The sequence below is a fragment of the Eptatretus burgeri genome, chromosome 19 (assembly GCF_056783735.1).
Source record: "Eptatretus burgeri isolate ZD-2024b chromosome 19, Ebu_testis_v1, whole genome shotgun sequence".
NCBI lineage: Eukaryota > Metazoa > Chordata > Myxini > Myxiniformes > Myxinidae > Eptatretus > Eptatretus burgeri.
This window is the reverse complement of record NC_140979.1, coordinates 2,667,970-2,799,503: the sequence shown is the minus strand read 5'-3', so window position 1 is coordinate 2,799,503 and position 131,534 is coordinate 2,667,970. Positions and strand designations below refer to the sequence as shown.

Below are 131,534 nucleotides of genomic sequence, written 5' to 3'. Positions count from 1 at the left end.
GGCAGGATGAGTTTGTTCACTTGTTTGTTTGGAGGCAGGATGAGCTTGGTCACGTGTTTGTTTGGAGGCAGGATGAGCTTGTGCACGTGTTTGTTTGGAGGCAGGATGAGCGTGGTCACTTGTTTGGAGGCAGGATGAGCTTGGTCACTTGTTTGTTTGGAGGCAGGAAGAGCGTGGTCAGGTGTTTGGAGGCAGGATGTGCTTGGTCACTTGTTTGTTTGGAGACAGGATGAGCGTGGTCACGTGTTTGGAGGCAGGATGAGCTTGGTCACTTGTTTGTGTGGAAGCAGGATGAGCTTGGTCACTTGTTTTGAGGCAGGATGAGTGTGGTCACATGTTTGGAGGCAGGATGAGCTTGGTCACGTGTTTGTTTGGAGGCAGGATGAGCGTGGTCACGTGTTTGGAGGCAGGATGAGCTTGGTCACATGTTTATTTGGAGGCAGCATGAGCGTGGTCACATGTTTGGAGGCAGGATGAGCTTGGTCACGTGTTTGTTTGGAGGCAGGATGAGCGTGGTCACGTGTTTGGAGGCAGGATGAGCTTGGTCACATGTTTATTTGGAGGCAGCATGAGCGTGGTCACATGTTTAGAGGCAGGATGAGCTTGATCACTTGTTTGTTTGGAGGCAGGATTAGCGTGGTCATGTGTTTGTTTGGAGGCAGGATGAGCTTGGTCACTTGTTTGTTTGGAGGCAGGATGAGCGTGGTCACGTGTTTGTTTGGAGGCAGGATGAGCTTTGTCACTTGTTTGGAGGCAGGATGAGCGTGGTCACATGTTTCTTTGGAGGCAGGATGAGCTTGGTCATGTGTTTATTTAGAGGCAGGATGAGCTTGGTCACGTGTTTGTTTGGAGGCAGGATGAGCTTGGTCACGTGTTTGTTTGGAGGCAGGATGAGCTTGTGCACGTGTTTGTTTGGAGGCAGGATGAGCGTGGTCACGTGTTTGGAGGCAGGATGAGCTTGGTCACATGTTTATTTGGAGGCAGCATGAGCGTGGTCACATGTTTAGAGGCAGGATGAGCTTGATCACTTGTTTGTTTGGAGACAGGATGAGCGTGGTCACGTGTTTGTTTAGAGGCAGGATGAGTTTGTTCACTTGTTTGTTTGGAGGCAGGATGAGCGTGGTCACGTGTTTGTTTGGAGGCAGGATGAGCTTGGTCACTTGTTTATTTAGAGGCAGGATGAGCTTGGTCAATTGTTTGTTTGGAAGCAGGATGAGCGTGGTCACGTGTTTATTTAGAGGCAGGATGAGCTTGGTCAATTGTTTGTTTGGAAGCAGGATGAGCGTGGTCACGTGTTTGGAGGCAGGATGAGCTTCGTCACTTGTTTGTTTGGAGGCAGGATGAGCTTGGTCACTTGTTTTTGGAAGCAGGATGAGCTTGGTCATTTGTTTGGAGGCAGGATGAGCTTGGTCACTTGTTTGTTTGGAGGCAGGATGAGCTTGGTCACTTGTTTGTTTGGAAGCAGGATGAGCTTGGTCATTTGTTTGGAGGCAGGATGAGCTTGGTCACTTGTTTGTTTGGAGGCAGGATGAGCATTGTCACGTGTTTGGAGGCAGGATGTGCTTGGTCACTTGTTTGTTTGGAGGCAGGATGAGCTTGGTCACTTGTTTGTGTGGAAGCAGGATGAGCTTGATCACTTGTTTGGAGGCAGGATGAGTGTGGTCACGTGTTTGGAGGCAGGATGAGCTTGGTCACGTGTTTGTTTGGAGGCAGGATGAGCGTGGTCACGTGTTTGGAGGTAGGATGAGCTTGGTCACATGTTTATTTGGAGGCAGCATGAGCGTGGTCACATGTTTGGAGGCAGGATGAGCTTGATCACTTGTTTGTTTGGAGGCAGGATGAGCGTGGTCATGTGTTTGTTTAGAGGCAGGATGAGCTTGGTCACGTGTTTGTTTGGAGGCAGGATGAGCTTTGTCACTTGTTTGGAGGCAGGATGAGCGTGGTCACATGTTTCTTTGGAGGCAGCATGAGCGTGGTCACATGTTTGGAGGCAGGATGAGCTTGATCACTTGTTTGTTTGGAGGCAGGATGAGCGTGGTCACGTGTTTGTTTGGAGGCAGGATGAGCTTGGTCACTTGTTTGTTTGGAGGCAGGATGAGCGTGGTCACGTGTTTGTTTGGAGGCAGGATGAGCGTGGTCACGTGTTTGTTTAGAGGCAGGATGAGCTTGGTCACTTGTTTGTTTGGAGGCAGGATGAGCGTGGTCACGTGTTTGTTTGGAGGCAGGATGAGCGTGGTCACGTGTTTGTTTGGAGGCAGGATGAGCTTTGTCACTTGTTTGGAGGCAGGATGAGCTTGGTCACGTGTTTGTTTGGAGGTAGGATGAGCTTGGTCACGTGTTTGTTTGGAGGCAGGATGAGCGTGGTCACGTGTTTGCTTGGAGATGGCGTGAGGGCAGTCACGTGCTTGTCTGGAGATGGCGTGACGGCAGTCACGTGTTTGTTTGGAGATGGCGTGAGGGCAGTCACGTGCTTGTCTGGAGATGGCGTGAGGGCAGTCACGTGTTTGTTTGGAGATGGCGTGAGGGCAGTCACGTGTTTGTTTGGAGGCAGGATGAGCATGGTCACGTGTTTATTTGGAGGAAGGATGAGTGTGGTCACGTTTGTTTGGAGGCAGGATGAGGGCGGTCACGTGTTTGTTTTAGAGGCAGGATGAGCTTGGTCACGTGTTTGTTTGGAGGCAGGATGAGCTTGATCACTTGTTTGTTTGGAGGCAGGATGAGCGTGGTCATGTGTTTGTTTAGAGGCAGGATGAGCTTGGTCACGTGTTTGTTTGGAGGCAGGATGAGCGTGGTCACGTGTTTGGAGGCAGGATGAGCTTGGTCACATGTTTATTTGGAGGCAGCATGAGCGTGGTCACATGTTTGGAGGCAGGATGAGCTTGATCACTTGTTTGTTTGGAGACAGGATGAGCGTGGTCACGTGTTTGTTTAGAGCCAGGATGAGTTTGTTCACTTGTTTGTTTGGAGGCAGGATGAGCGTGGTCACGTGTTTGTTTGGAGGCAGGATGAGCTTGGTCACTTGTTTATTTAGAGGCAGGATGAGCTTGGTCAATTGTTTGTTTGGAAGCAGGATGAGCGTGGTCACGTGTTTATTTAGAGGCAGGATGAGCTTGGTCAATTGTTTGTTTGGAAGCAGGATGAGCGTGGTCACGTGTTTGGAGGCAGGATGAGCTTCGTCACTTGTTTGTTTGGAGGCAGGATGAGCTTGGTCACTTGTTTTTTTTGGAAGCAGGATGAGCTTGGTCATTTGTTTGGAGGCAGGATGAGCTTGGTCACTTGTTTGTTTGGAGGCAGGATGAGCTTGGTCACTTGTTTGTTTGGAAGCAGGATGAGCTTGGTCATTTGTTTGGAGGCAGGATGAGCTTGGTCACTTGTTTGTTTGGAGGCAGGATGAGCATGGTCACGTGTTTGGAGGCAGGATGTGCTTGGTCACTTGTTTGTTTGGAGGCAGGATGAGCGTGGTCACGTGTTTGGAGGCAGGATGAGCTTGGTCACTTGTTTGTGTGGAAGCAGGATGAGCTTGATCACTTGTTTGGAGGCAGGATGAGTGTGGTCACGTGTTTGGAGGCAGGATGAGCTTGGTCACGTGTTTGTTTGGAGGCAGGATGAGCGTGGTCACGTGTTTGGACGTAGGATGAGCTTGGTCACATGTTTATTTGGAGGCAGCATGAGCGTGGTCACATGTTTGGAGGCAGGATGAGCTTGATCACTTGTTTGTTTGGAGGCAGGATGAGCGTGGTCACGTGTTTGTTTGGAGGCAGGATGAGCTTTGTCACTTGTTTTGAGGCAGGATGAGCTTGGTTACATGTTTATTTGGAGGCAGCATGAGCGTGGTCACATGTTTGGAGGCAGGATGAGCTTGATCACTTGTTTGTTTGGAAGCAGGATGAGCTTGGTCATTTGTTTGGAGGCAGGATGAGCTTGGTCACTTGTTTGTTTGGAGGCAGGATGAGCTTGGTCACTTGTTTGTTTGGAGGCAGGATGAGCATGGTCACGTGTTTGGAGGCAGGATGTGCTTGGTCACTTGTTTGTTTGGAGGCAGGATGAGCGTGGTCACGTGTTTGGAGGCAGGATGAGCTTGGTCACTTGTTTGTTTGGAGGAAAGATGAGCGTGGTCACGTGTTTGGAGGCAGGATGAGCTTGGTCACTTGTTTGTTTGGAGGCAGGATGAGCGTGGTCACGTATTTGGAGGCAGGATGAGCTTCGTCACTTGTTTATTTGGAGGCAGGATGAGCTTGGTCACTTGTTTGTTTGGAGGCAGGATGAGCTTGGTCACTTGTTTGTTTGGAGGCAGGATGAGCTTGGTCACTTGTTTGTTTAGAAGCAGGATGAGCTTGGTCACTTGTTTGGAGGCAGGATGAGCTTGGTCACTTGTTTGTTTGGAGGCAGGAAGAGCGTGGTCACGTGTTTGGAGGCAGGATGTGCTTGGTCACTTGTTTGTTTGGAGACAGGATGAGCGTGGTCACGTGTTTGGAGGCAGGATGAGCTTGGTCACTTGTTTGTGTGGAAGCAGGATGAGCTTGGTCACTTGTTTGGAGGCAGGATGAGTGTGGTCACATGTTTGGAGGCAGGATGAGCTTGGTCACTTGTTTCTTTGGAGGCAGGATGAGCGTGGTCACGTGTTTGGAGGCAGGATGAGCTTGGTCACATGTTTATTTGGAGGCAGCATGAGCGTGGTCACATGTTTGGACGCAGGATGAGCTTGGTCACGTGTTTGTTTGGAGGCAGGATGAGCGTGGTCACGTGTTTGGAGGCAGGATGAGCTTGGTCACATGTTTATTTGGAGGCAGCATGAGCGTGGTCACATGTTTAGAGGCAGGATGAGCTTGATCACTTGTTTGTTTGGAGGCAGGATTAGCGTGGTCATGTGTTTGTTTGGAGGCAGGATGAGCTTGGTCACTTGTTTGTTTGGAGGCAGGATGAGCGTGGTCACGTGTTTGTTTGGAGGCAGGATGAGCTTTGTCACTTGTTTGGAGGCAGGATGAGCGTGGTCACATGTTTCTTTGGAGGCAGGATGAGCTTGGTCATGTGTTTATTTAGAGGCAGGATGAGCTTGGTCACGTGTTTGTTTGGAGGCAGGATGAGCTTGGTCACGTGTTTGTTTGGAGGCAGGATGAGCTTGTGCACGTGTTTGTTTGGAGGCAGGATGAGCGTGGTCACGTGTTTGGAGGCAGGATGAGCTTGGTCACATGTTTATTTGGAGGCAGCATGAGCGTGGTCACATGTTTGGAGGCAGGATGAGCTTGATCACTTGTTTGTTTGGAGACAGGATGAGCGTGGTCACGTGTTTGTTTAGAGGCAGGATGAGTTTGTTCACTTGTTTGTTTGGAGGCAGGATGAGCGTGGTCACGTGTTTGTTTGGAGGCAGGATGAGCTTGGTCACTTGTTTATTTAGAGGCAGGATGAGCTTGGTCAATTGTTTGTTTGGAAGCAGGATGAGCGTGGTCACGTGTTTATTTAGAGGCAGGATGAGCTTGGTCAATTGTTTGTTTGGAAGCAGGATGAGCGTGGTCACGTGTTTGGAGGCAGGATGAGCTTCGTCACTTGTTTGTTTGGAGGCAGGATGAGCTTGGTCACTTGTTTTTTGGAAGCAGGATGAGCTTGGTCATTTGTTTGGAGGCAGGATGAGCTTGGTCACTTGTTTGTTTGGAGGCAGGATGAGCTTGGTCACTTGTTTGTTTGGAAGCAGGATGAGCTTGGTCATTTGTTTGGAGGCAGGATGAGCTTGGTCACTTGTTTGTTTGGAGGCAGGATGAGCATGGTCACGTGTTTGGAGGCAGGATGTGCTTGGTCACTTGTTTGTTTGGAGGCAGGATGAGCTTGGTCACTTGTTTGTGTGGAAGCAGGATGAGCTTGATCACTTGTTTGGAGGCAGGATGAGTGTGGTCACGTGTTTGGAGGCAGGATGAGCTTGGTCACGTGTTTGTTTGGAGGCAGGATGAGCGTGGTCACGTGTTTGGAGGCAGGATGAGCTTGGTCACTTGTTTGTGTGGAAGCAGGATGAGCTTGATCACTTGTTTGGAGGCAGGATGAGTGTGGTCACGTGTTTGGAGGCAGGATGAGCTTGGTCACGTGTTTGTTTGGAGGCAGGATGAGCGTGGTCACGTGTTTGGAGGTAGGATGAGCTTGGTCACATGTTTATTTGGAGGCAGCATGAGCGTGGTCACATGTTTGGAGGCAGGATGAGCTTGATCACTTGTTTGTTTGGAGGCAGGATGAGCGTGGTCATGTGTTTGTTTAGAGGCAGGATGAGCTTGGTCACGTGTTTGTTTGGAGGCAGGATGAGCTTTGTCACTTGTTTGGAGGCAGGATGAGCGTGGTCACATGTTTCTTTGGAGGCAGCATGAGCGTGGTCACATGTTTGGAGGCAGGATGAGCTTGATCACTTGTTTGTTTGGAGGCAGGATGAGCGTGGTCACGTGTTTGTTTGGAGGCAGGATGAGCTTTGTCACTTGTTTGGAGGCAGGATGAGCTTGGTTACATGTTTATTTGGAGGCAGCATGAGCGTGGTCACATGTTTGGAGGCAGGATGAGCTTGATCACTTGTTTGTTTGGAGGCAGGATGAGCGTGGTCATGTGTTTGTTTAGAGGCAGGATGAGCTTGGTCACTTGTTTGTTTGGAGGCAGGATGAGCGTGGTCACGTGTTTGTTTGGAGGCAGGATGAGCTTTGTCACTTGTTTGGAGGCAGGATGAGCTTGGTCACGTGTTTGTTTGGAGGCAGGATGAGCTTGGTCACGTGTTTGTTTGGAGGTAGGATGAGCTTGGTCACGTGTTTGTTTGGAGGCAGGATGACCGTGGTCACGTGTTTGCTTGGAGATGGCGTGAGGGCAGTCACGTGCTTGTCTGGAGATGGCGTGACGGCAGTCACGTGTTTGTTTGGAGATGGCGTGAGGGCAGTCACGTGCTTGTCTGGAGATGGCGTGAGGGCAGTCACGTGTTTGTTTGGAGATGGCGTGAGGGCAGTCACGTGTTTGTTTGGAGGCAGGATGAGCATGGTCACGTGTTTATTTGGAGGAAGGATGAGTGTGGTCACGTTTGTTTGGAGGCAGGATGAGGGCGGTCACGTGTTTGTTTTAGAGGCAGCATGAGCTTGGTCACGTGTTTGTTTTAGAGGCAGGATGAGCGTGGTCACGTGTTTGTTTGGAGGCAGGATGAGCTTGGTCACGTGTTTGTTTGGAGGCAGGATGAGCTTGTGCACGTGTTTGTTTGGAGGCAGGATGAGCGTGGTCACGTGTTTGGAGGCAGGATGAGCTTGGTCACATGTTTATTTGGAGGCAGCATGAGCGTGGTCACATGTTTGGAGGCAGGATGAGCTTGATCACTTGTTTGTTTGGAGACAGGATGAGCGTGGTCACGTGTTTGTTTAGAGGCAGGATGAGTTTGTTCACTTGTTTGTTTGGAGGCAGGATGAGCGTGGTCACGTGTTTGTTTGGAGGCAGGATGAGCTTGGTCACTTGTTTATTTAGAGGCAGGATGAGCTTGGTCAATTGTTTGTTTGGAAGCAGGATGAGCGTGGTCACGTGTTTATTTAGAGGCAGGATGAGCTTGGTCAATTGTTTGTTTGGAAGCAGGATGAGCGTGGTCACGTGTTTGGAGGCAGGATGAGCTTCGTCACTTGTTTGTTTGGAGGCAGGATGAGCTTGGTCACTTGTTTTTTTGGAAGCAGGATGAGCTTGGTCATTTGTTTGGAGGCAGGATGAGCTTGGTCACTTGTTTGTTTGGAGGCAGGATGAGCTTGGTCACTTGTTTGTTTGGAAGCAGGATGAGCTTGGTCATTTGTTTGGAGGCAGGATGAGCTTGGTCACTTGTTTGTTTGGAGGCAGGATGAGCATGGTCACGTGTTTGGAGGCAGGATGTGCTTGGTCACTTGTTTGTTTGGAGGCAGGATGAGCGTGGTCACGTGTTTGGAGGCAGGATGAGCTTGGTCACTTGTTTGTGTGGAAGCAGGATGAGCTTGATCACTTGTTTGGAGGCAGGATGAGTGTGGTCACGTGTTTGGAGGCAGGATGAGCTTGGTCACGTGTTTGTTTGGAGGCAGGATGAGCGTGGTCACGTGTTTGGAGGTAGGATGAGCTTGGTCACATGTTTATTTGGAGGCAGCATGAGCGTGGTCACATGTTTGGAGGCAGGATGAGCTTGATCACTTGTTTGTTTGGAGGCAGGATGAGCGTGGTCATGTGTTTGTTTAGAGGCAGGATGAGCTTGGTCACTTGTTTGTTTGGAGGCAGGATGAGCGTGGTCACGTGTTTGTTTGGAGGCAGGATGAGCTTTTTCCCTTGTTTGGAGGCAGGATGAGCGTGGTCACATGTTTCTTTGGAGGCAGCATGAGCGTGGTCACATGTTTGGAGGCAGGATGAGCTTGATCACTTGTTTGTTTGGAGGCAGGATGAGCTTTGTCACTTGTTTGGAGGCAGGATGAGCTTGGTTACATGTTTATTTGGAGGCAGCATGAGCGTAGTCACATGTTTGGAGGCAGGATGAGCTTGATCACTTGTTTGTTTGGAGGCAGGATGAGCGTGGTCATGTGTTTGTTTAGAGGCAGGATGAGCTTGGTCACTTGTTTGTTTGGAGGCAGGATGAACGTGGTCACGTGTTTGTTTGGAGGCAGGATGAGCTTTGTCACTTGTTTGGAGGCAGGATGAGCTTGGTCACGTGTTTGTTTGGAGGCAGGATGAGCTTGGTCACGTGTTTGTTTGGAGGCAGGATGAGCTTGGTCACGTGTTTGTTTGGAGGCAGGATGAGCGTGGTCACGTGTTTGTTTGGAGATGGCGTGAGGGCAGTCACGTGCTTGTTTGGAGATGGCGTGACGGCAGTCACGTGTTTGTTTGGAGATGGCGTGAGGGCAGTCACGTGCTTGTCTGGAGATGGCGTGAGGGCAGTCACGTGTTTGTTTGGAGATGGCGTGAGGGCAGTCACGTGTTTGTTTGGAGGCAGGATGAGCATGGTCACGTGTTTATTTGGAGGAAGGATGAGTGTGGTCACGTTTGTTTGGAGGCAGGATGAGGGCGGTCACGTGTTTGTTTTAGAGGCAGCATGAGCTTGGTCACGTGTTTGTTTTAGAGGCAGGATGAGCGTGGTCACGTGTTTGTTTGGAGGCAGGATGAGCGTGGTCAATTGTTTGTTTGGAAGCAGGATGAGCGTGGTCACGTGTTTGGAGGCAGGATGAGCTTCGTCACTTGTTTCTTTGGAGGCAGGATGAGCTTGGTCACTTGTTTGGAGGCAGGATGAGCTTGGTCACTTGTTTGTGTGGAAGCAGGATGAGCTTGGTCATTTGTTTGGAGGCAGGATGAGCTTGGTCACTTGTTTGTTTGGAGGCAGGATGAGCATGGTCACGTGTTTGGAGGCAGGATGTGCTTGGTCACTTGTTTGTTTGGAGGCAGGATGAGCGTGGTCACGTGTTTGGAGGCAGGATGAGCTTGGTCACTTGTTTGTGTGGAAGCAGGATGAGCTTGATCACTTGTTTGGAGGCAGGATGAGTGTGGTCACGTGTTTGGAGGCAGGATGAGCTTGGTCACGTGTTTGTTTGGAGGCAGGATGAGCGTGGTCACGTGTTTGGAGGCAGGATGAGCTTGGTCACATGTTTATTTGGAGGCAGCATGAGCGTGGTCACATGTTTGGAGGCAGGATGAGCTTGATCACTTGTTTGTTTGGAGGCAGTATGAGCTTGGTCATGTGTTTGTTTCGAGGCAGGATGAGCTTGGTCACTTGTTTGTTTGGAGGCAGGATGAGCGTGGTCACGTGTTTGTTTGGAGGCAGGATGAGCTTTGTCACTTGTTTGGAGGCAGGATGAGCGTGGTCACATGTTTCTTTTGAGGCAGGATGAGCTTGGTCACGTGTTTATTTAGAGGCAGGATGAGCTTGGTCACGTGTTTGTTTGGAGGCAGGATGAGCTTGGTCACGTGTTTGTTTGGAGGCAGGATGAGCTTGGTCACGTGTTTGTTTGGAGGCAGGATGAGCTTGGCCACGTGTTTGTTTGGAGGCAGGATGAGCTTGTTCACGTGTTTGTTTGGAGGCAGGATGAGCGTGGTCACGTGTTTGTTTCGAGGCAGGATGAGCGTGGTCACGTGTTTGTTTTGAGGCAGGATGAGCGTGGTCACCTATTTGTCTGGAGATGGCGTGAGGGCAGTCACGTGCTTGTCTGGAGATGGCGTGACGGTAGTCACGTGTTTGTTTAGAGATGGCGTGAGGGCAGTCACGTGCTTGTCTGGAGATGGCGTGAGGGCAGTCACGTGTTTGTTTGGAGGCAGGATGAGCATGGTCACGTGTTTGGAGGCAGGATGAGCTTGGTCACTTGTTTGTTTGGAAGTAGGATGAGCCTTGTCACTTGTTTGTTTGGAAGCTGGATGAGCGTGGTCACGTCTGGAGGCAGGATGAGCTTTGTCACTTGTTTGTTTGGAGGCAGGAAGAGTGTGGTCACTTGTTTGGAGGCAGGATGAGCTTGGTCACTTGTTTGTTTGGAAGCAGGATGAGCTTGGTCACTTGTTTGGAGGCAGGCTGAGCTTGGTCACGTGTTTGGAGGCAGGATGTGCTTGGTCACTTGTTTGTTTGGAGGCAGGATGAACGTGGTCACGTGTTTGGAGGCAGGATGAGCTTGGTCACTTGTTTCTTTGGAAGCAGGATGAGCTTGGTCACTTGTTTGGAGGCAGGATGAGCAAGGTCACGTGTTTGGAGGCAGGATGTGCTTGGTCACTTGTTTGTTTGGAGGCAGGATGAACGTGGTCACGTGTTTGGAGGCAGGATGAGCTTGGTCACTTGTTTGTGTGGAAGCAGGATGAGCTTGGTCACTTGTTTGGAGGCAGGATAAGTGTGGTCACATGTTTTGAGGCAGGATGAGCTTGGTCACATGTTTGTTTGGAGGCAGGATGAGCGTGGTCACGTGTTTGGAGGCAGGATGAGCTTGGTCACATGTTTATTTGGAGGCAGCATGAGCGTGGTCACATGTTTGGAGGCAGGATGAGCTTGATCACTTGTTTGTTTGGAGGCAGGATGAGCGTGGTCACGTGTTTGTTTGGAGGCAGGATGAGCTTTGTCACTTGTTTGGAGGCAGGATGAGCGTGGTCACATGTTTCTTTGGAGGCAGGATGAGCTTGGTCACGTGTTTATTTAGAGGCAGGATGAGCTTGGTCACGTGTTTGTTTGGAGGCAGGATGAGCTTGGTCACGTGTTTGTTTGGAGGCAGGATGAGCGTGGTCACGTGTTTGGAGGCAGGATGAGCTTGGTCACATGTTTATTTGGAGGCAGCATGAGCGTGGTCACATGTTTGGAGGCAGGATGAGCTTGGTCACTTGTTTGTTTGGAGGCAGGATAAGCGTGGTCACGTGTTTGTTTGGAGGCAGGATGAGCTTGTTCACGTGTTTGTTTGGGGGCAGGATGAGCGTGGTCACGTGTTTGTTTCGAGGCAGAATGAGCGTGGTCAAGTGTTTGTTTTGAGGCAGGATGAGCGTGGTTACCTGTTTGTCTGGAGATGGCGTGAGGGCAGTCACGTGCTTGTCTGGAGATGGCGTGACGGCAGTCACGTGTTTGTTTGGAGATGGCGTGAGGGCAGTCACGTGTTTGTTTGGAGATGGCGTGAGGACAGTCACGTGTTTGTTTGGAGATGGCGTGAGGGCAGTCACGTGTTTGTTTGGAGGCAGGATGAGCATGGTCACGTGTTTATTTGGAGGAAGGATGAGCGTGGTCACGTTTGTTTGGAGGCAGGATGAGCGTGGTCACATGTTTGTTTTAGATGCAGGATGAGGGCGGTCACGTGTTTGTTTTAGAGGCAGGATGAGCTTGGTCACGTGTTTGTTTTAGAGGCAGGATGAGCGTGGTCACGTGTTTGTTTGGAGGCAGGATGAGCGTGGTCGCGTGTTTGTTTAGTGGCAGGATGAGCGTGGTCATGTGTTTGTTTCGTGGCAGAATGAGCTTGGTCACATGTTTGTTTCGTGGCAGGATGAGCTTGGTCACGTGTTTGTTTAGTGGCAGGATGAGCGTGGTCACGTGTTTGTTTCGTGGCAGGATGAGTGTGGTCATGTGTTTGTTTCGTGGCAGGATGAGCTTGGTGACGTGTTTGTTTAGTGGCAGGATGAGCTTGATCTTTTTGTTTGTTTAGAGGCAGGATTCACTGGATAATGGGGTGTTGCGCTGCCGGTACCTGTGCGGGAGGACGAAAGTCCGAGTCTTCAAGTCCTTGGTGCTTCCAGTCTTGCTCTGTGGATGAGAGACTTGGACTCTGACCAAGGATCTGAGACGGAGATTTAATTCCTTTGGTACCAGGTCTCTTCGGAGAATCCTTGGCTATCGCTGGTCGGACTTTGTGTCCAATGATCGGTTGCTGAGAGAGACTCAAATGAGATTTGTTACCTGTGTAGTCCGTGAGCGTCAGCTGCGGCTGTGGCTCGTGTTCCATGGACATGTGGTTAGTTTTCCTGACGCTGATCCTGCTCACCAGATTCTCTCAGCGAGGGAGTCTCATGAGTGGAGGAGGCCAATGGGCCGACCACGTTCCTCGTGTTTGCAACAGGTTGATCGGCATCTCAAAGAGATGGGGATGGGCCAGGCATCTGCCGAGGGGATAGCCAGACGGAGGCCCCTGGAGTACCGACGGAAATTGGACGCAGCGACCCGCTGTCCTGGCGCATGCTCCCATACCTGACTTGATTAACCAGGGAGAGATACTCGGGAGTCAGAGACATCTTGGAGGAGGAAAGTTTCTGTTCGACAGATTATGTCTGGTTTGTCAGTGGCAACCTGTATGGAACGATCTGTGAGGTTTGAGCGAAGGCCCCGGATATTTGAGGTCCACACTGTTAATGAAGAGGGAGGGGCGTAGGCTTTGAGGGGACGGTAGGATGAGGGAGGAGGGGGGGAGGTAAGGAGGGTTATTGAAAGAGTGTGGTAGATTGCAGAAGAGCTGGGAAGAGGGCGGGATGAGGAGAAAAGGCTCGGTGGTGATGGGTTGGGGTACAGTGGGGAGTAGTAAGAGAGGGGACAGAGGGCAGTTGAGGATTGTAGGAGGTGGAGTGATGATATAGAAAAGAGAGTGGAGGAAGGAGGCAGTTTTGTGGATGTTAGTGGGGGGGAAACTTTAGCAAGGGGGAAGTGAGGGGAAAGATTGGAGGGAGAGGAGAGAGTTGAGGGAGAAGGGTGAGAGGGAAGCTTGGAGGGGGCACAGTGTGAAAGTTGCTTTGATAGGGAGGGGAGACGAGAGCAGGCACGTCCAAGGTGAAGGAAGGTGATGGGAGAGGAAGGATGAGACTTTGTTGAGGTATGGTGAAGAAGGGAGCGGCAGGGGGAGGTACAAGATTTGAGGAGTTGGGAAGAGGGGGAGGTGTCTTTATGGAATAAATTTAAATGGAATAATCTTTAAATAGTAACGTGAACTTTTCGAAACTTTAAAGCAAATGTCCGAATATATTTAAAAGTTCATGATAGACTCTCTCAAAAGGCACCGTCTATGTGAGGATGTGTCCAGGTGTTCAGTATTTAAGGAGATCTGGATCCTGTATATAAAAGAGCCGAGTCCTAAAGGTTTTGTCTTCACCAGAAGAAGAAGAACAACGCGGAGCTCTCTTCGAACCAGCGATCGCTCCGCGAGACGCGGATAAAAATCGTGAATGTGTCTGGTGAATGTGGGTCGACAAAAGTAGATGGTAGATTGTCAGAAGGAGGAAGAAGAGTCGGGACAGCAAGTCACGTGGTTACGTCAGGTATAATGTGAGGGGTTTTTTTTTTTTTAGACGAAGCAGAGAGGATAGGAGGGTGGAGGGAGAAGTGGAGAAAATATAAACTGATGTTCATAAGGAGAGAATACAATAAACACAATGAGGTACACAAACAGGGAGAAGGGAAGGCCTCAAGGAAACACGAGATGAAAACTCGACAATTAGCACAAGTTTTAACACAAGGCCGAACTAGAAACACACAGTAAACAGAGAAAACCTGGAGAAAGTCGGCAGAGACCCTGAAAAGGAACCGCCACCGTCGCTTTGAATCCGGTGTTGATAAATTGTTGCGGTGTTGGTTTGGCACAGGCATGATGGACCCAATGGCCTCCACCAACATCTAATTTCCTTGTGTGTTTCCTTATATAGGATGGAGGAACAGAAAGAAAACAACAACAAACAAGGTTTCATGACACTCGGGAGAGGGTACACCTCCACCAGGCTGAACAGGTTACGTTTTGTTTCCCACTGATTGGCCGGATCTGAATTCGATCCTGAACCCAAATCAAATCTACTTGTTCTTGTCACATAACCAAGTCATCCACCAAGTTTTGTCTGAACTCATCCACAACCTTGAGAGACAGACAAAAAACATCAATTAATATTGATCGTGGTTTGGATCTGTCTGAAGGGTTGAATGGGTTAAGTTTATAATAGTTATTTCGTAGTGTATGTTCAGCATCAGTGTACGTAATAAATGTATGTGACAAGGCAGTGTTGACGTTGTCTGGCGAGTCCCTCGTCTTCCTGCCAAAAATATTTTTGTCTAATTTATCATTTCCCTTTCTTTCTGTTTTACCTGGTTTTCCGTAGGTTGGCAGATTTATCCCTTTATAATCCTCTTACTACCTTTTTTAAACAAGAGGAAACAGAAAACAGTTCTTATCTGGATGAGAAATTTGTTTCTGATTTAATTCTGTTGACTCACCTGACACTTGGATTCCTTTCATTGCTTGGTCCTTCAGGATAGGTGATGGAGCCAGTAGGAATCGGTCCAAGATTACCGGACAACCCGAGTACATCTCAACAAAACCAAGTCTCAGTTATCCAACATGTCCTGAAACACCAACAATCTGGACTCCGGAGTGACCCGACAGGTGAACAACACCAACAGAAACGCGAACAAATTGAAGGGAAACATCCACAAGCTGAACGGATACTCTCACAATCTCAACATCACAGCCAGAAAATCAAACGGAAACACGATGAATCTGAACAAAGAAACCAGGAAGTCAAACTCCAACAAAGGGAACAAAAACACAAAGAAATCGAACAGACACATCAGGGAACCGGACAAAAACACCTGCAAGTTGAACAGGCAATCTCTCAAAAAGCCTCTGATTTTGCAACAACTCTTTCTCCACCAGGTGCCTCTCAGTCAAATAAATAGCCAGGTACACGACCTGCTCTGAATCACCAGAAATCCAAACTCCGAGGTGAAGAGAAACAACTGGAATCTCAGCACAGAGTGGAAGAGATAAGCAAGAAAACTGAACAGAGACGACAGATGTCCGATGAAATACGCCGGCGAATTGAACAGGTAATCCAACAAAACGCTTCAAACTTGTCTTCAGAATTCGGAGTCAATCCAAGTATTCCTCCACCAGGTTGGTCTCAGCAAAACACAAGCAAAGTTAAACTTTCCGCTCTGGAAGATCAACTGTGCAAACTGAAAGATGAAGAGACACGTCAGCAACATTTACAGAGCGAAAAAATGAGACAAACGGCGATCGAAAAACAATGTCTTGGAGTTTAACAAGCAATCTGGGACGTAACCTTCACCTTGCAAACAAAGTACGAAGTCATCGAAGGAGGCGCTGGGACTACAGGGAGGTCTTCGTCTTCAAGGGAGGATCCAAGTGCCGAGTCACCTTGGAATCAGGACGCGGTGTCTCATTGGGTGTAAACCCCAAATTCTCTCTTCCCTCTCAACCAGATGTCAAAGGATCACCCTCTCCAATTCACCACCGAAAGAATCACCCTCACCGAAACCACCACCAATATCTTCCCAGGAAGTCAAAAATAATATAAATAGGGGAAGTGGTCGAATAGAATAAGGAGAAGAGGAAGAATCTAAAAAGTAAACGAGGTTGGGGGAGGGGGAGAGTGGATGATGTGTGAAGGAAGTGCGAGTAAATACAAATACTTTGCTTTTTTAACGAGGAAAGAGAAAACAGTTCTTATGAAGATGAGAAGTTTGTTTTTGATGTTATTCTGTTTACTCACCGGACACTTCTTTTCATTGCTTGGTCCTTCAGGATAGGTGATGGAGTCAGCAGGAACCGGACCAAGATGACCCCACAACCCGAGTCCATCTCAACAAAACCAAGTCCCAGTTGTCCAACATGTCCTGAAACACCAGCAATTTGTACTACGGACTGAACTGATCAGCGGACAACACGAACAGAAATGTGAACAAATTTTGAGGAGACATCCTCAGGCTGAACAGATACTCCCGCAGCTCAAAAGTGAACAACACCATAGACAGTGAACAACACCATAGACAGTGAAACCAACGAAAACACGATCAAGTTTTACTCTGAGCTGAACAAAGAAACCAGGAAGTCAAACTCCATCAATGGGAAGGGAAACACCAGGAAATCGAGATGTATGAATATCAAACAGACGTCCACATGTTGAACAGAGATGACATATTGACCGCCCGCGCTCCGGCACGGCCCGTGACATGTATCTTAGATCTCGTGGAACATATCGGGCGCAACAACAAATATATATATATCTATATATATATATATATATATATATATATATATATATATATATATATATATATATATATATATATATATATATATATCTATATATTGTTGCGGGGTCGGGTGAGAAGACCACAAGATGGGGGAAAGCTACGTCGGTTCCCACTAGATTCCCCGGAATTGTTGGCCGTCGCTCACGGATAATTCCGTGATGCGGCGGATCGCTCAACCGACCGTGGACGCCAATAAGTCAACCGCGTGACCGAGGGTCCTCCTGTCTCGAATCAGGTTACCTAATTAACCACCGGGGAACCACGCCCTCGGTACTCCTTGTCCGAACCGGATCACTCCACCAACTACGGATCACCTTTCCAGATCGGATGCAGCGGAGCGGCACTGCCAAGGACGAACCGGCCAGAAGGAACGGATTGTTGGGAATAAAGACCCGGCTAAACTTAGATCCGAACCATGCTGGACCAATGGAGGAAAAGACAAAGGCGAGCTGGGAACATTTCTACAATTATTATTTTTTTTAAATATGCGAGGAAAAGCACGTGGCACAACAAAAGGTTTTCAGGGATGTAATGCAGGGAAAGATGAGAGAGGTGTGGGGTGTGACAATTATACAAGCAACTTACAAAAGCAGACTTGACGCGAGATCAATAAAAGCAACAATCACAACAATAAAATATCTTAAACAGGCTTACTTAACGGACAGGCGCCAACACTCTCAGACACACACTCAGACAAAGTAAACCCAATTGTGAAAGGAACATTTGCAGCCAGCGAGGGAGGGAGTTGAGGTTACAGTTTCTCGGTACCTGAGCGTTTCGAGGGAGGGACGCTCCGTGGTGCGGCACCCGACAAAAGTTGTGTAGTTCAGTCCACAGCCGCACGAGTGGTGAAGAGCGGAGTCCAAGGCCGAGAATGGAGCAGAAGACAGGACCAGGTAAGAGGCTTGGTCGAGGTCGTGTCGGCGGGGACCAGTACAGGAGGCGGGCCGTCGAGGCGAGACGCAGACAGAGCCAAGCCGCAGGAACACTTTCACAACACCTCCTTCAATTCTCCACTTTCCAACCGACTTCTCACGCCTTCGACCTTCTTTCAGCCAACTCCCACCGACTTCTTCCTTTGGATCCACAACAAACGACTTCTTCCTTTCAATCTACCAACAACCACCCACGCCGCGCGTGTCTGGGTTTGGGGAGGTGGATGGTGGCGCAGCTTCCATTGCGAACGTCGGGATTTTGCCTCAGAAAACGAGACCGGATACAGCGGGTTGACGGTGGTACACTATGGCCAGTGAAACGAGGGGAGCAAGCGAGATGAATTTACCTCAGCAGTGAAAAGAGGAAGAGTGCAATGGAAGGGAAAAATGATTTGATAACCGAACTAATAGCGGCAAATAGCCCATCGCAACACACTCCCTCGTCTTCCCACTAGACAAAAGGTAGGGACCTAACCACGTATATTAATGGGATAACTGACTCAGGACAACTATCTGTTGTATGCATACAGTTCCGAGAACCGTAGCAATATATATATATATATATATATATATATATATATATATATATATATATATATATATATATATATATATATATATATATATATATATATATATATATATATATATATATATATATATATATATATATATATATATATATATTGTGACGAATTTGGAAACCTATCACACACAACATTCAGGTCCTGTGGCTCAGTTATATTGGTATGTGTTTTATAGATGGTTTTCTTTCCCTTGTCTAATGGGTGATTAAATGTAAATGCGCTGTGAGTTACTTTGATAGGGTTTTCTTTTATTTTTACACCTCCCCCTCACTCTGACCAGCGCCATTGTTCTTCGTGCGTTCAACCACGAACGTGGGCGAGGATTCGCATCACCTCAGCTCGAGACTCCGCCCAGGATGGGAGGGGTGGCCAATAATTGACACCTCCAACACTCCTCCAGCCGAAGAAGCTGCATAAAGCAACCCAAGAAGGCCTACCCAAGGTAAGCAGCTTGCTGTTTCAAACCCTTCCCAGAGTTCCTCCACAGCTATGATGATGTTCACACATAGTAGTGGACGCAGTGACACACTGCTCCGACGCATGCTCCCATACCTCACCTGGCAGCCATGTTGTGTATCGGAAAAGCTTCTTTTTATGAAATGTTCCCAGAGGTTGTCGATCATATATTTTATGTTTCACATTGATCAGTTGAGTGGTTTCAGAAAAAGGTATTTTTAAAGGTGTTCTTGCGATTGAATATGGCTGCCATACCAAATGACTGATGATGTCATTGTTAACAAATAATGTTTTTCATGGGAAATCGATCACAAATTGAAAGCTTCAACAAGGCCATCAGTTCAGCGGTTTGAGAGAAGGTTGTTAAAGGTTTCCCTGTTATCCAAAACGGTGGCCAAACTCGATCAAAATCCAAGTACTTTTTGGGACCCTTCAACCTCATGATGATGTGCTGATATGTGAAGGAGGCATGGCATGAACAAACTTGAGTTACCCCACACCAAAGATCATTTTCGCCTTGTTTGGTCAGAATCCCATCAGCAGTTTCAGAGAAGAAGTTGCAAGTGTTTACGGACGGATGGATGGGATGACGGACGGACGACGAGCCGTCCCATAAGCTCACCTCAATCATGTTCCAGGTGAGCAAAAAATGACAGCAAATCGATCAGGAATTTAAATGTTTTAATGATTATAGCCAATACAAAGTGGAAAAGCATTTTTAAATAAACTTAATGGAAAACTTCAACATTAATTGGATGAAACATTTTAACTTTGCTCTCTTTGTCCTGCCACTCTACCCTCATCTTTTGCAATCCTAATAAAATAAGCTGCAAAAGAATTCTCCAATTGCCAGAGAAAACGGTTCGAATGCAAAGACAGCCACAGTGTTCCATGAAATAGATTTACAAGATTTATGAGAAGCAAGTGGAGGTGCTCAAGTTCGAGTCTCTTTTCCCACATTTAATTTTAAATGGCTCACGAAAGTGAGAAAAGACACGAACTGGTATTAACTGGAATGTTTAAACGTTCTTGTGAAAATGAGGTATGGTTGACAGGGTGGAGAAGGGTGGTGTGTTTCAAATCAAGAGTTGATCTCCGATTGACATGAATACTTTGAAAAGGACACCCTCAGATAGTCCTTGTTACCAAGATTATGGTTGTGCAGTTTAATCAGTGCAATGGTGGCTTCCTCCACAGTGCCCAGCTGCAACAAGGCCATCGTATGGGTCTCCCTGGAAAGCAGACCGACATCCGTTCAAGTGAAACAAGGTATGTGGGATTGCATTAAGATCTCTAAACGTTTCACCATCGTTCGACAGTTACTGCAACAATTAAAAATAAATAAATAAAGAAGACAACTGAACCTGTAGCTTGACCTCATGTTGTTACCCAAATTTGGTCGCATTCTGACTGGTGGGTCTGGAGAAGAAGATTCTTTGATGGAATTTACGCAACCACCATTTTGTCACACTTCCGGTCACGTGATCAGCATGGCCTCTGTAATTTACCATCAGGACACTGTCCTAATGTTGTAACCCAAATGTGGTAGCATTCTGAATGGTGGGTCTGGAGAAGAAGATTTTTGGAAATCTGACGCAACAAAGTGGGACAGTATATAATCAGAGGGCTACGGGCCAAATGTGTCAGGCCCAGCAGAAAACCAAGATGACAAACCATATAATTTTGTCTACAATGTGAAAAAGTCAGATTAACAGAGAAAATCAGATGATTCTCAGTTGAATAAGTATTCAAACCCTTTGCCTAATTTACCCTAAATCGCTTCAGGAGTAAATTAATTGTTCGAAAAGTTAGAAAATAAGTGTACTATGTTTCACCTGTATGTAATCAGTGGTTTAACTTGAAAAAAAAATAATCTCCCCCGATTATCGAAGGAGTTTTTTGGTGCAACACACTTGGTTAACCAACAAGGCAAATATGAAGACCAAGAATCTTTCCAAAGAAGTCAAACATAAAGTGGTGGAGAAGCACCGTTTAGGAGAGGGTTATAAGAAAATTTCAAAATCACTCATTATCCCTTCGAGTACGGTGAATTCATCATTAAGAAGTGGGAAGACGTAACATACCACGGAGACCCCACCGAGATCAGGTCGTCCATCCAAACTCAGCAGTCGGGCAAGCAGGAAACTGGTTCGGGATGTCACTGTAAATCCAACAATGACTTTGAAAGATTTGCAAGGTTCTACTGTATGTCCAAGACGGGCGTCAGTGTTTATCCATCAACACTATTCCGTTCTCTTCACAAAGCTGGCCTCTTTGGACAGGTGGCAAGAAAGAAACCATTACTGAAAAAGACGCATCGAAAAGCTCGTACGGAGTTTGCGAAAAAGCATCTGCATGACACCGCAGGCAAGTGGAGAAACGTTTTGTGGTGAGAGGAGACAAAATTGAACTTTTTGGTAAAAATTCAAAGCGTTGTGTCTGGCGTAAGCCGAACACCGCACATCACCCAGATAACACCATCCCTACTGTCAAGCACGGTGGTGGCAGCATCATGTTACGGGGTTGCTTTTCATCAGCAGGGACAGGGAAGCTTGTCAGGATGGAAGGGACAATGGACGGTGCAAAGTACAGGAGAATCCTTGATGAAAACCTGCTCGAGTCGGCCATTAATCTGAAACTATCCGATGATCCGAAGCACAAAGATAAAAATAACACTGGAGTGGCTGAATAAGAAGAAAATGAACGTTCTTGAGTGGCCCGGTCAAAGTCCTGACTTGAACAAAATTTCACATTTGCGGCGAGACTTGAAGATTGCAGTCCATCGACGATCCCCTATCAAACTTGGCGGAGCTCGAGCAATTTTCACGTGAAGAATGGGCAATGATTTCACCATCTCACTGAGCAAAGCTGGTAGAGACCTCCCTAAAAAGACTCGGATCCGGATTCGGATCTTCACCAAAATCTAATCAATTCGTCCTTGTCACGTACCAAACCCGTCTAAAAAAAATTTCGAATCCAGATCCGTATCTTCACAAAAATCGATTAAATTCGTCCTTGGTGCACACCCAGCCTGTCCACCAAGTTTCATCCGAAGCTGTACATATAATAACATTTTGAGATGTCATGCTCACAGACAGCTCGACAAACACAGGTGAAAACGAAACCTCCGTCCACCGAAGTCGAGTCAGACAAGGTAAAAAATATTATTTCACTCCTCTTTGCGCGTGTGCGACCGGATCCAATTCAGAGCCAAGGTAATGCTAAACTGCAGGTTTGTTTTTCGATTAATGTTCCAAATTGTGTTCAAAATACAAGGTTCGATTGAAATTCAAGTTATTCCTCGATCATAAAGTGACGTATATCGACAGACGGAACGACAGTAGGGAACCAATCTGTGAACCAAACTTCTCGCTTCGTGTTCACGTGGTAGCTCCGACTCCAAAAGTAAAGCACAACGAGCAAGGTAAGTAATTTTGGTGCTTCACTTGTGCCCACACCTTGCTCAACCCACACCCCCCTTTGTCAGAGCCCGCCTCAGCCTCCCCACGCACCCCCGCCTTGACCGTGTCCCCATCATCCCGATGCTGTTTCTCAATCATTTAAAAGGCTCAAAAAAATAATCCACATCACCTGCACAAACTCCCTCTCCCAGGTATTTACACAAATCATTCACAACGTTCCCTTACTGAAAAAACTTGAATGCTTGGACGTTTCCACCGGCGGAGTCCGAAAACATCTTGCGCAGCTTCTCTTCGCCAACCGTCGGCCTGAATGACACATTTCAGATGGGAAGTCAGGATGGATACAATATTTTTAGTTTTGTGTGGTGTTTGTGGACTGGTGTGTTTCGTAATTAATAACAGACGTAACTAGAACTGCCACTTTACAACTGCCAGCAGTGATGACCGGGTACCAAGACGTCCCGCTTTGATCGGACACTCCACCCTGACCCATGACGTTATTTTTATTCAAATTAATTTGGAATGGGATTAAAATTAATTCAATTAAAATCAAATGGAAGACAAAATAGGTACAGTCCTGCATTGTCGTCATCAGAAGGAACCCGAACAAGGTAAAAGCAAAGATGAAGTCATCAAGAGGAAACTGGATAGGATTCACATTTCAGCTGATACTCCTCTACCCTCAAACACATCCAGGCACAGCCAAGTGAGCCATATTCAAAAAATAAATAAATAATAAAAATAACCTAGATCAAAAAAGAAAATAATGCTGGCCACCAAACCATACGTCCGATCAGGTTGAAATTTAAAACATATTCCCCAGCACTACTAGATCATAACTGTGAAGTTTCATGTCGATTGCATGCACTTCATATGCATGCACTTTTCAATAACTTGTGAGCTCACGAACAGAACCCTAAGAAGATGGACGAAGACCGAATGGAAAGGAACCAAGCGTACAGGATGTTCGAGAGATGAAGAGTTGAAGATGGTGAGCAGATATTGAGGAAGTTCCTCGATCCAGGTTTCTTGAAGCGATGAAGTTGAGAGCTTGGTGAAAGCGGGAACGGAATGAAACAGCCTTCGGTGATCATCGCGTGCCTTCAAACGAACCCGGACCCTCGCACATCAAAGACTACGTCGTTACCTGATCATCGTGTCCCTGCGGCATATGCACCGTTTGATGGCGAGAAAGTATGACACGAAGATCGTTGCTGTACAGACGAACTCCGTTCAAATGATACAAGACTGGTGTCACAGAGGGACAAATGAAACAGTGTTACAAGATTGAGTAGTATAGGGCAGTGAAGACACAAACAACTAGAATGGCACTCGGTGGAGAGCATACCTCCGCCAACTCATCCACATCCTTTTGAAATATCGTGTTATGTTTCGTTTTTGGCCCAATCTCTTCTCAACGGTGAAGAATCACTTCTCGAATCTGGATCTTCACCAAAATCGAAGCAATTCTTCCTTATCACACACCCAACCCGTCCCCCAAAATTCATCCCAATCCGTGCACAACTTTTTGAGATATCCATCCACCTTCAGTGGACTGAAGTGGGCTCTGACTGGGCCACTCAAGGACATTTATCTGTTTGTTCCTCACCCACTCCAGTGTAGCTTTGGCTTTGTGCTGTTGTCATGGTGAAATGTGAACTTCCATCGCAATTTCAGGTGTCTTGCAGAAGGCAGCAGGTTTTTCTCCAGGATTTTTTTCTGTATTTTGGTCCATCCATTTTCCCTTCTCTCCTGATAAGTGCCCCAGTCCCTGCTGATAAGAAACATCCCCATAACATGATGCTGCCAACACCATGCTTCACAGTAGGGATGGTGTTCTTTGGCTGATGTGCTTTGTTGAGTATGCATCAAATGTAACGTTTTTCATTTCGACCAAAAGTTTCCATCTTCGTTTCATCAAATAACAAAACTTTTTTCCACATGGCTTCATAATCTCTGGAGTGGTTTTTTTTGTACATCTCAAACAGGACTCAAGGTGGGCTTTTTTAAGTCATGGCTTCCTTCTTGCCCCCCCTACCATATGGGCCAGAATTGTGGAGTGCTTGGGATATTGTTGTCACATGCACACAGTGATCAGTTTTTGCCGTAAAGGCCTGCAGCTCTTTCAAAGTGACTGTTAGCCTCTTGGTGGCCTCTCTGATCAGTCTCCTCATTGCTTGGTAATCCAGTTTGGAGGGACGGCCTGATATAGGCAGCGTCTTGGTAGTCCCATACACCTTCCACTTAATTATTGTCTTGACTGTGCTCCAAGGGATCAAGGCCTTTGAAATATTTTTATATCCAACCCTGAATCTCTGCCTTTCCACAACTTTATCCCAAAGGTGTGTTTAAAGCTCCTCGGTGCCATGGTTGAGTCTTCGCTGTGAAATGCACAACCAGGTCAGGTCAGGTATGAGTGCATGCGCCGGAGCAGTGCGTCACTGCGACCACTTTCCGTCGGTACGAAATTTTAGTTCAGGTCCGAATCCAGATCCGGCCAGTCAGTGGGGTACAAAACATAAACTATTCAGCCTGGCAGTGGTATGCGCTCTACAGGGTGCCCTTCTCGTTACCACTGCAGTTTGGGTTAAAAAAGTCGATACATTTTAGAGTTAGTTCCCCGAACCATTTTTTCCCCATAGGGTCTAAACTTTGCGCATCGCAGTTTTACCCGACGCGGGGTTTTTCGAGAACGTAACCCCCACCAACGGGAAGGGTCTGCTGTATATCAAAACTCCATGTCACTTGGGCCTTATCGTGAAGATAGAACGAATAAATACAAACCTACCAAGCTGAGCCTGAACGGAATCAGACATCTGAATCAGAGCTCTGTCTTTCCTGTGGAGTATGAATTTCACTCGAAGCACATCTCCATGGACTCCGATGTGGGATTGTAGGTGGAATTAAAGAACATTACATGTACATAAAGGGTTAAATGGTCACGTGATATATTTTTAATATTTTACTTTTCTGATTGAGTTGAGAAATGTTTGTTTGTAAACATCACAATCTCAAAACAACAAGATGGTATTCATGGAATACTTACCTCACGCAGTCTTGAGAGAGACTTGGTGAAAGCAGGGGTGCTGAGGACAGGGGGGGTGGACAGGCGGGGTAACGACCCTAGGGCCCGGACCTGTAATTATTCCTTCAATATTTTGTTTCATATAATGATTGTTTGTGAAGATAAACCACCGGGGGCAACATTATTGTGTGCCTCCCCGGTATGCCATTGCCATCGACAGTGACACCTCCCTTGTAAAATAAACGACTGTGGGAACAATTTACATAATCATAATCGTGGTAATGACGTTCATGAACACAGAAGTGTTGGCCACACCCCATCCAGATGAAGTGTGTCAAACGAATCTACATGTATAATTCGTCTGACGACGAAAATCCGGAGACCTCTGTGTCGGTTGTTTTAAAAACAAGGCCAAATGTGTCCAAGAGCCGCGTCCTAAAGGCAATAACAACAACAACTTCCGATATTTCGTCACGTGCCTTGATGGAGCCAATAGCGAGACCCGTCATGGAGGCTCCTCGTTCACGACGAGAAAATCGTGTATTTACGAAATTACAACACATTCAATGGAATAATCTTTAAATAGTAACGTGAACTTTTTGAAACTTTAAAGCAAATGTCCGAATATATTTAAAAGTTCATGATAGACGCTCTCAAAAGGCACCGTCAATGCGAGGATGTGTCCAGGTGTTTAGTATTTAAGGAGATCCGGATCCTGTATATAAAAGAGCCGCGTCCTAAAGGTTTTGTCTTCACCAGAAGAAGAAGAACAAGAAGAAGAAGAACAACGCGGAGCTCTTTTGGAGCCAGCGTTCGCTACGCGAGATGCGGCTAAAAATTTCAAGGCAAATCCGAGATGGAACCCGCAGGTGAACCGCTTATGCTCGATTCCGGTGCCATAACAATGGTGTGCGTGTCCGACACTGAACCGCCGGTGTGTGAAACGTACACTTCGGTGCCCGATCAAGCTGTCGGTGCTGGAGGTCGAGGTCGCGTCGCCCGTGTGTGGAATACTCGAGGTAAATTCGCAACGTGTCCCGCGCAAAAATTGGCGGAGAGACAGGGGCACGAAGACGTGGATGGAGGGGTCACGTGGTGAAACGATGTAGTGATCACTCTGCGTGGCACACTGGCGTGGTGGAGATTTCAAAACACACCACAGTACTGATGTGCTGTACGGAGTGCACAGCTCGTGGGAGGAACATGGCCGAGGTGGGTGTGGTGGCTGCAGAATATCAACAGGTCCCGTGTGAGCTCTGTGAGGGTCTCACAGTGTGAGCAATGGGCATGGAGACCACGGCTGCTGGATTTTCCTTTGGGAATCCACATGGACAAGGGGATTATTAGAGCGTAAGAGACAGAAGCAGGAAGGCTGCCGAATGACGTTGGAGCTCGAGAACTTGTCGAGGACTTTATTTGAAACTAGCAAATACCACCCGTCACTTCACTGATGGGAATACGAAGAGAGGAGTGTGGGGGGGGGTGGGAGAAAAAGAGGGATGGGGGAGCGAGGAAGGAGGAGGTGTGAGGAGCGAGGAAGAAGGGGAAAGCGAGGAGGGTGGGAGAAGGGAAGGCAGCATGAAGGGAGGGGAAGGAATATAAGAGGAAGGGAAGGCAACGACAGAGAGGGGGGGAGAGAGAAAGACAGGGACAGAAAGAGAGAGAGAGGTGTAGGAGGAGGGTGTTGCAGTGTAGGAGGAGGGGGTGGAACAAGGATGGGAAAAAGAGGGAGAGGGGTGGGGTAAGGGAGTTAGCAGAGAGAATATGGCATGCTTTATCAGCAAAACACACACACACACACACACGATATATTAGTGCTCGGCCGACATCTGCAAGTTTTTCGGTCATCGGCTGTTTGGAGTCAGTGTGATCACCGAGTGCAGTATGTACTGTATACAACCCAAAAACCTTGAGTGGCTTTCACATTTTTGGGGGAAATTTTAAAACACAAATTAAAAAACAACGTTCCTTTAGAGATGTTTCAAGGAGATTTGCATTAACATTAATTTTAATGAACAGCTGCCAATCATCATGTGACGGGTGGAAAAAATTTGGCTCTAATTTAGAAATCACGGTTAACGGCTTGGAAATCGAGTGCTATCAAATATATTTTGCTTTGAAACTCACAAAGAGAAATCACGTAACCTTTCCAAAGCACACTCGATTCATATAAAATAACCAATTGCTTAAGAAACGGTCACGAGGACAAAGGAAAACGTGATCGCTCGTACGGTGGCTGCTGAGGTTAAAAGTTAAAACCTCCACCACCCGCCATCATCATAAGATATGGAATGAAACTTTGGCACCACGGCACCAAGTATGAAGACGTGTACACAGACCTGTGGAGAGTCCCTTTACAGATCCAAATCGACCCACATGTACCACGTACGTGTGTGCTGTCTACATACCTCTACCTTGTAGCAACTGCCGACTGTACGTCCTGATTGGGACACGAAACTGCACTGCTATCAACTGTAGGGCGCTCGGCAAATGGCTTCAGCACTCATGCAGGCCCTTCAACTAAATGGTTGATCAGGAACGGTTGGCTTGGCAAGCGATAGAAAGCTTATTGGAAATGACACCTACCCACAAAAAAAAAACACGAAACATAGCCGATTTCATAACATTTTCATGTTTCACTCCAGACTTCGAGTTATTTAGTCCACGTCATCCGATCCTCCAAACTCAAATTACATTTCGATTATGTGCTTTAATCAGTCCGTGAGAGTAGATCGTGGAAAATCGCAACATGCAATACATGAAATTGCTCCAAGCTCCAAATATGAAAACTATAACACTTGCCAAACAAAATAGCGAATTAAGACAAAATGGCAAGGAAGAGCGTTGTGACCGAGGATTCGCCTTCAGACCACAGCGGGGGAGAGCGAGGTGTCCGAGGAAGCGCCTTAAGACCCCAGCGGGGGAGAGCAGTGTGACTGAGGATTCGCTTTCAGACCCAGGCAGGGGGGAGCAAGGTGTCCAAGGATTCACCTTCAGACCCCAGCGGGGGAGAGCGAGGCGTCCGAGGAAGCGCCTTAAGACCCCAGCGGGGGAGAGCGAGGTGTCTGAGGATTCGCCTTCAGACCCCAGCGGGGGAGAGCGAGGTGTCCAAGGAAGCGCCTTAAGACCCCAGCGGGGGAGAGCAATGTGACTGAGGATTCGCTTTCAGACCCCAGCGGGGGGGAGCAAGGTGTCCAAGGATTCACCTTCAGACCCCAGCGGGGGAGAGCGAGGTGTCCGAGGATTCGTCTTCAGACCCCAGCGGGGGAGAGCGAGGTGTTCGAGGATTCGCCTTCAGACCCCAGCGGGGGGGGGGGGGGCAAGGTGTCCGAGGATGCACCTTGACAAACGATATAATTAAATAAGGCCATTAATTATCTTCAAAGGGGGTGTTTTAATTATGACTGGTATTAAATAAAACATTCAACCCGTTTCGTGACTGGAGCTACTTGAGTAAGGTTTCGAGTTTTCCACCACACAACAGCAGTTAAAAAACAGTTGTGCAAGTATAAAAAGCAACAAATGGTTCAAGGCATAAAGAGCTGCATCAAGATCATCAAAGTATGGAAATTGGGCAACATACCAAAGAGGATAAATAAATTTTGAAGTGTGACCACCTTGAAAAATGGAATAAAAAGGTTGAAAAAAAGTTGGAGGACGGGGTCACAGAGAGGCAACATGGTGGTGAAATGGGAGTCGAGAGAGGGTTTCAGGAATAAATGACACGGTGATTGTGGGAAAGGATGAGGCGGAAGAAAAGGATGGGGATGGAAAGAGAGAAAATGGAAACAGTCAGTGTATGGAACAATCAAATAAATTTTCAAAAAGACAACAATAAGAACAAAGATAAAAACATAAGAATCAAGGAAGCAACATTTTTGGACAAGAGAAATAATGAAAGGGAAGTTTGAAGCGGAATAAATGTGAACAACAATGAAGATACACACAAGGAAATGAGACGCAGGCCATTCGGCCCATCATGCCTGCGCCGCATCAACAACGGATCAATTCATTCACAGCAATGTGTATAAAAAAGATGAAATTCATCACAGCTAAAAGTTAGTACATCAAGTTCGAGAAAATTGGAAGAGTCAGAATATATTGGAAGCTTTGAACAACCACGAGGGAAATTGTGGAAGTAAGTTAGGGTTAAAATTAATCTGAAATTAAATGCTGAAGTTCTAAAAATGCAGATCTCTGTCATCAGATTTTTTGTTGTTGTATACAGTCAAGGCTCGTGGAAGAGCGAATAAACTGAACGGATCAGGACGTAAAACGATGTTCCGTTGACGTTCTGATCCGTTCAGTGTACTCGCACGGAAACGACTGAACAGTGCTGCCAAACATACACCGCTTACTTCCAGCTGCAGCGCAAGGCCGTGTGAAGTAATTAAACATTCAAAATAAATGTAATTTTTTTTTTACGATAAAATAAGCAGATAATTCTCAAAAGTAGAAGAACTTTGGAACGAACGAATAAAAAAAAATGTGACGCGCTCGTCTGGATGACGTCATCACAGCTGTGAGAGTGATGGACGAATGCAACGAACGACCGTGGAATGCAGTTCCCGCCAAAATCTCCTTTTAAGATGTAACGACCAAAGCATCATCGTCGATCGTCACGTACGGAGAGCGTCGGTGCTGCTGCGGCAGTTACGAAGCGACGACACAAGCCGGGTCGGGTCGCCGCTCCGACTCAGGAAGTCAGGGTGCCGGCGATAGCTCGCCGACTCTTCGTGAAGGACACCAGCATCTTTAACATCCACCGGCTGATGGGGATAACCCGTTTAACGTCAATCCGGGGGATGGGGCACACATTGATGATTCACCTGGCTTGGGAAACACCGGGGTGATAGTTTGCTTGTTGTTGTTGTTTTTCCTGTACATAGTCGAGGCTCATGGAAGAGCTAGTACTCGTACACTGAACGGTTCATGATGTGCATGCTGATTCAAACCTTCCATCTTTGTACTGTGTCAAACAGAAAGGCAGAATTCTCAATCACTCAAACAAAACCTGCTTTCCAGGTGAAATCACCACAGGTAGGCCAAGGTGATTCGCACGAACATTGTGAATAAATGTTTGGAACTCTTCGCTGAGCCGGCTTAAGACGAAGACAATTACAAGAAGTTCGACGAACGATTGTCCAAACATATGAAGGGAATATTTGAAAAGATGAATCACACAATGTCCCGTACGCAACGGAATCGACTTAAATCCCTCAATGGAATGATTTGGAGCCGACAAGCGGTGGGCGGAGCTTGCAGTGGGCGGAGCGGGCATAAGTGGTGGGCGGAGCGGGAACCCCCGAGCTCGCTCACCCGCCCTGCGGGTCACGTGGCACTCCTTGGAGACGAGTTACAGGAACGTGGTTGCTAGGGAAATGTCACTTTAATATCGAGGGGAGAAGGCTCGAGGCTCCGTGAATTACAGGGATGATGTTTATTCGGATTAAAAACCCATTTATAACGGATAATTCTCCACACGATGTATTAATTACAAGTGCAGGACCTAACCCTAACTCTAACATCGGGGGTTTATAAATAAATTATTTAAATTCAGTTCGATGTTGTTTATAAATTATTTAAGTCCCATGGGATTGTCAGTTCGATGGAGTTTTTTTTTATGTTCTCTCTCCCTTTGTGAAATGATCCGAAATGTTTTTTAAAGAGTTCGTGAGGCCTTGCAGCTCGAGTCTGATAGGAAAACGAACCTCAGAGAAATCCCCTCAGATTACCTCCCTGTTTCTCTCTCTGTTTGGACGGCGGTTCCTTCCAAACGTGTCTGACGTGAACTTTGTGGTGTTCGGCTCAAAGGGAAACGTCACAAAAGGGAAACTCCAATCTGGAACTTTGTGGTGTTCGGCTCAAAGGCAAACGTCACAAAAGGGAAACTCCAATCTAACTCCTGGGTCTCACCATCAGCCGATACTTTTCTTGTCCCTTTCTTTGCTCTGTCCTTGCAGGTTTCAACGCGTGACGAACGAGAGCTCTCTCCGAATCCAGACGTCCAGTCCGCTCTTTGCGACTCGCCCGCGGTTTTGGCGTCACGTGATGCTCCCCGCTCCTCACGCTCGCCTCTCCCGCCATTTTGTAAACAACGCGCTGTGGTGAAGTTTTGTGCTTCCCCTCCTGCCTGTGGCTGCTGATCGCGCCGAGCCGTCGAAGTACGGACGTGGGGAGCACGGCACGTTCGATGGTCCGTTTGTCCGAGACGTAAGGACGGGGTTTCGGTGCCGTTCCGGTTCTGCACTCGACGAGGTGAGGGGTGAAGAGCGATCAGGGATCTCGTTTGGGGATGTGCATCACCCATTGAAGGCAATTGACCCTCGGAGGCGGCGGGAAGAGGTCCCCTGAGACCCGGGATCCTCCGTTTGAATTAGCAGCGATGGACGCGGACGTGTTGCTGGTCGCAGCGAGTTTCCTCGACTGTCAGGGGCAGCAAAGTGGGCCCGGTTAGTAGGGAGGGGGATTGGGGTGTGGTGAGCTGGGGACGGTGTGACGTCATCACCGTGAAGGGGGAGGTCCGTGCACGCGCTGTGGTCACCCCGCCCTCTTCACACGTCATTGTTACCTCCACCACGGACGTTGCTCGGAGCTTGTTTTCACCCCTCTCTGTGTTTATGTGTGAACTCGATATCTCAAGAAGGTGTGCACGGATTCAGACGGTGTGTGGAGAACAGGTTCGCTGTGTGATCAGAACAAATTGATTCGATTTTGGTGAAGATCCGGATCAGATTCGAAGAATTATTTAATTTTATAAAGTGATTCTTCACCACATTGAGAGATGGCGACAAAAACGATCAAAACATCATGATGTGTGAGGAAGTTGTGGACGAGTCGGTTCGGTGACAAGAACTTGAAGCCGATTCGATTCTGGTTCAGATCTGTATCCAGATCCGGCCCATTAGTTGATACAAAATGTGAACTGTTCACCCTGGTACAGGTGTGTGCCCTACCGAGTGGTGTTCCGTTTCACCAAGTGTCACTCCATGAGAGATTTCACATTTGTTTGTTTGTTTGTCTGTACAGAACTTCGTGTTATCCTCCGCAAACACTTGTCGGATTGAGACGAAATTTTCAACGTCGGTGCGACTCCTCATGTAAAATGATTTAATTGTAATTGTGACGTCATAGACGACGTGGCGTGGCAGCCACGTTGGAAAAACATTGGACCTCTTTCTCCAAAACCGCACCAAGGAAACAATTGAAACTTGGCACGTGACAAGTACTCCTCATGTGGAATGTCTTATTTTATGACGTCATAGATGCCTTCGTTTTGACGTCATCATAGCACGTGTAGAATGCTGCATCTGATGAGTATAAACATTTTTGAGGGTCACGTGTGGATAAAATGGTCGACAGAACAAAATTTGATGACGTCATTGGTCACGTGATTCGGCAGCCATGTTTTTTGTTTAAAAAAAAAGTATGTTCAAAAACCTTTTGTGAAGTGGCTGAACAGATTGAGACGAAACTTTACATGTATGACCACCTATTCATGAGGAACCAAAGGTTTACACATTTGACATCACAGGGTTTGGCAGCCATGTTGGATTTATCCTCAAACCTATCAAAATCTTCTCCAGGACAGCTGAACGGATCGAGGGGAAACTTCACACAAATGTTCACCAAGCCACGGGTGTCTAAGTTTGTTAAGGAATAATTAAAGGTAACAGTTTGGCAGCCATATTGGATTGAAAAATAATATTTTCTTTGGAACTGCTTCATCTATCGATGTGAAACTTCACATATATAATGCAATCGTGATGAGGAACCCATGTTTTGAATTTCAAACTTGACGACACATTGTCTGAAAGGCAGAATTATTTATTGTTTTGAGCTTTATGTGTTGTTTTTTTAAAAAATAAAGCTCATTTGGCTGTTCCTGAATGGGTTTGAGGGTAGAGGAGCATCAGCTGAAATGTGAATCCTATCCAGGTTCCTCCTGATGACTTCATCTTTGCTTTTTACTTGTTCGGGTTCTTTCTGATAACTCCAGTGGAGTCGCTTTCATTTGATTTGAATTGAATTTATTTGAATCACATTCTGAATTCAGCTGAATAATAAATAAATAAACTCGAGGGTCAGTCAGGTGTCCAATCAAAGCGGGACGTTTTGGTAGTTATAAAGTCATCACTGCCAGCTCAGTCATCAGTCATGACTTATAAAGTCATCGCAGCACCACACAACACAAGTCCTGGCGAGGGTTGCAATATCTAATCGGTTTTTCTTGTTCTGTTTTTCAACAATCATCTCAGTTCATCTTGCTGGTTGGTTGTTGGCAATCATCAAACATGTTAAACTAGCAACATCGATTTATCTTTCCTTTAGAAAGAAAGTCTCACATCCCCAACATTGAATTAACCTGACACTGATTATATCCCACAATTCTTTGCAGTTACCACATCTTGATCTAACTCGTTTTGGCGGTTCCTTTTTCTTTGCAGAGAAAGAAATGAAAACCGTTTCGTACACCAACTCTGCACAGTTCTTCAACGAGGAAGATCATTTCAGTCATCATTCCAACCAATGGGAGAACAACAACCGAACTCACACTGGGGAGAAACTGCACACGTGTTCAGTGAGTTCTAAGGATTTTAGTTACTCATCAAACTTGAATAACCACAAACTAATTCACATTGGGGAGAAGGTGTACAAATGTTCTGTGTGTTCTAAGGATTTTAGTCGGTTATCAACCTTGAATAGACACAAACGAACTCACACTGGGGATAAGTTGCACAAGTGTTCCGTGTGTTCTAAATTTCTTAATCAGTTATCAATCTTGAAATTCCACACACTAACTCACACTGGTGAGAAGAGTTTGTTTGTGGATAACTCCCCTGTGGGTGACTCCGAGCGATGGCAAGCCATTAAGCAAACCAGAGAGGAGAAAGCGAGCAGGCGGAAACACAACTCTGGCACATACCTTTTGGCACGACTCCTCTAAGTGTCATCGGTAACCCCTCTCAAGCAGCCGTGGTCCTGCGGCCTCTTGGGGAAAGCAAAATGGCTGACTGCAACAAAAATATGCCAAACAAATAAAGGGGAAACAAATAAAAACAAATAAAGGGACACAGACCTCTGGTAGGCTGATGCCGAAGTCAGTGCTTCCACACCAAGCAGCCGTGATGTTTGCTGAAAAGGATAATGACTGCACGTTCTCCAGTGAGGAATGGGATCTCTGCCTCACGAGAGGACAGAGCTCGACAACAAAGTTAAAAAGGTGTCGCCTGTTCCACAACCAACAACTACTAGGTCACCGATGAATCGGAGAAGAATACATAAACAGAGCTGGAGCTTAGAGGAGAAGGAATTCATCCTCCACTGCAAAGCGTATTCTACGCATGAAGCATGAGGGACGAACAGTGGAGATTCATGAACCAATTGAAACAAACAAAGCTGGCAGCCAAGAACGAAGGTGTTCCATGTGCGACGTCCCGTCGTGATGACGTCCCACTTTGATTGGACACCTGACCCTGACCCATGACATTTTTTATTATTTTTTAATTGAATTTAGAATGGGATTGAAATAAATTAAATTAAAATCAAACTGAAGACCAATTGGGGACAGTCCTGACTGTCATTCGAAGGAACCAGTACAAGGAAAAAACAAAGATGAAGTCATCAGGAGGAACCTGGATAGGATTCCCATTTCAGTTGTGACTCCTCCACCCTCAAACCCATCCAGGAACAGCCAAGTGATCCTCATTCAAAAAATAATAATCAAAAAGAACACAGATCAACAAATTAAATAATTATGACGGCCCGACCATGTGTCGGATCAAGTTGAAATTTACAACATGTATTCCCCATCACGACTCGATCATCACTGTGAAGTTTTATGTCGATTAATTAAGTGTTTCCAGGGAAAACATTATTTAATGTTTTTCTTCAATCCAATATGTCTGCCAAACCATGTGACCTATCAATTATTCCGAAACAAACTTGCACACCCAATGGCTTGGGGAACATTTGTGTGAAGTTTCCCCTCGATCTGTCCAACTGTTCTGCACAAGAAGTTTTTTTAATAGGTTTTAGGGTAAATCCAATATGGCTGGCAAAACATGTGACCCATAACGTCATGTGTGTGAACCCTCTTGTTCCGAATGGATAGGCGGTCGTACGTGTAAAAGTTTCGCCTCAATCTGTTCAACCATTTCAGAGATTTTGAAGTTTGTTTGCTTTTGAAACAATATGGCTGCCGAATCACGTGACCGATAGCGTCATCATTTTTTTTTTCCTGTGGACCATTTTAGCCCGAGATGACCCTCAAAATTTTTCATCCTGGTCGGATAAAGCGTTCGACATTCACAATTATGACAGCATAATTAAGCTACCTTTGACATCATTTTAAAGTAATGAATTATTTCCCGTGGGAGTACTTCACATGTGCCAAGTTTCAATTTTTTCCTTGGTGCAGTTTGCAGAGATGCAGAGGTCCAAAGTTTTTCCTTTTTTCCAACATGGCTGCCACACCACTATGACGTCATAATTATCATTAAAACATTCTACGCGAGTTGTCGCTCCTGTGGTGAAAATTTTGTCTCAATCCGACAAGTGGTTGCGGAGAAAACAGAAAATTAGCTCGGACGGGTGTACTTTTGGACGGACGGACAATCCGAAAACATAATGCCATCGGAGACTTCGTCAGCGGAGACGTAACCAGTACGTGGGTCAGTGTTTTACCGGAGAAGAAATTATTATTGGAAGAAATTCGTTGGAACCTCATTAAAACGAGTTTAGTTAATTTTGATTCCGTCTCTCCAGCAGTTCCTCGTCACGCTAAATATCAGTTGAGTTGGTTTATAATAATGATTTGTAAATTGTTAATAAAGTTAATTGCAAAATTTGAGTGATGAAATGTTTTTTTCCCCGACTTGCGGCGCACACCTCTCTTCGTGGTTCTTATTACCCCCATATGGTTCAATTTACCCCCATCGCTGCATGTGCTCAACTTACCCCACAAAGCAAGTTAAGCCGTTAGACAACATTTTTATTCGTGAGGTTTACTGGAAAACCGCACTTGGTGAAGACGATGCTTTGGTTTGGAGGGATGCCCAACGATACGAAGTCACCGAGGCACCATTTTCAGTAAGCAAAACCGATTTGTTTGGCAACTGTGATGAAGAATGTGAAAGTGGCTCATCTTACCCCGGTCTCCCCTTAACGATGCAGAAATCAAGAAAATGACCAAATATGAAGACCTCAAGAACGAAGTGAAAAGATCCTGGAAGCTGAAAAGCACCGAAATTGTACCAGTGGGAGTTGGAAACAACAGGAATGATGAAGAAGAACCTTACAGAGATCCAACAAAGCATCCCTGGGAACATGACTACAAACGAACTACAGTCGGAGGCTGTCCGGGGCTCCGTGAATATCCTGAAAAGAGACCAAGGAACAAAACTCTGAGAACAACAAAACTTCACAACTGAGGCCGTGAAGCAGGATCCTTCACCGAAACGGAGGTGGACACTTCGAGACCTGGGAGGACTCCGCTCCACCTTCTGAAACCCGAATTATGGACATAACAATCAATGACACACACACACACACACACACACACACACACACACACACACACACACACACACACACACCGCCTACGGTGGTGGACGTAATAATAAATATGGAGGAAATTATTCGTCAGCACTGTTTATTGAAAATGAACAAGACAAATGTCGTGTGTATGTTTGTTGAAGTGGTGGAAAGGTCTCAGCCTTGTACACATTCCAGCAGAAATGGGAGAAGAAGTAAAGGAGTGAGGAATGAATAAACATTGTTCGTCAAACATTCTTTTCCTTCCTCCATTAATCGTATAGTTTGTTGTCTTCAGTCTTTTTCAAAGTTTGAACCAGTTGTGCTGTCAACGAACAGATCCTCTTAACCCAAGGGTCCACTACTCTTCTCGATGACACCGGCGTGGTCCATGACCTTGGAAGCTGGCAGTTTGAAACGTTCAACCGAACCTAAAATCGCGCCCGGGAGTTTCCAGCGCTTGTGCGTGACCTTTTTGACGAGGTGCCACTCCAGCATTTGTCTCGTTTCTTTGGAAATGAAGGGGAGTGGACGTTCCTCGGAAATGGTGAACCGCGTGGGTTTTCTGTGTGAAAAATGGTGAACCGACGTCGGCGCGGAATCCTGGTTCCTGGCAGACCCCATTGATGCTGGACGAACTTTTTCTTGATTTGCATTTCCAGAAGATCCTGCACGTCTTTGCTGATGAAGTCGATCCTCAATGCTTTGCTCACAATGTTGTTGCCGCTCGGTTTGGCACAGGAAGCAATCCGGGTCATCTTGAGGATCAAGTTCTGGAGAGATTCCAAAACGACATGAGTGACATGACGACATGAGATTAATAAACGACAATTATATTAATTAAATAAGAGTTAGGAAATATGACTTGAATTTCATGAATTGAAAAAGTTCATGAATTAACAGGTATGTTCAAAATGTTCTCGGAACGAAATGAGGTCCACAAATCCAGGTGCGCAAACAGGACAGACAACCTTCATTGTGATCGGAAGGAGGGTTCACGTTCTGAAGGGGGCAGTCGACCAATCGAGCTCACCTGCCACTCCTGAATCTATATGTACTATACCAACAACATCTGGAACGGCAGGTACTGACGAACCAGGTGTTCTCTGGAGTAGCAGGTACTGACTGATGAACCAGGTGTTCTCAAGAACAGCAGGAACTGACAACACCTGGCACAGTTCTCTGGAATAGCACGTACTCATCGCACCAGGTAACCGCCGGAACAGCAGGTACTTCACCAGACTCACCATTCCAACTTACCATGATCATCAAACATCGTTTATCAACCACCACCATCAAAACCATTATTACTTACCATCACCAATCTACCATCACCACCGCTACACCATCATCACCTTGACTTACCATCGGAACCCACTCATTTATGTTCGAAGCGCTCCACATAATTGGCAAACGCAAATGCCTGACGTCATCAGTTTCCATGGCGACCGTATAAACACATTTGCCCCTCAAACCACAAACTATGATGCAATTCAAGAATGCAATCTCAATGTGACCATTTCAAATCCACAAATTCTTCAAAACTACAACTACCGTGCGCTCTGCACGATATTATAGTTATTAATTGATAAATATGATATTACAGTCGATCACGTGATGACACCTGGTCGGTGTTTCTTCACCTGGTCCGTTCTGCACTTTGATCAGTTTGACCTTTTGCTCGATTGTGCATTTGCCCTTTCCCCTCGAGGACGGTTCTTCCCCAACACAGGTGGGTTCCTCACCTGGAGGAGATCGACAGTTTTTGAGGGTCATCGTCACCATTCTCAACAAACATTCAGAGTCTGCTGTTGTACAAATTAAATAATAAATTATCAACGAGACAATTCAGTAGTTTTATTCGAGTTGTGCACCGTCCCTCCCTAATCCTCGTGGCGCTGCACGACGTCCCAAACAGCTTGGTTTTCTTTTTAACCGCAGGTTCCCTATAAAACCATGTGGGAGCATTTAAAACCCACCTGGTCTACCTGGAAAAGGCCTGTCTGGACGCACGCACGCACACTCGCACATACAGTGACCTTTGCACCTCCCCCACCCCCCGGTCGACTCACTCCGAATCTGATTCATACATGCTGTAGTTCACTCAACATTGAGGGTGGAGAGAGGGGGGAGGGACTCCGGGAGATGTGACGTCCAGTTTAACAGCAGACACACAAACACACACACATTGATGAATCAGCCTGACTGTGAAACACCGGGGTGACAGTTTATAGCTGTGTCGGGACTCGAACCCAGGCAAGATTGCTTCGAGTGAGCATGCGAACCTCTCAGCTTTCCTGCTGTGATGTGAATGAAACGTTTCATTAAAAAAAATTGTATTTACATCGATGTCGAAGTGACCGCAGACCGACGTGGGTCCATCGCAGGCGAGTGGCCCCTGAACATCGTTCAGTGAGGATGGTTAATGAAGATGATGTCAGCTGACTTCCAATCAGAGGGAAGATGACCCCGGGAAAATGACAGAGTGAATAGAGCAGGATGTTTGTAAGTACAACGTGCTGTTATTTGATTAAACCGTCAGGGAAGTAACGGGTACCTCTCCTGGTGGAATACATGTATAAAGATCAATTATTTATGATTATTATTTTTGTTACCGCACGCACACGAAACGAAAGGTGTTCGGGTTAAACGCTTGAGCTCAGATGATAACACAGACAGGTGATCATCCTCTCTTATGGAAAGGACATTCCAGGCACTCACCCGAAGGGACAGCCTCAGGTTAACCCAAGGAGACCGTCGTCTGGTGTACGAAACCTGAGCACCACTGGGACACACACGTGACCGTAATCTGACCCGGGAAGGTTACCCCGTGGTTTTCCTTCTATCATCATGAATGGGGGTCTTGAAAACGGGGGGATACCCCATATTCTATCATCCCGAAGGGTCCTGAATTAACTTTTTCCTCAAAACTTGATGGAATCAATCGGAACTTGCACAGACACAATGTCAGGGTTCCCTCATTAATCCCTGAAAGTTTCAGCTTCCTCGGTCAAACCCTCCCGGAAGAGTCGATGATACATACCCACCTACATACCCAACTACATACCCACAAATAACTCCGTTATGGAGGGAAGATTGTCGATAAATACAAAAACAGAAAATAAAGATCGTTGATTCGTATCGAGGGAATAATCATCGACGAACTCGGACTCGATTTTCCACTTTCACAACACAATCTGAAACACAAACAATCCGTTAAAACGAAACGTTCAATCTTTGTATTTATTTTAAATCATGGACACGTGATGTGGCGGGAACCAATCAGACACCGCGATCTCCCTGTTCGCTTTTTCCCCAAACAGCTCGCGCTCTTCACTCGGTTACCACAGCGTACCGTCCTTCACCGACACGACGTGCGGTCCACCATGACCCGAGATCTCAGAGCGAATACACCGGGATCCACGAGCGGCTCCGATGGAGGATACGTGGTCGGTCCGGGAGGTTCTCCGGAAGACCGCGGGTCCATGGACGGTTCACCCGAGGACAAGGGGTCCAGACCCGGTACGTGACGTTCACTCCGTACCGAGAAGTTGTGTTTCCCGTACTGATCCGTGCTGTGTACTAACACAGGAACTCATTGATTTCGTGAATGTCACGATGTCTGGAGCGGAGCCGAAATTGAATTGTGAATGGAAATCCCATCCATGACATGTTACCCTCCCTCTTGTAAAATGATGTATGACATCATTTTATACCTCATCACTTCATTCATCATTCGATTCCTCTTTAATCTCGTTTACAACAAATCAGATGAAGATTTACTTGTGATGAGGGGCCTCTGCACCGGCACACAATGGCCTGTTCTTGAGGGCTCCAGTGGCATCTTTAACGTCCTCGAGGAATCACTGGATGAGAAGACAAGAGGCTTACCTTTGCTTTCAGAGGAAGGTATGCTCACTGATGCAACACCTTCCCTGTGCATCACCAGGTTGGGAGTTTAAAGCTCGTCCTGTAACAACCTTATTTGAGGCCAAATTATGTTCAATATTATATTTAAAGATGTGAAGGGTGAACTTAGTTACCACGAAACCAGTCGGCTGTTTGGAAAGCAGAGTTGGTGAGAGTTTACCATTAAAGTAATTAATTCTGCTCGATGGATGGAAGTTACAAGTTCAAGGTCAAAGTTTGACCCAAAATAATTTTTCACGAAATTTTGACCTGAAGCTGTGGCCCCGACCTTCGACTTGCTGTAAGAACTGTTATGAAACCATTGTCATGGGATAGGTGTGTTTGTACCGACTCTGTTTATCTGTTTTGGTAAAATATCGCTTCGCTGATGGGAATATTCAAGGGAAGAGGGAGAGGATGGATGGGAAGGATAGAGGAGAGGAGATAGGTGAGAGAGGAGGGAGGGGAGGGATAGAGGAGGAAGAGGGGTACGAGAGAGAGGCAGAGGAAGAAGGTAGAGGGGTAGTGGAGGGGGAAAAGTGTGGATGGGGAGAGGATGGGGGATCCAGGCAGATGTGACGCCGAGTTTAACACCCATCTGGGACACAACATACACATTTATGAATCACCCTGCCTGTGAAACACGGGGATGACAGTTTCAAGCTCGGTCTGGATTCAAACCCAGGCGAGAAGCTGAGAGCGAGCATGCGTCCCTCTTGGCGATCCTGCCGTGATCTAGTAATTCATTGCTGTTGAGGGAGGGGGAGGCGGCACAACGGGATGGGAAGGGCATCGTGAGGGGTAAGGGGGAATCGTGAGAGGGGAAGGCAGCGCAAGAGGAGCAGAAGGCATTACGAGGGAAGGGAAATGTTTCATTTCACTCATTTCAAGTGGAGGTTCAAACCAAAGCAAACAACAATGAGCTTCGCAGCAAAGCGGAGGTGATTTTTGCTCACGCCATATACAGATGTTAACAGCAAGGATGGTTCATGAAGATGATGTCAGCTGACTTCCAAGCAGAGGGAAGATGACCCCAGGAAAATGATCGAGTGAATGGAGCAGAATGTTTACAAGTACAACATGCCGTCGTTTGATTAAAGCCGTCAGGGAAATGACGGGTACTTATACTGGTGGAATACATGAAGCTCAATTATTTTTTATTTGATTTTTTTATCCACCGCCGCGTGGCGGAAGGGGGATATTGTTCTCACCCGGGTCGTCCGGCTGTCCGTCCATCCGTCCAGGCGTCAACATTTATAGCTGTGAGTGCGATAACTCATAAACTGTTCGCCATATCGATTTGAAATTTGGGTCACACATGTTACCCCCTGAAAAGGAAGAACCCTATTGATTTTGGGCATGGCCGGATCCAATATGGCCGACTGGGGCGGCCATCATGAAAAAAAATGTTTTTTGTAATAAATGGAAAGCCGCTTATCTGATTTCAATTATATTTGGTTACTACGTTCCTCAACCCTGGGGAACTTTTTCGAGATGATGACCAAATGGTGTCTTGTTTCCAAGTCACCTCCCTCATTATCTGGAATATGTATGACCTTTTTCATTCAATGGTGGGGGATTCCCCATCTCTGATGGTATATTTTTTGTTGCCGCACACACACGAAGTGAAAGGTGGAGTTAAGCAGTTTGTTCACATTGTCCGTCAGTCTGTTGACAAACATCAGTTTATGTTCGAGGAACAACTCCATTTCAGTTGAAAGTTATATTTTGAACATTAATCGGAAAACAAACCTGTAGTTTATGAGTACTTTGGCGATGAATCCGTCCAGATCGCACATGCTCGGAGAGGAGGAAGATAATAGTTTTAATCTGCCTGCAAAATTGAAACAAAATTGAAAATCATTCCAAACAGGAAACTTACTGTTTTTAAGGATGTTATAAAGGACACAAACAACAGTGTTCCATCTTCACCTCGAGGCACCAAAGCGAGTGCGCCAGTTTCCCACCTGGAGGATGTCACGGCAGAAAGAAAATAAAGACACCAATGTGCCCTTTGTGGTGTTTTATGGGAGAAACCTACAATGCCTTCATCAAGTATTCACACCTCTCGACTTTTTCACATTTTGTTGTGTTCCAGCCTGACTTCAAAATGGATTAAATTTAAATGTTTTGTCACTGATCAACACAAAATACCCCATAATGGCAAAGAGAAAACATGTTTTGAAAATTTTAAAATTTAATGAAAACTGAAAAGCTGAAATGTCTTTCGTCAATGTGTGTTCAACCCTCTCAGTCAATACTTTGTTGTGTTGCAGTGTTGCTTTGGCTGGATACTTGGGGTAATTGTCCCGTTGGAACGTAAATCTTCACTGCAGTCAAAGGTCTTTTGCACTCTGAAGCAGGTTCTCCTCAAGGATTAGGAGATTGGGACCATACTCTGTGCAGAGCGTTGGTGCTGCTGAAGAAGTCTCCTTGGCTATTGGGCACAATCCTGGACGGGTCGCCACTCCGACAGGAAACCAGGATGCTGGCACTCACTTTGCCGACCTCGGAAGGATGACAGGCCGAATTAAGCCCACCTGGTGTGAATTCAACAGCTGAGTGGGATTTGATCTCAGGACCTGAGGATCCAGAGCCCGGCACCCCAACCATTAAGCCAACATCAGACAGCCAACTCCTCAAGGATTTACTTGTATTTGGCTCCATTCATTGATCCCTCGATCCTTGCAAGTCTTCCAGTTCCTGCCGCTGAAAAGCATCCCCACAGCTCAATGAGTCAGTCCCAATGAGTTGCAGAAGTCTTCTGCTGAAGTATCATGGCAGGTGAGAGAGGTATCCACACCGAGCCAACTGGCATGATGACAATTGAAGTCACCACATATGAAGAAGAGAGAGTTAGGATGAGAAGATGGAAGTTGGTCCATGTTTTCGGAAAGTGAGGTGAAGATGTCGTCATCACTGTTTGGTGGACGGTACAGTACACATATAAACATGACGTGGGAGTTGAGGGGAAGCCGTAGCCAGAGGTATTCCTGGGGGTGTGCGGGAGTGAGGGCAGTGCATGGAGAGTGAGGAATAGTCTTTGATGAAGAGAGCAACTCCTCCACCAGGACGAAGCTCAGGTCTGTCATACCGGAGGAGGGATTAACCAGGGAGAGAGACGAGGGAGAAAGTTGTGAAGACATCTCAAAGATGATCAAAGGAATTTGGATGCCCTGAGCTCAATTTGGAATGCCATAGCAAAGGGGTTGAATACTTATTGTTGCAAGACATTTCAGGTTTTTTTGTTAAAATTTCCAAAAACATATTTTCAATTTCTCATTATGGGGTTTTTTGTGCAGATTAGTGACAAAAATATAATTGTGTCGATCAGAGTCGTTAACTCACGACTCTTCAGGTGACAACTTATCTCAGGTAACCAGTTTGTAAAATATACCACAGCAGGTTATAAATGGGTGAAAGGTTGGCTGTGACCATGTTCAAAAGATTTTGTCCAGTGGGTGCACATCGGGTGAATCCGACAGGCCAATTGTGTCGCAAAAGTCCTTCGAGGGTGAACGCGTTGTAACACCCCAACATGGAGAACAACCCTATTCCACAGATCAAGCTGTCTCAGAGGGAGGTTGAATTGGGGTTCTCCAAGCAATGAAGGACAATACGTGACTGGAAGCATGTGAGGAGAGAGTGGAGGAACGGGCAGGCTGCCTTTTCAATAAGGCCAGCAATGAGATGCCTCCTTTGAAGTCATTTCCAAGATAACAGCAGGGAAGTATATTTGAGGAGTCGACCGACCAGTAGATGAGAGCAACCAACATACAGCGGGCTGAAGTTGGTTCTTTGTCATCAGGGAATGTGGTCGCTGAAGTATCCCACTCTCAGCATTCTGTGGACTCCAGATTCCTCCTTTACTGTTTGAGTAAGTTTTAAAATTAACTTTGTCACATGAAATTCAGAGAATTTGCCTTTCTTTCGCCACATTAAATTGAGCAGTTCAGGAGACAGCCTTTCTCTCCTTTGCCTCCTCCGTTTCATCTCCTACATTATTACTCTCTCCTGTCTCCTGACCAAATCTGTCAGTATTTCATATCTTTCTTACTGTCGGTGCCTCTTATATTAAGAGTTGTTTATTTTTGCCAAGGCCAATGCAGCTGCTGTCAGTGTCTCTTCACTCGTTTTGTTGCCATTGCTGAGTCCGCTTTGGCAGCGTTGTTGGTGTCTCCTCGTGTGGTGGTCATTGCTCTGGCCAGTTTACCCTTTGTTGGTGTTATTGTGACCCAAGCAGACTTTCAACAGATAAAACAGCTGGGTCAGGAAGAGCTTTAAATCATCCATGTATCGTCGGTGAGTCACATTTCCTGTTTCGTTGGATGCTCTTCCATTTGTTGTTCGGGTGTATCCATGTCCATGTTTGTTGATGAGGTTACTCATGGTTCCAGAGCAAGACAAACCAAGAGAGGGGAAAGACTGCCTCCCTGGAAGATCCCATGCCATATCTTCACATCTGGTATTTCGATATTTCCCTCTGAGTGCTGTACTATCAACGTGGTATTCCAGAGTTCCATTGCTTTCTCAATCTGTTTGATTACTTGGGGATTGATTTTGTATATTTACACGCATTTTATTATCCATGAATGTGGAACACTGACAAAAGTTTCCTTATAGTCCATCCAGGTGGTGGACAATTTGGTTCTTCGCAATTTGAAATTTTCAAGAATGGCCTTGTTCAGTCGTGGGCGGTGGCCCTTTTGTTCTTCCTCCAAACCTCCTTGTTGGGTTCGGTGATGGAACATAATTTCTGTCATGATTCCTGTTAGAAGTTTGTATGTTGTTTGTGGACATGTTATTGGCCGGTATTTGTGAGGAAGTTGGGTTTCTTCAGATTTTTAGATGAGAAATGTGTTTCCTTCTGCGAACCACTCATGCACTTCCTTTTCCTCTTGGATCAGTTGTTTGAATGTCCTGGTGTCGTGATTGTGGAGAGCATCAAGTTGTTTCAGCCAGAAGTTTGGAATTCCATCTGGGCCTGGATTTTAAAGTTTGGTGGCATTTTTTGAAGTTGTTTTTAATTCTTTATTTCTTCATCAATAATCACTGGGCCTCAACCAACATGGTGCTTCTTCTTTTCCAAGTCCACGATCCATTCTGCTTCCTTGTTACGTTCCTTTCGATCTCCAAGAATTCCTTTCCAGAATGTTTCCCCATTTTTTCTTTTTCAGGGGGAGTTGACACATTCTTCTTTTGTTTCCCGAATTCGTTGAAGAATCTCTTCGGGTTACTCTCAAACATGTGATTTTGTTTTCTCCTGTTGTTTGCTTCCTCATGCGGTGGTGTTTTTTATTTATTTATTTATTTATTTATCTTTCTCGCTATCATTTCCAGATTGAGTTTGTTTTCAACACCCAAGCACTCGAGGTCTTTGTCTCCAATTTTGTGTTTCATTTTACATTTTGAATTCTCTTTTTTCGTTTTGTGTTTCTCTTTCCTTTCCTGAACTGTTGTATTTGTCCAATGTGTTCGGTTTGTCTGTGTGTTTGTGTCTGTCTGTCAATGTGTCAACGTCTTCATATTTTCACGTTAATAATTGTTTTCTATGTTTCCGCTTGGCCGATTCGATGAAAAATTTCAAACAGAGGAGGAACTCCCGATGGAGAATGTTTTTATTGTTAACATTGTCGTCATATGTCACATGGTGACACTGAATATCATTTTCTCTGAAACCACTCAACGAAAATAATTGAAACTTTGCAAGTGTTGTCAACTCCCCATGGGGTGATATGATCAGTGATAATGATGACGTCATCAGTGAAGTCTTATTCCAGCCATGATTGGTTCAATTGAAATCCTTCTCTGAAAAATCTGAAACTTCATTTATCTGATCTTTGACCAGACGTGAGTGATTAATTCATTTTTTGACGTTCATAACCCATTCCAAGAAACAATGTGATATGATAGGGTGCATGGATGATGCGAGCATTTGGGCCATGATACTAGTGGCCATAATAGTGGGGAGTTCAGTTAATAATGGTAATTTTATTCAGAATGAACGTGCAAGGTGAGACGATGTGCTCGACGAGTGCTGTTCAAGTTGTAAAAGTGATTGATTGATGCTTTTGCTCCATTCTTAATTTGCAGAGAAAATATTTGAAACGTATTCACGTGTCAACTGTTCCTCGTCATTGGACAAAGAAGTTTCTTTCGATCATCACCTGACAGAGACTTTTTGTCAGGATGGTGACAAGTTTAGGGGTGTGTCTTCAAACAACTACAACTGCGACAGGTGGATCAATGTCTTGCAACAGGAGAGCCAAAGATATGAGAAGACAAACAATTTTGCTGTTGCCTACAAAAACTTCACCTCCTCATCGTGTTTAGAAGGATGTGTAGAAATATGCACAGGTGAGACGTCACTCAGGTGCACTGTGTGTCAGATGGGACTTGCGTCTTCTTCATATCTGTTGACACATCAAAGGTTGCACACCGGTGAGAAGCCCTACAAGTGTTCACAATGCCGGAAGGCCTTTAGTTCGTCATCAAATTTATTTCGTCATCAAAAAACACATTCAGTGGAGAAACCCCACAAGTGTTTTGTTTGCAACAAAGCATTTAATCTGTCGTCACACTTACATGAGCACCAGATATTGCACACCGGAGAGAAACCCTACAATTGTTCTGTGTGTAAGAAAGCGTTCAATCATATATCTAACTTATATAAACATCAAAGAATACACAGCGGAGAGAAACCTTACAACTGTTCGGTGTGCAACAAGGCCTTCATTAATCCATCAACTCGATCAGAACATCAAAGAATGCACACTGGAGAGAAACCTTACAAGTGTTCTGTGTGCAACAAGGCGTTTAATCATTCATCAACTGCGTTAACACATCAAAGAATACACACTGGAGAGAAACCCTACAATTGTTCTGTGTGTAACAAAGCGTTCAATCATGTATCTAACTTTTATAAACATAAAAGAATACACACCGGAGAGAAACCCTACAGCTGTTCTGTTTGCAACAAGGCCTTCATTACTCCATCAAATCTGTCAGCACATCAAATAATACACACTGGAGAGAAACCTTACAAGTGTTCTGTGTGCAACAAAGCGTTTAAACATTCATCAACTGCATCAACACATCAAAGAACACACACCGGAGAGAAACTCTACAATTGTTCTGTGTGTCACAAAGGGTTCAATCGTTTATCAAACTTTCATAAACATCAAATAATACACACCGGCGAGAAACCCTTCAATTGTTTTGTGTGAAACAAAGCGTTCAATCAATTATCGAACTTACATAGACATCAAAGAATACACACCGGAGAGAAACCCTGTAACTGTTCTGTGTGCAATATGTTGTTTCCTCATTCATCATCTGTGTCCAGACAACAAAGAATGCACACCCGAGAGAAACCCTTCAACTGTTCTGTGTGTAACAAGGTCTTTGCTCGTTCATCATCTGTATCTCGACATCAAACAATACATCAAAGCAACGAATTTCCAGGAACAGGTGCGAGTATATGATGCCACACACGCGATGGAAATAACAGCAAATCCAGCGCCATCGATTGAAAGAAGAGAAATGAAAAATACAAAAAGATACATCAACAAATATACCCTGACAACTGGGAGAACGACAAAAGAGCAAGAAGATTGTGAAAAGATCTCGAAAGAGTTGGGAAGAGACAACGAAGGTACTTTGCAGTGGTTTGGAAGACGTCATGTTAACTGGGATGCAGAACGAGTCAGAGTACATTGTCTGAATAAAGTCTACACCCCCTTTCAAATTTTTCACCTTTTGATGTCTTATAATCTGGAAATAAATCCATTAAATCAGACTTTGTACACCTTTATTTATGCATCGTAACCCACAACTTCCAATTGAAAAACAAATTATCCAAGTTTCAAAAAATTGATTAAAAACACAAAACTAGAATATCTTTGTGGGATAAGTGTCCACCCCCCACACCACCCCTTTATAACGGCAATTGTAAACTCGCTCAGGTGTAACCAATCACCTTCAAAATCACACACCAGGTTAATTGGCTTTCCCCACTTTAAATTGTCGAAATTCTGATTATTTCAGAATAAAATCAGCCGTTCCTGTAGGTTTTCAAAATACCTCTGGGTTAAAGTTATGGAAAGGCACAGATCAGGGGATGGGTATAAAAATATTTCAAAAACCTTGAATATCCCTTGGAGCACAGTCAAGACAGTCATTATTAAGAAATGGAATGCGTATGGTACCACGAAGACCCTGCCGAGATCAGGCCGTCCTTCCAAACTGGATGACCAAGCAAGGAGACTGATCAGAGGCGACCAAGAGGCCAATGGCAACATTGAAAGAGCTGCAAGCCTTCAGGGCAAGGACTGATCACTGGTTTGCATGTGACAAAAATATCTCAAGCACTTCACAAGTCTGGGCTCTCCGGTCAGGTGGCAAGAAGGACGGATGCCATTACACCAAAAAGCCCACCTTGAGTCCTGTTTGAGGTGTACAAAGAAGCATTCCAGACATTCTGAAGCCATGTGGAAAAAAGTTTTGTGGTCTGATGGAACTTCATGGAAAAATGCAAAACGCTACATTCGGTGCATCCCCAACAAAGCACATCAGCCAAAGGACACCACACCTACTGTGAAGCCTGGTGGTGGCAGCATCATGTTTTGGGGATGTTTCTCATCATCACGGACTGATTCACTTTTTATTTGTTTTTTTGCGTACCAAGTCAAGGCTTGTGTAAGAGCTCATACAAAGAAACATGTCACAAGGCAGGAGACAAGAAGGGAGGGAGAGGGAAGCACAAAATAGTGGGGGAAAAATGACAAGAGGATATCTGGAAGAGAGAGGGATGGGAATGGAAAACAAGACTGAACTACAGGGATTTTCAGGAAGGAAAACAGGGAATTTGAAGGAGGTGGGTATGGGGGGGATCAACGGGAGTAGTAAATATCAAGATTTTGGATGGGGGAAGATATGAGATGGTGGTGAACAGCAATTTTGAAGACCTGCAGGGAGGACTGAGATTGAAGAGAGCAAAGGAGTGTGGAAGAATCTCTTCGGGTTACTCTCAAACATGTGGTTTTGTTTTCTCCTGTGGTTTGTTTCCTCATACGGTGGTGTTTTGTATTTTTTTTTATCTTTCTCGCTGTCATTTCCAGATTGAGTTTGTTTTCAACACCCAAGCACTCGAGGTCTTTGTCTCCAATTTTGTGTTTGTTTTATATTTTTTGAATTCCCTTTTTTAGTTTTGGGTTTCTCTTTCCTTTTCTGAACTGTTGTATTTGTCCATTGTGTTCGGTGTGTCTGTGTACGTTTGTGTCTGTCTGTCGACGTGTCCACATCTTCATATTTTCACTTTAAAAATGGTTTTCTCTGTTTCGGCTTGTCCGATCGATGCAAAATTTTAAACTTCGGAAGGTCTGATGGAGAATGTTTTTATTGTTAAGATTGTCGTCATATGTCACATGGTGTGGCAGCATTATTGAATGAAGGGGAAAATTTGAATATATTTTTTTTCTGAAACCACTCAACGAAAATAATTGAAACTTTGCAGATGTTATCAACCCTTGTCAAAGTGGACATCTCTCTGGCTATTATCAGAGAACCACCTCACCGCCGTCGAGTCTGGCATTTCACTCCGGCTGACTGGCAGGGTCTTCAAGTAGCCATCAAACTTATAGACTGGTCTCCTATCCCTACTTTCTCCAACATCAAATCATCCTGGGAATTCTTTCAAAGAAACTTGCTCTCCCTCATGCACAGATTTATCCCCTCTCGTCTTCAGTTGTCCTACCCTTCCTCCTGCCCATGGTTCACTGAAGCTTGTGGTGAGGCAGTTGTCCTGAAACAACTTGCCTTTGCCTCATGGAAAGCAAACCCAATTGAGGGTAATCTCAGTTCCTTCCATAAAGCGCAGAACAAGTGTGTACCTACTCTCAGGAGAGCCAGAAAACAACATCTTTCTTGTCTGAACTTTCAAACCTCTCTCCCTCCTTCAAATCCTGGTGGCATCTCATCAAATCTGTTTCTGGTGGATGTTCCCCCTCCATCCTCTCCCTTTCCTCAAATAGCCGCACTGCTTACACGTTATGTGAAAAGGCTGAATGCCGAAACTTGGTGTTTGCATCGAAATTTTGTTTCCCAAACCCATCGCTTTCTCTACTCACCTGACCAGTCGCACCCAACTGTCCCTTTTCTCCTGACAAGGTGGAGAGCTTGCTGTCAAACCTCGACTCACATTGTGCAACCGGTCCAGATGGCATCAGCCCACGTGTCCAAAAAACCTGCTCCTCTGTTCTTGCTCACCCTCTCTCTGTTCTGTTCACCCTCTCATTTGCTCAAGGTCATCTGCCATCTGCTTGGATATCAGCAAACATCACTGCCTTGCATAAAAAGGTACAAAAACAGATCCCTGCAACTGCAGACCAACCAACCTTCTCCCAATCATCAGCAAGGTTAAGGAATCCATCATCTCTTCAGACATTAAATCCTTCCTCTTCTCCAATGGCCTGATTTCCGATCATCAATTTGGTTTCAGACCAGGTCACTCTCCCCTGGATATGCTGCTGCTGCTATCCCAACAATGGATGGAGGTCCTCAATGCCAGACATGAAATCAGAGCCACATCCCAAGACATGTCGTGTGCTTTTGACACGGTCTGGTACCCTGCCCTGCTCACCAAACTCTCTTCCTATGGTATCCAAGGCCAGCCTTAAATGGAGTTCTTTCATCCCCTCTTCCTGTCCAGGCTGGAGTTCCACAAGGTATCGTTCTGGGCCCTGTTGTTTTTTTGGTTTTCAGCAATGATCTCTCCGACTCTCTGTTAAATCCTCTTTATCTCTTTGCTGATGACTCCACCATCTGTCATCCCAAAGACCGGCAAGCAGCAGCTTCTTCGCTACCTGCAGATCTGGCTAAAATCACAAACTGGTCCAACACGTGGAACATGTCTTTCAATCCGGACAAATCTCACACTCTCACTATGTCTCTCTGAAAGGACCGTTTGGAAAACCCCCCATCCACTTTCTCCACAATCTTCTGGAAAAGTCCTTTGTTTCAAGCTTCTGGGTCTCACTATCTGCCATGATCTTTCCTGGGAAAGCCGCATTTTAAACCTCGCCTCCAAAGCCAGTCGCCTTCTCCATCGTGGGAATTCTCCATCGTGCAAAATCCTTCCATGGCCCACCTGAGCTCCTGACCACGGACAAAGCTTTCGTCCGCAGCCGGATAAGAGTACTGCTCTCCCCTCTGAGCTGGTGCTCCGGCCTCCCACCTTTCTCGGCTTCACGCTGTGGAAATCAAGGCATTTCGGATCATTGGCATCGCCTGTCATGAGGCTGAGTCTTTGGGCCTCTCATTCTCTCACCGCAGGCAGGTCGGTGGTCTTTCTCTCTTCTACCGTCTCCCCTCCAGCCTCGCCCCCCTCCCCTCTGCTTTCGCTGCGATTTGTCGCCACCGTATTTCCGCAGGGCGCTCAAGCTCCGACAACAACCCCCTTCTGGTAAAAAATACCAAAATCACGAATCACTGCTCACTTTCACTCTTTCATTCCTCTTTTTCCCCACCTTTGGAATGAATTCCCTCACTCTATTCAATCCCATTCTTACCTCCAGGCCTTTAAAACAGCTGGTCACCACCTCTTAAAGTCCCCCATCCTCGATCTTTTCTACCCCCGTTAATCCACTCAAGCCCACCTCCTTCAAATTTTCTGCTTTCCTTCCTGAAAGTCCCTGTGATGTCCATCTTTTATTCCCCATGTTCCCCGCCCCATCCCTCTCCCTTCCACAGATCTCCTAATGTCTCTGTTCCCCACTGTTTTGCCCTTCCCACTCCTGCCCCTCTTGTCTCATGCCCCCCTTGCTGTGCGTTGTGCGTTAGCTCTCATACGAGCCTCGGCAAGGTACACAAAACAACGACAAATGTGTCCACAAGCAGCGTCCTAAAGATTTTGTCGGCTAAAAAAAAAAAAAAAAAAAAAACAACAACAACTTCCGATATTTCGTCACGTGCCTTGATTAAGCCAATAGCGAAACGCATAATAATGTATTTACGTATTTACGATATATCGTGTATTTACGAAATAAATAATGTATTTACCAAATTACAATACGATAAATGGAATAATCTTTAAATAGTAACGTGAACTTTTCGAAACTTTAAAGCAAATGTCCGAATATATTTAAAAGTTCATGATAGATGCTCTCAAAATGCACCGTCAATGTGAGGATGTGGATATGTGCTCAGTATTTAAGGAGATCCGGATCTTGTTTTTTCAAGAGCCGAGTCCTCGAGATTAAGGTTTTGTCTTCACAAGAAGAAGAAGAACGCCGAGCTCTCCATGAGCAGCATCTCGCGTAGCGAACGCTGCTAAAAAACAAAGGGGTTTGGAACCCAGGAGCCCGAGGGAAAAAGGGGTTTTGGAACCAGGGAGCCCCGGGGGGAAAGAGGGGTTTGAAACCAGGGAGCCCCGGGGGGAAAGAGGGTTTGGAACCAGGGAGCCCCGGGGGAAAGAGGGTTTGGAACCAGGGAGCCCCGGGGGAAAGAGGGGCTTGGAACCCGGAAGTCCCTGGGGAAAAAAGGGGTTGGAACCAGGGAGCCCCGGGGGAAAGAGGGGTTTGGAACTAGGGAGCCCCGGGGGAAAAAGGGGGTTGGAACCCAGGAGCCCCGTGGGAAAAAGGGGTTTGGAACCCATGAGCCGAATCTGATTCATACGTGCTGCAGTCCACTCAACATGGAGGGTGGGGGAGAGGGGGTGGAGGCACTCCGGGTAGATGTGACGTCCAGTTTAACAGCACACACACACATTGATGAATCACCCTGACTGTGATACGCTGGGTGACAGTTTATAGCTGGGTCGGGACTCGAACCCCCAGGCTAGATTGCTTCGAGCGAGCATGCGAACGTCTCGGCTTTCCTGCTGTGGTGTGAATGAAAAGTTTCATTATAAAAAAATTGTATTTGAACGTTGTTTCGTGAGGATGGTTAATGAAGATGATGTCAGCTGACTTCCAATCAGAGGGAAGATGACCCCGGGAAAATCATAGAGCAGGATGTTTGTAAGTACAATGTGCTGTCATTTGATTAAATCCGTCAGGGAAGAGACGGGTACCTCTCCTGGTGGAAAACACGTATAAAGATCAATTATTTATTATTTAATTTTTTTGTTGCCACAAGCACACAAAGCGAAAGGTGTTCGGGTTAAACGCTTGAGCTCAGATGATAACAGAGACAGGTGATCATCCTCTTATGGAAAGGACATTCCAGGCACTCACCCGAAGGGACAGCCTCATGTTAACCCAAGGAGACCGTCGTCTGGTGTTAGAAACCTGAGCACCACTCTGACACAAACGTGACCGTAATCTGATCCGGGAAGGTTACCCCATGGTTTTCCTCCTGTCATCATGAATGGGGGTCCCGAAGGGTCCTGAATTAACTTTTTCCTCAAAACTTGATGGAATCAATCAGAACTTGCACAGACACAATGTCGGGGTTCCCTCATTAATCGCTGAAAGTTTCAGCTTCCTCGGTCAAATCCTCCCATAGGAGTAGATGTTACATACCCACATACCCATATATCTATCTGTAATTCCAGCAATCTCTATGTGTCTGTCTGTCTATCTGTCTGTCTGCGACCGCCGTTTCTCGACAACCACTGGTCCGATCTCATTGAAACTTGCCAGGAATATTGCCGGGGACCCCCGGATGTGCCTTTTCGAGGTTTGATATTAATCGGATAAGCGGTTGCCAAGTTACGGCCATTTATTTGTCGACCAATGACAAGACACGGTGCGATGTCGTCACAATTAATGTTTATTTGTTTTTATTTATTTTTTTTGCATGATTGACGTCACAATTCTTCTTCTTCTTCGTTTGCTATGACATCACAATTTATGATGGGGACCTGATACTGCAGGCACGAAGCTACACATACTGGCACGCCCCTACGGGCCCGCACTAGACTATCTATAATTCCAGCAATCTGTGTGTGTGTGTGTGTGTCTGTCTGTCTGCGACCGCCGTTTCTCGACGACCACCTGTCCGATCTGATTGAAACTTGCCAGGAATATTGCCGGGGACTCGCGGATGTGCCTCGAAATTGATGACGATTTATATCAATCGGACGAGCGGTTCCCAAATTACGGCCATTTTATTGCTTTTTTCAGTGTTAGAAAGGTGTATATATCGCAGCTGAAATGTCGTTCCACCTTATCATGCCATTTTTTTCCCAAATATATCTCAGAATAATGATAACAGCATATTAATGTATAATTATTAATAATAATAATAGCACAATAATTGACAGTAATAAAAAGAATAACGTGATACAATGACCAATGTCTGTCAACCAATAACGACCTTTATATTGTCTGTCAACCTACTGGGCGTAGTGGCGTGCGCCTGTAATCCGGCTACTTGGAGGCTTGGGTTGGAGGATCGCTTGAGGACGGGAGCTCTGCACTGGGCCGCTTTGAGAGGGTGTAGGGCAGCCCGGAATTATGGCGAAACCCAATCCTTATCCCTGTGTCGTAAGAGGCGGACAGGGTTGCGTCAGGAAGGGCATCCGGCGTAAAACCTATGCCAAATCAGAATGCGGATCATCACGGATGATCCACTGTGGCGACCCCTAACGGGAGCAGCAGAAAGACGAACAGCATATTGTCTGTCAACCAATAATGACCAATAACGTCTGTCAACCAATGACAGGACACGGTGCTATGACGGCACAATTAATGGGGTTTTTTTGCATGATTGACGTCACAATTCTTCTTCTTCGTTTGGTATGACGTCACAATCGACGCTGGGGACATGAGTATGTGCCTTTTCAAGGTTTGATATCGTTCTTCATCCGTTTCAGCTTTTCCCAAGTGTTTCCCAAGGTTTGAAAGCTGTTTTTTCCCAAGGTTTGAATTAATTGTTCAAATTATTAATTAATCCCAAGGTTTGAATTTTCCCAAGGGAAACAGCTGTTTCCCAAGGGTTTGAAAGCTGTTTTTACCCAAGGTTTGAATTAATTGTTGTGCTTGGCAGACATTTGTGAATACATTGACAGAGAGAGGGGCGAGAGACGAGGAGGGGGGAGAGAGGAGGGGCGGGAGAGGGGAGGGAGAGAGGGGTGAGTGAGAGGGGGCGTCACAATTCAAGAGAGGAGGTGGCGAGAGAAGGGGCGTCACAATTCTTCTTCTTTGTTTGATATGACGTCACAATTGACGCTGGGGACCTGAGTATGTTTCCCAGGTGTTTCCCAAGTTATGGCCATTTATGATACGGTTGGTCCGATCAAATTGAAACAATGCTCCAATACAGTCGTCGTTTACGAGAGCGAAAGAACGAAGCTGCACCTACGGGCACGCACTAGTATATATAACTCCGTTATGGAGGAAACATTTTCGATAAATACAAAAACAGAAAATAAAGAACGTCGATTCGTATCGAGGGAATTATCATCGACGAACTCGGACTCGATTTTCCACTTTCACAACACAATCTGAAACACAAACAATCCGTTAAAACGAAACGTTCAATCTTTGTATTCATTTTAAATCATGGACACGTGATTTGGCGGGAACCAATCAGACACCGCGATCTCCCTGTTCGCTTTTTCCCCAAACAGCTCGCGCTCTTCACTCGGTTACCACAGCGTACCGTCCTTCACCGACACGACGTGCGGTCCACCATGACCCGAGATCTCAGAGAGAACACCCCGGGATCCACGAGCGGCTCCGATGGAGGATACGTGGTCGGTCCGGGAGGTTCTCCGGAAGACCGCGGGTCCATGGTCGGTTCACCCAAGGACAAGGAGTCCAGACCCGGTACGTGACGTTCACTCCGTACCGAGAACTTGTGTTTCCCGTGCTGATCCGTGCTGTGTACTAATGCAGGAACTCACTGATTTAGTGAATGTCACGATGTCTGGAGCGGAGCCGGAATTGAATTGTGAATGGAAATCCCATCCATGACATGTTACCCTCCCTCTTGTACATGTATGACATCATTTTATACCTCATCACTTCATTCATCATTCGATTCCTCTTTAATCTCGTTTACAACAAATCAGATGAAGATTTACTTGTGATTATGGGCCTCTGCACCGGTTCACAATGGCCTGTGATTGAGGACTGCAGTGGCATCTTTAACGTCGTCGAGGAATCACTGGATGAGAAGACAAGATACTTACCTTTGCTTTCAGAGGAAGGTATGCTCACTGATGCAACACCTTCCCTGTACATCACCAGGTTGGGAGTTTATAGCTCGTCCTGTACCAACCTAATTTAAGGACAAATTATGTTCAATATTATATTTAAAGATGTGATGGGTGAACTTAGTTTCCACTAAACTCGTCGGCTGTTTGTAAAGCAGAGTTGGTGAGAGTTTACCAGGAAACTAATTAATTTTGCTCGATGGATGGAAGTCACAAGTTCAAGGTCAAAGTTTGACCCAAAATCATTTTTCACGAAATTTTGATCTGAAGCTGTGACCTCGACCTTTGACCTGCTGTAAGAACTGTTATGAAACCATTGTCACGGGATAGGTGTGTTTATACCAACTCTGTTTTTCTGTTCTGGTAAAATATCAAAAAGGTATCCCTGGTGTTGGTTTAATAGTTGGGGTGGTGGGCTTGGTTTATTTGGGTCCTGAGTTCAAATCCCACTTGGCTCTTGAATTAATACCAGGTGGGGTTGACTCAGCTTGTCATCCTTCTGAGGTTGGCAAAGTGATACCAGCTTGCTGGGATGATTGAGCCGTTTGAGTATCCTGTGTCAGAGTGGTCACCTGTCCAGGATTGTGTCCAATAACCCAGGTAACTGCTGTTGCAGCACTGATGCTCTCTCTGTGCAGAGTGTGGTCTTCATGGATGGATCATAAAGGACACGTTTAACAACAGTCCCCATCACTTCGGGTCAGGGATGTGAACTCTCACGACCACCTGACTTAGTAAAGAATTTCTAGTTAATCATAACCTCTTTTAATTGAGGAAAGTGTGAAAATGTAATATATAAAGCTTAATTCGTGTTTGTTGACTTCTTTACCAGCAAATACTACCTGTCGCTTCGCTGTTGGGAATATTCAAGGGAAGAGGGGGAGGAGGGATGGGACGAGGGAAAGGAGGAGGCGACGAGGGAAAGAAGGGATGGGAAGGATAGAGGAGAGGAGGGATGGAGGTGAGAGAGGAAGAGGGAGAGGAGGGAGGGTAGGATGGAGAAGGATAGAGGGGTAGGAGAGAGAAGGACAAGGTGAGTCGAGAGAGGGATATGATCGGTCGGAGAGAGACCAAAAGGGGTGACGGAGAGGGATAGGGGTGGGATAGAGAGGGATAGGGGTGGGAGAGAGAGAGGGATAGGGTGATAGAGAGGGATAGGGCTGGGAGAGAGGGATAGGGGTGGGAGAGAGAGGGATAGGGGTGAGAGAGGGAGGGGGGAAAGTTTGGTGGGGAGAGGAGGGGGGATCCAGGTAGATGTGACGCCGAGTTTAACACCCATCTGGGACACAACACACACACACACACATTTATGAATCACCCTGCCTGTGAAACACCGGGATGAAACTTTATAGCTCGGTCGGGATTCAAACCCAGGCGAGACAGCTGAGGGCGATCATGCGTACCTCTTGGCTATCCTGCCGTGATCTGGTAATTGATTGCTGTTGGGGGAGGGGGAGGCGGCACAACGGGATGGGAAGACAGCATGAGGGGGAGGGGCATCGTGAGGGATAAGGGGGAATCGTGAGAGTGGAAGGCAGCACAAGAGGAGCAGAAGGCATTACGAGGGAAGGGGAATGTTTCATTTCACTCATTTCAAGTGGAGGTTCAAACCAAAGCAAACAACAATGAGCTTTGCAGCGAAGCGGAGGTGATTTTTGCTCACGCCATATACAGATGTTAGCAGCAAGGATGGTTCATGAAGATGATGTCAGCTGACTTCCAAGCAGAGGGAAGATGACCCCGGGAAAATGATGGAGTGAATGGAGCAGAATGTTTACAAGTACAACATGCCGTCGTTTTATTAAATCCGTCCCGGAAGCGACGGGTACTTCTCCTGGTGGAATACATGAAGCTCACTTATTTTTTATTTTGTTTTCTCCTTGCCGCACACACACGAAGTGAAAGGAGTTAAGCAATTTGTTCACTTTGTCTGTCCGTCAGTCTGTCGCAAACATCAGTTTGTGTTCGAGGAACATTTCCATTTCAGTTGAAAGTTATATTTTGAACATTAATCGGAAAACAAACCTGTTGTTTATCAGTACTTTGGCGATGAATCCGTCCTGATCTCACATGCACGGAGAGGAGGAAGATAATAGTTTTAATCTCCCTGCAAAATTGAAACAAAATTGAAAATCATTCAAAACAGGAAACTTACTGTTTTTAAGGATGTTATAAAGGACACAAACAACAGTGTTCCGTCTCCACCTCGAGGCACTGAAGCAAGTACACCAGTTACTCACCCGGAGGATGTCACGGCAGAAAGGAAAGAAAGACAACAATGTGCCCTTTGTGGTGTTTTATGGGTGAGACCTACAATGCCATCATCAAGTATTCACACCCCTCGACTTTTTCACATTTTGTTGTGTTCCAGCCTGACTTCAAAATGGCTTAAATTTAAATGTTTTGTCACTGATCAACACAAAATACCCCCAATGACAAAGAGAAAACATATTTTTTGAAATTTCTACAAATTAATGAAAACTGAAAAGCTGAAATGTCTTTCGTCAATGTGTGTTCAACCCTCTCAGTCAATATTTTGTTATGTTGCAGTGTTGCTTTGGCTGAATACTTGGGGTAGTTGTCCCGTTGGAACGTAAATCTTCACTGCAGTCGAAGGTCTTTTGCACTCTGAGGCAGGTTCTGCTCAAGGAAGAGGAGATTGGGACCTTACTCTTTGCAGATTGTTGCTGCTTCAGCAGTCTCCTTGGCTATTGGGCACAATCCTGGACAGGTCGCCACTCCGACAGGAAACCAGGATGCTGGCACTCACTTTGCCGACCTCGTAAGGATGACAGGCCGAGTTAACCCCACCTGGTATTAACTCAACAGCTGAGTGGGATTTGATCTCAGGACCCGAAGATCCAAAGCCCGGCACCCAAACCATTAAGCCAACATCAGGCAGCCAACTCCTCAAGGATTTGTTTGTATTTGGCTCCATTCATAGTTTCCTCTATCCTTGCAAGTGTTCCAGTCCCTGCCGCTGAAAAGCATCCCCATAATATGATGCCGCCGCCACCATGCCTCACGCTCGGGATGGTTTTGGATGGGCGATGAGCTGTGCTCAGTTTCTGCCAGATGTAGTGCTTTGCATTCAGACCAAAAAGTTCCATTTTCGTCTCCTCAGACAACAGAATATTTTGCCTCTTGATCTCAAAGTCTTTCACGTGACTTTTTACAAACTCAAGACGTGCTGTCATGTGCTTTTTTCCCAGGAGTGGCTTCTGTCTCGCCAATCTCCCATAAAGCCTTGATTTTTGAAGTGCTGCAGAGACTGTTGTCTTTCAAGCAAGTTCTCCCATCTCAGTGAAAGAACTCTGTAGTTCTGTCAGAGTGGTCGTTGCGTTCTTCTTCACCTCCCTGACAAAGTTCATTCTTTCCCGGTTGCTCAGTTTGTTCGGACAGCCAACTCTAGGAAGAGTCTGGGTAGTTCATATTCTTTCCATTTCCGAATGATGGAGCTCACTGTGCTCTTGGCAATGTCCATTGTCGATTGTCGATCAAACGGGGCGGCGAGACCGGAGAGGGGACGGTAGATGACAGAAAGACCGCTGACCTGCCTGCGGTGTGAGAATGAGAGGCCCACATACTCTCCCACATAGGCCCACATAGGAGGGATTAACCAGGGAGAGATACGAGGGAGAAAGTTGTGGAGACATCTCAAGGATGATCAAAGGAATTTGGATGCCCTGAGCTCAATTTGGAATGCCAGAGCAAATGGGTTGAATACCATTGAATTGTGGAAAGATATTTCAGGTTTTTTTTGTTAAAATTTCCAAAAACATGTTTTAAATTTGTCATTATGGGTATTTTGTGTAGATCAGTGACGACAATATAATTGTGGGTGCATGGATGATACGATCATGTGATCCATGATAGTAGTGGCCATAATAGTGGGGTATTCAGTTAAGAATGGTAATTTTATTCAGAATGAACATGCAAGGTGCGACTATGTGTTCCACGAGTTCTGTTCAAGTTGTAAAAGTGATTGATTGATGTTTTTGCTCCATTGTCAATTTGCAGAGAAAAAATTTGAAAAGTCTTCAAGTGTCAACTGTTCCTCGTCATTGGACAGAGAAGTTTCTTTCGACCATCACCTGGCAGAGACTTTTTGTCAGGATGGTGACAAGTTTAGAGTTGTGTCGACAAACAACAACTGCGACAGGTGTATCAATGTCTTGCAACAGGAGAGCCAAACAAGTGAGAAGACAAACCATTTTGCCGTTTCCAACAAAAACTTCACCTCCTCATCGTGTTTAAAAGGATGTGTTGAAATATGCACAGGTGAGACGTCATACAGGTGCACTGTGTGTCAGAAGGGATTTGCTTCTTCTTCATATCTGTTGTCACATCAAAGGTTGCACACCGGTGAGAAACCCTACAAGTGTTCACAATGCCGGAAGGCTTTTTGTTTTTCATCAAATTTATGTCGTCATCAAAAAATACATTCCGGGAAGAAACCCTACAAGTGTTCTGTGTGTAACAAAGCGTTTAGTCAGTCATCGAACTTATATACACATCAAAGAACACACACTGAAGAGAAACCTTACAATTGTTCTGTGTGTAACAAAGCGTTCAATCATTTATCTAACTTATATATGCATCAAAGAATACACACCGGAAAGAAACCCTTCATTTGTTCTGTGTGTAACATGGCCTTTATCGTCCATCAACTTTATCTGGACATCAAAGATTACACACCGGAGAGAAACCTTACAAGTGTTCTGTGTGCAACAAGGCCTTTACTCATTCATCAACTGTATCTCGACATCAAAGAATACACACCGGAGAGAAACCTTACAAGTGTCCTGTATGCAACAAGGCCTTTACTCATTCATCATCTGTATCTCGACATCAAAGAATACACAGCGGAGATAATCCCTACAAGTGTTCTGTGTGCCCCAAGGCCTTCATTAATCCATCATCTGTATCTAGACATCAAAACTTACACACTGGAGAGAAACCTTACAATTGTTCTGTGTGTAACAATGCGTTCAATCATCCATCATCTGCATCTTGACATCAAAGAATACATCAAAGCAAAGAATTTCCAGTATCAGGTGCGAGTATATGATGCCACACATGGGCTGGAGTTTACAGCAAATCCAGCGCCAACGATTGCAAAGAAGAGAAATGAATAATACAAAAAGATACGTCAACAAATATACACCGACAACTGGGAGAACGACAAAAGAGCAGGAAGATTGTGAAAAGATCTGGAAAGAGTTGGGGAGAGACAAAGAAGGCATTTTGCAGTGGTTTGGAAGACGTCATGTTAACTGGGATGGAGAACGAGTCAGAGTACAGTGTCTATAGAAAGTCTACACCCACTTTCAAAATTTTCACCTTTTGATGCCGGAAACCTGGAATTAAATCAGAATTTTTACACCTTTATTTACGCATCGTAACCCACAACTTCCAAGTGAAAATTCAAATTTCAAATTTCAAATTTCAACTAACAAATTCAAATTTCAGAAAATTAATTGAAAACACAGAACGAGAATATCTTGGGTGGATAAGTGTCCACCCCCATTATAACGGCAATTGTAAACCAGCTCAGGTGGAACCAATCACCTTCAAAATCACACACCAGGTTAATTGACCTCCACCTGTTTAAATTGCAGTGATTATGATGATTTCAGAGTAAAATCAGCCGTTCCTGTGGGTTTCCACTGCTGGGTCGTGCATTTCACAGCAAATTATCAACCATGAGCACCAAGGAGCTTTCAAAAGACCTCTGGGATAAAGTTGTGGAAAGGCACAGATCAGGGGATGGGCATAAAAATATTTCAAAGGCCTTGCATATTCGTTAGAGCACAGTCAAGACAGTCGTTATTAAGAAATGGAAAGCGTATGGTTCCACCAAGACCCTGCCGAGATCAGGCCGTCCCTCCAAACTGGATGAGCAAGCAAGGAGACTGATCAGAGGCTACCAAGAGGCCAATGGCAACTTTGAAAGAGCATCAGGCCTTCATGCCAAGGACTGATTAATGGTTTGCATGTGACAACAATATCCCAAACACTCCACAAGTTTGGGCTCTACGGTCAGGTGGAAGAAGGGAGACATTACACAAAAAATCCCACCTTGAGTCCTGTTTGAGGAATACAAAAAAATACTCGAGAGATTCTGAAGCCATGTGGAATAAGGTTTTGTGGTCTGATGGAATTTTTTGGGAAAAATGCAAAAACGCTACATTTGGTGCAAACCCAACAAAGCACATCAGCTAAAGGACACCATACCTACCGTGAAGCCTGGTGGTGGCAGCATCATGTCATGGGGATGTTTCTCATCATCAGGGACTGGGGTAATTAGGGCTTCAAGCCAAATGGCTGAAGCCCTATTGAATTCGTTAGTATTATTATTATTAAAGGCGTTTTTATGTTCTACTGATCGATTTTGTGGCGGATCTGGAGGGAAAACTGTTGGATGAAATTCAACGAAACTTAACACCATAATAACTCTCCACCTGAAGTTTATACTATGAAACATTTGATGACGTAAGTCACGTGGTATTGCGGCCATATTGGAATTTCTCCAAAACCTAAAAACATCTTCTCCAGAACGGATAACACGACAGCCTCAAACTTTTGCACACATTTGCATTGTTCCATGGGAATGTGAAGTTGTTAATTTGGTCGAAATCGTGACATAATTCAAATGATTTAAAATGATGCCGATTCGCCTCATTAAATATGCAAAATATGCAAATGAGAGTTGAAAAAATTTAATGACAAATTTAGATAGCACATAAACAGGGGACTCCCAATATATTTATACTATGTCTGTATTTGACCCCAGTGAGCCCCCAGCACCCCCCAAATTTGAAAATCACGCATTTCTGAAATGTCATAAAATGAAAAGAACACTTGGATGAAATTCAATGAAACTTAAACACCTAATAACTCTCCACCTGAAGTTTATACTTTGAAAATTTTGATGACGGAGGTCACGTGGTATGGCGGCCATATTGGATTTTCTCTAAAACCTAAAAACATCTTCTCAAGAACGCATAACCCAACGGCCTCAAGCTTTTGCACACATTTGCGATGTTCCATGTGAATATTAAGTTGTTAATTTGGTCAAAATCGTCACTAAATTGATATGATTAAAATTATGCCGATTCGCCTCATTAAATATGCAAAATAAGCAAATGAAAGTTGAAAAAATCGAATGATGGATTTAGATAGGCCTTAAAGAGGGGACTCCAAATCTGTTTACATTATGTCTGTATTTTACCCCAGTGAGGCCCCAGAGCCCCCCAAAGTTTAAAATCACCCATTTTTGAAATGTCGTTAAATGAAAACAATGCTTTGATGAAAACAATGCTTTGATGAAAACAACGCTTTGATGAAATTCAATGAAACTTGTCCATTTAATAACTCTCCACCTGAAGTTTATACTTTGAAAATTTCGATGACGTAGGTCACGTGGTATGGAGGCCATATTGGATTTTCTCCAAAACCTAAAAACATCTTCTCCAGAAAGGATAACCCGACAGCCTCAATCTTTTGCACACATTTCCGACGTTTCATGGGAATGTTAAGTTGTTAATTTGGTCGAACTCGTTACATAATTTATATGATTAAAATGATGCCGATTCGCCTCATTAAATATGCCAAATATGCAAATGAGAATTGAAAAATTTTAATGACAGAATTAGATAGTTCATAAACAGGGGACTCCAAATATGTGTATACGATGTCTGTATTTGACCCCAGTGAGGCCCCAGAGCCCCCCAAAGTTTAAAATCACTCATTTTCGACATGTCGTAAAATGAAACCGAAAGAAGATAGAGCTATAGTGACTGCACATTCTGGAAGATCGTTTAACGTCCTACAAGTTCGCCATTTACATTAATATGCAAATGTGTCATTGGACTTTTTTCGGGACTTGAAACTTTGTCCAGCCTCGATTTATCCAATGTGAAGTTTCTTTCTTTGTCATGTATTGCTATCGGCTTAACAATCCTTCATTGATATAACATGAGGGACACCGTAGCGAGACCCCATTGCAGACCCAGTGCAAATTAAAGTCCTTTGACGTCGGATGCACGGGTTGAAGCCTGGGATTACTGGTTTACCAGTTTTAATTTTTATAGTTTTTTGTGTACCAAGTCGAGGCGTGTGCGAGAACAAATACACAGAAACATATCACAAGGCAGGAGACAAGAAGGGAGGGAGAGGGAAGCGCAAAATAGTGGGGGGAAAAGAGAAGAGGATATCTGTGGAAGGGAGAGGGATGGGATGGGGTAAAAAGGATAGCACTTCAGGGACTGTCAGGAAGGAAAACAGAGAAGTTGAAGGAGGTGGGTTTGGGGTGGATCAACGGGGGCAGTAAATATCAAGATTTTGGATAGGGGAAGATGTGAGATGGTAGTGAACAGCTGCTTTGAAGACCTGGAGGGAGGAGAGTGTGGGAGTTTATTCCAGAGGCAGGAAAAAAGAGGAATGAAAGAGTGAAGGTGAGCTGTGATTCTTGATTTTGACATTTTCACAAGATGGGGAGTTTTGGCAGACCTTGAGTTCCTTGAGGAAATTTTGTTGTGGGCCGGGGTTCGGTGGCGATAAACGACCACTAGGGGGAGCAGTGGGGTCGTTTTCACCGAACACCCCGGAATTTAGGTCGTGACTCTTGGATAAGTCTGAAAGGTCACGGGTGCCTTCTCCTTGGTGGACCGTGGTCGCTAATATTTCGACGACGTGGGGTTGGGTTAATTGCCTAATTTCAATATAGCTAAGTCCTCACGTCGTCAAATTAGCGGGGAAGTGACACCCTCGACGGACTCTGTCGAACCGGGTTGCTCTGGCGACCTCAGTCCGGTGCAACTGAGCGGAATTACCAAAGTCCGTCGGTCCAAACGACAACTTACGGCACACGGCCTCCCGAATTCCCAATACGCACCGTGCTGGGTCTGTGGAAGAAACGAAATGCAACGAACTGGAACATTTAACAATTGGGGGTTTATTTATACTGTAATCGGGAAGGGAGACACAGAGCAGAGTTACAACCGAATATCAGGCAGGCAATGTGCAATGAAAAGGAAACACTAAAACAATTCTACCTAACAGACTGGCGCCGCGCACACGCACACACACACACACACACACACACACACACACACACACACACACACACACACACACACACACACACCCAAAAGAAATGGACCCCGTGGGTCTTTATTCGGCCCCTCAGCCCAGAGGGAAGGCGAGCTGGGGGGATCAGAGCCAGGCCAGGTACCTTCCCACCTCGTGCGGTCACACCGGACTCCAACCCACCACGATGGGACTCGAACCCACGTCCCAACATCCACCGGCCCACGACCTTGGCTGCTCAGCCGCCACCACCACGAGGAGCCACCGCAAAGGACCACGACCGAGACCAAGCCACCACGACAGACCAAAAGCAATAGGCCACGATGACTCCCGTATTCTGGTCTTGACAACCACTCTACTCTTTCTCTATGGACAGGGCAAACACGACATCTGGCGTGGGCGGAGCCGGCCCTGAGGAGATGAGCCTCCTGATTGGACGGGGCGAACACGACATCTGGCGTGGGCGGAGCCGGCCCTGAGGAGATGAGCCTCCTGATTGGACGGGCGTCTCGGGGGGTGTAGGGGCGTCTTGGAGGCCCACCCCCGAAGAGGCTCTGTCGTCGCTTTCGGCACTCTGGCCTCCCATCGGCCGGAGCGCCTCGGCCCTGCTCGCCCTTCGCCCATTGGCTGAAATGCTCCATGCCCTTCCTCGGAGCGGAGCCTCGATCTGATGCGATGGAGGCTCCACCCACACCATCAGCCAAAAACACGTGGGCAATGGAGTCGGTGGTTTCAGGAAGTGAAGGGGATTTGTTCTAAAAAAAACTAACTATAACGAAACTTCGCAGCGCACACATGTAATTCCCGTTAGACATAGGGGATGGGACCCTAACTATAAACACATACTTATCGAAATAACTGAACTACGGGGACTCTGGCTGTCTGTGTGCAAATGGTTGCCAGATCCGAAACAATATCAGGGGTACAGATCACAGACAGAGCAGCGGGGGCAAGGCCAGGGAGGAGATGGTCGAAGACAGAAAGACCACCGACCTGCCTCCGGTGAGAGATCCAACGACTCAGCTTGAGATCCCAATGATCAGGGAGTTACCAATGATCCAAAAAGCCTTGGTTTCCACAGCGTTAAGTCGAGCTCCGTGTGAGGCATGAACACCACCCCGGAGGGGGGAGCAGTGATCCATCAGACTGCGGATGAAAGCTTGGTAAATGGTTTGAATCTCAGGTGTGTCAAGGAAGGACTTCGCACAATGGAGGATGCCAAGTTGGCAATTGACTTTGGAGGCCAGCTTGGAGATGTGGCTTTCTTAGTAAAGATCATGGCAGATAATGAGACCCAGAAGCTTGAATGAAAGGACTTCTTGAAGACGATTGTTGAGAAAATAGATGGGGGGGTTCGAGACGGTCCTTTCGGAGAGACATGGTGAGGCTGTGAGTTGTCAGGACAGACCGGAAAATGGATGGAGCAAAACACAGAAAGATCCGAGAGGAAAACCTGCTGCCCTCTGCAGGAGAACTGAAATTGGGACAGAAGTTCACCTTTCAGCATGACGACGACCTGAAGCACACAACCAAAGCCACACTGGAGTCGCGAAGGAACAAAAAGATATCCTTGAGTCGCCCAGTCAGAGCCCCGACCTAAATCCAATCAAAAATCTGTGGCATGATTTCATGATTGCTGTCCATCAACGCTCCCCATGCAGCTTGACTGAGCTTGAACAGTTTTGTGTGGAAGAATAGGCAAATATTGCCCAATCAATGTGTTGGCACTGTCATTGCTTGATCCCAACAGAACAATCCCAACAGACTCACAGCTGTAATTGCTGCCAAAGGTGTTCCACCATGTATTAACTCAGGGGGGTGGACACTTATCCAACCAAGATATTCTTGTTTTGTGTTTTTAATTAATTTTACTGAAATTTGGAGAATTTGTTTTTTAATTTAGAAGTTGTCGGTGACGGTGGGTAAATAACAAGGAAAAAGTCTGATTTAATGTAATTTAATTCCGGGCTGGAAGGCAACAAAAGGTGAAAAATTTGAAAATTTGGTGTAGACTTTCTGCAGGCACTGCAAATACCCAACACCATGGACACTTTAAGAAGATGGCTGGATGGAGTCAATCAGGACAGGTGCAGGTTCTGTAAGGTAGAAACAGAAAACACCATCACCATCTCTTGGGATGTAAAAACCTCATGACAGAACACCTGTACACACAAAGGCACAACAAGGTGTTAAGATCAATCCACCAACACATGTGCAAAAACATCAATATCCCAGTCTCAGAGAACTCTTTCAAGTACGAACCAAATGTGATACCAGGATCTGAAAAAGGAACCTGGACGTTAAAGAGCGCTGATATTGCACCAGTTAATCAGAGCAACGGGAGTGATTCTGTGACAACATAAAAACTAGAACAATCATCCAAAGCAATTTATGAGAAGAGAAACTAGCAGAACAAGGATCTGGATGGGTTTGAAATCCTGAAAAAGGAATCAGAAAACATCGAAGGGAAATGTCTTGAGGGGTCACCTTTGTCATGATTACATCATCACTTCACGGCATAATTGTTGATCCAAATTCAGATGGAGATTTCAATTTGATGTTTTATTGTCTTATTGACTTCATAACAACTTTTTTCGTGGAAATGCGGGAATTTCACAACATTCCAATTGGGAGTGAATATTATGTGCGTCTTCGGGATTTTGCGAACAATCTTCGGCACCACGGGCAAAATATTCCAAAATGTCAGCTCGAACCTCAGGATCCCCCTGTCCCAAGGGAACGACATGAAAATGGATCAATCCACAAAAGTGTATCACTGCACCCCTTAGCTGGGCGTGCGGACTAGTTGTGGTCGGAGTAGATGTTGTTGTAGTTGAAGTAGTCATGGAAATAGTGTTCAGGATTTTCGATTGGATTCCCAATTTTGGTGCTTGCTTGGTGTTTGTACTTCTCAACTTGATTTGTTTGTTTGTTCTTCGATTTTCTTTTCCAGCATGATGAGATGTTCCGCATCTAATGAACTTCTCTGTCATAACATTATTTAATGTAATTTTTGGAATGATTTTACATTAACAATGACATCATAATGTGAAAAGTAGGAGTGATTCATTTAGTTTTGGTACCCTTGCCTCACCTTGCACTTCTTGATGCCAGAGAAACCAATTCCATCACAATCATTGGAATCTCCAGCAATGAAGCTGAGTCTATGGTTCTCTTACTCTCACACCGGTGGTCTCTCTGTCTTCTCCAGGTTAGTTTCTGGTCCTGCACCCCTCTGCCTTGCTCTGTACACCCATCCCCGAATTTTGCTCCAAAGGGCTTTCTTCCAGGAACCAACTTTTGTTGAAACTCCCAAAATCCAGGCTCTTTGCTCACCTCCACTCATTTGTTACTCCTTTCTCAAGCCTGTTGAACCAACTTGCTCAGACTGATGAATCTGACTCTTCCGTCTTCAAGATAGCTATTCAATTCACCAACACCCCTCCCCCCGCCCCCCCATCCATATTCATGATATTTTCCCCCTCTCCGAGCCTTCCTTTCCTCCCCAAGCCCTCTCCAAAGTAAAGCCCTCCCCAAACCCTCTCCAAAATAAAAGCCCTCCACAAAGCGACCTCTTCCTTTCCACATTAATGTGCTTTCCCCCTTATTCATTACCATCCTTTTCTTATGCCATCTCCAGTTTTCCTTTCCCCCTCTTGCTGTGTTTGAACTTGCATTCAGCTTGTTCACCCCTTTGTCCACCCACCTCCCTCTGATCTCATTCTTCCCCATGCCCATTATTCATCCAAGTGACCCTCCATTCTACCTCTACCCTGTTGAAGTTGTGTCCCCGCCTCACCCCCCCCTTCCACGATGTTCTTTTTGTTCTGTTATGTTTGGGTCTTTTCTGTGTTCAACGTCTCGCACGAGTGTCTCAGAAAAAAACAATTAATGATTGGAAAAGTTGTTGGGTTTTGGGGGGTTTTGGGGACTTCTCTGTGCAATCAGTATTTCTGAATCCACCAGGTGATCTTGCTCCAAGCGTGTGTCAAAGAATTTCTAAATTCCTCCTGTACATTTGAGTCAATTAAAACAGGAAAAACAAATACAAACATCGATACGGAGAATCGGAGCAACGCACTCTTTCCGCGACTCTGCAGTGCATAGAAACTTTGAATTATTTTGTAGTTTTCAGTGGGACGAGGTCTGTTTACCCTCCAAACATGCTGACGCCATAGCTGACATGTTGAGGGCTCAGGGAAGAATCACTCGCAGCTTTGTTGCAGCAGCCATCTGGGGGTCAGCTTCATGTTGAAGGGATAAGGAATATTTATGAACTAAAGGTTGATAAGAGTTTTCAGAGGGGGTGAGATCATCCAACCATGTTTTGATCATCCTCAAGACAGAATGGTGTAAAGACTGCAGTCCTTTGGGTGCTGGGATGGATCACAGATGGCTCCTTGGTCCGGAGGTTTGAAAGTCAGCCCGCATTGAAAAGGCGAGGGAAAGATATTGTTGCGGTTCTCGGAACCGCATGCATCCAACAGATCGTGGTCCAAGACAGTTATTCCATTAATATACGTGTAGATAGTCCCTTCCCTTTTGTCTAGTGGGACAACAGGGGCGTGCGTTGCGATGATCTCATAGCTCGGTTTGCTTCCATCATTTCTTCTTCATTTCATTTCTACTCCTCTGATTATTCCTGAGGTAAATCTGAGTCACGTGCGCCCCTCGCTGTGAGATGGGTCCTCCGCAAAGGCCAAGCAGACAACAACCCTCCGTACAAAACACAGCGTGCCAAACGCACTCGCAGCGGTAATTTCCACCCGATGGTGTCTCCACAACACAGGAAACACACCCAGCACGACGCTCACGCTGCACGGAACGCGTACCGAGGCCGATAACAGAAAGACAACACCCCACCACGTTGTGCATGATACGGGAAACACGTACTTTTCAACCCATTGCTGGACTACTTATATCGATCGGGTTTCGTCCATCACCCGAGCGCTGGCCACGTTCCTCATGGCGGATCCACGCGCACTGTACGGAATGTGCTTGAAGGCAGACCCGTGCGCCGCTCGCGACTGTTACCGTACAGAGCCGGGCACGAATGGACACATGTTACTGTCTGTGCATGGGTTCGCCATAACATCGTACCTTCGGTCCTCGCGGCCTGCAAACGTCCCCTCGCCTTTATGACCAGTGAAGCTGCGATCGGGCGGGGGCATGTTGTACAGTTTGGGCCACGTTGGCGCACACGGAGCGGGCGCGTTGGCCAGCGCTTGTCGGGGGCGTGCGGGCGTGCGAGACCGACGCTGGCCTTGGCCGGTCATCAGGGCAAGGCCAGGGGGTTCTTGCAAGACGATTCATGGCGTGGAGTTCAGTGTGGGCGAATCGTGTCATGTCGTGGGGTCGGAGTGAGACCTTCCCATAGCTCAGGGTCACCTTGCCGGAAATGGAGTGTTGCAGTTTCCGGCCATTGTGGCCGGGCCGCGCAGGGGGTCGGGGCCAATCAGAACACCCGATTCGGGTGACGACACCGAGTTTCGGAGTGGCCCCCCACCCCGCGCTGCGAGGCGTATAAAGGTCCGAGCGGACTCCACGTTCTCTCTCTGCTGCCCTGCCGCTCAACCTGGACCTCGACTTCCTTCTGTCGTCATCACTGGGCTCCTCTTCCTCTTCACCACCCACATGACGCTGACTACACCCTTCCAACTCAAGCCCCTCCTTCACGCCCACGGTGGCGAGGAGCGAAGCGTCAGTTGGGGTACGGCACCACGGAGCACTCCCCCCAAACGTATTGCGGGCTTGTTCGGGTTCCGCGTATCAGTTATACAAAGGTACCAGTTATACAAAGGTAGCCTCAACTCCTCTCCTGTCTTGCCTCAATCCCTCTTCATCGAATTTTCTGTGTGTGTGTGTGTGTGTGTGTGTGTCCTGGCGCCTGTCTATGTAAGTAAGCCTGCAGAAGATCGTTATTATTATTTTCGGGTTCGGTCTGCTCTGTGTCTGCTTTTATAAGTTGCTTGTTTATTGCTGCACCACACCTCTCTCCCCTATCGCTGCACAACACACCCCAATAAATCTTGATCGTACCACATACCTTTCCTCGCCCATTGTTAATAAATTTTTATTTGGAATGTTTCCTGCTCGTTTTTGTCTTTTCTTCCATTGATCCATCATGGTCCGAATCCTAGCTAACCCGGGACTTTATTCCCAACAATCCGTTCCTTTTAGCACTAAGCCGGTACGTCCTTGGCAGTGTTGCTCGGCTGCATCCAGTCCGGTGGAGTGATCCGGTTCGGACAAGGCATACCGAGGGCGTGTTCCCCGGTAATTAAATCACGTGGTTATTTTTAGGTAACTGGATTAACTCGACGGAAAACCCTAAGTCACGTGGTTCAGTTATTGGCGTCCACGGTCGGTTAAGCGACCCGCCGCGTCACGGAATTATCCGTGTGTGACGGCCTACAATTCCGGGGAGTCTGGTGGGAGCCGAGATAGCTTCCCCGACCTCGTGGTCTTCTCACCCGACCCCCGGCCTGCAACAATATATAATCTGAAGCTGACAAGGGTGTAAGAAAACACCTGGATATCACCTTCAGCAAACATTCCATTGAAACTGACATAGTGTCTCCAACCAGACTTTCAGACACCAATATAACTACTGGTTGTACATGAGAATCCCTTAATAAGCACAGTCTATAAAATAATTGGTAATTCTGTTACACTGAATTATAATTAAAGATTAATTGGAAGGCCAATCTGTTTTGGGGAAGAAAGGGCACTTTTTACCAAGCAGATTGATCCTCTTCCAGGACAAATGATATATAAGGTCATTTAAAATGCAAATATATATTATTCTAAAAACAGATACATGTTCAAGCACATCGATGTAATAATCATGTATTTGAGGAAATTTCTCATGAAAGGGTTCCAACAATACATTTACTTTTCAATCAAGTTTAATTGGCAACATTTTATTTGTTTCTTTTTATCACCCTCAACCCCATTATGCTAATTTTGGAGAAATTTGCGTCGACATGTGCAATACATTCTTCTGACGCATTCCTTTTTGGGAGGTGTATAAGCATTGGACTGCTGCTTCCATTGCTCCTGAAAATTAACATTAACCCAGCGAACATACAGGAAAAAAAAACATGTGAGTACTGCTTTTATGCTGATATAACACATCGTGGTGCTATACCTAAGATAATTCCAGTTATGTTCCCACTCCCCCCCCCCAACACCTTTGGGTGAATTAACTTTTTCCTCAAAACTTGATGGAATCAATCGGAACTTGCATCGACACAATGTCGGGGTTCCCTCATTAATCCCTGAAAGTTTCAGCTTCCTCGGTCAAATCCTCCCGGAGGAGTAGATGATACATTCCCATATACATACCCACATACATATCCATATACATACCCACATACATACCCACATATCCATATACATACCCATATACATACCCACATATCCATATACATACCTACATACATACCCACATATCCATATACATACCCACATATCCATATACATACCCACATATCCATATACATACCCATATACATACCCACATATCCATATACATACCTACATACATACCCACATATCCATATACATACCCACATATACATACCCACATACATACCCACATATCCACATACCCATATATAACTCCGTTATGGAGGGAAGATTGTCGATAAATACAAAAACAGAAAATAAAGAACATTGATTCGTATCAAGGTAATAATCATCGACGAACTCGGACTTGATTTTCCACTTTCACAACACAATCTGAAACACAAACAATCCGTTAAAACGAAACGTTCAATCTTTGTATTTATTTTAAATCATGGACACGTGATGTGGCGGGAACCAATCAGACACCGCGATCTCGCGGTTCGCATTTTCCCCAAACAGCTCGCGCTCTTCACTCGGTTACCACAGCGTACCGTCCTTCACCCGACACGACGTGCGGTCCACCATGACCCGAGATCTCAGAGCGGCTCCGATGGAGGATACGTGGTCGGTCCAGCAGGTTCTCCAGAAGACCGCGGGTCCATGGTCGGTTCACCCGAGGACAAGGAGTCCAGACCCGGTACGTGACGTTCACTCCGTACCGAGAACTTGTGTTTCCCGTACTGATCCGTGCTGTGTACTAACACAGGAACTCATTGATTTAGTGAATGTCACTATGTCTGGAGCGGAGCCGGAATTGAATTGTGAACCGAAATCCCATCCATGACATGTTACCCTCCCTCTTGTACATGACATCTTGTATGACATCATTTTATACCTCATCACTTCATCATTCGATTCCTCTTTAATCTTGTTTACAACAAATCAGATGAAGATTTACTCGTGATGATGGGCCTCTGCACCGGCACACAATGGCCTGTTCATGAGGACTCCAGTGGCATCTTTAACGTCGTCGAGGAATCACTGGATGAGAAGACAAGAGACTTGCCTTTGCTTTCAGAGGAAGGTATGCTCACTGATGCAACACCTTCCCTGTGCATCACCAGGTTGGGAGTTTATAGCTCATCCTGTAACAAACTTATTTAAGGCCAAATTATGTTCAATATTATATTTAAAGATGTGAAGGGTGAACTTAGTTACCACTAAACTCGTCGGCTGTTTGTAAAGCAGAGTTGGTGAGAGTTTACCAGGAAACTAATTAATTCTGCTCGATGGATTGAAGTCACAAGTTCAAGGTCAAAGTTTGACCCAAAATCATTTTTCACGAAATTTTGACCTGAAGATGTGACCTCGACCTTTGACCTGCTGCAAGAACTGTTATATAACCATTGTCATGGGATCGGTGTGTTTGTCCCGACTCTGTTTATCTGTTTTGGTGAAATATCATTCAGGTATACTTGGTGTTGGTTTTATGGTTAGGGTGGTGGACTTGGTTTACTTGGGTCCTGAGTTCAAATCCCACTTTACTGTTGAATTAATACCAGGTGGGGTTGACTCAGCTTGTCATCCTTCTGAGGTTGGCAAAGTGATACCAGCTTGCTGGGTGATTGAGCCGTTTGAGTATCCTGTGTCAGAGTGGCCACCTGTCCAGGATTGTGGCCAATAACCCAGGTAACGACTGTTGCAGCACTGATGCTCTCTCTGTACAGTGTGGTCTTCATGGATGGATCATAAAGGACACGTTTAACAACATTACCCTTCACGAAGGGTCAGGGACGTGAACTCTCATGAGCACCTGACGAATTAAATAATTTACAGTTAATCATAACCTCTTTTAATTGAGGAAAGTGTGAAAATGTAAAATTTAAAGCTTAATTCGTGTTTGTTTACCAGCAAATACTACCTGTCGCTTCGCTGATGGGAATATTCAAGGGAAGAGGGAGAGGAGGGAGGGGAAGGATAAAGGAGGAAGAGGGGTAGTAGAGAGAAGGATCGGGTGAGCAGAGAGAGGGTGAGGAGAGAAAGGGATGGGATCGGAGAGAGACAAAAAGGGGTGAGGAAGAGGGAAAGGGATCGGGTGGGATAGAGAGGGATAGGGGTGATAGAGGGAGAGGGGGAGGGGAGGGAGGAAAGTGTGGAGGGGGAGAGGAGGGGGGATCCAGGCAGATGTGACGCCGAGTTTTACACCCATCTGGGAGACATCACACACTTTTATGAATCACCCTGCCTGTGAAACACTGGGATGACAGTTTATAGCTGGGTCAGGATGCAAACCCAGGCAAGACATTTGAGAGCGATCATACGTACCTCTTGGCTATCCTGCTGTGATCTGCTAATTGATTGCTGTTGAGGTAATGGGGAGGTGGCACAACGGGAGGGGATGGCAGCATGAGGGGGAGGGGCATCGTGAGAGGGGAAGGGCGCATCGTGAGAGGGGAAGGGGCATCATGAGGTGGGAAGGCATCATGAGGGGGAGGGGGCATCGTGAGGGGGAAGGGGGCATCGTGAGGGAGGAGGGGGAATCGTGAGGGGGGAAGGCATCATGAGGGGGAGGGGGCATCGTGAGAGGGGAAGGGGGCATCGTGATGGGGGAAGGGGCATCGTGAGAGGGGGAAGGCAGCTTGAGGGGAAGAGAAGGCAGCGCAATAGGAGCAGAAGGCAGCACGAGTGAAGGGGAATGTTTCATTTCATTTATTTCAAGCGGAGGTTCAGACCAAAGCAAACAAGAATGAACTTCGCACTGAAGCGGAGGTGAAATTTGCTCACGCCATGTGCAGATGGAAGCAGCAAGGATGGTTCATGAAGATGATGTCAGCTGACTTCCAAGCAGAGGGAAGGTGACCCTGGGAAAATGATGGAGTGAATGGAGCAGAATGTTTACAAGTACAATGTTCCGTCGTTTGATTAAATCCTTCAGGGAAGCGATGGGTACTTCGACTGGTGGAATACATAAAGCTCAATTATTTTTTATTTTGTTTTTTTCATTGCCGCACACACACGAAGTGAAAGCAGTTTGTTCACTTTGTCTGTCCGTCAATCTGTCGACAAACATCAGTTTATGTTCGAGGAACAACTCCATTTCAGTTGAAAGTTATATTTTGAACATTAATCGGAAAACAAACCTGTAGTTTGTCAGTACTTTGGCGATGCATCCGTCCCGGTCGCACATGCTTGGAGAGGAGGAAGATAATAGTTTTAATCTGCCTGCAAAATTGAAACAAAATTGAAAATCATTCCAAACAGGAAACTTACTGTTTTTAAAGATGTTATAAAGAACACAAACAACAGTGTTCCGTCTCCACCTCGAGGCACCGAAGCAAGTGCACCACTTACCCACCCGGAGGATGTCACGGCAGAAAGAAAATAAAGCCACCAATGTGCCCTTTGTGGTGTTTTATGGGTGAAACCTTCAATGCCTTCATCAAGTATTCACACCTCTCGACTTTTCACATTTTGTTGTGTTCCAGCCTGACTTCAAAATGGATTAAATTTAAATGTTTTGTCACTGATCAACACAAAATACCCAATAATGGCAAAGAGAAAACATATTTTGAAATTTTAAAAAATTAATGAAAACTGAAAAGCTGAAATGTATTTCGTCAATGTGTGTTCAACCCTCTCAGTCAATACTTTGTGGTGTTGCAGTGTTGCTTTGGCTGTATACTTGGGGTAATTGTCCCGTTGGAACGTAAATCTTCGCCGCAGTCGAAGGTCTTTTGCACTCTGAAGCAGGTTCTCCTCAAAGAGGAGGAGATTGGGACCATACTCTGTGCAGAGCATTGGTGCTGCTTAACCAGTGTCTTTGGCTATTGGGCACAATCCTGGACGGGTCGCCACTCTGACAGGAAACCAGGATGCTGGCACTCACTTTGCCGACCTTATAAGGATGACAGGCCGAGTTAACCCCACCTGGTATTAATTCAACAGCTGAGTGGGATTTGAACTCGGGACCCTCGGATCCAAAGCCCGGCACCCAAACCATTAAGCCAACATCAGACAGCCAATTCCTCAAGGATTTGCTTGTATTTGGTTCATTCATAGTTCCCTCGAGCCTTGCAAGTCTTGCAGTCCCTGCCTCTGAAAAGCATCCCCACAACATGATGCCACCGCCACCATGCCTCACGGTAGGGATGGTTTTGGATGGATGAGGAGCCTCACTCAGTTTCTGCCAGATGCAGTGCTTTGCATTCAGACCAAAGAGTTCCATTTTCGTCTCATCAGACCACAGAATATTTTGCCTCTTGCTCTCAAAGTCTTTCACGTGACTTTTTACAAACTCAAGATGTGCTGTCACGTGCCTTTTTCTCAGGAGTGGCTTCCCTCTTGCCATTCTCCCATAAAGCCTTGATTTTTGAAGTGCTGCAGAGACTTTCGTCCTTCCAACAGGTTCTCCCATCTCAGTAAAAGAACTCTGTAGTTCTGTTGGAGTGGTCGTTGGGTTCTTCTTTACCTCCCTGACAAAGGTCATTCTTGCCTGGTTGCTCAGTTTGTTCGGACGGCCAACTCTAGGAAGAGTCTGGGTCGTTCATATTCTTTCCATTTCCTCATGATGGAGCTCACTGTGATCTTGGGACCTTTCAACACCAGAAATTGATTTCATACCCTTCACCAGATCTACGCCTCATCACAATTTTATCTCGGAGTTATACGGACAGTTCCTTCGACTTCATGGAAGAGTTTCTGCTCTGTCAACTGTGGCACCTTATCTGGAAAGGTGTGTTTATTTTTCGAAATCATGTTCAATCATTTGAATTGGCCACAGGTGGACTCCAATCAAGTTTGTTGTTTTTTTGTTCACAATGTCGAGGCTCGTATGAGAGCGAACACACAACACACAACAAGAGGGGTAGGAGAGGGAAAGACAAAACAATGGGGAACAGACACATTAGATCTGTGGTTGGGTGAGGGATGGGGTGGGGAACATGGGGTATACAAGATGGACACTACAGGGACTTTCAGGAAGGAAAGCAGGGAATTTGAATGAGGTGGGTTTGGGGTGGATTAACGGGGGTAGAAAAGATCATGGTTTTGGATGGGGGAAGATAAGAGGTGGTGGTGAACAGCTGTTTTGACTACCTGGAGGGAAGAGTGGGATTGAAGAGAGTGTGGGAGTTTGTTACAAAGGCGTGAAAAAAGAGGAATGAAAGAGTGAAGGTGAGCAGTGATTCTTGGTTTTGGCAGTTTTTCCAGAAGGGGGCTGTTAGCGGACCTTGAGCGCCCTGCGGAAATATGGGGTGGGGGTGGGGGCGGAATTCAGATCGTTACCCTCGGATAACTCCGAAGGTACGGACGGGTCCCTTACAGGTCCGTGAATTGTCAGTAATTCAACCACGTGTCCAGGGTTATTTGCCAAACTTCAAAATACCTTGAGGCCCACGTGGCGAGCTACCGAGGAATTCACACCCTCGACGGAGCTCGAACGAGACTAGAGTTCCTTTATGGAGAGAGTTGCGACAACTAACGATTTGACGCCATTTTGAGTCCATTCAGTGCGGTGTGCGTGCAGAGCCGCCGTGTGGCGCTAGTTCATTGAACCGTGTCGGTGTATTCCATGATGTTCTCTATGTATGAGAGATGGGAATGGTCTTTTCCATGTTGTTAATGGACAAATTATGTGAAGATGACAAAATAGAAGATTTATGACAACGAAGAGCCATGTATGATAAAGAAGAAATTCACAGAGCTGGTTGTAATTTCACAGTCACAGACATTTAGAATCATGAGAAAGAAGGAATGAACTCGACAAGTCCACGTGCTGCTTATTTCAGCCTCGTTTTAATTTCAGGGAGGCGAGAGCGAGACTCGAACTCTCACCTCCCTGCTTATACATGTACAATGTACAATACAATGTTAAGTGTTATCTTTGTATTTCTGCAGTTGTTTGACCTTGTTTATCGTGTGTGGGTATATATTTGTGTTTGTTTAATTTTCATAATTAAATTATTAATCTAAACTTTGCTGCATGTTGCCGATCATATATTAATCCCACCAAAAATAGAGTAGCCCACCCCACCCGGCCCCCTCATTCCCTGTTTCCCTCATTTCCCTTATGTTTCCCTCATGTTTTCCTCATTCCCTGAAGGTAAAAGCCAGTCCCAACCATTCTACACTCAGAAGTTAGATGGGCTCCCTTCTCTGCTTCTATGGGGTGTCGACCTGTTTCGTATCCTGAGATCTGGCAGTCCACACCCACACCAATAGATTTTAAATCTTTGGTATAACCTACTCTTAAAAGTTAGGGTTGGGGTTAGATTTAGGTTTAGGGTCAGGTTTAGGGTTAGGGTTATGGTCAGAATGAGGGTTAGTGTTGACCCTAACCCTGCCTTTGAAGAGTGAGCCGTGTTAGCCCGTTCTCCTTTCATTCGTCTTTGTTTTGACTTTAGTTTGACTTTGACTTTGAGTCTGAGTCTGACTTTGGAGACATGATCTCGACCCTATATTAATTGATCTAGCTCGAAGACTCCAACTCAAACTTAATTTTAAATAAAGATGCCTTCCCCTTCAAGTGCTAATTAATCCACGAGCAATGAATAACAAGCCTGGAAAGCCAAAGCAAAGGCCAGTCTCACTCGTAGCACACAAATATACGCATATGGGACCATTACCACCATCACACTGACCTGGCAGAGAACTGACCAAGAAGTTGCTTTCCATCCAACACGACTGACTCTGTTCTCCCAGATTTTCCGTCTTTTAGCATCTGATGGACATCTATACATCTTGAATCCCTTCTCCATTCTATTTGTGCACCCAAAGCTGCAACAACCTGTCATTTTGTCGTAAAATCGATGTAAAACACAAATGAGAACCCGCTCCATACAGCGGGAACGTTAAAACGCTGACCAATATGCGTCCGATCCTGTCCGCGATGGACTCAAAATGGCTCTACGCAATCACGTGACGAGATTTTTCCGGACCCTCTATGTTGCTACTCTCTCTATAAAGGGACTCCAAACGAGACGAGCCGTTTCCGTGCTCGACCCATGCGTAACCCGAGCGGATGGTTACCGAGGTCCCGGTCCAAATTACCGGTCCAATTACCGGTCCAATTAACCAAAAGTTACCGGTCCAAATGCACTACTACAGCAGCAACGGCCTTTTTAATCACCCAACACGCACCGTGCTAAACCAATGAAGGAAAGGACGAGGACAAGCTGAAACATTCAACAAATGGATATTTACTTACAATAGGTGGGGAAGGAACACATAAAGGGCAGAGTTAAACCGACTATAAAGGATGCAAATTTACACACAAGTACTAATACAGTCGCTACTGAAAGACGGGCCCACACACAGACACACATACACACAGAAAAGGACCCCAATGGTCTTTATTGAAGGCCTCCAGCTCGAGGACAGGTGAGCGAGAGACCAGAGCCTGTGCTTGGACCTGTCCACTTCGTGTGGTCTTCGATGATCTGGCTCGGCGGGACTCGAACCCGCAACACGATGCCGCTCCAACCACCAGGTACCACGCTTTCCAATCGGCCACGCACCAATCGACTAAGGCCAAGGAGAAGATCAGAGGCGACGATGATCCAGCTCGGCGGGACTCGAACCCGCAACACGATGATGATGATCACCACGACGACGACCACGACCCTTTTACCACTACGACGACCTCCACCACCTCGATCCTTTTTTCCACCCTAACTACCCAGCCTGGCGTTTCTTATATTCCTTTCTCCTCCAGGGTGAGCACATCGCCGTCTGAGGCGCTCTCCACCCTCATTGGACGGGGCGTCGTGGGAAGGTCGCTCTCTGTGGCTATCTCAACTCTCATTGGCCGGCGTGTCGTTGGAAAGCCGCCTTCTGTGGCCATGTCAACTCTCATTGGCCGGCGTGTCGTTGGAAAGCCGCCTTCTGTGGCCATGTCAACTGTCATTGGCCGGCGTGTCATGGGAAAATCGCCTTCTGTGGCCATCTCAACTCTCATTGGCCGGCGTATCGTGAGAAAGCCGCCTTCTGTGGCCATCTCAACTCTCATTGGCCGGCCTGTCGTGGAAAAACCGCCTTCTATGGCCATGTCAACTCTCATTGGCCGGCGTGTGTGGGAAAACCGCCTTCTGTGGCCTGATTAGACAAGGGGCATGCCCCTGGCTTCCTGGGTGGAGTCCCGGTCTGAGGTGATGGAAATCTCCGCCCACGTACGTGGCCGAACGCACGTGGGCGATGGCGTCGGTGTGTGGAGTGAAGTGAAGGAGGTTTGTTGTAAGCGAATCTCCGCAGCGCACACATGTAATTCCCGTTAGACACAGGTAGGGGGCCCTAACTATAAACACACACTTTACCGATATAACTGTTCTATAGGGACCTGAATGTTGAGTGCAGTAAGCTTCCAAATTCGTAACAGTATCCCACTCTCAGCATTCCGTGGACTCCAGATTCCTCCTTTCCTGTTTGAGTAAGTTTTGAAATTAACTTTTTCACATTAAATTCAGAGAATGTGCCTTTCTTGCACCACATTAAGTTGAGCAGTTCAGGAGACAGCCTTTCTCTCCTTTTCCTCTTCCGTTTCGTCTCCTACATTATTCCTCTCTTCTGTCTCCTGATCCAAACTGTCAGTATTTCATATCTTCCTCACTTTTGGTGCCTCTTCTATTAAGAGTTGTTTATTGTTGCCAAGGCCAATGCAGCTGCTGTCAGTGTCTCTGAACTTGTTTTGTTGCCATTGCTGAGTCCGCTTTGGCAGCGTTGTCGGTGTCTCCTCGTGTGGTGGTCATTGCTCTGGCCAGTTCAGCCTTGGTTGCTGTTATGATGACCCAACCAGACTTTCATCAGATAAAACAGCTGGGTCAGGAAGAGCTTTAAATTATCCACGCATTGTAGGTGAGTCAACTTTCTTGTTTCTTTGGATGTTCTTCTATTGGTTGTAAGGGTGTATCCAGTCCTTGTTTGTTGATGAGGTTACTCAGTGAGTGTGGAGCCAGACAAAACAAGATGGGGGAAAGACTGCCTCCCTGGAAGATCCCATGCCATATCTTCACATCTGGTATTTCGATATTTCCTTCTGAGTGCTGTCCTCTCAAGGTGGTATTCCAGAGTTCCATTGCTTTCTCAATCAGTTTGATTTCTTGTGGATTGATTTTGTATATTTACATGCATTTTATCATCCATGAATGTGCAACACTGTCAAAAGCTTCCTTATAGTCGTACATCCAGGTGGTGGACAATTTGGTTCTTCGCATTTTGAAATCTTCAAGTACGGCCTGGAATGGGTGGTGGCCCTTTTGTTCTACGTCTCAACCTCCTTGTTGGCTTCGGTGATGGAACATCATTTCTGTCATGATTCCTGTTAGAAGGTTGTATGTTGTTAGTAGACATGTTATTGGCCGGTATTTGTGAGGAAGTTGGGTTCTTTCAGATTTTTAGATGAGAAATGTGTTTCCTTCTCCGAACCACTCGTGCACTTCCTTTTCCTCTTGGATTAGTTTTTTGAATGTCCTCGCGTTGTGATTGTGGAGAACATCAAGTTGTTTCAGCCAGAAGTTTGGAATTCCATCTGTGCCTGGATTTTAAAGTTTGGTGGCATTTTTTGAAGTTGTTTTTTATTGTTTATTTCTTCATCAATAATGGCTGCAGACATTTCCTCTTTCAACATGTTGCTTCTTCTTTTCCAAGTCCATGATCCATTCTGCTTCCTTGTAATGTTCCTTTCGATCTTCACGAATTCCTTTGCAGAATGTTTCCCCATCTTTTCGTTTTTCAGGGGGAGTTGACACATTCTCCTTTTGTTTCCCTAATTCGTGGAAGAATCTCTTTGGGTTATTCTCAAACATGTGATTTTGTTTTCTCCTGTTGTTTGCTTCCTCATACGTTGGTGTTTTTTTTTTTTTTAATCTTCCTTGCTATCATTTCCAGATTGAGTTTGTTTTCAACACCCAAGCACTCGAGGTCTTTGTCTCCAATTTTGTGTTTGTTTTTTATTTTTTGAATTCTCCTTTTTTAGTTTTGGGTTTTTCTTTCCTTTCCTGAACTGTTGTATTTGTCCAATGTGCTTGTTGTGTCTGTGTGCGTTTGTGTCTGTCTGTCTGTGTGTCTACATCTTCATATTTTCACTTTAAAAATTAAATTTTGCAAATTTTTTTTCAACAAAATTTCGATTTTTTTTATTTTTTTGCATTTCTACATGTTATAAGTGATTTCCAACAAAAAAGCATGCCACAAATATAATTGCGGCTGATTTTGGAACTTCAGGTGGATATACCCACGTAAAATCAATTTCTGTCTCAAGGAATCTGGTTATGACGAATGAATTAAGTATGTAAAAGTTAAAAGTAAAAGGGAAAGTTGCAAACTATAACTCTGTGAGCACTGTTGATGTCAAATTGAATGAATAGGATATCAGGTTCACTTAAGTGACCGAGCAGTATTGGCGGCGGAGGTTTTGCACTCTACCGAGTGCTCCCCCTCTAGTTTTCTCTGTTTCCGCTTGTCCGATCGATACAAAATTTTAAACATAGGAGGAACTCCCGATGGAGAATGTTTTTATTGTTAACATTGTCGTCATATGTCACATGGTATGGCAGGCAGTCATATTGAATTACAGGGAACATTTGTATATCACTTTCCCTGAAACCACTCAACGAAAAAAATTGAAACTGCATGTTATCAACTCCCCATGGGGTGTGTTGAGTGATAATGATGACGTCATTAGTGAAGTCTTCTTCCAGCCATGATTGGTTCAATTGAAATCCTTCTCTGAAAAATCTGAAACTTCATTTATCTGATCTTTGACCAGACTCCTCTTCTTCTTCTTTCGGCTCCCCCCATTCGAGATCGCCACAGCCGATCATCCGTATGATCCGCATAGTGATTTGGCACATGTTTTATGCCGGATGCCCTTCCTGACGCAACCCTGGTCGCCTCTTACGACACAGGGATATGGTACACCTATTTTAACCGGGGTATACACCGGCTCAGTATACTGGTACTCATTTCGCCGACCTCGGAAGGATGACAGGCTGAGTCAACCCCCTGGTATATTAATTCAGTGGCTCAATGGGGCTTGAACTCAGGACCTTTTGGATCCCAAGCCGCTGCCCGAACCACTGCGCCAACACCAGGCTCCGATCATTGACCAGACGTGAGTGGATAATTAAATTTTTGACGTAAATAACCCATTCCAAGAAACAATTTGATATAATAGGGTGCATGGATGATACGAGCATGTGGGCCATGATAGTCGTGGCCATGATATTGGGTGTTCAGTTAATAATGGTAATTTTGTACAGAATGAACGTGCAAGGTGAGACTATGTGCTCTCCGAGTGCTGTTTAAGTTGTAAAAGTTATTTATTGATGTTTTGGTTCCATTGTTAATTTGCAGAGAAAAAAAGTGATACGTCTTCAAGTGTCAACTGTTCCTCATCATTGGACAAAGAAGTTTCTTTCGATCATCACCTGACAGATACTTTTTGTCAGGAAGTTGACAAGTTTAGGGGTGTGTCTTCAAACAACAACAACTGTGACAGGTGTATCATTGTCTTGCAACAGGAGAGCCAAAGAGGTGAGAAGACAAACAATTTTGCTGTTACCAACAAAAACTTCACCTCCTCATCGTGTTTAAAAGGATGTGTTGAAATATGCACAGGTGAGACGTCATACAGGTGCACTGTGTGTCAGAAGGGATTTGCTTCTGATTCATATCTGTTGACACATCAAACGTTTCACGCCAGTGAGAAACCCCACAAGTGTTCTGTGTGTAACAAAGCCTTTTCTCGTTCATCAACTGCATCGACACATCAAAGAATACACACCGGAGAGAAACCTTACAAGTGTTCTGTGTGTAACAAAGCGTTTAATCAATTATCGAACTTACATACTCATCAAAGAATGCACACCAGAGAGAAACCTTCCAATTGCTCTGTGTGTAACAAGGTCTTTTATCTTCAATCAACTTTATCGAGACATCAAAGAATACACACCGGAGAGAAACCCTACAATTGTTCTGTGTGTCACAAAGCATTCAATGATTTATCTAACTTTCATAAACATCAAAGAATACACACCGGAGAGAAACCCTACAATTGTTCTGTATGTAACAAAGCCTTCACTCATTCATCAACTTTATCGAGACATCAAAGAATACACACCAGAGAGAAACCCTACAAGTGCTCTGTGTGTAACAAGGCCTTCATCAATCCATCAAATCTATCAGCACATCAAAGAATACACACTGGAGAGAAACCCTACAATTGTTCTGTGTGCAACAAAACGTTCAATCATTTATCTAACTTTCATAAACATAAAAGAATACACACCGGAGAGAAACGCTTCAATTGTTCTGTGTGCAACAAAGCGTTTAAACATTCATCATCTGCATCAACACATCAAAGAACACACACCGGAGAGAAACCTTTCAATTGTTCTGTGTGTAACAAAGCGTTTAATCATTCATCTAACTTTCATAAACATCAAAGAATACACACCGGAGAGAAACCTTACAATTGTTCTGTGTGCAACAAAGCGTTTCATCATCCATCATTTGCATCTGGACATCCAAGAATACTTCAAAGCAAAAATTTTCCATGAACAGGTGTGAGGATGATGTCACACATGGGATTGTAAATAACAGCAAATCCAGCGCCATCGATTGCAAAGAAGAGAAATTTAAAATACAAAAAGATACATCTACAAATATACACAGACAACTGGGAGAACGAGAAAAGAGCAGGAAGATTGTAAAAAAGATCTGGAAAGAGTTGGGGAGAGAGAAAGAAGGCACCTTTGCAGTGGCTTGGAAGACGTCATGTGAACTGGGATGGAGAACGAGTCAGAGTACAGTGTTTACAGAAAATCTACATTCCTTTCAAAATATTCACCTTTTGATGCCTACTAACCTGAAATTAAACATCATTAAATCAGTTAATCTGATCCGGGAATGTTACACCGTGGTTTCCCTCCCATCATCAAAGATTGGGGGTCCCGAAGGCTTTGCCCCAATCCCGTCATCCGGTAAGCTGCCCTGCGAAGGGAAGCTGAACAGGAGGTACTCCCACGGAGTGGGTTTTCAGATTTCTTTGCGTTTTTGTGTTTTGCGGAATGAAGGGTTTTACGGTGGCCGGAGTGCAAATCCTGCCACCATCCTCTTAATAAAAAAGTAACCCAACTGCAGGAGGACGTCCGCAGACATAGTTGGCACGAGATATGGATGTCCGTTGGCTCACAAGGAGCTCCTCCGCCCTTTGACAGGTTTTGTTTTTAATCCTGCTGAGTGTCCATATCCAAACACCCTCCTCACCAAAAAGCCTGGTGGGGGAGACCATGGAACAGGTTAGTACATGTTTACAAGATACCTGTAGCAAGTCACAGATCTAATCTGGCCTGACCTGACGAGTAGTCGTGGTAGATGTAGTCGTAGTTGTCGTCGTTATAGTGTTCAGGATTTTCCATGGGATTCCCAATTTTTGGTGCTTGTTTGGTGTTTGCACTTCTCGGCTTCATTTGATTGCTTGGTCTTCGAGTTTCTTTCCCAGCACGATGACATATTCCGCATCTAATGTACTTCTCTGTCATACGTTTTGTATTTACAGTAATTTTACAAATGATTTTACACAAACAATGACATTATAATGTGAAAAGTAGAAGCGATTCATTAAATTTTGGCACCACTGCCTCACCTTGCACTTCTTGATGCCATAGAAACCAAGTCCGTCACAATCATTGGAATCTCCAGCGATGAAGCTGTCTCTGGTTCTCTTACCCTCACACCTGTGGTCTCTCTGTCTTCTCCAGGTTCATTTCTGGTCCTGCACCCCTCTGTTTTGCTCTGTACCCCTATCCCCGAATTTTGCTCCAAAGGGCTTTCTCGGTCTTACAGAAACCCACTTCTGTTGAAACTCCCAAAATCGAGGTTCTTTGCTCACCTCCACTCATTTTTCACTCCTTTCTCCAGCCTGTGGAACCAACTTCCTCAGACTTTAATCTGACTCTTCTGTCTTCTGCTGACCAACACCCCCCACCCCCCCTCCAATCCATTCCCTTGATATTTTCTCCCTCTACAAGCCTTCCTTTCCTCCCGAAGCCCTCTCCAAAATAAAAGCCCTCCACAAAGCGACCTCTTCCTTTCCACATTAATGTGCTTTCCCCCTTATTCATTACCATCCTTTTCTTATGCCATCTCTAGTTTTCCTTTCCCCCTCTTGCTGTGTTTGAGCTTGCATTCAGCTTGTTCACCTCATTGTCCACCCACCTCCCTCTGATCTCAATCTTTCCCATGCCCATTCTTAATCCAAGTGACCCTCCATTGTACCTTCATCCTGTTGTTGCTATGTCCTCGCCCCCCCCCTTCCATGATGTTCTTGTTCTGTTATGTTCGGGTCTTTTCTGTGTTCAAGGTCTCCCACGAGTGCCTCAAAAAAAATTTAGAAATTCATGATTGGAAAAGTTGTTGGTTTTGGAGAAATTTTGGGGTTTTTTGGGGGACTTCTCTGTACAATATACAGTGTTTCTGTATCCAACGGGTGATCTTGTTCCAAGCGTGTGTCGAAGAAATTCTCAATTCCTCCTGTGCATTTGAGTCAATTTAAATAGGAAAAACAAACACAAACATCAATATGGAGAATCGTGGCATCACAAGCAACACACTCTTTCCCCGACTCTGCAGAACATAGAAACTTTGATTTCTTATCTAGTTTTCAGTGAGACGAGGTCTGTTTACCCTCCAAACATGCTGACGCCATAGCTGACTTGTTGCGGGTTCAGGAAAAAATCACTCGCAGCTTTGTTGCAGCAGCCATCTGGGGGTCAGCCTAATTTTGCAGGGATGAGGAATATTTTTGAACAAAAGGTTGATAGGAGTTTTCAGAGGGGGTGAGATCATCCAACCATGTTTTGATCATCCTCGAGAAAATGGCGTCAAGACTGCAGCCCTTTGGGTGCTGGGATGGATCACACATGGCTCCTTGGTCCGGAGGTCGGAAAGTCAGCCCGCATTGAAAAGGTGAGGGAAAGATTTATAATCTGCTCTGGCCAGTTCATTCCTTGGTTGGTGTTATTGGGAACCAACTCGACTTTCATCAGCTAAAACAGCTGGGTCAAGAAGAGCTTTAAATCATCCATGTATCGCAGGTGTGTCACCTTTCCTGTTTATTTGGATGTTCTTCTATCGGTTGTTTGGGTGTATCCAGTCCTTGTTTGTTGATGAGGTAACTTAGTGGGTCCAGAGAAAGACAAACCAAGAGGGGGGAAAGTCTGCCTCCCTGGAAGATCCCATACCATATCTTCACATCTGGTATTTTGATATTTCCTTCTGAGTGCTGTACTGTCAACGTGGTATTCCAGAGTTCCATTGCTTTCTCAATCAGTTTGATTCCTTGGGGATTGATTTTGTATATTTACATGCATTTTATCATCCATGAATGTGGAACACTGTAAAAAAAACTTACTTATAGTCCATCCAGGTGGTGGACAATTTGGTTCTTTGCACTTTGAAATTTTCAAGTACGGCCTTGTTCAGTCGTGGGTGGTGGCCCTTTTGTTCAACCTCTAAACGTCCTTGTTGGGTTCGGTTCTGGAACATCATTTCTCTCATGCTTCCTGTCAGAAGTTTGTACGTTGTCCGTGGACATGTTATTGGCCGGTATTGGTGAGGAAGTTGGTTTCTTCAGATTTTTTGAAGAGAAATGTGTTTCCTTCGACAAACCACTCACGCACTTCCTTTTCCTCTTGGATCAGTTGTTTGAATGTCCTCGCGTTGTGATTGTGGAGAGCATCAAGTTGTTTCAGCCAGAAGTTTGGAATTCCGTCTGCGCCTGGATTTTAAAGTTTGGTGGCATTTTTTGAAGCTGTTTTTAATTATTTATTTCTTCATCAATAATACCTCTGGACATTTCCTCGACTTTCATGGTGCTTCTTTTCAAAGTCCACGATCCATTCTGCTTTCTTGTTATGTTCCTTTCGATCTCCAAGAATTCCTTTCCAGAATGCTTCCCCATCTTTTCTTTTTCAGGGGGAGTTGACACATTCTCCTTTTGTTTCCCTAATTCGTGGAAGAATCTCTTCGGGTCACTCTCAAACATGTGATTTTGTTTTCTCCTGTTGTTTGCTTCCTCATACGTTGGTGTTTTTTTTTTTAATCTTCCTTGCTATCATTTCCAGATTGAGTTTGTTTTCAACACCCAAGCACTTGAGGTCTTTGTCTCCAATTATATATTTTTTTGGGGGAGGGGGTGGTTCTCTTTCCTTTCCTGAACTGTTGTATTTGTCCAATGTGTTTGATGTGTCTGTGTGCGTTTGTGTCTGTCTGTCAAGGTGTCCACATATTTCACTTTAAAAATTGTTACCTTCGCATTCTGCGAAAGGTTATGTTTTGGTCGGCGTGTATTTATTTATTTATTTATTTATTTGTTTGTAATCTTGTGATTCGTATAACTCGAAAAGTATTAAACCGAATTGCATGAAATTTGGTGGGATGATTGGTTATTAGCCAGGAAGCTTTCGATTAGATTTTGGGATCGTTCGGGTCAAAGGTCAAGGTCAAGGTCACGAAAAGGTCAAAATCGTCTTTTTACGATAACACGGTCAATTTTTATTCAATTTGCATGCAACTAACGCCAAAATGTTCAGAATTCAACACCTCATCTTGTGATATGCAATATGACACAATGACGCCCATACTCTTGTTACCGGTTAGGGGTCAAAGGTCAGGGGGTCACGACCTTGAAAAATATGCGGTTTTTGTCATAATGCGGTCAATTCTTGTCCGCTTTACATGAACCCAGCACCAAAATGTTCAGAATTTAATGCCCAATCTTGTGACACAATGACGTCATAACACATGTCACCGGTTGGGGTAAAATGTCGGGGGGGGGTCACGCCCTTGAAAAATATGCGGTTTTCGGCATAACTCAGTCAATTCTTATTCGATTTGCATGAAACCAGCATCAAACGAGATTACCTTCTCTTGTTGAAACGTTGTATTCACCGAGCTTGCGAGTGAAGACTCGCCAAAACGACGTGAGTTGATTGTTGTTTAGTCCGTAGCCCCCGAAAGTCGGAGGGGGGGTCATGACATTATAGATATGTGGTTTGTGTCATAAGACCATTCATATGAAACCAGTTCCCCACACTCATACCAAGAACAAAAAAAGTTGTGGCGGCGAAGGTATGCGCTCTATGAGTGCCCGTTCTAGTTATTATTGTAATACATTCACCATTATTGTTAATTGATTATGTGCTGCCCCCTGGTGGATAAATGAAATTATTGCCTTGTAAGTGTTCTTTGCCGAGCCGTTCGATTGGCTCGTGGACATCACGTGACCGAGAGGTCAAGGTGAAATCTCGTGCTGCCTCGTGACATCCGGTTCTCACCTGTGCCGATTGGAATGTCAGGTGGATTTATCAGACAGGTATTACGCTCTGTATTCAGTTCTCCATATATTTCCACCTTGTCTCTGCAGTTTCACACCTGTTCCTTTTCACGTTCGCGTTGGACGTTCATCCAATCAAAGGTTCGTGCGGTTCTGCGATTGGACGGTTGAGCAGCGTCATCGTGGGCGGGGAAAACACGCCCTGGGAGAATGTGATTGGTGGATCACGAGGGGGCGTGGTTGAAGGAATACCGGAAGTTGTTGTGGGAATGAATGGTTCGAGAATGAACAGGTAAACGTGAAACAGAGAAACAGAACTCAACCTGCTCTTATCGTCTTACGGGGACACGAGGACACCTGCGACGTCTTGTGTTTCTCAACTTCCGACTGTTCCCAACGCCATGGACAAAGGGAAGAAGAGTTGCCATGCGGTTCGGCTGTCTTGTAACGGTTTTACGGTTTAACATGAAGAAGATCCCTGCCTGGTGACGTGTGTACCATGTCGTGGTGCTGTGATTAAAGCACGGACTTCATTTGAGAAGTTAATCTTATTCTTTAACGGTTCCTTCGGCATCGGTTCCTGCACCAACGATACCGGTGCAGGTGCCTCATCTCAGGCCTCCTTCTTTAACTCTTCAGGCAATCTGTCATCAGAAAAGATTTTACTTCTTCACTGAGTTGGTCACTGCTGCTCAGATCCGAAGATGGCAAACTCAGGGACGTGACCAAACTCGTCGCGGATTCCTCGATCGATTCCTTGATCACAGGTGTGCTCGTACTTGTTGTCGCCCTTAACTGATGATGAGTATCATCCACCGCCTGTGCTTCGGTGTCAGGATTCTGGCTGCTTCTGGAACCTTTTTTACATCGAAATCTCTTGGACCTTGCCAGCATCTTCATAAAACCACATTTTGTTGTTGAAATGACGTCATCGTCGGCCTGCCTCTCGTTCGAGCCTCGACAATGTGTAAAAATAAAAATAAAAACCTGTCAAAATTTCCTCCGAATCTTTTTGACAGCGTTTTGACATATTCTGTTCACAGAAAGACAGACAGACGGGTGAAAACATAACTTCCGTCCACCTTTGGTGGTGGAGCTAACAAACACTTAAACACTTGAAAATATTTACACAAGAAAAACTTTTTTTTTTAAATGTTAAAACATGGAGGGATGAAATCTCAAAAAAAACAACCAAACAAGGGAGGAATGACACCACATTATGATGTCACAATACGACACCACAATCCTCTTGTCGATGAGCATCACGATATCTTTTTTGACATTTTCCTTTTGTTGTGGGATTGTGATTCATGAAGAAGAAGAATAACAATGAAGAAAGACACCACATTACGAGGCCACGATACGACACCACAATCCACTTATGGTTTAGCATCACGATATCTTTTGACGACTTACTTTTGTTGTGGGATTGTGATGGAACAACGTCAAAAAAAAACCACTTCAATAAATGTTTTTGCATTTTTCTTCTTTTGATCTGGTGTTAATAAATTGGAGCGGTGTTGATGTGGCGCAGGCATGATGGGCTGGATGGCCTCCACTGTATTTAATATCCTTGTGATTCCTTGTACGTGTGTATCCATCGCAATCCCACAACATGAAAAGATGTCGTGATGGTAATCCAGAAGAGGGTTGTGATGGTAATCCATAAGAGGGTTGTGATGGTAATCCATGAAGATTGTGATGGTAATCCATAAGAGGATTGTGATGGTAATCCATAAGAGGATTGTGATGGTAATCCATAAGAGGATTGTTATGGTAATCCATAAGAGGATTGTGATGGTAATCCATAAGAGGGTTGTGATGGTAATCCATAAGAGGATTGTGATGGTAGTCCATAAGAGGATTGTGATGGTAATCCAGAAGAGGATTGTGATGGTAATCCATAAGAGGATTGTTATGGTAATCCATAAGAGGATTGTGATGGTAATCCATAAGAGGGTTGTGATGGTAATCCATAAGATGATTGTGATGGTAGTCCATAAGAGGATTGTGATGGTAATCCAGAAGAGGATTGTGATGGTAATCCATAAGAGGATTGTTATGGTAATCCATAAGAGGATTGTGATGGTAATCCATAAGAGGATTGTGATGGTAATCCAGAAGAGGATTGTGATGGTAATCCATAAGAGGATTGTGATGGTAATCCATGAAGATTGTGATGGTAATCCATAAGAGGATTGTGATGGTAATCCATGAAGATTGTGATGGTAATCCATGAGGATTGTGATGGTAATCCAGAAGAGGATTGTGATGGTAATCCATGAAGATCGTGATGGTAATCCAGAAGAGGATTGTGATGGTAATCCATAAAGATTATGATGGTAATCCATGAGTATTGTGATGGTAATCCATAAGAGGATTGTGATGGTAATCCATGAAGATCGTGATGGTAATCCAGAAGAGGATTGTGATGGTAATCCATGAAGATTATGATGGTAATCCATGAGTATTGTGATAGTAATCCATAAGAGGATTGTGATGGTAATCCATTAGAGGATTGTGGTATTTTCATGTGGCATCATAATGTGTTCTCATAATGTGGTGTCATTCCGAGCTTGTTTGGTTGTTTTTTTTTGAGGTTTCATCTGTGGAAGAAATTTCTAAGTCATCCTGCACATTTGAGCATTTATTGAACAAAAAGCATCAACAAACACATACATATGCGCACAGGAGTGATCGGAATACAGACTCGTTCCAGATCTCTGAAAAGCGTGAGAAAGCGAAGTCCTTTTATTTATTTCCAAGTCCTTTTATATTTTTCCAAACATGACAAAGCTAAAGTAGTTTTTTTTATTTCCAAACACTGGCGCCACAGTTTGTCAAGTCTTGACATTCCTTGGTTGGAGCTTATCTGCAGTCGCCAACTTTAGCAGGTCTTGACATTCCCCAGGTGAGGCTTAGCTTCAGCCTTCGTGCAGCCCGAGCTTGACCTGGTTGAATGGTTGAAACATATATTTCAAATCCAGACGTGTTGATCCTCTCCCGGCACCGAATGATGCACAGATTGCCAGAATTATGTCAAACTTCAACTCTTTTGAGTATTTTAATTGATTTATATTGTACTGGTGTGGGCCCGAAGGTGCGTGCCAGTATGTGCAGCTTCGTTCCTTCGCTCTCGTAAATGACGACTGGATTGGGGCATTTTTTCAATTAGATCTAACCAACCGTATCATAAATGGCCATAACTTGGGAAACACATGGGAAACATACACAGGTCCCCAGCGTCAATTGTGACGTCATATCAAACGAAGAAGAAGAAGAATTGTGACGCCCCCCCCTCTCTCTCCCCTCGTCTCGCCCCTCTCTCGCCCCGACTCTCCCCCCCTCTCCCGTCCCCTCTCTCGCCCCTCTCTTGCCCCGACTCTCACCCCCTCTCCCATCCCCCTCTCTCGCCCTCTCCTCTATCCCCCTCTCTTGAATTGTGACGCCCCTCTCTCTCGCCCTCCCTCTCTCGCCCCCTCTCTTGCCCACCCTCTCTCCCCACTCCTCTCTCGCCCCTCTCTCTGTAAATGTATTCACAAATGTCGACCAAGCACAACAATTAATTCAAACTTTGGGAAAAAAACAGCTTTCAAACCCTTGGGAAACAGCTCTTTCCCTTGGCAAAATTCAAACCTGAGGAATAATTAATAATTTGAACAATTAATTCAAACCTTGGGAAAAAAACAGCTTTCAAACCTTGGGAAACAGCTGAAATGGATGAAGAACGATATCAAACCTTGAAAAGGCACATACTCAGGTCCCCAGCATTGATTGTGACGTCATACCAAACGAAGAAGAAAAAGAATTGTGACGTCAATTGTGCAAAAAAAAAAAAGAAATAAATAAAATTTAATTGTGACGTCATATCTTGACGTCATAGCACCGTGTCTTGTCATTGATTGACAGATAAATGGCCATAACGTTGGAACCGCTCGTCCGATTGATATCAAACCTTGAATCCGCAGGGCCCTGGCAATATTCCTGGCAAGTTTCAATCAGATCGGCCCAATGGTTGTCTAGAAATGGTGGTTGCAGACAGACAGACACACACACACACACACACACACACACACAGATTGCTGGAATGAAAGATAGATGGAGGTTAAAAATCAGTCTGCTTCTCCCACACTGGAGAAATATACCATCTTGAAACAATTAGAGCTGAGTGAATACATCCGGACATTTTCCTTCGACCCACATTCCAGTTTGTACTGAACTTATATTCCCTGTCCAACTTGTTGGTGCCTTTTATTAAAAAAAAATCTCAGAAAGTAAGATAGCTTTTAACTGACAGGCAACTGAATTAAAGTTATTTGAAAGGTCAGCCTGCTTATTATATCGTAACTTGGCAGGTCAAGCATCTTTCAATACAAAGGAAAGATACGACTCACCCTAACCCTAACTCCAACCCAACCCTAATATAATTGAATATAACAGCAGTTTATTAGAGACTTGTGTTAATATCATAAAGCATTTATAATTCCACAGATGAATCTCAAATGGTAAGAAAAGGTTGAGATGTGTGGTTTGGAAAATATCGATGTAATACACGAAGCTTGGCACTGATTATCGTGATACATTGTCCATTCAATAATCAAATAATTAACAGCTTAATGGAGTATATTGTTGCGGAAATGGCCCTCAGTGTGTTTCTAAATATAGGATTAGCCCAGATCCCCCATTAAATGCATGTTTCGCCAGGTTGTTCGGTAAATGGACGCTCCATGTGTGTCGGGAGGTGCAAGAGGCTGTTCATCATTGGCACATTGGTGGTGGACCGAGAGGTTCTTCTTCTTCCTTCCTCTCTCCGGACAATAGTCCCCGCCCAGCGCTGAGAGGGGGAGTGGCCTAGAGAAGGAAGTGAAACTGAAGGGAGGAGTTCGTTGGCTTCGTGAAGGGGCGCGCCCCAAAAAGAAAAGGTGCTAAAACTGAGAGCACTGAGTTGGGCAGTCGGGCGTCGAGGCAGCGAAAAAAGGAAAGGCAGTGTTGAATCTGCTGGGAGAGAAAACTGAACCTGAGCGCGCCGAGTCTGCCCTCGGCTGGATGACAAACGACTGGTGGGGGTCGTGATGTGCTGTGTAGGGGACGGCTGTGTCTGTCTGCGATCTGCTTCGTGAAGGAGGCAGGAGAAACGACGAGAGGGTGGCCTGCACGTCGAGTCGGCCCCAAAAACAACTCCAGGGAAGGGTTCAGCAATAGTGATGGGAAACAGATCAGGAAAACGAGAGAAGAAAGACCCTCCTCGGGATACACCTGCTTCCCAAATGTTCACATGGGATGGTAGCAGTGAAACAAAATGATTGCCGGGCGGAATGGACGCTAAAGGATGACTTACCGTGGCCAAATGGCGGGTCGTTTGAACTGCCGGTCGTGCAGAATCTGCAGGAAGAGTTGATAAAACACCATAAATTGTCCATGAAGGAAACGCCACTGACGTCCGGAATATGGCAGGAGGAAGCGAATAAAAGATCAAGCACAGCCAAGCAAGCAACCTTGGCGGGTAGAGTGCGAAAGCTTCAGGGTTAACTCGAAGGTGGAGAGCGGAAAACTAAGGATGCGGCTGCATCAGCACCGACCCCGAGCTAAATAACAGGACATGGCTCATCATCTGCCCCGGTGTCTGCAGCACCGGGGCAAGGGTACTCTAACACCGAGAGAGTACCTTCAACACCCCAACCCCCGGCATGATTTGGGCCGTGTGCGACATTTGCCTGACTGGAGGGAGGCTGGAGTGAGCTCGTCTTTGAGATTGTGGACAAACTGGTTTTGGAAGAGAAATATTATTTTGTTTGTACGACATGTTTGAATGAGGAATGAGTCAATGTGAACGAGCTTAGAATGATTTAAACCACACGGTGGTGAGAAGCATTTTCTGTGTGTGACGGCTGTGGGCTGCGGACAGAATGCATGCCTGTCTCGAGAGTTCTTGGTGCAGGGCTTCGATGGGACATGAGTCATGAATCAAAATTGGGTTTGTTTCCGTGTTTCGGGCAAGCCTTGTTTAGGTGAGCAAGTGCTGGGTGCAGGTGATGTGAAAATACAAATTCGCATACATAATATATAGATTCCTGGCAAGTGAAGAGAGCGTTTTCCCTGATCTTCGCATTGCTATTTCAGAGAATGCTAAACATCGCAGTTTCCATCGCCAGCTGTGAGAGATCATTCAGCAAGTTAAAACTAATACATTCGTATTTGAGAGCCTCCATGGGTCAAGGCAGACTCTGTGATCTTGCTCTGCTGAGTGTAGAAAGAGAAGAAACTGAAAAAAACTGACTTTGAACACATCATAGACCAATTTGCATCAATGAAAGCAAGGAAGGTGCAGTTGTAATTTTCATGTGGTGCCATAATTTGTTAATTGAAAGATTAACGAGCTTGGGTTGCATTTTTGTGCTGATGTTATGGTGAAGTTATTTAAAAGATGGGTGTCAGTTGTTTGGACAGAGGCTCAATTTCAACTTGCCAGAAGCGTTACTGGTACAGTGTGTGGATGATTTGCTGATTTGGTTGACACTAGGGGATGATTTATGGGACCATCTTAACCCTTTTTGGGGGTACTTGCTGCCAAAGGCGATGAGGTGCCAAAGGTCAAATTACTGATGTTCATTTTTTCCAGTCTTGGAGGAGTGACAGGCTGAGTCAGCCCTCTGGGGTTGGTTCGGTGGTCAATGGGATTTGAGCTCAGGACTCTAGGATCCCAAGCCACCACTCCAAGCGCAAAGCCAACACCAGATTATAATATTGGTAAAATGTCTGTAAAATATATGGACCTATGTGCATGAAGATTAGTTTCTGTGCTGCTCTAACAAAGGTTGTGAAAGAGTTTGACAGCAGGTCAGACAAGCGCGACTGGGACCAAGCTGCAGAGGAACACCGTGGCATCCAGCCCGGCGACTGGGTGAACACCAAGGTGTTGAAACGGAGGAACGTCCTGAAGACACGTTGAACCGGACCCTTCCAGGTATTACTAGTTACCCACGCAGCTGTCAAGTGAGAAGGTAAGCCAATCATGGAAGAAGGTAAAGATTGGGACCAATTCCATGAGAAAGGCGTGGGATGGGAAAACACTTATATGACCCTTATATATCATTAGGCACCTCGTGTGACACGGGATAAAGGGGACATAGGCACTGTACACCTGAAACGAGGCATAGTGTGACATGAAGGGATAACTGGGACAAGGATAGATATAAGGATACGAATGAATAATGTCGTGGATCCCCAGGCATCATTAAATGGTATATTTCTGTGACCTGGGAGGACACATAAGAAAGAAGGCTGCAAAATATCATAATTACAATCTCGGGTGGAAGATCTGAGCAAGGTTGCAGGATTGTTTGGAGGTTGAGCAGGAAACTATTCTCAGATTCTTGCTGACAGGATTGGCTGTGATGACTGTGATTCATTATATTGTCGAAAATCAAAGCAGCCATTATGGCTGGCTTGCGAAAGTGCATCACAGAATGGCATCTGAAGGCAACACCCAAGAAGCACGAAACCAAGCCCGAACCTGAGATGACACTTTTCTCTGGAGCTCGGGAAAGGGACTTTCCAATGAAAGAGACAATTTCCCTGCACCTCCCACGACCACTATTGTACACCCCCCCCCCTGCCCACAATGTATCACCTGCTTGTAATATGTATACCTTTGTGCACCAGACACCTGTGATTAAAGATGAGGAACTTATTCAATTGATTGCAGCAGCTAAACTTGAGAATGATGATTTGTATGTAATGTTTGGAAAGGAAGATGAAAATGCAGATATGGATGTGGACCAAGATGCTGCAGATTCTGGAATAACTATTAAAATGTAACTGGATGTGCATCAGTTAAGTACGAGTTCAGACTCAGACCTTGAGCCCAAGCAGTTTTTGGATGGAGATTTTACTGAGTGATTTGTTAATCGGGGGTTGGCATGCGATTCCATCTTTTGTGGAGCGGGTAGCTCTCTCCTTGGGTTAGAAGGGTGAAGGGGGAGCCTTGACCGCCATGGAGACCATCTGGAGCTGCCCCGAAGGATGGAACTCTTCCCAGGGAGCGGTCTGTCTGCACCACGGAGCTGGGTCATCTGCCAGCCTGAATTGAGAAGATGCTTGGTTGTGATTTAATAAACATTGTTTCTTAAAGTAACAATAGGAGGGAATGTTGGGATTTGTACCTTTCCTTATTAACTTTGCTTGTTCCCAACTTCCTTTTTTTTTGCATTGCAAGCTTTTAAAGGCTTGTTGTTAATCAAATATACTCTTGCTGGCTGCTTCTAAAAGAGAACATTGGAACAGTGTGTGTAAAAGATAAATTTGTGGTTAACCTTGAGTGATCCAGAGGAACGCTGTGCGAGCAGAATTAGGGAGTGACTTTTACTTCCTCTTATCTTTGTTATTCACAGTTGGTAATAAGAATAAGCCAGCTGCTTGCAGCTGGTTAGGTTGAAACAAAGGACAATTGCGAAATAAGCATTTGTCAAAGATAAGAACCGAATATAAGAGTGTGACCCAGCCGACTCTGGCAGAGCGGGCACCCTCCGGGCTTCCTCAATTACATAATTGGTGTTCCTGGTGTTTGTTGCTCTCCGTGTACACGTATGATGACAGATAAGTACATCATGTCATCATACGTACATCATACATACATCATGCGTCGTTGATGAAAATTCGTACTATATTTGGAAAGGTGACCGACGATCCGACAGACAGAGTGCATCAACATTCTTTTTCTTTGAACAATTCCCGAACCTACCCATAATGTTCGTGTGCTCCTTTTTTGTAATATAATAAATTTTTCTCTTGCTTCGAGAAGTATTACTCGATATCATTTTGTGTGCTCCTTCCGTGTCCATGACGCTTTATTCTTCAGGATTCCTCCTGCGGTACCGTTTTAACCACCACATTAAAGCTCTCGTTCCCCGCTTATTCTTCAATCCAATGTGTGCAAAAACAAAATCCTGGAAATAAATTAATAAAGTTGGACCAGAAATGGTCCACGAGGATCTGGCTGTGATGCCAACGACGGCGTCCGAACAGCTCTGCAGCAGGATACACCACTCGGGTTGGTGATGCGTCATGGCATCCCGTCAATAGCACGCCAGGCATAACAGCGTCGATGTCAGCAACATCTGAAGACACATAATCCAAGGGTTTGGAGTTCAGGATTCCCTCAACTTCAGTGACGACCGTTTGGAGCACAGGTTCCAAGCACGACCCGTAGGCTGTTCTTCCCTGACCTCTGTTCGATCGTGTAGGCCGCCTGCTTATCTGACCGATTATGTCAAGTAATCATAATACTTCGTTTCCAGTATCGGGCTGTAGCACTTACATCTGTTGCTGACCTTCGTGTGAACATCACACATAACATTTTTGCTCCTATTGTTTGACTAATCATGGTTCTTTTTTTGTTGTTGTTTTTTTGCAATACATTTCCATTCAATTTGGGTAACAGTTCGTTTGTCATGGCACGCACAATCATGCGGGAGATGTTGTGGAATTTATTTCCTCCGATCAAATAAACTCCTCAGGTTCAGAAATTCAGATCATTTATTGCGAGGACAGGAAAAGAAAAACACAGACAGGAGTTTAAAGCTGTAAACTTGAGTTATCCTTGTCCAAGAAAAGTTTCAAAAAAACTTTTACAGCCACACAGAATCCATATTTATACATTGTGAAGTGATATCTGTTGTCAACATATTTAATCAGAAATGGTTGTGGAAATTTCTTTTACCATCTTTGTCATTACAAGTTGTTTTTCAAACCTCAAGATTTTGCAAATTTTTCATTGCAATAGAGGGATAAACAAAACATCTCCAAAGAGGCTTGCTTGTACAATTAACACTGAAAACATTTTTTAGCAGATTATTAGAGACTTGTATTCATATTATAATGAAAGGGAAGACCAAGAAGGAACCCAAAGAAGTAAAGAGCAAAGATGGAGTCAGGAGGAACCAAGATCGGATTCGGGTTTCATTCGGCCACAACTCCCCTCCCCTCAAACCCATCCAGGCACAGCCAAGTGGGTCTCAGAAAAAATACAGAATTCACTTCTCTTGTGAGATCGATAACGAAAGGGAGGAAGAGCATTTTCATTCCACAGATGAATCTCAAATGGTAAGAGAAGGTTGAGACGTGTAGTTTTAGTTTGGGTGATCTCGATGTAATGTACGAAGCTTGGCACGAGATGTCACCCTTGCCGAACACAACTGCAAGACTCACAATTTCGCAGTCATGAATCAATTAACACATTATAATAAAAGCCATTGTTACAGTGAAACATTGTCCATCCAATTATCAATTAATTAAAAGCTTCATATACACTGTATGATCGATACATGTGTATGAATCTAAATTCCTGTAATTAATTCGAATGAACTTTAAAGGAATATATTTCTTATAATTATTATTGCGACTGCAAAGTGTATCAACAATTGTGTATGAACTTAAAGTACTTATTTATTTGCCTTGATAAAGCTCGGTTAAACAATATAGTTCAGCATATTCTGGTGACTCTTGTGACATACAACCCATGTTTACTTAGCTCAGCTTATCTGATCAGCTGTCAGTTTTACAAGGATCTTTTTACTGTGGCTCTGAGTGTCAGCAAGTTGTTTTATTTTTAAAAGAAACATTTAGCTTTGAAGTTCAATAAACTCTCAGAACAGAGTATATTTAATGTGCTTCCATTAACAAAGATCCAAAAATTGGATTTTACTTTTACAATTTCCTCCTCTTGTCCTATAAAGGACAATATCACATTTTAAAATTTGGAAATCTTCAATTCAAATTGATATTAGGATCAATTTGTCTGTCATCAAGAGCATACACCATCCTCATGGGGGGAATTGAGACGAGTCAGCCTTCACCAGGTGTTTCCTGGGAGCAGGGTCGTGACATGACGAAACCTCATAGGCCGCCTCTCCGTTGAGATCTCGCCCGTCACTGGTCGTTTTGTCAGTCGTGGCGTACCCTTTGATGAAAGATGAAGACACGCAGTCAGGACTGGACCACCAGTGTGGATAGACCGCTCTTTGCTCTTTGGACTGTAACTATCAATCCTCCCAGGAAGTGTCATGCCCTGATTACAGAAGAGATGTCCAATAACCCCAACTTGGGTTAGACAAGATCATTGGCCTCCAATTAATCATAATTATCATCATTATTAAGAATTGTTTGAATGTCGGATTTAAACGACATAAGTTTACAATTTAAATTAAATTTTTACTCAATTTTGAATGTAATTTACATGGGGAGTCGAAGCAGTATGAATGTACTCAGAGAGCACAGAGCCTATTAATAGAAGCACATTAAATGTAGAACATGTCTGAAGCATAATAACATAAAAGGGAAGGTTGTGTCTGAAGTGTAAAAGGGAAAGCAAAATATTTTTTTTTTCAGAATTCCATCATTTCAATCACATCACGGTCACGTCATTTTCAGCTTTCTCTTTATCCTCAGACAAATCTTCGATCTCAATGTGGTGAAATCCCTCAAAGGTCTCTTCTATTGTTTCCTGGGTCATTCCAACCCCTTCAGGTTCTGTAACCATGAGCTGGGTCACATCTTTCATTCTGCATTTTGTTAATAATATTGACAAGCACTTCACAATCACAATAACAGCAATGATTAACATTAATCCAATGAAAATAAACTATCGAATCTTTGCTCCTATCGCACCAAATATTCGTTTTTTTTTGTATGCTTTGTCGAGGCTCATATGAGAGCCAACACACAGCAAGGGGGCATGAGACGAGGGGTGGGAATGGGAAGTACAAAACAGTGGGGAACAGAGACATTAGATCTGTGGAAGGGAGAGGGATGGGGCGGGAACATTGGGTATACAAGATGGATACTACAGGGACTTTCAGGAAGGAAAGCAGGGAATTTGAAAGAGGTGGGTTTGGGGTGGATTAACGGGGGTCGAAAAGATCGAGGATTTGGATGGGGGACGATAAGAGGTAGTGGTGAACAGCTGTTTTGAAGGCTTGGAGGAAAGATTGGGATTGAACAGAGTGAGGGAGTTTATTCTAAAGGTGGAAAAAAGAGGAATTATTTTATTTTGAAGCGAGACCCCTCAGCGAAGACCCAAATTCCCAACCCTTGTTATGGTATTTAGCTCTCTTCATCTGTTATGCTCCTGCATAACAAGAGCCTGCCCATCCAAATGGTAACCACAGATATCCCTGTATCCACATATGAAGTCGGTATTATTTCAGGCTGGCTGGGGTTTGGTGAGGTAATCTACTCTTATATCTATCCTTACCCTGGTGGTCAGTCCTTTAATTGCCACCCTTGTTCAGCATCATGTTTACATGTTGAGTTACCAAAGTAACGTCCATCGCCTTTCCGCCGAATGAGACAAACCATCCCCGTTTATCTATTCATAACTTCAAAATGAGGTGGGTGTACCTTCAATTCTTACATATTTGTTAATTGGACTGTATTTGTTTTATACTTTGGAAAGTACCATTCCTTATAATCAGTACACCTCTATCCCCCTTTTTTCCTGAATTACCCCTGGTGTTTTCTTTCCTCAAAGTTGGGTTACTCTGTCTACGTTCCAGTAATCCACATATGTCTTCCCCTTGCAGTGGGACTGTTAAGAGGGACAACCCATGCTTGGATGAGTGAGGAAGTTGTGAACAAACCCAACACTTACTCTTGTTCATACTGTGAGCATGGTGTGAAGATATTGCGAAGAAAGTGTTCAGTGGATGTTTACTCATGTGTTTGTGCAATGGTATACTTCATCTTATTCAGGTGTTTAACGTGTTGGTGGTGTGTACTTTGGTTGGTGTTTGTCCCATTTTTAGCAAGTATGTAAGCTTCTTTGTTTGGTAAGTTAACATTTATACCACAAGGTGGACTTAAATCAGCTGGTGGCACAGCACCTTTAGCCCCCATCGAGTTGATTATCACAAAACAATGAAGGTACATGAGAGGGTTATCATTAGCCATGAAAGTGTGTACGGACAGTTCAAGTCTTTTCGTTTTGGCCATCCACTCCGCTGGCTCTCTTGCAGTGGCTGGAGTGAGTGGATCCATGTTTGTCGACCCTCGCATTTCACCGCAGTGTGTATTGTCAGTAGCACCAGGTGGAGTCCATTCCACCTTGGCTGGAGCGTTTTTTTCGTTTATGGGACTTGATATCGACGAAGTCTCCAGAGACGAAGCCATGGCACTCATTGGTTGCTGGTCCAGGTCATGCTTCTTTTAACTGTGAACGAAATGCTTTCACAACACATGTTAATGCAACACAGAATTCAAGCATAGTGTCGTCCATCTGATGGATATCCATTTGCTTCATCGTTAAGGGGGCTGAGGATGGCACTCTCATTGGTCTACCCATCAAGCTTTAATGTGGAGAAAGACCTGTTCTGCTGCTCGGTGTTGATCGCAGAGCCATTTAGTGCTCATGGTATAGCATCCGGCCATTTAATGTTAGTTTGTTCACAAATCTTGGCTAACTAATTTTTCAGGAAACCATAATGTCTTTGTACAGTTCCTGTAGTTTGTGGGTGATGTGGGCAACGGAAATGTTGTTTTATTTTCAACTCCAAAGCACAACTCTTTCACTACCTGCCCTGTGAAATGTGTCCCTTGATTTCGCTCCATTTGTCCTGTGCAATGAACAGCTTCCTCCAGTATTTCTCTCATTTCCTTCGCCTCCCAGCCGATACACAATTTAACATCTCCTTGGAGTTTGACAGTCAACCCATTCATTTCAATGGAAATGTTATGTTGTTGTCATCCATTCCAGAAGATGATCTAAAGGCAGTTCTCAACCTCTCCAAATAATCGGATGGATCTTCACCGACCCTCTGCTTACACGATTGAACCTTATCCCAGTCCACTTGTATTGGCAAATTCCCAATAACTTGTCTGAAGGCTTGAAATTCTCACTATTTAGCTGCTTCTGGAAAATCATCCCGTCCAAATGGCACAGCTTCCCATTCCGCAGTTGTTTTCAACTGTTGAAATAATCCCTCTCGTATTGTCAATTTTAACAGCATGTCTCGGCCGCGTATCGTTGGTCAATGGCATTGTATGATTCATTCCAATTCTTTACCAAATTGTCTCAGATATTCCTCAATCGATGATATTTCCTCCGCTATTGTTTGTAACTCTGTTGATGACCAAGGTCGGGACACATAGCTAACTTGTCCCACTCACGGCCCTGGGAATGCTCTTAACGGAGCTATCGTTTCCTTGATTCGCTGCTTCTCGTCTCTCAGCGGTCATACTTGTGGTAACTGATTCTTCTCACTCCACTGCACCTTGAACACTACCTACCTTTTTTAAATCGGGTTGCATTGCAAGCGGAGTGAAGGCTCCCCCTTGAGAGCTCCTGGTTCATACCTGGATGAAGGTTCCTCAGCCATACTGGGTGTAACATGATGATATGCCGGAGGCACCTCTTCCTCATCATCGACTTCCTCAGTTACTGTCTCTGTTCCAGCCCTGTGTTGAAACCATTTGGAGGTTGGGCTTCCCCTTTTGTTTATCTTTTCCCTCATCTGTCCTAATGGCGATTTGCCTTGTCACTTCTGACATCATACGTTGTGCTCTTTGTCAGCTATCTTTCAGACTAAGCCAATTTTGATTTGTCATCTCTTATTCTGCTTTCCTCTCCCCATGGGAAAACTTTCTCCAATCCACATCCTTTGTGAGTTTCTTTTCACCACTTCTCCTGTCCAATTCCTTCCTCAGATTTTCTCGCCTACCTCTTTCGAATGTACCATTCTTTGGAAAACCTGTCCTCAAAAATCTTTTGTCAACTCATACCACTTGTCTATATCACCTGATGACCCCTCTCCATAATGATCACACGTAACTCGCACACATACCCTTCCTTCTAAGGTAAATCCACTTTACTCACCTTCTCTGATCTATCACCCATCTTGCTCATTAGTGTAAAAAAAAACAACAAAAAAAACAATATGCAACTTAAATGAAAAAAAACAAAATTCAAACAATACAAACACTTAACCTCCATCCACACATCCATCAGGACCACACAGAAAGGCTCTGGTGCTGCCAAGACAGTCTCCTGGGCGAGTGGGCACAATCCTTGATGGGTCACCACTTGAACACAGGACACCAAGAGAGCTGGCACTCATTTTGCCAACCTCACAAAGATAACAGACAGTCAACCACACCTGATATTAATTCAACAGCCAAGTGGGATTTGAACTCAGGATCCGAGGATCGCAAGCACACCACCCGAACCATTAAGCCAACACCAGGCATACACACTTAATGTACAATATGCAAATTAATACAAAAAAAAATTCACAAGTACCATCCATCCATTAGGACCATTCTCTGTGCAGAGCATTGGTGCTGCTTAAGCAGCTTCAGCCGTCTCCTTGGCTCATGGGCACAATCCTGGACGGGTAACCACTCTGACACGGGATACCAGCATGCTGGCACTTATTTTGCTGAACTCAGAAGGATAACAGGCAGAGTCAACCACACCTGGTATTAATTCAACGGCCGAGTGGGATTCAAACTCATGATCCGAGGATCCCAAGCCCACCACTCCAACCATTAAACCAACACCAAGCATAACACAAGTACATGAGCTCTATATTTCAATTCCTTGTTATCATCCAACAATCACTAGTCCTCCAGCTTCTGTCTGAGGATAATCAAAAGGGCTCCTCACCTTAATTCTTTGCAGGTACCCAGGGTCCTCGTCCTTTCAGCGAGTCAGCGTTCACCTCTTGTTCCTGTGGCTCCACCGTTTCTTGTTCCTTCAGGTTTGCATCCCTGCCGTGACTACGCCAAAACTGTCATAGAATTTATTTCCTCAGACTCGTACGTGCCCGTAAAAAAAAAAAAAAATTCAAACCGCGGGCAAGAAACAACAACCACACAGACCGTTTCTTCGCTATCGCATACCCGTACGTGCGTGGCCCGGAAGTTCGCATATCGCAGTTACGATTATTCACAATTTTGTTTTAATGGCCAATTATTCAATTAGCGCCAACGTATTTTGCCTTTTCGCAATGTCGTCGCAAGGAAAAAGAAAAAGAGAAGAGAAGAGAGAGAAATTTTTTTGTACTTCCTGGTTCGGAGCATACCAGCTCACTCTGATGTTACCGAAATTTATGCACCGTCTAATATAAAAACGATCATAACTTGGGGCATTGTGTTTAACGATAAATGCGCATAAGAAATCGAGAAATTTTCGAATACAGGAAGTCATCACTATCCGGAAGCCCGTACGTTGTAACCCGTAATGGGGAGCGCGGCTGAGGTTCCCTTCCCCCATCGGCCACGCCCACGCAACAACGTGTCCTGTCATTGGTTGGTAAATAAATGGCCATAACTTGGGAGGCACTTGTCTGATTAATATCAAACCTTGAAAAGACACATCCTCAGGTCCCCAGCAATATATCTGGCAAGTTTCAATTACATCGGACCAGTGGTTGTCGAGAAACAGCGGTCACACACACACACACACACACACACACACACACACACACACACACACACACACACACACACACACACACGCACACAAAGATTGCTGGAATTAGAGATAGATGGAATAAACTCCTCTGGTTCAGAATTCAGATCATTTATTGCGAGGATTGCAAAATAAAAAACAGACAAGTTTATAGCTGTATACTTGAGTTATCCTTGTCCAAGAAAACTAATTACATGGTGGCATCAGGAGGCTGGGCTCATGAATGGTTCTGAGGTTTCTGTGTGTGGAGCACAATAAAAGATTGTTGGTGCACTCAAACTGCTTTCCCTGCCTGACACATTACATGGCGACGAGGATGGGATTCTGGTGAGTGCATGGAAAGTAAGCTGAGCTATTGCAGTTAGCTGTTGGCCTACCAACTCGTTATTTCCCTGCATACGCTACTCGATCACCACGTCCCTCGGCCGTATTGACGAGTTCAACCCGCGTGAAGCAAGCTGGGAGGCGTACAAGATCAGAGCAATCAAAGACGCCCCATCTCCGACCAACATTTCTGAACTCTCGGCTTACATTGGCATGCTGCAGTACTACAGCAGGTATATCCCAAACATTGTTGCCATGCTTGGCCCACTGTATTTGCTGGTTAAAATAAAAAATAGCTCTGCAAAGCGGGCGTAACCCCTCAGCCCATGCATTGTAAAAGGAAGCAGTGATATCACGATGATGCAGTCAGTTAGAGCACGTTGGACGTCATATTGAAAATCAATCAGACTTCAAGATGGCTACCGTGGCGGCCACACTGAAAATCGCAGCGAGCCCATTTTCGAAAGGAACCTTCCTCTACTCAACTCCAACACACACACTGCAAAAATGCATTTAATCGGACAAGCCAAGCCGTTCTCGAAATTGACGAAAACCAATTTCAAGACGACTGCCGTGGCGGCCACACTGAAAATCGCAGCGCGCATATTTTCGAAAGGAACCTTGCTCTACTCAACCCCAACACACCCTACAAAAATGGATTAAATCGGACAAGGCGTTCTCCTCGAAATCGACGGAAACCAATTTCAAGATGGCTGCCATGGAGGCCACATTGAAAATCGCAGCGCGCCCATTTTCTAAAGGAACCTTCCTCGACTCAACCCCAACACGCCCCACAAAAATGCATTTAATCGGAGAAGGCGTTCTCCTCGAAATTGACGGAAACCAAAAGTTGACAGACGGACGGACGCCCAGACAACGCCTATGACGACAATACCCCTTTTTCAGCCCAATTCCGGCTGAGGGATAAAAAGGCATCAGCTGGAAATGGGACATTCCAGAGTCATCAGCCTTCCAGAAGTCAAAAGACATGCTGCAGTCTTCATATGTGCTCGTTCACTTTGACCCAGACAAAGACATGGTCCTGTCGTGTGATGCGATTAGTACGGGGTTGGTGCTGTTTTGTCACACATCATGCCAGATCGCACAGATAGACCAATCACATTCGCATCTCATACACTGTCCCCAGCTGAGAAGAACTACAGTCACTGGCCAAAGAAGGACTTGGCATTGTATTCGGAGTTAAGAAATTTCACCAGTACGTCTTCGGTCGACATTTCACGATTTACACGGACCACAAACCACTGATTAGTTTGTTTGGTTCAACAAAAGCTCCCTCAGAGGTCTTACCGCCTCGTATCATACGTTGGTCACTTTCACTCTCGGCATATGACGACGACATGACGTACACACCTGGCTCCACAATTTCAAATGCAGACGCCATGAGTCGCCTGCCACTTCCGGACACAAGTGTTTCACCCCCCTGCACCGAGCAGCATGATATCTCTGATGGAATTTTTGAATCACAACCCAATCGAAGCCAACCAGATACGGACCTACACCAGGCATGACCCATTTCTTTCCAAGGTCATTCATGCGACTGGGCAAGGGTGGGGCCTTCGACACGATGCTGACCCTGAATTGTATTCGTGCAAGGCCAGGCAGAATGAACGAAGTGTCGAGAATGGCTGCTTGCTGTGGGGATGCCGAGTGGTCATTCCCCCAAACTTGCGCACAAAGATTTTGGATCAGCTTCACGATTGTCATCCAGGCATTGTAAGAATGAAATCACTGGCACGGAACTACGTCTGCTGGCCTCACCTTGACTCTGACATAGAACAGTGCGTGAAACATTGTTATCCGTGCCAAAGCAGTCGAAACGCCGCTGCAAAGGCGCCACTGGATCCCTGGGAATGGCCCACTGAACCATGGCAGAGGATTCATCTTGACGATGCTGGACCCATCGACGGCCGTATGGTCCTTGTTGTTACGGATGTTCACACGAAATGGATCGATGCCTTTGTAACATATGCAGCAACCTCACACGCGACGATAGAGAGGCTGCGCCGGTGCTTCGCCACTCATGGTTTGCCACGCGTGATAGTCACTGACAATGGAACCTGTTTCTCAAGCTCCGAATTCACTGAATTCACTCACCTGAACGGTATAATCCACAAGTTTGTGAGCCCCCACCATCAAGCTTCAAATGGACTCTCCGAAAGCTCTGTGAGTTTCATCAAGTCTGGTCGAAATAAGTTACACGGCGGAAGCCTTCAGACCAGACTATCACGTTTGCTTTTCACTCACCGCATCACTCCCCACACGACAACGGGGGTGACACCAGCTGAGCTGTTGATGAAACGACATTTGAGTACACGACCGGATTGTCGAAGACCAGACGTGGCGTCGGTCGTGCATCAAAATCAGTGGAAACAGAGACTTCATCATGACAAACATGCAGTACAGCACTCTATAAACATCAGGGACCCGGTGTTTGTGAAAAAAACTTTGGTCGCGGAAAGGCTTGGCTACCGAGGAGGGTTCACAAGAACGAGGGACCGTTGTCCGACAAGATCAATCTCGAGGATAATTGAGTCGTCCGGAGACACCTTGATCATGTCCGGTATCGGTCTTGCGATCCTGTCATCTTCACAAATGATGTCATCTTCACAAATTCACAGAAACCACTCCCTGAACCTGTGAAGAGCGAAGTTGGTGCTGCAGATGGTACTGCACCACTCCCTGAGGCTGACCCCAATAACGCCGTAGCAGCAGCACGACCAGCGTCAGTTGGCTTTGTACCCCGACGATCATCAAGAGTTCCAAAGTCTCCTCTCCGCCTCGATTTGGAGCCGTTACTCATATATTCATGATCTTTGTATTATTTACGAGTGTCTTCATCACTCTTGTGTTCATCTTTCATGCATTTTCACACTTAATGGGAGGGGGGAGATGTCATGTACTCATGTATGAGATCAACGGGAAGTGCGGTCATCGCGAGGCGGGAACATGGCGGCATGAGGAGGCTGGGCTCGTGAATGGATCTGAGGTTTCTGTGTGTGGAGTGCAACAAAAGATTGATGGTGCATTCAAACTGCTTTCCCTGCCTGATACATTACAGTTATTGTGGTGAAATTAAACAAGAAGAAGACAAAGCCGCACTTCGTGACTTGTGACTTGCTTGTGGAGCGAGAGCTGGAAAACTGCTTTGACTAAAGGATGGTCCCTCGGTTCTTGTCGTTGACTGGCGTTGTAGTCTACTGAGGCTTAAACGGTGAGAGTTGAGAGTGTACCTGGCTCTGTGTGTTTGCTGGTTAATTATTATTATACTTCGCTGTCGTCGATTGTTGATGTACCTTTTTGTTTGTGTTTGTGGAGATGGCTTCAATCAAGCAAATTAAAGCCTAATTAAAAGCGAAGGCCTTTCTCTCTCTCATTCATTTCAGTTATGAACACATCTTAACATAACATTTGAACACACCCTGTGTGGAGACCCTCATTAATTAACCATTTGGTTTGTAAGTGTTAAGAGAGCCGTGATGTCCTTCAGTACACTTTTGAGGTGTATATATAGTATTTATGGGCAGCTTGGCTGTTCTTCCAAACATACAGACAAAATGGAATTTGTTTTTTAAGCGGCTTCGTTGTAGTTTATTTACACCTCGTTTTCAACATCACGTAATTGGACCATAAAAAAAAATTTTTCAAAGCCACGCAGAAGAAAAAATAAATAACATCAACATTCCTGTTAGTACAGATCTATTTTTTGTATTTTTTAAAATATAAAATATAAAGCTGACTCGTTTACATTTCTGTGATGCATTGACGTCCCTTGAGTTTGATGTGAGTGCCGTTTGCACATGTGCGAAACACGTGACCAGAATGGAGCCGAGCGTTGTCAATAAAACCTTCGTGGAGTTGAACGCATCATGGTTGGTCCGATCGTTTGTACATCACGATATCACAATTTCCGCTGTAAAGGGTAACACAAACGATGTGTTAGTATCCTTGTTTTGCATATTTTTGCCCTCGTCATTTCACGTGAAGCTGACAGCTCAAGAATTGAGATGTGAGGTGAATGACGTCACAAAAAAGTTCAACGACGTCACAAAAACAGTCAAACATTTTCATCAAGATTCCTATTTCCTATCATATTCCTATCCTATCCTTCCGTTCGCTTTCCATCAACCATTCTTTTTTCCAACCTCAGTGCCAACTCACCCCCTCACCCCTCACTCTCACAAGGAAAACATATTCCTATCCTTCCGGTTCCGGGTTTGGAGCGTCGAGAGGTCTCCTTAGGGGCTCTCTGCTGATTAGGGCTTAATTATCCGTTTAATTATTCTGAAAGATCCAAGCATAATTCCTTTACTATTTGGTAGAGGACATCTCACTGAGCCCAAATCCATTAGGCCGACTTAAGAAAAAATATTTTGTGGGAAAGGCCATTTAAGATGCATGCTAATTAGGGCTAATTAGCCATTTAATTGCTCTTAAAGATCCATCATTGGAACCAAATGCAAAATGTAGAGTAAAGTCCCCTGATTTGGAATCACCAACTTAAGAAGAAAAATGTGGGGAAAGTCCACTTAAGATGAGGTCAGATGTAATCACTAATAGGGTTATATTGTAATATCTGTCTTCCATTTCAATGAAGCTAGCCTTCAGGATTGCATTCTTGCATACCTGTTATAGTATAGATCACATTCTTTGTGCACTGGATGAAGACAGGTCACAAAAATGTTGGTGGATTTTTACCATACCTCCCGGGACTAACACGAACTGATGAGCTTGTTGTTAGGCAAGTCAATATTTGGCCTATTTGGCTCCACATACTGAGATAATATCAGTGCTGCCATCTATTAACAATCTTAATCCAACATTAAAACAAAGCAACCAGTTCCTTCATCAATAATTGACAATGTGTTGCTTACTATCCAACACAAATGAGGGCTGCTTTATCTTAAGGTAAAAAGGACACTGCAGAGCCCCTTGGCGAGGTAAGTTCAAAACAAGTAAAGTACCGGTAATTAGTAAAAGGCCTTCAATGACATGCCAATTTCAGTTTTCTCAACATGCATGCATATGGTATGCCAATGCTGAAATAAACTCATTAGTTCAATTGTAACCTGGTATCAATCTGATTTTGCTATAAATTTAGAATAAGTTGCATTTGGCCTTATTGGTTTACTTTGCAGACTAGATAATGGTCGAGTTGGACCAGCATTTCATACAATGGGTGAGGTCACAGCCAGTGTTAAGATCACACTAACACCTGATCCTGACACCTAACACTCAAGATCACACCAGTTGTGACCTGCTTACAGAATCTAGGTGTGATCCCTGGATCACACTAGATCCAGGTGTGATCACAGGTCAGAGCCAGTGTTGGGTGTAAGGATCACACCAGGTGTCACACCATAAACCCAGCTCAGTGTTAGCGATCAGAATTTCTGTATTCATTTCCATTTGCCTTAACACTTGATCACTCGAGATCAAGGGTGTTGGAGGTCACAACCTTCCAGATCAGCCGTCTTTGTTTTCTGCATCTTGTATGCCTGTTATGCGGATTCGTGTTTGGCAAATAAAATATATACAAGTTTTAAAAAATTCATTCAATTTTAGACTATTTCATTTCACCGTTGAACCATCACAGCCTGCACAAAACTAGGCCCAGGACACAGATTTGGGGAAAGCCAGTTCACTTCAAAAGAGCTGAAGATGAACAATAATGAAACCTAGCAAAGACCTTCTTTTTCAGGCTGCATGTATCTGTCAGCTGCAGATCACAAACCTAACCAGCAGAAAGGCCTCAAACTAACCAATTTGAACCATGGGTTCACCTCAATTACTCGTCAGGATCCAGAGAAAGCCCCATGGAAGTGATGGAAAATGACGCTTTAGGCCGAGGCAAAATCCCTGACTAATTTGAGCCATGGGTTCACAAATGCATGAGCTGGCCATGCCAAAACTGGGGATTTCCCGGTTTCTGAAGCCCAAGTTTTGGGCCTAATTTCACTACATTTTCAGACTTATCCAGCATATCTGCAAGTTATTTGCAACCTTGGAGTGCCAGCCAGGTGCTAGCCAAACAAAAGAACAATTCCAATAAAACCATGTGATTTTGCTGTCAAAACTTACATTTTTCTGCAGTAAACAAACTGAATGGTTCACATGTAGGCCAAGAGCTGATCTGCCACATTCTGTGAATCTCTTCCCTCTACTGTGATGTGTGGTGCGACCACCTATTTCCTTCAAATGGAGATAATCCAAATACAATCCTTTTTTTAGTAAACCTAGCTCATGAACCTAGCTCGGCCCCATAAATTGGGGTTATACGTCCATCTAAAAAGGTTATTGAAAAAGTAATGGCTGCCATTTTGATTTTGACTGATGATCTGGTGTAACACCAGGTGTAACACCTAACACAGAACACCTGACACCGAGTGTGACACAATCCTTGGTGTCAAGGGGTACCACAAAACGTTTTGCCACATATCTTCAGAATCTCCAGAGTGTTTTTTTGCATACCTCAAACGGGACTCAAGATGGGCTTTTTTGAGTAATGGTTTCCTTTTTGCCACACCACCGTACAGGCACAACTTGTGGAGTGCTTGGGATATTGTTGTCACATGCACATAGTGAACAGTCCTTGCCATAAAGGCCTGTACCTCTTTCAAAGTTGCCATTTTCCTCGTGGTGGCCTCTCTGATCAGTCTCCTGACTTGGTCACCCAGTTTGGAGGGACGGCCTGATCTAGGTAGGGTCTTGGTGGTACCATATGCCTTCAACTTCTTAATGATTGTCTTGACTGTGCTCCGGAGGTCTTTTTAAAGCTCCTTGGTCCTCATGGTTGAGTCTTTGCTGTGAAATTCACTCCCCAGAAGAGTAAACCTCCAGGAACAGCTGATTTTGTTCTGAAATAATCTGAATCACTGCAGTTTAACACAGGTGGAGGCCAATTATCTCGGTGTGTGATTTTGAAGGTGATTGCTTACACCTGAGGTAACATACAATTGCTATTATAAGGGGGGTGGACACTTATCCAACCAAGATATTCTCGTTTTGTATTTTTTATTAATTTTCTGAAATTTGTAGAATTTGTTTTGCACTTGGAAGTTGTGGGTTACGATGTGTTATTGAAGGTGGAAAAAGTCTGATATTTAATGTAATTCAATTCCAGGCTCTAAGGTAACAAAAGGTGAAAAATTTGAAAGGGGGTGTGGACTTTCTATCGGCACTGTATTGTTGCGAATTCGCGCCCGCCGGCGTGCGAGCGGCCACGTAACTCGAATCGCGGCACGTCGCACACCGGACGGACAATTCCGTCGTGACCCTCTCGGACTAACGCTGGGAACTAGTCACAGGTGGGCCTTTCGGCCTCACCACAATCGTGCCAATCGGCCCCCCGCGTGGGATATGGTTGTTCGCCAAATTCGACCTACCTAAGTACCCACGCGGAGGGTAGACCGGGCGATCGCACCTCACCGCAGGTCGACTTCGGACACGGGCCACTTTAAGCGACCCGTTCCGTACTATCGGGATAACCGAGCGGTGTTATCGTCAACCTCGACGGTTCCGATTAATTATCGGGCATATTTAGCCCACTACCAACCCTTTACGTGAAGTAAGATGGAGATTCAATTAAAGAAAAGACGAAGCGAAACGGGAAAAACAGTTCAACATAAGGCACATTTGTTCCGCGGCACACGGATAGCACACAGATACAATTACAATTATGCACCAAAAGCAAATGTAACAAAAGGAACACAACAATGCAGATCTACTACTGACTACGCGAGCACACGACAACACTTACACAGTTTTACTTTACAGACGGCGCCGACAACACATATACTCAAAAGCAAAAGAAAAAGGGCCACCCTCAACGACGAGGGGGCAGACCTGTGGCGCGAGACCGGGTGGAGCCTACCCGTCTTGTGATGAGCCGCAAATGCCGCGGCGGTGCCCCGACTCCGCGTTCCTCCGCAGGTTTCGTTGGCACTGCTTGGAATGGGGTGGGAATGGGGCCCCCTTTTCGCATTATCTCAGCGCGGGGGGAAGCAGGGGGGAATTGTTGATGGGGAAAGAGGACAGCCGGCCTGCTTGGGTCCCGCGACGAGCGACTCCACTGCGACCTCGACCACGCTCCCGGCTTCCCCTCTCTGCAGCTCCCCGACAGACTCCGAACCCCGACAGACTCCGACTCTCCTCCAGACCCGTTATGACTGCTGCTGCCACACTCTGCTGCTGCCACACTCTGCCGCTGCCACACTTCGCCGCCGCCACACTTCTCCAACTCGCCCGAGCCCAAAACAGAAACTGACTGAATTCGCCCCGCACTCGGCGCTTTATAGTACGGCAGGAGAATCCATATGCAAATTTCCGGATCAGGATGAGCTCGGGGCGGAGCCACGCTCGCCCATTGGACGGAGGAAAAGTGGGCGTGAACCTCCCCTGATCCTCCAATTTGCATATATCGATTCTACTCCGACGCGCCTGGAGGCGGGGCCAAATCGCCCCGCGCTTAATGATTGGACGGATCGGAAGTGGGCGTGTATCATTCCTGATCCGACTTCCCCTCGGAAAGGCCGCTCTTTGTACCCGCGGCTCAGCGCGCGCCCTGTACGAGGCCAGGACAGCCTGACGCTCGGCGTTCACAAGTGGTGCGGGAATAGCTGCAGGAGAGGTGAAGGTGGTGGAGGGTCTAAAGTGGCGGTCCCTGGCCACGGTGACGCTTGGAATGGCGGTGATGCGATGTTTGCGAGAGCGAGCCGTGACGGTAAAGGTCGTGGCTGTTGGCGTTGTTGTTGTTGTGAAGCGGCGTTGCGGTTGGTGGTTGTTGTTGTGAAGTGGCGTTGCGGTTGGTGGTTGTTGTGTGATGGCGGTTGAGACGTGGTTGGTTCAAAATAAAGATAGAACAGAAAAACGGATATCTTAAAGGGTCGCAGCCTGAATGAATCACATTTATTCCCTCTAAACAACGGGTTTGGGGCTAACTACACATGTACTTACAGAGATATCTCACCTACGGGACCTGAATGGTGGTTTGCGAATTTCCTCAACCACAACAGTATATTGACTGGGCTCTAATTCTTGTTTTTTTATGCTTTGTCTACACAGGAGAAAACCTTCTTCGAATGGTTTCACACGGAAGCACCAGCTGGTTATCAAGCAAACTCCACCGAATGGATTTTGATCAGTTACTTCATTGTTTCCATCATGGTGGTGCTGGTGATGTTTGTCATGGTGCTACTGATTATCCCTTTGCTGCTCTGGTTTTGGGAAAAAGTGTCAAAGGAGACTTCTGGTCAGACATCATGATGAATGGCTATGATAGGTGTATTTCACTAAACATTCCCAATGCAGTGAGATATGTGCGATAGAAAGCAGGATTTAGTACAATGTAAGGCGTGAAAGATGTATACTGTGCAGCAAGAGGAGGAAAGGTAACAATGATAACTAACCTGTGTGAAAATTGCATCATAATAAAACAGGGTAGCTGATTTTCAGGACGTGAATAAATTGTTAAAAGTTTATTCATAGTTGGTGAAAATTTACAAAACAAAGATCAGATGAAAGTGAGGGTTAAAAAAAATTTTTTTTTTATTTTTTAGATAAATGATCAAGGCTCATGGAAGAGCTGGAGCAAATGGAAGGGAAACCAGAGTTGGTGTCAAAGCCACCCAATGCTCACCTGTTGATACATTTATCGTTTTTAAAAGACGTCTAATAATTAATATTTTTATAAAGCATTGCAGTGAAGTATAATTTTAAAGCAATATATGTATTTGTATATTGAAATCAGTAACAAGAGCGCAAGTGAGCACAATATACGCCTGAACAAGAAGGTATATACAGAATTGTGCTACTACATGGAAAACAGCATCCTGGTTGCCATGGCAACCACTTTAGATGGCGACCGTATGTCATGACACACTGTCTCCACAGTCTGTACCTATGTACCAAATATGAAACGTGAAAGTTGAAAACTTTGGGAGTTAGAGTGCGGACAGGAACGGATGGAAAACAGCATCCTGGTTGCCATGACAACAACTTTAGATGACGAACGTATGTCACGACACACCGTCTCCACAGTCTGTACCTATGTACCAAATATGAAACGTGAAAGTTGAAAACTTTGGGAGTTAGAGTGCAGACATGAATGGATGGAAACATCATCCTGGTTGCCATGGAAACCACTTTAGATGATGAACGGATGTCGCGAAACACCGTCTACACAGTCTGTACCTATGTACCAAATATGAAACGTGAAAGTTTAAAAGTTTGGGAGTTAGAGTGCGGACAGGAACAGACGGATAGACAGACAGACAGACAGACAGACGGACGGACGGACGGACGGACGGACGACCGGTATCACATAATACACTCCGATATATATATATATATATATATATATATATATATATATATATATATATATATATATATATATATATATATATATATATATATATATATATATATATATATATATATATATATATATATACATATACATATATATCGGGCGTATAAAAAATAGTGTGGTAGATAAAAACATTCGAAAGGAAAAAATAATTTGCATCAAAAACTTTAACATTTTCACGCTGACGCTGAAGCTCACGCCGGGGGTATCGCTATAGCTCTCTGTTCTTCGAACAGGCGAGCTAAAAATGATGTGATTCAGGGAAAGGCATGACAAATCATCGAGTAATATGTGTACTGACCGAGGTGGACATCAGTGATGCTGATGGGCCGTCGATACATGTTCATAGCATGTGTACAATGTGTAATGATGTGCACACGTGGTTACTTTTATATCCGTACTCACCCTAACACATTGACCATCCTTTATTAACACTTATTTCATGCTCCTCTTATTCCAAAATTTTATTTACTTTCTTTTTAAACTTCCAGGACCATCAATTGCAGCATCAGCACAAAAATTTGTGCCATTGGATAGAGATACAGGGCAGAGGTAAAGTGATGATCTATTGTTTTTCCTAATTTCTGTTGGACAATAATCAGACAATACTTTAACATGTTGTTATTATAGAGCATAGATTCTTAACCTGGGGGTCGTTTGGGGTTTTTCTAGGGGTCATGAAGGGGTCATAAATAACATCAATTTGTTGAGCCCATTTTTAGGAACCTAACAAAGGAACATACCACACACAATATTGTGTTCGCGTATGCGTGTCCATAAAATGAAATATGTGACGGTGGCAAAAGTAATGGAAGTTGACGATTTTATTTTCAAAAACAAAAAACCGCTGAGTAAAATTACTGATATGTGTGTATGTATGTATGTTTGTGTGTATGTTTGTGTGTATGTTTGTATGTATGTTTGTATGTATGTTTGTATGTATGCATGTATCTTTGTATGTATGTATGTATGAATGTGTATGTATATATGTGTATATATAGTGTTGCGGTTCTCGGAACTGCATGCATATAACAGATAGTTGTCCCGAGTCAGTTATTCCATTAGTGTACGCGCGAATAGACCCCTTCCATTCGTGTTGTGGGCAGTCGGAAAAGGAAAAACAATTAAGGAAGAGTGAGAAGAAGGACTCATGTGGGAAGAGTCGGAAAAGGAAAAAAATTGAGGAAGAGAATGGAGGAGAATTGAAGGAATTGAAGGAGGAGTGAAGTGTGTGTTCCTGCTACTTGTCTCCGACCACACGACGTCGACCAAGCGTCCTACCTATTGCTCCACCCTCGCCCTCTGGATTCCGCCCTTCTCCACTCAAGTTCCTCCGACAGACACGATATTGACACGTGCGGCTTTGGCCCGCACTACGCAACCATTGTCGGGTACCGCACCATGGAGCATCCCTTCCCCCGAAACGCTCAGGTACCGAAAAACTAAAACCTCAACCCCCTTCCTCTCTGGCTGCAAAAGTCCTTTTCTTTTCATTGGGGTTTCTTTGTCTTAGTGTGTGTCTGAGTGTGTTGGCTAACGCTTGGTTCCAGAGTTCAAAGTGTCAGCGATTCTGCATTGTATATTCTTTGCTGTCAATCTATCCGTTATGTCTTTGGGTTCTGGGCTCAATGTGCCTAAGATCCCCGCGTCCACGCCGCGAGAGTCGGAGCATTCCTCTAGTAGGGGTGTACCAAGTAGAGGTCGGGCTTGCCGTGGGTCCGGGGTGCACTCTCCCTTCCCGCGGTTGACACTCTCTGCAGTGCTTGCTGAAAGCATAGTCCGAGGAGATGAGGACGCCACCGCTACGGCTGTCACTGATAGTGCGGCACCGGAGCCACAGGTGGCTCAAGGGTGCTTGTGAGTGTGTGAGGATTGTTGAAGATCCTTTGGGAGTCGGACTGGTCTTGGCACAGGCGTAAGGTGCACCGCTTTGAGATCCATGTGTCTAACCGACCTGTGTGGGTGAAGGCACGTTGGAACGAGGAGGAGGTGTATGTCATGGCTGTCAACGAGGCTCAACTGATACACAATGGAGTTAAATTCATCAATCAAGTGTTATTTCAGTTGTTGTCTGGACGGTCATTGGAAGCGATAAAGGGGAAACGGAGGCAGACCGTTTATAAAGCTCTTCTCGATTCTAAGCTGACGGAGCGAGTCCAGGGAAATACCACGCTGGATGGCCTCTTCCCTACGTTGTGGGTTCCCCCGAGAGGAAACAAAGTTACCGGAGATGAGACGAGACAAGCACCGAGGGACGAAACGGCCTTTCCTACACAGGTGTCGGGGGTCCAGGCTCCCTCACCCTGTGTGGAAGTTGACCCGGCTGACTTTGGTGAAGAGTATGGTGGTGACAGGTGGAAGAGCGACATTGTCAGATACGTTAAAGGGCTACCGAAAGGGACAAGAGCTTGGAGCGAGCACCGGTTAGATGATCTCATCGGTCGCCTGTATTTGGAAAGTCCTGTGGACCTCCAAGCCGAGCTTGAGAACCTTTTCGAACTTGATGGTATCCAGCACGAGAGACAATGCCCGCCCAGTCGGGGGTCCCGGAGGTCGTAAGGCGAAGGGAACCCGAAGAGACAACGTGAGAGAGGAACGAGTGGATGGCCAAGCACATGGGACTGTGCCGATAAGTAAACCCGACATGCCCCGTGCCGGGGGTGAGGGTATTAAGGTGACAAAGAAGCGTGCTCGGAGAACTGAGTTCGCTGTGGTTCAAAGGCTTCTTCGTGTGAACCCGGGCCTTGCTTCCAGGCAGTGTATTCCTGGGTCTTGGGCTCGAAGCAAACCCTCTGTGGATCCCACAGAGATGCACCGCTTCTGAAAAGGCATTTTTGACAGGGAATCAGAAGCGGTTGCAGAACGTCAGGACACCACAATATTGTGGCAGCTGGTGCGACCAATCACATCTCAGGATGCGGCGAGGGAAAAGATCTTGTTGAAGAATGACATTGATACATTAAAAATGATCCACAGATCCTTGTGTGAGAACAAAGGTCAAAGAAGCTCCTTATGAGCCAACAGCCATCCATATCTAGTGCCCAACCGTGTCTGCGGACATCCTCCTGCAGTCGGGTTACTTTTTATGACGAGGTTGGTGGCAGCATTTGCACTTCGGCCACCGTAAAACCCTTCATTCCGCAAAACATTCCAAAAGCATGAAAAAATCTGAAAGCCCAATCCGTGGGAGTACTGTCCTTCACAGGACCACTACGTGGGAGTACTGTGTCCATCGCATCTCAGTGTTTACTTGTGTTCCTGACTTTTTTGTGTGTGTGTAATTGGTTATGTTGTTAAAGAAGTATTGGTTTCAATTGTTTGTTTAACCCCTCCTTATCCTGAGACAAAACATCCAAAAATTTGCAAAAATATGGGAGTGTTACGAATCACCTCGTGCAGCTCCTATGTGGGGTGCATGGTTTGACGTCATGCGAGAGTACAACTGCCATGTCCATCAAGAAGGTATTTTTTCTGTAATTACAGCTCGGTTTCATCATCGTTTGATTTTATCATTTAGATGAATGCTTTTTGTGAAAAAATTTTTTAAATTTTTTTTGTTTTTTCTGTTGCCAGATATGCCATTGCTGTTAATTTCCCAGTGTTGAGCTGTAAAGGGCAATTTAAAAGGATTGACAAGCACGTTGTGAACGTACATGACATAAGAGTAAAATTTGAATGAAAATCTGGATTATTTATTTATTTTTTCATGTTGTTTATGTTTTTTCTTGTTTTTCATATTTTTCAGTTGTGTTTAATTCTGTAATTGATTTGTCGTTTTGAATGTTTTTTGTTTGCTTCGAAAGGAGATGTGGAATATCGAAAATTGATGAAGGATGTTCGAGTAAGCATGATGGAGGATAAATAGAGATCACCTCCAAAGAAGCAAAGTCACACACCCGCTAAAAAGGAGGGAAACGTGGATATGGAGGAGGAGGACGACGACGATGTGGACAGAGACGTTGACAAAATAAAAAAAGTGTCAAAACTGTCTGACGAACCACATAAGACATCACAAGGTGATCGAGGAATCGATAAAATGACAACACTGAATGGGATAAAGTTGAAATATTTTTGAAAAAAATTGCGCTCCATTCTCCAAAGAGAAGGTACGATAAGACATTGCGTAACATTTTATGAAGTTATTATGAAACACTGGTGAACAATGTTTCATATATCATATTTTGTTATTTTATTATTATTCCTTTTTTGTTGATGTAATTTACTTTACAGTGCATAGCATTTTATGATGAAACCAATGTGTATTGGTGCCTTTTGTATTGAAGGGTTCGGTGAGGCAGAGTCTGGAGAAGGAGAGAGAGAGCCCTCACTTCACGCACCTGAGCTGACAAGTGGTGAAGATGAGAGCTTTGCAGGACAGGAATAGTTTTCTTCTGAGGCCTTTGAGTTGCCTCTGGAGAAGGCACACCTGGACTTTCCTTCTCTCAAGGAGGCACACTTGGATTTGCCTTCTCCAGAGGAGGAATACCGGATTTGTCTTCTCCCGAGGAAACAAGAAACCGATTGAAGACCTGGATGATCCTGCATGACCTGTGGTCCTGATGTTAAAATAATTATATAGCAGAATAACTTAAAAGTGAATCATTTTAATTGTACCTCTTCCACACTTTACAGCTCCACAAGACTGCAAAAGAGTTCAACCTTGAGGATCCTCAGATTTTGTTGATGAAGCCAGAGTACAACATGTTGCACGATCCATGTGTTGAAAATCATTTCAAGAATCCTCGTTGACTGAATTTCCTTAAAAACGAAGGCTACATAACATGAGATAACCAGGTGGGATAACATTCACTCATCACCCCCACTACACTCCACCAACAGGAATGTACTCTTAATTCATGTGAATTGCAGTTTACATTTCCAGATTTTTGGATGTGGCGTTATGTTTATGAGGTTTTGGTGGGGGCGGAGGAGGAGGGGGAGCAGATTGTTTAGTATCAGTTATTGGAAAGAACGCCTTGGTACTGGATTTGTTTGTGTAAAGTTATTTATAAATTCAGGGGTGGCAACGCTGTCTGCTTCGATTTTAGTGAGGTACAAAGATGTCTTTTCCTGTTTTTCCCTGTTGTCTGAACGGGAAATTATAAATGTTTGTGTGGCATCACGGTGGTGCGCACATTGCACACTTTTCGGTAACATTGCAGACTTAGTCTTTCCCCGTGAGTGGCCAGGGGTACATTTGCATGCCCTGAGTTACAGGAACATCCATCTCAGGGTGCAGAATGGCTGGTTGTCGTCTCGTTGACGTCCGAGTGACGCCGAGGAAAAGGTGCCGGACACCACTCCCCACAACCAAACCCCCCTCCCCCTTGAAGATAATAGCGGTTGTTGGCTTAGAAGATGGAGATCGTTCGTGACGACTCTGTGATCGCACAGGGAGAGAGCTCATTCTCAATGGGTCCACAGGCTTGTTCGTGCCCTGCAGCTCCGAACCTGCCTTCTCAACAGTGCCCTGCTCACTTGTTCACCCTGCCCTCGCCCAATCCTCATTTCCGAAATCTTCGTCATCCGTGTCAGTGTGCATTGTTGCGAACAGCTTGTCGTGGCCACGAGCAGGTTATACCTTGTTGTGTTGCTCTTATTGTGTATTTACATCCTGAAAGTGCATTATTTGATGTAATTTTATCCCCATAAATTATTATTTCTAAGAGCTGCATTCCTGTTTGTTCACCAGAATTTTGCCAAGTAGCATTCGGGCCTCGTCGGATCGACTGGGGAAGGAAGAAATTAAAGATAATCTTATTTAGTTGCCGGCGCGGTTTGGGTCATGCTGAAGCATGGATTGATAGAACACCGTTGGCGACCAGTTTGTGGTTGGAGTAACTCAATAGTCATTCACAGGCTTGAGTCTTGGCACGTCAGCCTTTTTTCCCGACAGTGGTTAAGCTGTTTCTGTTGGTGGGTTTGAAAGCATGACAATATTAAGAATTGAAATCTGCGCCCTTCGGGTAAGTGCCCCCACCCTGCAGGTTTTCCTCTCACTCATTGTGTGCCGGCCTCCACGGGGTTAAATTTGAGAATAGCCCCAAATAATCCTTTTATAAAAGTTAGACAGAACTCCTTCAGTGAGTTCATGAAACGTTCTCCTTTTTGTGTATCCCCCGTGCCTCATCCATAGAATACGCTTTGCTGTCGGCTCCAGGGATACATCACACAGGGAGAAATTGACCGAGCGCTGGGCCAGCTCAATTTGGAAAGTGCACCAGGACCAGACGGGGTGAAGCCGAGGGATCTTCTCGACGTGGAAAACAGACACAAATTGCTGAAAAGTGTTCAACAGCTGGATTAGCGACGGCGTCATACCCCCACAAGTGAAAGAGCGCCGATCGACATTAATCCCGAAAACCACAGATCCCGATCAACTAATGTATCTGACTAATTGGAGGCCCCTTACCAAGTTACCATCGGTTCGACAATAGCGAGGACGTTCAGCTGTATTCTTGTAAATAGGCTTAGTGGGGTCTGTCAAACGAGGCGCACCAGCGAGGTTTTATCAAGACACCAGGCTGCAGTGAAAACATTGCCACACTGGCCAACATTATGAGAGAGGCTAAGCAAAATATAAAGGCGCCAGCCATGGTCATGATCGACTTTGCCAAAGCGTTCGACACCGTCTCCCACAATCACATTTGCACAGCCCTACTCTCCAAATCTATCCCGACAGGCACAATTAAGTTGATCGCCAGTACTTTCGTCGGGGTCTCCACAGCGTTTGAAATAAGAGGGGAAAGGAAAATTTGGCTGCAAAAGGGGGTTAAACAGGGAGACCCACTATCTCCTCTTCTGTTTAATTGGGTGCTCGATCACCTCACCAGTGAGCTCGAGAGGACGGGGATTCCGTACATGTTCCGAGCGAGGGGCTCAGGCGACTCGGACGTGAGGAACGCCCCAGAAAACTGCGCAACAAATGAGAGCAGAATCAAGTTCTATTGAAGAAAGAGACAAGAGAAGTCGGGGGGCGACGGACAGAATGTTGGGGTGCATGAGACTCAGTGCGCAAATACGAACAATATGCACCAGGTGAGAGATAGGCAGCGAAATAAGGAGGAGGATGACGACAAACCAGCAAACAGGCAAGAAGACAATGGCGGAGAATGAGTGGACTTGTCTGGTGTGGTTGGTTTGCTGAGCATTCGCTGATGACCTGACACTAGTCAGTGGGTGCTGGCAGGGCATGCAAGTTAAATTGGACATCGTCAAACAGTTTTGCGATAACACCGGATAAGACCTCAATTTAGCCCAAACCAAAGGGTTCTCCATACAACACGGTCGTGACCGCAGCTCGATGAACAACGACTGTGACAATTTGACTCCACCGGCACCTCCCTCCAAGGGGAAGAAATTGCCACGTTGGCCCCCGAACAACACATCAGTTACCTCGGCACCATGATTAACCCAGCATCAATTTTCTGCCTGAAAGACTTGGCCTCAACCCAAACAATATCAAAAATGCTCCTGTCAGAGCTCCGACACGTGCTGCTTTAATCAAAAACCATGTCGTCCCAAGGCTCCTCCACCAATTAGTACACAGTGACACCCCCAAAAATCAGCTTCACGAAATTACCCGAACAATCAGGATGGCGGTTAAACGAGCGATCCACCTGCCAACACAGACTCTGGACGGTTTTCTGCACACAAAAACATGGGACAGAGGAATCGGATTGATGTCGAGCCATCGCTGTCCCACGGATTAGAGCGGCCAAACATTGGGCCTTGGTCCATTCTCTCGATAGTGTGACCCACGCCATTTCTATAGGGTCCTCCACCGGTGCCTCCCTCCAATTCCGCTTCACCAGATTAGGCCTGAAGGTGGACGCCCCCCGGAATGTTTCGACCACCGGTTGGCACACCACGATGAGAAAACGCTGGCATTCCCAGCAAGTTTACAGTCTCGGTGTGGATCGGTTCTAGTGGTGCGAACAAGCCCGCGACCCACACGACATATGCCGGTGAGACCATGGCCACAAAAGGTGGCCTCCATGTACGTCCGGTGCGTTTTGACGGGTCGGTATGCACCGAGCACATCACACACAACATACACCAACAGACAGTCACAACAACACGTCAAATTTATGTTTCCGTGACACTTAGTTCCAATTATTGAGAAATGATATTTTAAGACATTCTGTGAAAAAAAATTTTCATCCAAAACTCAGTATTTCCAATAGATGTGGAATTTGATTCTTCGCTTTTAATAAAATGCAAAGATGACCTCCCTCTGAAATTGTATTTCAGCCTTATTGTGTCCTTATTTCAAAAACTAACTGTCTTCTGTGGCTTTTGTGAATAAATATCATTAATACCTGTCAAAAATTTGTTTATAAACTCTGTGTTACAATTGATATTACACATAAATGCTTTTGTAATTTTAAAATGAAAATTGTAATGTACAATTATTTAGTTTTATTCAATTGTGTATGGTATATGTATGTCGCTCATATATGACGATATGTCTCGGTAATTATGCATCACATTAATGTTCTTAAACAATTGCTTCATTTCCAGATAGATAACAAAGAGAGATTGTAATCCATCATGATTCCTAAACGAAGAAGAAAAGACGGGCAAGGCCGGAGCAGTGAGAGCACAGTCAGCACACTCAGTTCTACTACAACCTCTCCAAGTAGGACACAGGTCAGACAGAAGAAGGCTGTGGTTACTGGGATATCCTCTTCATCACTTTTCTCCCAATCATTTGCCAACTCAAGCAGAGGTGATTCGGCGTCGTGTTTGGATCAGAAGGAAGGCAAAGAAAAACATGCAACATATGAGGAAGCAGTCAGCTGCCCACAGAACAACTCGAGATCTCAATATTGTCTGCTACAACAGTGACACCCCATGTCAGCTATCAGATGGCACAGGGGGAACTTGTATGCTGAAGGCTTTGGGAAAGCTCTGGCATGACAGTGGGTTCCTTCCGGAGGTTCTTCAAAATAAAAAAACTATCAGGTAATTCATATTTATGAATTATCGAGACTATTATTTTCCATTTAAATTTTGAGAGCTGTATTTGAATTATCAAACTTAATGTTTTTTTCTTTTGTACGGTGGGAGGGGGGGGGGTGATTTTCCTGGATGCTTGGGGAGGGTGGGCAGTTATAAGGTGCAGAACTTGAGAAACCGTCCACTGTTATCCTTGAGATTCCCATGATGCATCACTTTACAATCTGACCAAACGGGAGATTGTCCAAGATGCGATAGGGTTACCCGTTTAGCTGAGGAGAGAGATCGTTTGAGATCGGGGCCGGTTCATACCACCGATGCGAAATGGGGTATGTCATCCCGGTCAGACTCCTCATCCGCACGGGATGGAGGCCACTTGGGCCTCCGTCGTGAGCCTGTCCAGTTGGCCCCCGTGGTGCACTTCATCTGCAACACATCATTGGATTGTTAATGTTGCTGTGAAGTGCGTGATGAGGAATGATTGGGACATGCTCTCAAATGAAGGGAAAATGTTGTTTTCCTTTTGGCCTTCTGGATCTGCACTGGTGTATTGTTGAACTCATATCGTGATGTCATGGTGTTGATGCCAAATATATGACACCATATTTAAGTTTTGCTTCCTGCAGATGACGATTACAATGGGAAACATGTTCCCACACCTTACCTTCACACACCGGTTGAGCTCTCTTTGCAGTGGCGAGGAAGTCGAGGCATTGGGGCAGGTTTGAAGAATGGTGGCAACACTTGTTTTTTGAATGCCATGCTCCAGTGTCTGACATACACAGCACCCTTGGTCAACTACCTGCTGTCGTCATGGCGATGACGGTGTGTACCTCGCCCTGTTCATGTATATCTTCACTTATAGTTTCTCTCCCTGACAACCATAATCATTCAGTAACATGATCATTAAGTTTTTGCTTTTTGCCACATGTAGCTGAGCATCACGACATCATCATGCACACTGTGTGTGTGATGCACGTACACATCGTCAAGAGGCATTATTGTTTGGATCATGGTGGCTGGTTCATGGTTTCATCGCTTGTCTCGGTATTCCAACATTGGTGATGTGGCAAAAGAGATTGACCGTGTGCTTGGTGATGGTCACTGGAGGTTGATCCAGAACTGCAAGGTCGACCAGAGTGCTCAGTTCCTCAATAAGGACCACAGGCTTGTTGTTGCAACTCTCAAGTTTCAGCTTAAATCCAGGAGAATGGTACCATACCAGCCTCGGCTGGATGTTGGCAAGCTCAAGGATGACAGGGTAGCTGAGGAGTTTGCGAACATGCTGAGTGGGGATTTGGGGAATCTGGGTGCTTTGGGGGATCCTGAATAGTGGCGGAGTGCCTTCAAGAGCACCGTCCTTGATGTTGCCGGGAGATGTCTTGGAACTCACCGCAGGGTGAGGAAGAAATTTGTCTCCCAAGGGAACTGGATACCATTGATCAGAGTCGCAAGGCCAGGCTGAATAGCTGAGCTGTTCAGGGAGTGGAGGCGTAAAACTGTACGTGCCTTAAGGGTGGACAAGGAGGTCGATGTGCGAGGAATTTGTGAGGGGTTAGAGCCAAGATGAAGCTTCATGCCTGTGTTTCAGAGTGAAAGACTTCGATCTCCACGAAGACTGGAACTGACAAAGGTAAATCTACTTTGTGGGATGAGAAGCCACAAGGAAACACTGAGCCTGAGGAGAAGAGAGTTTGGCCATTTCGATTCCACTCATTCGATGCAGAGTGGCAGCGCGATGCTTGTGCGGCTTTATGTCTTCCGTTTAAGAAACCAAATGGAGTGAGTGCTGGTGGTAATGACTTGCCTCTCACTCGTCCAGACACGCGTAAGATCAAAGGCACAACGCCAGATGGGAACTGCATGTTCCGCTCGCTGTCATATGCTGTGACAGGTTCTGAAGACCACCACGAGGCAATCCGTGCTGAAGTACTCCAACACATGAGAGATATTGCTTCCTGAATGCTGGGAAATCTCAAAAACTATTCGGGACTGAGCACTTGTTCAGAAGGTGTTGTGAGAACGTGTATTCAGGACTGAGGAAACATTCTGACGAGAGGTGGCAGCTTGGAGGCGACGTGTGTGACGTAAGGCGATGTGATCACGTGGTTCATTCATTTCCCACTTTCGTCATTGAGCTATATTTACATTGAGGTCCTGAAGGCACTTTCGTATGAGCTCTTATCTTTGGAAATATAATTCGACAAGTGTTACCACCAATCGGTGTTGACTTGTCTTGAGAAGAGTGTTTGAGTATCAGGTAAATGTGGCCCTGTGTAAGTATCAGTATAAGTGGTTGTCAGTGTGGAGTATCAGTGTAAGTGGTTGTCGAGTTTTTACACTTTGGACAGGCCACCACTCCTGTCCAAAGGACAGGTCACCACTCGAATGGCTCAATCATCCGAGCAAGCTGGTACTCATGTTTCCGACCTCAGTAGGATGATAGGCTGAGTCAACCACATCTGGTTTCTATTGAACAACAAAGCAGGATTTGAACTGAGGATCCCAAGATACCAAGCCCACCACCCGAACATTAAGCCAACACCAGGCACGGTTACTTGTGGTCTCTGAGATAAATATACGTCACAGTTCGAATCTCAACAAATCGGAAAAATTGTTGAATTCTCCATTAGTTGGACTTCACTGAGATAAAGATTTGTGGATTGAGGTTTTATATTTCACAATTTGTAAGAAAATTGAGACGTAAAATGTCCTCCTTTCTTGAAGTGAGTGAGTCAGCTGGTTTACGGTCCCAAATCAGAGATTGGGGGAGGGGGGGGCATGTACTAACATCGGATTTTGATATTTTTCTTTACGATTGATGAGTTACCCCTTCAAGGAAACCAGAGATACTTTCTAATGGTTTAATGATGCCAGACTCGGTGTTGGTGTGGTTTAAATCGATCGTGAGTGGCGTCCGTTTTGTGGCACGGAGACCGCAAAACCACTTCGTTGGAGGCAGTGCCTAGTGCCGGTACTTCATTTACCCTGAAGGTGCTACTTCGTTATTTCCATGACAATTGTGGTTATATACAATGTCAAGCAAGCCTGTGGATACAAGCCCCACCTGGTGTTCAATCACCTTTGTTGATGGACATGGTCCCACTTCTCAACTTTGTGAAAACCATTTCTTGGGAAGAAATGCTCAGTGACGGACAAACACTGAATCCTGTGATAAAGATACGACACCCTGATGGTGATTTGTGTACTTGCTCCACTCTTAACCCCAATCCACCATGACATCCCCACCAGAAGTGAATTTAACTTCGTAAACTGATTGTTAATAATGGGGTTCCGATGTGGCACAGCTTTGATGGGCCAAATGGCTTCCACCTGGACCCAATTTTTTGTGAATGTATTTCAATACGAAGGACTGTTTAAACCCCAGAAAGCGAATGAACACCTTGGGACATCCCATGACGAGCATGCAAGGAAGCGAAGATATTACGACACTCCGGATGTCCTCGACTGGGTGAAAAGAAAGTTCAAGAGCGAGAACACACCACTTGTCTCGACCGTTACTCTGAGCTGGCGTAGAGTCTGGGCACCGGAATCGGCTGCCATGCTCCGCGGACTTGGCCTCAGTCAAGCCGACCTAAAGCTCATCTCTGTGATGGTTGTGAAGACCACTCTGATTTTCAGAGTTTAAGCGATCCACGCATACCGCACTACCAACAGGCATCAGTCAAGGGTTCCATCTCAACTCCAGAATCATGCTACATCACAATTAGGACGTACGGCTGGACGCTTACGAGGAGATGCGTTGCTCGGTCGGCTGTGGTCCAACCAGCTGAGCGACATATGAAGGGCAGAGTGTGCGCAGAGGGGATACACGGTGCACCTGCGGGAGTAGCCATCCCTTCCTCATCTCCGCCAAGGTCAACAACACCTGATTGGGGAGGGTCGGGTGTATATGCCGTGTGGCACACACTGGGCTGTTTGGTAAGCACACTGCAAGAGGAGGCTGGAAGGCCACACAATGCGCCTGAGGGGAATTGTGTGGAAGGCCACACAATGCGCCTGCTCTTTTCCCATCCCTGATATGACGGCTTGGCTCACCTGATTGGGGAGGGGAGGTGATTGATATTACGGTTTTCGCACGGAGCACGCATTGGGCCTCCCAGCATTTCTCTGTGTGGGATCAAGTGCCCAGATGGCAGGGACGATATGTCCCTATCTACAATATATTGTTACGGATTTCAGAATCCGATCTGACGAATGCATACCAAGATCTCGGTCCTCAGATAGTTATTTCCCTAAATGCATGTCCAGGATAGACCAAGCCCCATGTCTGGTGGGATTCCAAATGTGATGCATTGAGAAGGGTAAAGAATAGATTCCATCTCTTGTGGAAAACTCCTTTTTCTCTTCACAAAAGACACATTCATGCACGTGAGATAGCGTTCGCCTAATGGATGCCAGACACCCGTTTCTTTCACCGACGCCAACGCTCGCCTTTTTCCGTCGACGTTTGGTGCCCTGTTCAGCAGCTCTATGGACGCCAACTGGCTCCTTTTCACATCGGGCTGAACATTCAGGCGATAATTGTTGTTGATGTTTTATGAGCGCTTCACATTTTCGCTCAGTAATTCTGACAGATGCCTGCTTTTTGCCGTTCGTCCAGCACCACGAACATGGCATCATAAGCCAGAAATAATCGCAGGACGTCACAGCAATGATTCGCAAGTGGGGCGGGGGGGGGATTTGGCTGGAGTCTGCACCCGCCCAGATGGGCCGCCAACAAAAAGAAGACGAGAGTTCCGTTCTTGGTGGGTCAGTTGACAAAGTAAACAAACACATCAAGCAAATGAGCAACTTATTGCTGTGGCCTGCGTGATAGAGAAGGTTCGTGTGTGAAGTAAAGTAAAATAAAGGATTAAGAATGTGAACAAAGACATGCCGAGAAACCCTCACAACACATTTTACCCCAAAAACCCATTGGACATAAGGGAAGGGCTATCTAATCCGGAAAATAATATGAATAATATATCATGGCTTGTTGATATACTGGTTTGAGTGTCTGCTCTGATTATGGAACGTCAATGGTTCAAATGGTTCAAATCCTGGCTGACTTATTATTATGCCTCCTTCTAACGACTCTATAGAATAGAGGAAGGCGAACAGCT

At 45.3% G+C, this 131,534-nt stretch overlaps 2 protein-coding genes, 2 long non-coding RNA genes and 2 pseudogenes across 17 annotated transcripts in view; 4 read left to right on the top strand and 2 right to left on the bottom strand.

Annotated features, from left to right (window-relative positions):
- Positions 1-13,124: 13,124 nt before the first annotated feature.
- On the top strand, positions 13,125-86,942 carry LOC147008429 (uncharacterized). 10 transcript variants are annotated; one of them, XM_085864830.1, is made up of 9 exons: positions 13,125-14,154; positions 14,670-14,801; positions 18,277-18,438; positions 18,982-19,090; positions 19,650-19,721; positions 33,347-33,480; positions 73,465-73,642; positions 73,892-74,029; positions 84,292-86,936. In XM_085864830.1, the coding sequence occupies exons 6-9, from the start codon at positions 33,355-33,357 to the stop codon at positions 85,494-85,496; spliced, it is 1,647 nt and encodes a 548-aa protein (XP_085720956.1). In that variant the 5' UTR covers positions 13,125-14,154; positions 14,670-14,801; positions 18,277-18,438; positions 18,982-19,090; positions 19,650-19,721; positions 33,347-33,354; the 3' UTR covers positions 85,497-86,936. The 10 variants fall into 10 exon arrangements, 9 of the variants coding, with proteins under 9 accessions (XP_085720956.1, XP_085720959.1, XP_085720957.1 ...); XM_085864833.1 differs by lacking the exon at positions 19,650-19,721 and having other exon boundaries at positions 84,292-86,938; XM_085864831.1 differs by lacking the exon at positions 13,125-14,154 and having other exon boundaries at positions 14,170-14,801.
- Positions 19,546-30,786, bottom strand: LOC147008433 (uncharacterized). Its single transcript, XR_015053443.1, has 3 exons — positions 28,483-30,786; positions 22,100-22,180; positions 19,546-19,684 (listed from the first exon to the last, which is right to left on the bottom strand). It is a non-coding gene; the product is annotated as an uncharacterized LOC147008433 (long non-coding RNA).
- Positions 44,469-51,421, top strand: LOC147008432 (uncharacterized). The gene is made up of 2 exons (XM_085864928.1): positions 44,469-44,808; positions 46,437-51,421. Exons 1-2 carry the CDS (start codon positions 44,703-44,705, stop codon positions 47,567-47,569), a joined length of 1,239 nt encoding a protein of 412 aa, XP_085721054.1. The 5' UTR covers positions 44,469-44,702; the 3' UTR covers positions 47,570-51,421.
- Positions 54,681-54,819, top strand: LOC147008431 (signal recognition particle RNA; annotated as a pseudogene).
- Positions 58,031-65,628, top strand: LOC147008430 (uncharacterized; annotated as a pseudogene). Its single transcript, XR_015053414.1, has 2 exons — positions 58,031-58,805; positions 60,523-65,628. The product of XR_015053414.1 is annotated as an uncharacterized LOC147008430 (transcript).
- A 16,487-nt stretch (positions 86,943-103,429) lies between the features above and the next one.
- The window catches only part of LOC147008428 (uncharacterized), a 37,261-nt gene continuing 9,156 nt past the window's right edge, over positions 103,430-131,534 (bottom strand). For 2 of the 4 annotated variants that reach the window (XR_015053436.1, XR_015053437.1), the window contains exons 3-4: positions 110,827-110,991; positions 103,430-106,053 (exon numbers count right to left, since the gene is read on the bottom strand). This is a non-coding gene — a long non-coding RNA (uncharacterized LOC147008428). The remainder of the gene's footprint in view (positions 106,054-110,826; positions 110,992-131,534) is intronic. The other 2 variants (XR_015053438.1, XR_015053439.1) reach the window with 1 other exon arrangement.

What these genes read in the sequence shown, in the direction of transcription:
- LOC147008429 (XM_085864826.1), top strand. Translation starts at nt 19,631, where the DNA reads ATGGTGGCTTCCTCCACAGTGCCCAGCTGCAACAAGGCCATCGTATGG. An exon ending in AGAAACTGCACACGTGTTCA is followed by an intron (nt 33,481 to 73,464) that starts GTGAGTTCTAAG and finishes TTCCCCAAACAG; the next exon opens with CTCGCGCTCTTCACTCGGTT. An exon ending in GGACAAGGAGTCCAGACCCG is followed by an intron (nt 73,643 to 73,891) that starts GTACGTGACGTT and finishes ACAACAAATCAG; the next exon opens with ATGAAGATTTACTCGTGATG.
- LOC147008432 (XM_085864928.1), top strand. Translation starts at nt 44,703, where the DNA reads ATGTCCATGTTTGTTGATGAGGTTACTCATGGTTCCAGAGCAAGACAA. An exon ending in ATGCCATATCTTCACATCTG is followed by an intron (nt 44,809 to 46,436) that starts GTATTTCGATAT and finishes CTTAATTTGCAG; the next exon opens with AGAAAATATTTGAAACGTAT.